This window comes from Schistocerca piceifrons, chromosome 2 (assembly GCF_021461385.2).
Source record: "Schistocerca piceifrons isolate TAMUIC-IGC-003096 chromosome 2, iqSchPice1.1, whole genome shotgun sequence".
Lineage (NCBI taxonomy): Eukaryota > Metazoa > Arthropoda > Insecta > Orthoptera > Acrididae > Schistocerca > Schistocerca piceifrons.
In genome coordinates this window covers 698,409,692-698,553,870 of record NC_060139.1, presented here as the reverse complement: position 1 = coordinate 698,553,870, position 144,179 = coordinate 698,409,692, and the positions used below count along the sequence as shown (strand labels likewise).

The 144,179-nt window shown below is 39.7% G+C and overlaps 2 protein-coding genes and 1 pseudogene across 4 annotated transcripts in view; 1 reads left to right on the top strand and 2 right to left on the bottom strand.

Moving 5' to 3' along the window:
• The window catches only part of LOC124777287 (maestro heat-like repeat-containing protein family member 1), a 274,758-nt gene extending 228,269 nt beyond the window's left edge, over positions 1 to 46,489 (top strand). For all 3 annotated transcript variants that reach the window (XM_047252633.1, XM_047252635.1, XM_047252634.1), the window contains exons 29-30: positions 7,798 to 7,960; positions 46,130 to 46,489. In XM_047252633.1, the coding sequence (XP_047108589.1) occupies positions 7,798 to 7,946 (149 nt within the window). In that variant the 3' untranslated portion in view covers positions 7,947 to 7,960; positions 46,130 to 46,489. The remainder of the gene's footprint in view (positions 1 to 7,797; positions 7,961 to 46,129) is intronic.
• Positions 46,490 to 75,709: 29,220 nt separating this feature from the next.
• LOC124778023 lies at positions 75,710 to 124,959 on the bottom strand. Its single transcript, XM_047253605.1, has 5 exons — positions 124,867 to 124,959; positions 110,530 to 110,757; positions 101,810 to 101,898; positions 75,922 to 76,116; positions 75,710 to 75,832 (listed from the first exon to the last, which is right to left on the bottom strand). The coding sequence occupies exons 2-5, from the start codon at positions 110,701 to 110,703 to the stop codon at positions 75,805 to 75,807; spliced, it is 486 nt and encodes a 161-aa protein (XP_047109561.1). The 5' UTR covers positions 110,704 to 110,757; positions 124,867 to 124,959; the 3' UTR covers positions 75,710 to 75,804.
• A 13,433-nt stretch (positions 124,960 to 138,392) lies between these two features.
• On the bottom strand, positions 138,393 to 138,510 carry LOC124778273 (annotated as a pseudogene).
• Between the last annotated feature and the right edge of the window lie 5,669 nt (positions 138,511 to 144,179).

The following is a 144,179-nucleotide window of genomic DNA, read 5'->3' as shown; positions in this document are numbered from 1 at the left end:
AACAGTTCCGTAGTGAGTGTCAAGAACACACACGACATGCAGAGTGCCTCTCAACGCCCGCTTTTCCCCCTCCTTCTTGAAGGGGCTAGGGTTCAGGAAAAGGTTCATGATATTCAGGTCAAAAGCTGTCCTGAGCGCTGTCAGACTTCATTGTTTCATGTCTGACTGACTGAGGAGGATATCATGGAGTTAGATCCCTTGAATCCAGGCAGCTCTTCCACTCCCCCTTGCTCTCTGAGTGCTTTGCCTCCACGGTGCAAAGATAGGGGTAAATTAAAACCACATCGATGAAATGGCTCCCGTCCTACAGTGGAACTTGCAGGGATTCAGGACGCATGTGGGAGATCTCCGTCTCTTATCTCAGGGTAGACCACTGTGTCTGTGTCTCCAGGAAACTCTTTTCCATCAATTGTACAGCCCTGAACTACGAGGCTATGTACTCCACAAAAAGGACAACCTGAGTGGAGAGACAGCTAGAGGGAGCGTAGGAGTTTTCATCAGTACCGACTACCACTCCTCGCCTCGCTTACTTATGATGACTTTACAAGCAGTTGCTGTATCAGTGCATGTGTGTCATCCATTGACAATATGTTCCCTTTACTTATCCCCACAGGATGCACTTGATGAAGAGGCTGTAACAGACCTAATTACATGGCTCCCCCAATTCTTCATCTTCTGTGATGATTTTAATGCACACAATGTGCTTTGGGGCTCTTCAACTACCTGCCCCAGGGGTAGAGCAATTGAGAGGCTTCGTATGTCATTATGTGCATACTTGCTAAATGCAGGACAGAGCATTCACTTCTGCACAGCAGCTAGGTCATTCTCTGCCATTTATCTCTTGCTTTGCCCTCCAACTCTTTCTCACACTGCTCAGTGATAAGTGGTTGATGACTTGCATGAAAGTGATCACTTTCTGATCTGGATTCACCTGCCAGATAGGGTGGAACCCGAAAAGAAACCACCACAATGTATGCTCGGTAGAGCCAACTGTGCACTTTATAGCCAGTTGGCCCTGTTTGAACATTGTGTGATGGTTGAGGCATGGGTGGATCATATTACCAAAATGATCCACCCTGCTGCTGCAGCATCCATTCCACAGCCCATGAGACAACAGAATAGGCAACGTGTCTCTTGGCGGAGTGCCGAATGCCGCTTTGCAATCAGGACCAGGCATGCAGCTCTGTGTAGGTTCAAGTGTCGGCCAACTGCAGAGAATCTTGCAGCCTTTCGAGTGGTAAGGGCAAAGAGTCGCTGAATTATTCAAGAGAGCAAGAAGAGGTCTTGGCAACAGTTCCTGAACACCATTTATTATTCCACCAAAAGTTCTGTTGTGTGAGACTGAGATGGAACTCTCGAAATTATCATCTCCTCCTCCCAGTGGGAAGGGTGTACTGCCTGGGAGTATTCACAACCAGTCCTGCAAACGAATGAGGGAGGCTAGCGCTCCTGGTAATCTGCATCAGTTGAATTATGGTACAGGGCACAAGGAGTCAGAAATCAAAATGTGTTTTTGGTCATTAAGAGGAAGGAGGGGATGTGTGAAAAAGTGTCCCTCTTCTATATCCATAAAGGCTTGGAAGGACTTCCTGGAAGTCTGAAGTCTATTAAGCAGCTGTGGAATGGTTCCCTACTGGTCAAGAATTTCTGGGAAGGGCGACAGGAGCCCCATGGCTCCTGTAATGGGAAACAGAACTTTCCACACCAATCCGCAAGATATTGCCCAGACTACGGTGGCGTATTTTGCCACAGTTACTGCAACAGCCAGTTAGGATCCAGGTTTCCAGCACCATAGAGCGGTTGCTGAGAGTTGTAGTTTGGACTTCCGGTCCACCTCTGATGATTACAGCTGCCCATTTTTCATGTGGGAGCTGGATTCTGTATTGTCTGTGGCTCATGACACATCCCTTGTTCACGACAGGATCCATTACAGTATGCTGCGTCAACTCAGAAGATGAAACAAAGATATCCTCCTCACAGTTTTTAATGCCGTTTGGGTGTCAGGTTACTTTCCTGACTCATGGTGCGAGGCAATTTTAATTCTTCTTTTAAAACCTGGGAAAGACCATACATACCCAAGTAGTTAGCGTAGTGTTGCCCCCACTAACTGCTTGGGGAAGACCTTGGAGCAGACGGTCAACCGCCACCTTGTCTGGATCTTGGAATCAAGTTGCTTTCAGTGTGGATTCGGGAGGTATCGCTCCACCTTTGATAACCTGGCCCTCCTGGAGGTCACTATACAACAGGCTTTCCTACACTGGCATTACCTTCTAGTTATACTTTTTGACATCGAGAAGGCCTACCATTCTACTTGGAGGCATCTTATCCTGGAGCAGCTTCACAAATTGGGTTTTTGTGGTTGTCTTCCCATTTTTATTCAGTTCTTCCTCTTGCCATGATATTTCAGGTATCGAGTCGGTGACATCCTGTCTGATCATTTTGAGCAGGAGAACGGTGTCCCTCAAGGCAGTGTTTTAGGTGTGACTGTCTTCGCCATAGCTATTAATAGCATTACTTCCATAGTGATAAAACCTGTCCAGTGTTCATTGTTTGTGGCTGACTTCTCTGTGTTTTGCTCTTTTTCAAGCCTCACAGTGACAACATGTCATTTGCAACTAACTCTTTGATGTTTGGATGGATGAGTGCAGAAGAGTGGTTTTAAGTTTTCCACCGAGAACTCGTGTGTGTGTGTGTGTGTGTGTGTGTGTGTGTGTGTGTGTGTGTGTGTGTTCTTTTTAATCATTCTTGTTCCATTTTAAACTTTCCTGAGTTGAAGATGAGGAACACTCTTCTTACATTTAATGACTGAGATGTCTGGGCCTCACTCATTTGACTCTAAGCTTACGTGGTTACCACATCTTACGGACCTGAAACGACAGTCATTTAAGGCTTTAAGTATTTTAAAATATCTTAGCCACAGTACATGGAGAGCAGACAGGGCATGTCTGCTCCACTTTTACAGGGCATTTATGCAATCTCGGCTCAATTATGGGTGCACGGTGTATGGGTCTGCAAGACTCTGTTATTTAAAGATGTTGGACGTGGTGCGCCATGAAGGGATTCAGTTGGCCACTGGGGCATTCAGAACAAGCCCCATACTAAGCCTCTGTGCAGAGGCTGGTGAACTGCCACTTCCAAAACTGTTCTAAAATGGCTTGCTCAAACTTTTCATACGTTTGACAACTTTGTGCTACATGTGCAGCACAGGACAGTGCATTTCCTTGGGTGAATCCTACCACATAATGTATTTTTTGTGATTTGGTCCAGCTATGCGGTAGAATGTTGCCGAATTCTCTTATAAAAATTTAAGGGTGAACCTTTTTTGACATTGTGGAAAATGCCTGAAATTACCAATATTTTAATAAACTTTTATCCAGTTAGTGCGGTAATGTCATGTGTAGCAATTAGGGGCAACTTTATTTCGTTAGTCTCTGGCATCATTGGTTCGTTATACCGTTTTCATTGACATTGTGAAACTGCCTGGGTGAAATTGTATTTTCTCTTTCATTTGATATGTTCTCCTGTGTGTTTCTGGCATCAACGATTTTGTTTGAACTAACTCTGCCAGTGGCCAGTTCGGAACAAATTTGGTGTATAGTAGCTTTGATGTCCACATCCACCGCAGTAACAGTTTTATTTTATTTTCGCCCATCAGCTTTTCGATGTCAGTTACATGGGTTTTGCGTGGCCATTCAACTTCTTTATGTCTTTGTCAGTGTGTTTTTGTTCTAGTTTTGTAAACCCTACATCTTCAGAGTTTTTTTCACTTTGTTGGGAAGTTCATTACAAACTGATTGTATCTCTGAAGTCTGTATTTAAGTCTAAGCTAGCTTGTCATATATTGTTTTCAATTTTTTTTTTTTTTTTTTTTCAGTGATCTCATCTAACCTGCCCACAGTTTACTTGTGTTCATCATGTAATTGTGAAAATTTTTGATAGAAATCTTTTGATATATCTTAAAAATTTTGATCAAACTTTGCTCAGCATGTTTGTTAAATTTGATTGAGATCCTGTGACATATTTGTAAACATTTGTTTTAAAATTTCTACCATCTCATTCATGCTACTTGGCTGATGCAAAGTGAAGTTTGCTGATATTTGGGGTGTTCTTTTGCCTGTAAATGTTTTAGAGTTCATGCGACACTGGACTGTTGCAAATTTCAGAACCAGCTGCAACGCCTCTTCTGAATATAATAGCTGAAACAGCACTCTCTGTTGACCATTGTGTCAGCAGTTCATCTATTGTCTGCACTGAAATATTTATGTCTGTAGTGTTTGTTAAATTTAAATCGTCATTGTTGCTCATGTAGCTGTCATCTTGTTGGTTTGCTATGTCGGTCATTTCATTTTACGTTTCCTGTCCTTGATTACTAAAATTATTTCCATTTATTTCGTTACTTGTTGTAGTTCCATTGTGATTGTGTGTGTGTGTGTGTGTGTGTGTGTGTGTGTGTGTGTGTGTGTGTGTGTGTGTGTTTAAATTACTGCAAGTTATATTCAGAATGAACAAAATGAAAAGACTGATGCTGCAAACCAACAAGATGACAGCTACATGAACAATAATGATGATTTAAATTTAACAAAAGCTACAGGTAAAAACATTTTATTGTCTTCCACTGATGTGCTCATTTGCATAATTATGTAAATTTTCTTTTCAATTTTTCATTTTGTATTTCCTTTTATTGTTGCTTTGCGGATTTTGTTCTGGGCTTTAATTATTATTATTTTCTTGCCGATCTCGTATCAGGCAAGAAAGAAAATGTATGCCATTATTATGTGAACAATGAATTTCTTTACAATAGTATGAACAATAATACTTAAAACACCAAACAGGTACAGTCCCTGTACAGTGGCTAATCTAATGAATAAAAAGTATGTGATTATATTGTTTTAAGGTGTTCCTCACAGAAAATGAAAGAGACGTAGGTAAAAATTCTCCAATCTTTTGTACAAACAGTGTCAGCATTTGTATATATTGCCTTTTTTTTGCATAAATGTTGGACCAGTGGGTTTTAAATAGTGAAGATCGGCTTTTATCTTGGCAGTTCATTGTATTTCAGTTCCTGAGTTAATTGTGGTCTGCTCCATCCTACATGTTCTGTATTGTTTCCGTGTAGTCTGGCTTCAGTGGTCAGACGTGATTTTGTGTACAGTCATGCAGAAACCTTTCTTCATCAGTAATTCTTCTTTCATAGTTCCACAGAGAAATAAGTAAAAAAAAAAGTGTCATTTTAACAACATTGGCAACTATATTTTCCATGTAAGCATTTCTATTACAGAACACTGTTATGTCTGCTCTGTGCAAACATCGCTTTCAACATCTCATCATAGACAGAAGAAGCTGTATATAAAAAAACTAAGTGACGTGCACTTTCATTTCCTATTTCACAGATCGTATTTTCTAGGAATTTACTGCAAGCTGTTACAAGATAAATAAAGCTTATCGTCAAAACAAAATGGAAAAATAGGACTACTTATTCTTTCGTTGTGTTTAGATACATTACAAATCCATCAGTAAGTTATTTATCCAAATAGAAACTGCACTGAACTAAGGGAACAAACACTAGTTACAGAATTTGGTACAAGATGTAAACAAAGGAAGTACATGGGCATTCTGTGTCATTTATTATTTAAGTTACAAGTAATTTATTTGTAAATAAATCTTTTTGATTGATCTACTTATTTAAATAATTATCTGGAGAGAAATTTATTTGAATGATGCCCATCTCTGCTTACCACTACACCTTTGTGAATTTTTCCTCTTTCCATTCATTTTATTTGATAATATTGTCCGCGCCTGGTAGCTGAGTGATCAGTGTGATGGAATTTCATACCTAACAGCCTGGGATCGATTCCTGGCTGGGTCAGAGATTTTCTCCGCTCAGGGACGAGGTTATGTGTTGTCCTTATCATCATCATTTGATCCCTGTCAACACGCAAGTGGCCTCAACTCGAAAGACTTGCACCAGGCGACCGGTCTACCCAACGGGAGGCCCTAGCCACATGGCATTTCTGTCTTCCATTTGATAATATTAACTGTAACGAGTCCTACTAGTCAGTTTGCTTGGATTGTATACAGAAGCTTACAGTGTAGAGGGGTTGAAGCTGGGTTATAAGTTGTTGTCATGCTTTTAAACGTAAGCTTCCCCCCCCCCCCCCCCCCCCCCCCCTCAAGAAAAAAAAAAAAGGCTCAATGTCAGTATGTTTGTAGCAGCAGACTGAACGCAACCATTATTCATCGGCATTGGCTGTTCTTTCATACAAATTTACAGCTCCGCATCTAAATCGGTGACCTTCAGTAACATTCTGTATTCGATTATCACTTCAATTTTCTTTATACATGAGCATACACAGTCGCTATGGTAATACTTTAATACTTGTGAATCTCAGGTAACAGCATACACATTCTCCATAGAAAATTGACGTGTAAAATAAAATGAAATTCTAATTCTATGTTGTAGTGGTCCGTGTTTGCTATAAAGCTTGGTGACTCATCTCGCTTTCTTTCAGTAGACAGATGAGAGATGTATGTGTGAAAAATGACTTTTATTAGTAGTAGAGTACAGAGCACCTACTATGCCTGGATTTGTTGGCGTTTATGTGCAGATATGACAAAGAAAAATGCAGGCACAGTGCAGAAAGTGATGACGGGTGTGTAATTTGGACTGGCCAGTGAGGGGTACTGGCACTGAGCATACATCCTTTGGGGGTGCAGTGGACCCCAAAGAAGAAAGGGACGTGACAACGATGGTCAAGCGCTAAAGAAACATGAATGCTGTTACATAGTGTCTATGCCATGCTATCTCAATTTAAATACTAACTTACAGTTTTGGTGAAGCATTGACGCATCATGTATGAACAAGTTGTCTGAAAAGCTTTCTTAATTATCAGTTGTTGTGATTTGATAACTTATTTGAAAAATAATAATTATGGAAACAGTGTTTTGTGATTTCGTAGTGACTTATTTAAATGTAGAAGCTCTCTTACAGCTCTCTTGTAGCCCTCGCCTCGCAATCAGAAACGAAGTCCACGATTAAATACATGGCACTGCATAGCAGGACCGCAACATCAAGAAAAAACAAGATGGCAACCAGGAATTTCGGAAAAGGATGTAACTGTTATTACATGGGAATGAGTAAAGGCTTGGCATTTTTGCAGTATATTCATCATTTAAAATCAACCCACAACAAGAAAAATCACCTCAATGTGCAATACAATGGGTGCTGAATCCATTAGTGCCACTATGTTGTCATTAAACTGCATAAAGTATTTTTCCTTAGTCATATGGCTGGGCCACTCACCTGGTGCCCAGTACTGAGTGAATGCACACCATGTGATACCGATTGAGCAAACTGCCATTCACATGTTTTGTAATGTGTGTGAAGTGAGTGATGGGCAATGAGTACCACTTTTGCCAGTTCTGCCTTGTGGATGTAGTGCTGTACCTGCAGTGCCCATCGGCTCAACACTGACCACTGAATACTGTGACAGAATGAAATGAGCTACAGTATTAGAATATTGGAATAAATTTTATAACTTTATTATTGTGTGGATGATGGCTTATTCATTTGTTTTGTCGATAAAGGCATTGTATACGCGTATAGGAAGAGAGTATCTTCAAAGTAAAAAAAAACACTCATCCGAAAGTTTACTCGTATATACACTGTAAGTTCTATTAGAAGCACTGAAAATACATACAGTACTTCTACTGTAACTTAATGCAAGTATGTCTGCCTTCACTTTCATTTAAAAACATGTGCTTATGTTCTTTCTTTTCCACATCTCTTTCTGGTTACAGGGTTACTTAGTGGAAATCTACCATTAGACTTGAACAACAGCATACCACTAGATACTGTGTGTTCACGTCTTCTACAGTCACTGAAAGATGAAAATCAGGAAGTGCGAGCAAAAGCAGCGGAAGCCCTCAGCTCTCTCTTCATTTCGTGAGATCTGGAAATCAGGTAATAATTACAATACCATAGTTATTTGCTTGTTGTATATTAAGTATAAAATTTCATGATTTCTGTCCTTGGATATTATTGGTTGCTGCCAAAATATTGCAGATTTTGAGGATTCATTTCTTTCTTTTTGATTGTGGAATCAGTCCAATGTTATTTGTATATACACAAGAAACATGGAAGATAGAAGTGTCTGGTAACCTGCATTCAAAACGTCTAGATAAAGCAGCAGGAATACCTACAAAGCGTTTGTCACTGGCACACTGAGAGTTTAGAAACTTCTAGTCTGTTGCTACCTAGTCATTTCATTTACTCTTATGTGACAATGGAGTGCAAGTATTAACAGAATTGCACCTTCATCAAATCGTAAATATGTTCAGTGTACATTTTTCACAAAATTCTCAGCAACTGTAAGTAGCCTACTTTTTATACACGTCATATCTAAAAAGATCCAACAACTTTTCTACATTTTAATAAAATGAAATTTATTCACCATCTGTGAATTCTTTGGCATCAGCTGTATTAAGTATAGAAATATTGCCATTTGGTGAAACCTGAAAATTTGTGCTGGACAGAGGCATGTACCCAGCTTTCCCACTTATCATGAGTGGTCGCCTTAACCATTTCAGCTATCCATGTACACGTCCCAGACCAACCCAAATCTCTGTATTTCACAGTATCTATGCTCCTATTGCTCGTAACATTACTTGGATTCCCACAGTAGGGTCGATGAGACAAATGTGTTCCCTGTCAAAGTATCATAGTTGTCTTGCCCGACTAGGCTTGCTGTACTTATTTTACAATGTCTGTTCCTTCAGAAAAGTGTGCATTTATTAATTTTTTCAGGACAGCCTCAAGGTGAACTCATGATGACCAGTTTGTCTCTTTAATTTGCAAGAACATCATCAGAAACTCTGCATTTTAGAGTGTGAAATTCAGTTGTTGGCTTATTACTGTACTTCATACTGTAAATTCCAGAGTTTCTGATGGTGCTCTTGTTAAATTAAAGAGTGAAACTGATCATACTATGTGCGTCTTGGGGCTGTCCTGAAAAACTTAATTTCAACAGTCCCTGTTTCCCTTGCAGGCTATGACCACTCTCGCTTCGATTTATGGTTGTCACCTTGTGAAAAACTACCAACTGATTCAATGCCTTCAGCTTGAATTTCAGTGATAAAAACAAGCTTTAAAGAAGCTGAGAAGAAAATATGCCAGGATCATGAATCTTTTCCAGCCTTTCTTAAGCACTTGTAAAATCTACAGAGCAGTGCTGAAATTGAGGACATGAGACATAACAAAATTTTTCAGGCTCATATCAGTACTATTTGCCATGATAGACAATGTTAAAGAAGAAATTAGATGGCTAGCTAATAACAGAAAATGGAAACCAGCAAAAACCAGTCAATGGACTATACTATTTGCGGCTGTACCAAAGCCAAGTGGAACAGTAAGACTCTGTGGAGACTTCAGAGTGATTGTAGATCCATAGCTGGAAATAAATCAGTATCTGAGGCCAGAAGAGCTCTTAAAAAAATCAAGAATGGTAAATGTTTCACAAAAATAGATTTGTTAGGTGCATACCTCTGGTTAGAATTGAATGAAGAATCCAAGATGATGTCTGTTGTCAATACTACACATGAACTGTTCAAATATCAGAGACTAACGTTTGGCATATCAAGTGTTCCTACAATACACCTACAGTTTGTGTAACAAATTAAAGGTTCCATACCTGGATGTGCCTATTGCTTGGATGAGATGTCGCAAGAACAAATGTGGATGAGCACATAAAGAATTTGAATGTGGTTTCACACAACTTACAGAAAATGGCCTCAGTTGCAATAGGAAGAAATGTGAAAGCTCCAAAGACAAGGTGAAATACCTGGGCTACATCACTGATGTAGGTGGAATGCAACCATCAGTAGTGGTGTGTAAGCAAAAAAAGAAGACATGTCCAAAGAGCACCCAGGAACTAGAATCTTTCATTGGAAGAAGATGCAACTACAGTAAAATCATCAAAGGATTTTCTGAAATCACTGGACCACTAACTCATATTTTTTAAAAACAATCAACTGTTTGAATGGGCCAAACAAGAAGAAACAGTGTCTTTCACTGTTGAGAAGGAAATTACCAAGGAAGCAAAACTGGTGCACTTTGATTCAATTCAAATTGCTTTATTAACTACAGATGCGGCTGAATATGGAATCATAGCAGTATTCTCTCACAAATGTTAGGATGGATCATAAAAACTCTTTACCTTTGCTTTCAAGATTTTAAATTAATATCAGATCAGACTCAGCCAGATTGAAAAGAAGCACTGTCCATAATTTGTGGGGTCAACAAATTTTACCAATGACAGTATGGAATTGGGTTTGAACTGATCACAGATCACAAACCTTTGGTTTCAAGCACACAGCTGTCAGTTATGACTGTTCAGAGACGACGAAGATGAACGATCCCATTAATGGGATACAACTATGAAATCAGGTAAAGTCCCACAGAAAAACATGCCAATATTGATGCAGTTTCAAGGTTGCTTGCCAGTCCATATGATAGATTTAACATGTTTGAAGACTGCTGATTGCAACTTATTTCTATTTGATCACAGAAAACTGGAGAAGTCATGAGAAGATTTGCTACTAAAATGATTCTGCATTATTTAGAAAATGAATGGCCAAACTATTTACCAAAGGGCAAAAAATGTTTGCAGTCCTATTTTAATAGGACTGCCATCAGCACCAATCATGGTTTATTACTTCTGCAGACATATTTCGTAAGGGTTATTATACCCATTACGTGCCAAAGGAAAATTTTATTAACTTACAAAACCTGACAGGGTGTACACTTCAGAAACCATTAAGTAAAAGTGTGAGGGTGCTCAACCCGGTATCTATAGATCACTTCAGAGAAAGTTTAGGAAATTTAAACTGGCAAGATGTATATAATGAGCCAAATGCTAATGATAAATGCAGCATATTTCTTGATAAATTTATGTCCCCTTTTGAACATTGTTTTCCAAAGAAAATTACTAAATGTAACACCACAAACTTTTCAAAGAAACCTTGGATTACTACAGGTATTAAAGTGTCTTCAGAAAGAAAAATAAAACTATATGAAACAGCAAGAACTAGTAAAGATCCAAAAGTAGTTTTACACCATAAAAATTATTGTGACATACTGAGAAAAGTTGTAAGGAAATCAAGAAATATGTATGTTAGAGAAGAAATTAACAACTCAACAATAAAATAAAATCAATATGGAATGTTGTTAGAAGGGAGACAGGAAAAGTAACCACTGGGTTAGGTACTATTACTGTTAAAGAGAATGAGACCATCTTAACCAACAGTACACAGGTAGCCAATGTATTTAACAATCACTTCTTAAGTGTGGGAGAAAAAATTGGTGAGAATAGTTCAAAAGAAAAAGCCAGGCAGTACATGGAAGAGTCAGTTTTGAAAAATTTTAGTCAGATTAAGTTTCATCTAACAACCTCTTTTGAAATAAGGGATATTATTCAATCTTTGAAAAATAAATGTTCTGTTGGAGTAGATGACAACTCTAACAAGTTATTAAAACAATGTGGAGCAATTACAGCTGATGTTTTGAGTCACATATGTAATGCATCACTGACTCAGGGTATTTTTCCAGACAGGTTAAAATACGCCATTGTCAGGCCTCTCTACAAAAAGGGGGAAACCACAGATGTCAATAATTACCGGCCAGTATCCTTGCTTACAGCATTTTCAAAAACTTTGAGAAAGTAATGTACTCAGTAGTGGTTAGCCATCTCAGCAGTAATGGGATACTTAGTAAATCACAGTTCGGATTTCAGAAATGCTGTTCCACTGAGACAACAATATACAATTTCACTGTCCACATGATAGAGTCTTTAAATAGTAAAATGTCACCAGTAGGAATATTCTGTGACTTATCCAAAGCATCTGATTGTGTGAACCATGACATTATGTTAGAGAAATTACAATTCTATGGTATAAATGGAACAGCATATGAGGGGTTTAAGTCATATCTACAGAACAGAAAGCAAAAAGTCTCTTTACATGCTTCAAGTGATTCAAAGGAGTTTGCCACTTCATCTAACTGTGGTGAAATTACATTAGGTGTTCCACAAGGTTCGATCATGGGTCCCCTCCTGTTCTTGATATATCTGTATGACCTCCCTTCTTATGTGAAACAAGATGCTGAACTGACACTTAATCCAGTAAAAGAAAGTACGATACAAAATGATACAAATAAGGTCTTTGGAAAAGTTATTAATTGGTTTTCTGTGAATGGGCTTGCTCTGAACTTTGAAAATACACAGTACATCCAATTTTCTGCTGCAAAAAGTGTAATTCCTTCAATAAACATAACATATCAAAAGAAGTCAGTAGCCAGGGTAGAGCATACTAAGTTTTTGGGTGTACATATAGATGAGAATCTTAATTGGAAAATTCATATTTTGGATCTCCTAAAGCAACTAGGTTCAGCAACTTTTGCAATTAGAATAATTGCAAATTTTGAGGATGTAGAAATTATTAAGCTAACATACTTTGCATACTTCCACTCTCTGATGTCATACGGAATAATATTCTGCGGCAACTCAACACTTAGGCAAAAGGTATTCACTGCTCAAAAGAAATTGGTTAGAATAATGTGTGGGGTTCATACTCACACATCTTGTAGGCATCTGTTTAAAAGGTTAGGAATCCGTAAACTGCTTCACAGTACATTTACTCTGTAATGAAATTTTTTCTCAACAACATGGACCAGTTTAAAATCAACAGCGACATTCCTGATTACAATACGAGAAAAAAGAAAGACGTACACTACTCTTTACTTAACCTATCTTTGGCACAGAAAGGGGTACAATATGCTGCTATAAAACTTTTTGATAAATTACCAGATGAAATAAAATGTCTGACAGACAGCAGTAATAGTTTCAAAAACAAATTGAAATCATACCCCCTTGAGAACTCCTTCTATACCATAGATGAATTCTTGAATATGAGTAAATAAATCTGGAGATATAGTATATGCATTTTGTGCCATTTAAGGGAATGGGACAGATAATAGCAATATTTAGGTGTAACACTAAAATGTAAAAAAAAAAAAAAAACCACTTGTTTCCTGTGCGCATTTCTTGTGCATTTGACACATTTCACATCATAACGGTTTTCTGTGCTATTGATCAATGGAACCCATAACTAACTAACTAACTAACTGAGGACATTTCATGATGAACACTGTGGCACCATCAAAGTGAAACAAATAATGAGAAGATATTGCTGGTTGTCAAAAATGGTCAAAGAAATCGCTTCACAATATGAAACTTGAAACTTCCTGGCAAGTTAAAACTGCAAACCTTGCAGAACTAGCACTCCTGAAAGAAAGGATATTGAGTGAAAATCTCACTCTGGAAACATCGCCCAGGCTGTGGCTAAGCCATGTCTCCGCAATATCCTTTCTTTCAGGAGTGCTAGTTCTGCAAGGTTCGCAGGTGAGCTTCTGTAAAGTTTGGAAGGTAGGAGGCGAGGTACTGGCGGAAGTAAAGCTGTGAGGATGGGGTGTGAGTCGTGCTTGGGTAGCTCAGCTGGTAGAGCACTTGCCCGCGAAAGGCAAAGGTCCCGAGTTCGAGTCTCGCTCTGGCACACAGTTTTAATCTGCCAGGAAGTTTCATATCAGCGCACACTCTGCTGCAGAGTGAAAATCTCATTCTGGAAACATCCCCCAGGCTGTGGCTAAGCCATGTCTCCGCAATATCCTTTCTTTCAGGAGTGCTAGTTCTGCAAGTTTCGCAGGAGAGCTTCTGTAAAGTTTGGAAGGTAGGAGGTAAGGTACTGGCGGAAGTAAAGCTGTGAGGACGGGGCGTGTTTTTTATTTTGTATAGCATGTTTCTTCCTAAGTTCAAAGACCTAGTTTTATAGGTTATCCTTTAGTCAGGTCCAGTCTTCTTTTAGTGACAGGTTTGGGATAAAATTCTGTTCCGGTAACCATGCAGTTATGGTGTGTGCAGCTTTTCCATTGTTCTTCTGTTGGTAAAATTTTCTGTGATGATTAGTGGGAAGTGAACACAACCAGTCATTAATCAGATGTGGGTAGCCAGTCATATTACTCGTTTGTAATTTTCTATGCTGTGTGACTGAAGGTAGATAGTATTTTGTTTCACTTGCAGCAATTTAAGTTTGAAAATACTGTTTGTAAAGACCAAGATTATAAATATCATTGGTGCTCATTGCACTTACAGAAATTTAAGCTGTGCAATGCTTGATTGATAACTCGCTACCGTATACCATCAACCAATCGGCTACAACTAGTGACAGTGAATTGCCAACAGAAGCACATGGCAGAAGATTCACAGACACCCTTAGCTGCACTTCAGCTCAGGTCTAAAATGAATATTTTATTTAACAGCCAATCAAATTAGTATACAGTCAGTTGATTTGCCTAAAGAAGAATCCCACATTATCTTTAAGTTTCCTTTTTATTTAACATTCAGTAGCCCATGTGTAATCAAGACACAGTACTTCATTTCTTTCATAATGCATGTGCTTGCAAAGCTGTCGGTTCTTGTCTTAAAACATGAGTTTCTTTCAAAGCATTGAATTAGTAATTTTAATAGAGTGTAATGTAGATTCTTTGGTGTTCAAATTCTGGAACATTCTTGTAAAACCTTCTCCGTATAATGGTCAGCAGCTTGCATCCATGATTCGCTATCTGCTAAGACAGTAGCATCAAGTTGTCTCCACAAGCTACAAGCCCTCACCTGCCCTTGGAAGGACTCTGAACAAAACAATGGAAAAAACATTAACAATTAATATATAGAGTGGTTGTAATTAAAGGTTTGCTACTTGAGGCCCCATGGAAAAAAGAGTGATCATAGGACAATGAAACTTTGTGCAAACATTTGTAAGGAAATGTGGATGAGAAGTAATGAATAAACCATTGAAAGAAACACATTTTAATTTCCACATGAAAGGGTAACATTTATTTACTGCATATCATGTTAACATTCCCAATTACAAATGTTGCTCAATGTTACAAGTGTCTACATCTGTGAGTAATGTGAAATTCGTACAGTTGCCATTTCACAATTGTTTGCAGTACTGTTTGAATTGTGGTTCATGGAATATTCGACTATTGTGACACAACTTCAGTACAGCTCGAAGATCACTCATTGCGTCCAGCATTTTCAGCCATGGCAACAGAAACTTCAGCAATTTATGGTACGATTGGCCAACGGCCTCTCCTGGGAGCGATTACCAAATCATGTTCTTCTATCTCCTCATATTTCCTTAATGCACCAATGCCCAAGAAGAGCAGTGTTACTGTTTCTGTTGGCTTGATCAAACAGTTTTACATGTAAAGCTTAGCCCACATTGTCCAGTCACATTTTGACTGTTTGCAACGGTAACATATTTATTCTTGTGTGTCGTCCATACGTCTCCATGCCAGTAATGGCACCTAACAGCAAGTAATAATACTAACACTATTCCTGTAAGGTTGGGTACCCAAAAGGTAAATAGTTTTCCATCTACATGGCTCAAGTAGCGAAAGTGTTATTGTAACCTCTCTGTACATTCAAACTTTCTTCTTCTTGAAACTTCCTGGCAGATTAAAACTGTGTGCCAGACCGAGGCTCGAACTTGGGATCTTTGCCTTTCGTGAGCAACTGCTCTACCATCTGAGCTACCTAAGCACAACTCACAACCTGTCCTCACAGTTTCAATTCCACCAGTACCTCGTCTCCTACCTTTCAAACTTCACAGAGGCTCTCCTGCGAACCTTGCAGAACTAGCACTCCTGGAAGAAATGATATTGTGGAGACATGGCTTTGCCACAGCCTGAGGGATGTTTCCAGAATGAGATTTTCACTCTGCAGCGGAGTGTATGCTGATCTGAAACTTCCTGGCAGATTAAAATTGTTTGCCGGGCCAAGACTCGAACTCGTGACCTTTGCCTTTCACGGGCAACTGCTATACCATCTGAGCTACCCAAGCACAACTCACAACCTGTCCTCATAGTTTCATACCTCGTCTTCTACCTTCCAAACTTCACAGAAGCTCTTCTTGTTTTTTATGAGACATTTCGTAGATAATTTAGATAAACATTTCAAAGTCACTCTTGTGAATTTGGCTCTGCTGTTAAATGTGGAAATATAGTTCCATTTCAGTGTTCCAATCATATTCTGTTATGAGGATAGTCGTGACAAACATACTACTGTGTAAATGTCGTAAGTCTTGTGGTCAGAGGCAGATGGTGATCACTCTGAGGAGATAGGTCAGACTGAATTTGAGTTTGGACAATATGCTGTCTATGAGTTGGGCACTATTCAGCACCGTTGGTCTCCTGTGATTGCAAGCTTCATGCATGCTTTGATTTTTGTTACATGTTGTGGTATGATGTAGTTTTGAACATAGCTCGTCTACTTGGGAGTCGAGCACCATAACCACTTACCCCCAGTGCCACTTGACTTCCCGTGTGTTCTATATGGCACTTCTTGTTCTTGGACCATTCTCTGTTTCTATTTTACTTTTTTTTCCAGAGTCCAGTAAGCCTTCCTGTTTTCATGCTTGATCTGTGTTCAGTTTTTGACAGACCCACTGGGCCCTCTTACCACTAAATCTGAGGGTGGTGCGATGGGGAATTTCCCTTGTCAGAAATATCTTTGTGTCCTTCTTAAACACTTTATGCAGTGCTAATATGTGGTAAACGAGCATGAGGAGTACTGTATTATTTTCAAAGAACAGTCGAGCTTCTTGGAACCAATTATTGACTAAAAGTTTACTTATCTGCAGCATCTGATTGTCGTGATTCAAAACTTTAGCTGTAGTGCAGATCATGGAGAAACAGATATGGTTTGTCTGCTCCAGTTGTTCAGAGCTTCTGTATTATCCCTGCTGTCATGAGGCCATCATATTTTAAAAGCTGCAGTCAGCCATGACTGCACTGTGTTGCTGTCCTCTAGAAAATTTGTGATCAGCTGCATTTTCAGCCTCTGCAGTGTGTCTGATGTGCTGTAGTTTTACATAAGAGTGTATCTTCTCAAAGTGCAGAAAGTGTACATACCTCATGGCATGTAATGCATTGCATTGGAATTTACTCAGAGAGGAGGAATTTAAATTATTTTTCAGCAGATGAGCCAAATGTGTGGTTTTTTTCGCCTACTGAGGTCAGAATAAAAAGTCTGCTCAGCTGTGTAAGAGACTAGGAACTGTATAAATAATGCACTCCCTATCTAATTTTTAAGTGTACATTTTAGGTATTTTAGATGCAGCATAGTATTTTTATATACTATATGATGACTGTTCAGAGTAAGGGGAATCATTTTGTTCAGAAATTTGCCCTGTCTTTTGGATTCAACTTTCTGACAAATCTACAGTAGTTAGCACCAACTATATGAACAGGGGTACTATAAATGATCGATTTGTTTTCAAACCACTAGATTTTTTTGAAGTATTACACGTAAAAAATATGATCGATGAATGGATCGAACTGTACACAAGCCAAGTTTTAATTTTGTGCTCTACAAATAGTCTAAGAGTGCCCCTCAGGGTTGCTAAGTTTGTTAGAGATTCAGCATACCCACCTGCTGTGACCTACATTACCTTAGTTTTCTAAAAAAATCTGCAGGGAATGTCAAGTGAAGAAACAAACGTATGTATATAATCAGCCATTTAGTATCCTTAACTTGACAGAGCTTTCTGATTTATCCATTGCCTTGCTTACTTCATCTACATCTACATACATACTCCGCAATCCACCATACAGTGCGTGACGGAGGGTACCTCATACCACAACTAGCATCTTCTCTCCCTGTTCCACTCTCAAACAGAACGAGGGAAAAATGACTGCCTATATGCCTCTGTACGAGCCCTAATCTCTCTTATCTTATCTTTGTGGCCTTTCTGCGAAATAGAAGTTGGTGGCAGTAAAAATTTACTGCAGTCAGCGTCAAATGCTGGTTCTCTAAATTTCCTCAGCAGCGATTCACGAAAAGAACGACTCCCACCCGAGTTCCTGAAGCATTTCCATAACACTCGCATGATGATCAAACCTACCAGTAACAAAACTAGCAGCCCGCCTCTGAATTGCTTCTATGTCCTCCCTCAATCCGGCCTGATAGGGTTCCCAAACGCTCGAGCAGTACTCAAGAATAGGTTGTGTTAGTGTTTTATAAGTAGTCTCCTTTACAGATGAACCACATTTTACCAAAATTCTACCAATGACCATCCACCTTCCGCACAACTGCCATTACATGCTTTTCCCACATCATATCGCTCTGCAATGTTACGCCCAAATATTTAATCGACTTGATTGTGTCAAGCGCTACACTACTAATGGAGTATTCAAACATTACAGGATTGTTTTTCCTATTCATCTGCATTAATTTACATCTATCTATATTTAGAGTTAGCTGTCATTCTTTACACAATCACAAATCCTGTCCAAGTAATCTTGCATCCTCCTACAGTCACTCAACAACGACACCTTCTCATACACTACAGCGTCATCAGCAAACAGCCGCACATTGCTATCCACACTATCCGAAAGATCGTTTATGTAGATAGAAAACAACAGCGGACCTACCACACTTCCCTGGGGCACTCCAGATGATACCCTCACCTCCGATGAAGACTCACCATTGAGGACAACGTTCTGGGTTCTATTACTTAAGAAGTCTTCGAGCCACTCACATATTTGGGAACCAATCCCATATGCTCGTACATTAGTTAGGAGTCTGCAGTGGGGCAACGAGTCAAACGCTTTCCGGAAGTCAAGGAATATGGCATCCGTCTGATAACCTTCATCCATGGTTCGCAAGATATCATGTGAAAAAAGGGTGAGTTGCATTTCGCAGGAGCGATGCTTTCTAAAGCCGTGCTGCTGCATGGACAGCAACTTCTCTGTCTCAAGGAAATTCATTATATTCGAACTGAGAATATGTTCAAGAATCCTGCAACAAACCGATGTTAAGGATATTGGTCTGTAATTTTGAGGATCCATCCTTCTGCCCTTCTTATATACAGGCAACACCTGCGCTTTTTTTCCAGTCGCTCATGACTTTACGTTGGGCAAGAGATTCGCGATAAATGCAAGCTGAGTAAGGAGCCAATGCAGTAGAGTACTCTCTGTAAAACCAAATTGGAATCCCATCAGGACCTAGCGATTAATTTATTTTCAATCCATTCAGCTGCTTCACAACCTCAGGGATGTCTATCACTATGTCCTCCATATGGGAATCTGTACGGAATCAAACGGTGGTATGTTTGTACGATCCTCTTGCGTGAAAGATTTCTCATGTGCTAAATTTAAAATTTCAGCTATCGTTTTGCTGTCTTCCGTTGCCAGCACACTGATCAGTGAGTGACTAGATGGAAGCCTTCGACCTGCTTACTGATTTTATGTAAGACCAGAATTTCCTTGGGTTTTCAACAAGATCTTTTGCTAAGGTATGATGGTGGTAGTGGTCGTCTGCTTCGCGCATCGCTCTTTTTACAGCAGCACGAATCTACTAACTTTTGCCTGTCCTCATTCTCCCGATCTTTCTTATACCGCGAGTGAATTGTCTTTGCTTCCTGAGCATTCTCCGAATTGCGCTGTTAAATCACAGTGGGTCTTTTCTGTCCGTTACCCATTTTTTCGGCACATACTTCTCCAATGCGTGATTTACAATGTGTTTAAAATTTGCCCATAATTATTCCACGTCCATCGTACCAGAAATAAATGAAGTCTATTCATTTACTAAGTGGGATGCTAACAACTGCTTATCTGCTCTTTCTAGTAAGAATACTCTCCTAGCCTTCTTGACTGACTTTTTAACTTTTGTAACCATAATCGTAATGACAACATCATGATCACTAATCCCTGTCTCGACACTGACACCGTCAATGAGGTCTGGTCTGTTCGTGGCTACCAGATCTAAAATATTTCCATTACGCATTGGCTGTCGATTTAGCTTCTCAAGACAGTTTTCGGATAATGTGTTCAAAAGTAATTCACACAACGGCTTGTCTGTACCACCTCTAATGAATCCATAGACATCCCAGTCTATACTAGGTAGGTTGAAGTCGCCTCCGACTAATATCTGGGTACTTCTGCGATACAGAGTGTAGACTCCCTCGGAATGATTCTAGAACTGTCACGGCAGAACCTGGTGGCCGGTAATAACACCCCACAATTAACTTTATTCTCCTAGCTCTGTTAAACGTGTCCAGATAACTTCACAATCACACTCTACTTCCACCTCAGTAGACACGATATTTTTGTCAACTGCAATGAAGACGCCACCTCCTACGGTGTCAAATCTGTCTTTCCGATACACGTTCCAACCCTCACTAAATATTTCAGAACTTGCTATCTCAGGGTTCAGCCAGGTCTCAGTTCTGAGAATAATTTGCGTGCCACATGCTTCCTGGAGGGCAGTAAATTCAGGAACTTTATTCCGAACACTCTGAAAATTTACTGCTAATATCTCGATAGCTGAAGTGTCTTTACACTGAGCGCATCCTGATTTCCCTGCCTGCACGTCAACTGGTGGTGTTCATCAGGACACCTCGCACTACTGCCTAGCCTAAAAAACCCCCATGTGCATGCCACAAGTACTCTGCTACCCAAGTAGCCGCTTCCTTTGTGTAGTGCACCCCTGACCTATCAAGGGGCGTTCTACAATTCCCCACCCAATAGTGGAAGTCTAGAAATCTGCAGCCAAGATCATCACAGAGTCGACGAAGCCTCTGGTTGAGACCCTCCACTCGGCTCCAAACCAAAGGACCCCAATCCACTTTGGGAACGATGTTGCAAATAGAGAGCTCTGCTTGCACCCCGCGTGCGAGGCCAGCGGTCTTCACCAAATCCGCCAGCCGCCTGTACGAACTGAGGATCACTTCAGCACCCAAGCAACAGGCATCATTGGTACCGATGTGAGCAACTACTTGCAGACGACTGCACCCCTTACGCTCAATAACTGCAGGCAAGGCTGCCTCCACATCTTGGATGAGGCCCCCCGGCAGACAAACCGAGCGCACGTTGGAATTCTTTCCAGCCCTGTACGCTATTTCCCTAAGGGCCCCCATCACCCGCCTAACATTGGAGCTCCCAATAACCAGCAAGCCTTTGCCCCCATGTGCCTGCTCGGGCCCTACTGAAGGAGCAGCCACCTGCCCACTGACAGGATGAACGGGTGAGGCCAGCCAGCCAGCCTCCCCATTGACCCTCCGCACCCAAGGTGCCAGATTCACGTGTGCACAATATGCCTGGATCTAGAGGTCAGGGGGTAACCTGGGTATCTGCCCCAGGCGGCGATTCATATTCTTGAGGAAAAAAACCTTATTTCACAAAGTGCCTAGCATCCAGCACACATTGGTCTATGAATTATTCATACGATTTTGAAATGCATCCCTGTTCATTTTTGAATATTTTTGAGCACATTCTAAGTTGATTTCTCAATGAATCACATGTTGATTTTTGAATGAATGCATAGTGTACACGATTTCTCTGCCAGTGGAATCCCCATCAAATCTAGAAATAACTCTTCCTGCAGACAAAAGGGGGCAGGGCTACACGAGCTGAGCAGAATAAAGCAGAACGGGTGAATGCCAGTCGCTGTTTATGTGGTTGACTGGATTTGTGAATGATCAGTGTTGTTACAATTACTTATGAAATCCATAGATTCAGACTACCAGAGTGGAAATAAATGACAAACATGAATAACAGGTAAGAAATATTATGTATTGCCTTCTTGGTATATCCAAGAAAATAAAATTTTGACAAAATTTTTGGGCAGACTGTTAAACAAGTAAGGGCCAGTTGTACAGTCCCCAGCTAGCAGGCACTTTAGTTCTGTTCTGGAATTAGAGCAGAAAAGGAATTGTACAAACACGTAATAATGCCTAACTGTAGAATAAACACAAGATAACTAAACCGTGGATTGTGGGAGGGTTAGTGAAGTTAACCAGAGAATAAGTCTTGACACTTGCAGGAATAGTTACAGAATTAGTAATGACAAGATTGTTTGTTAGAATGAGGAAGGAGAAGAAACAGGGACATCACACAAATTACAGAAGAATATGACGATTCCAAATTTATATAAAAATTCCATACTACTACTTTCTGATCTCGTGCTTCAGAAGCTGGAGCATATGAATGAAATGTGAAACTATTTCCTAACTTCAAGCTTTTTGCTTTTAGTTGGCCCAGTAGGCATTTGATATTGGTACTTTGTGAATTATATTTTGTAGTGCTATAAAAATTACCATTCGTGCCAAAACAGTCTCGTTTATTTGGTGTGTGTTACAATTGCTGCAATATTAGGCAGGCCTATTTCATTTTATCTAGCAGACAGTGACAATATACACATAATCAGATCAGTATCTAGTATTTCCCAATTTCTGAAATATCATAGATCTGGGGCTAATACAGAACAGTCTGTGTTGTAGTGGGGAGGTGAATAGTCTCTATGTGACATGTGTTTACGTTTAGTGATTTTGCTGTTTCCTCTTTGTTTATTTCTCTCACGTCAAATGAAAACAAAACAGATTTCTGTGGCCAGGAACTATTGAGTGAATTAAAATACATTCACATAACTACAGAAGGCTAAAATATGTTTTTATTTTTACCTTTCTGACCATCAAACATTAATCACCTTGCAGAACAATGAAGTTATTTTTTTCAATTTGTTAAAGAAATTTGGTGTTTATTAATATTTTCTGCTGAGTCTGTCAATTTATTTGAAATTTAGTGTTTAATTCCACACTATTGGCGAGTTTCAACTGTTTGGTGCAGCTCAAGTGCACGTTTTCATCTTCTAGCACATGTGGCATTATGCCATAATAAAGAATCAAACATGAGATAATACAGTACTGGTACTCCAAGAAAATTTACATCCGAATCTAGACATATGAATGTGCACTTTAAGCTGAATTATGCATTTTAATATGGTTCATGAAATACCGATGCTCTTGGAGTATCCTCTGATGTCTTGTTTATTTTATGGCATAATGTAAGATCTTTTAATGTTTTGCTCTAGGAACATAAGGGCTTCCTGCATTGTCATAGCTGTGCAAGCGCAGTGATACCTGTTATCTGGACCTCTTTCAGACAACTGCTGAAATGAACCTGTTTCTAACATGTCGCGGCAAAATGTTGGAAATAGTTGTTTGAAAAGCATTACTTTCAAAGTAAATTTCCTTTCACACAAGATGAACTATATGCGAGAATGTAGTCGACACTCTGATTACGTCCATATAGAAGAATTTCAAGTCCAGAAGATCAGACATTTACGTCATCGTTAAAAATTTTGCTGACACATTTGTGTGATGTATCTTAAAGTGTAACATGCACAAAAAAGATCAACACGATATGTGAAAGTGTTGCTTCTCGTGCTTTTCCTGTTTGTGTGTTCACGCTACTTAACAGTGATGTTGCTGTTGGCTGACTTACATCACATGTCCTATGCTCTGAATATCCACTGTCATCGACTAGCGTGATCACGTGACATGAGCTATGACTGGCTTACAAAAGCACATCGCAATCTAAATTTCAATGCTTCGGAAAGTAACGTGTGGTGTTTGGTGGAATTTGAATTTATACTTTTGTAATATGAAAACATGCAATATACATGTTGCTGTACATCAAAGATCTTTCCAAAACGTGTTTTTCCCCTGAGTTTCATTTTCTAAAGTGCTGTGAAATTCTACACCAGTGTACAAAACCATAACCATTCAAAGGAGTGATAAGTTACATAGTTTTGAGGGAAAGTATACTGTCACTTAACATGGAAAAACTGTATTTTCATACGGGAGAAAGTGTATTTTTAACCGGGAAATCCAGGAAAATTCAGGGATTTTTTCCCCTTGTCCACGTATACACCGAGCAAGTGTAAATGAATGAAATGGAATTAGTGTGTCATTAAACAGTTAGAAAAGTTCTGTTTACTTATTAACATCACTGTTGTATATTATTTTCCTTGGTATTATAACTAGCATTATTAAAGTGATGTACATTTGCAGGAGATATGTAAATCTTTAGCATGTATTGCATTATTAAGCTGTCAATCATAAATCATTAACTTCATCTTATAATAATTGCCCAGTTGCTTAGGTTTATTTATTTACATTTTGAGATGTGTATGTAGCTGCACAATATTATTACAAGGTTGTTGTCAATATAATATTGAATGTGTATGTGTATGAAGTTGACATATTACACATTCTTATTACTTACTGTCTCGTACAAGACTTCGACCCTTCCCCCTTGTCCCTTCTCTTCTCTTCTCTTCATATACAAACACCCAAAGTATCTTGGGGTTACCTTAGATAGGACACTAACATTCAAAGAACACTTGCTGAAAACTGCAGCGAAACTTAAAACACGCAAAAATATATTGCAGAAGCTCTGTGGCACCACTTGGGGCTCCACAGCATCTACCTTAAGAACATCCGCACTTGGCTTGGTGTATCCAGTGGCAGAATACTGTGCCCCAGTGTGGCTCAACAGCAAACACACACACACATGGTAGAGAGCCAACTTAATGCGTATTATATCAGGCACAATCAGGCCAACTCCTACAGTGTGGCTGCCTGTTCTCAGTAACATAGCCCCTCCTAACCTGCGCCAAGAACACGCTCTGGTTAGAGAATTTCAAAAAATCATGACCAACCGTCAATTACAAATCCATGAAGATGCTCATGGCATCTAAGGAAACTGACTCCGGTCAAGGCATCCTCCACTAAAGACCGCACAGGCGCTGCACCAAACCAACTTTAAAATAAATGACCAATGGAAAGAGGAATGGGACAGCAGAACGGCAGTAAACTGCCACAGTATGCCATGCATCTTTAGTAAACCAAAAGGATTTGATTGCCCTCGCAGAGTTTGGTCAACTCTTAATCGCATCAGAACCAACTGTGGGAGATGCGCCGACTTCTTACACAGATGGGGGTAAACTTCCTTCGGCCGCTTGCGACTGTGGCGGTGAGAGACAGACGGTCAAACACATCGTGCAGGAATGCCCACTAAGGGCATATGAGGGTGACCCACAGGATTTCCTAATGGCGACCCAAGAGGCAATCGACTATATATTATCTAACTGGACGTTTGTTTGTGATTGCTCTTCTGTGAGTGTAAATTTACAATTGGTGGTGTCCCTATATGAAAACTGTCATTTATTGTTCTGTTTATACATATGTGATTTTTTTTTGTAATCGTGTTTTTTCTGTAATTTTTACTGTGATGTTGTGAGCCATACGCTAAATAAATAAATAAAATAAATCTTCACACACAGTCAACATCCCACACTTAGGAGGGCTCTGGTTGTCTCCACTGTACAGTACTTTGTGCTGAGGCATTAGGCGGCTGCAGCGGGGCAGGGTGAGTGATAAACCACTAGTGCTTGCGAAACCTTAAAAGCTGTACTTTCAGAAGGTCATAACTGTGTACTGTCAGAATGGTCCAAATTTTCAAGAGGGGCCAACTTCTGGAGCAGATACCTTGTATGTGTGCCTTTTTCTCCTTAAAATATGATCTTAAGTTGGTGATGTTTTCTTGTTAATGGGGACTGAGACAGCACTGGGATAATTAGATCAGTGATTCTTATCACTCCTAACTTGCTAACCCCCCACTTGGCTGAAATCACAACTTTTCGTCAATTAATTTTTTTTAAATTTTGACATTATCTAGCTAGCTCATCTTTAATTTTTAAACTTATTTATCTTGTAGAATTGAGAATGGCTGATGCCAGCCAAAACCAGACATTTTGTTTCAAATTGTATTGTAACTGTGGCAGACAATAAATTATTTTCAAAACAAATAGTAATGTGCATCTCCAGCTCAACTAAAAAGTCGTTCTTTCCATAACTCTCAGTAAGTAAACAAGTGTCATTAATAAAACTTCCTGATGGATTAAAATAATGTGCAGGACCACGGATTAAAAAATGTGCAGGACCAGGATTCAAACCTAGAACCTAACCGAAGTTAGAGTCCCAGTCTGATACACAGTTTTAATCCACCAGGAAGCTTCAGATTAGTGCACAGTCCACTGCAGAATGCAGATTCATTCTGGAAAGTTTCATAACAGTGTCACCTGCAAACTTAAGATGTTTCAGCTGAGGCATACTCCACCTCCACCGCACTGGGGTTTAGAAATCTGTTCTATGGTAACGTAAATTATCGGTTAGTCTTCTTACTTCATTCTCTTTCGAGTTCTCTCTCTATTTTCTCTGTGAATCAAATTAGAGTTCTGTTACTATTACTGATGTGCCTTAATAAGCTGAGATTTGAAATCTTGTCTCACAGCTGCTTTTCTTACAGATTTTTTTTTTCAAAAATATTTGAAAAGCTGAATTGAAAATCTATAAAATCAGCACAAAAGTAGGTTGCTCATATTGATAACTTCTGCCTGAGTCCTCATTTACATCTTGCAGGTTGCTTTTGCATTAAATATCAATTTTTAGTACTTGGCAAAAATATCAAGCCACAAGTGGCAAAAAGGATGTAACAGCTCATCTTGTCATAGAGTTTCATCAGCAGCTGCCATATTCACACTCTTCTATTGAAGTTTACTTTTATAACAATTTGGACCACTTATTGGTCATTCACCAGTGAAGTAAGTATCAGAAATGCCTTTTGAGTTCCTTCATAATGTAGTGTTTTAACATGTGTCAAATTAATACAGTGATAAAAAATGTGGTGTGCAACAAGATAGAACAGAGAAATATGAGATAGTAGAGGATGAAATAGTAGATAAGAAATGGGATGTGAAAGGGCAGAATTAGATGGGATAATCAGTGTTGACATCAGAAAGATTGTGACACTATAAGCTTTGTTGCAGGACAGTCCACATCTGCACATAATATACCAGCTTTTAATTCAGTAACAGGAAGTGAGTGTCATTAGGAAGTTCAAGTGGTAGTACAAGGTTGTGAATAGCTCTGAAACTATTTATGTTCTGCTGACCAGCATGCACTGCCACTGGGGAGTAAAACTGGTTCATGGCTACAGTTTCATGTTTTCATTCGTGGACACTGTAAGTTTCAGACAATGCCCACATAAAATTTAAAATTTCTTGCAGTAACTGCAGTTACATTGATTAACATGGGTGTTTTCATTTGTGGCCTTGCCTGTGATGGTGTTAAAACAGGCCAATGGTAGGACTGGCTGGATTCATAGTAGCACAGAACACACCTAAATGGTCATGTGCACAGCCATCCAAGCTTTGACCAAGGTTGTAGTTGTATAACATGATAACTATTCATCTGGATGCCAATGTCTCCCTGAGGGAATCAGCAAATACTTCAAGAAACAACCTGTCCCCCAACTGCAAGCTCTTCCACTTTGACAGAAAGTCTGAGAGCTCCCACTTTCTGCTCAAGTAGTTTTAGACGGATTAGACAAAGAGGTTCTCTCAGACTTGATTGTGCAGCTAATCCCATACACTCCTCCTGTCTAATGATTTTAATACACATACACTGAAGAGCCAAAGAAACTGGCACACCTGCCTACTATCATATAGGGCCCCTGTGAGCGCACAGATGTGCTGCAGCACAACGTGGCATGGACTCGACTAATGTCTGAAGTAGTGCTGGGGGGAACTGACACCATGAGTCCTGCAAAGCTGTCCATAAATCCGTGAGAGTATGAGGTGGTGGAGATCTCTTCTGAACAGCGCATTGCAAGGCATTCCAGATATGCTCAATAATGTTCATGTTTGGGGAGTTTGGTGGTCAGCAAAAGTGTTAAAATTCAGAAGTGTGTTCCTGGAGCCACTCTATAGCAATTCTGGACATGTGGAATGTCGCATTGTCTTGCTAGAATTGCCCAAGTCCATTGGAATGTGCAATGGACATGATTGGATATAGGTAATCAGACACAATGCTTACGTACATGTCACCTGTCTGAGTTGCATCTAGACATATCAGGGGTCCCATATCACTGTAACTGCACATGCCCCACACCACTATAGAGCCTTCATCAGCTTGAATAGTGCCCTGCTGACATGGAGCGTCCATGGATTCATGAGGTAGTCTCCATACCTGTACACCTCCATCTACTCGATACAATTTGAAACGAGGCTCGTCAGACCAGGCAACATGTTTCAAGTCATCAACAGTTCAATGTAATTGTTGATGGGCCTAGGTGAGGTGTAAAGCTTTGTGTCATGCAGCCATCAAGGGTAAATGAATGGGCCTTCAGCTCCAAAAGCCCATATCAATGATGCTTCATTGAATGGTTCACACACTGACACTCTGACACTTGTTGATGGCCCAGCATTGAAATCCGCAGCAATTTTCAGAAGGGTTCACATCTGTCATGTTGAACAATTCTCTTTAGTCATCGTTGATCCTTTTTATGCAGGATCTTTTTACAGCTGCAGCAATGTCAAAAATTCGATGTTTTACCGGATTCCTGATATTCACGGTATATTTGTGAAATGGTCATACAGGAAAATCCTCACTTCATTCCTACCTCAGAGATGCTGTGTCCCATCGCTCATACACCAACTATAACACCATGTTTAGACTCACTTAAATCTTGATAACCTGCCATTGTAGCAGCAGTAACCAATCTAACAGCTGTGCCAGACTCTTGTCTTATATAGGCGTTGACGACGACAGTGCCATCCTCTGCCTGTTTACATATATCTGTATTTGAATAGGCATGCTTATACCAGTTTCTTTGGCACTTCAGTGTAGTTTTGTTTGGTACTCAGTAACTACCTGCCTCAGGGACATTCTGTTAAAAGTCTCACAGTATGTACACCCATACTGCTGAATGGTTATTCTCTAACTGATTTTTCAATATGTTCTCCAACCTTCACACACAATGCCAAGTGGAGAGTGGTTAACGACTTGAAGCAAGGTATTATCACATTACAGGTCCAAAATTTCATTGAATTTTAGTCATACATTAAAGCTATAAATGACACAAAGATGAGTGTTCAGAAACTTCTGGAAAAGACAGGAACCAAAATAGAAAGTAGCAAAACAAATGTTCCTTTACAAAGGAAGTTGCAGGACCTTTTGTCATAATCCAATGGCACACTGCTGCTAATGTGAGTAACATACTAATCAGTACTAGTAATTATAGAAAGTAGCTAACATTATTGAAACTAAGTAAGTCCGTAAGATTCAATGTTCTCCCTATCAAGTTCTATGCAGAATTTGTGGTTGAAGTAGCACTGCATTTAACCATAATTTAATGAAGATTTCTAAAAAGAGAGAGAAGTGGAACTGATCCACAGAACTAGCATTCTATATCATTTGTAACTGTGTGTTGTAAAGTAGTAGAATATAATGACCTTTGTGGAACAAAATAACCATATACATGAGTAACAGCATGGTTTTCGAAAACAGACCTTCGTATCTCATCTTGTCTTCATCTCAAGGTATACCCTGTGCAATGGATTGAGGAAACCAAATTGATTTAGTTTTTCTAGAGATTCAAAAAGTTTTTGATTCAATACAGTAATGCCTTTTTGAGAAATAAAGTCCTATTGGTTACCTAACCAGGTATATTACAATATAAAAAGCTTTCTAACAGGAAGGACACAGGATTTTAGTGTAGATGGAGTCATCTGTACACAGATGAGAGATCTGGTTTTCCTTGGGGGAATGCAATAGGACCACATCTCTGTTCATCTTGTGCATCAGTGACTTGGTGGGAGATATTTGGTGCAGTCTCATGTTTTTCACAGTTGATACTGTTACCTGTGAGTAAATTCCATTCAGTATAAACTGCAGCTATTTCTATATATACAGTTTTACACTTCACAGAGTGTAAAAATGTGGTGTATTTTCGATATAAGATTGATTAATCACAATTATAATTAGTTATATCATACAAATATTTGGGAGTAACAGTGTATCGAGATATGACATGGAATAACCATGCAAACTAATTTGTAGATTAAGTAAATGACAGGATGAAGAGTACTTGAGTAGTAGTGCATGCATACACTCCTGCTTCTTATGTAAAGTACAATCATATGGGGTATCAAATGAAATTTTGTGACTGGATTGAGAAGTTTTCTTTTTTGTATAAGGAGCAGGTTATCTTGGATGGAGAGTCATCAGCAGATGTAGAAGTAACTTTGTGTGTCTCAGAGAAGTTTTCCAGTACCCTTGCTGTTTGGTTGTATGTGAATGACCCTGCAAACTACTTTAAGAATGACCACAAACATTTTGCAAATGATGCAGTTATTTATAATGAATATTGTATGAAAAAAGGTGCACAAATTTTCAGTCATATCTTGATAAGATTTGAAAGAGTGCGAAGATTGACAAATTGCTTTATATGTTCGGAATTGTGAAATTCTGTTACGACAGTATCAACTAGTCAACTATCTGGGTGTAACAATTTGTATGGATAGGATATGATATGGGATGACCACATAGTCTCAGTCATAGGTATAGTAAATGGCAGCATTCGGCTCATTGGTAAAATATTAGGGAAATGCAGTCAGTCTACAAAGGAGGTTGCGTACAAATCACTCCCGCAATCCATCTTAGAATATTGATCAAGTGTACAGGACCTATACCAAATAGGACTAACAGGGAATTTTGACTATGTACACAAAAGGACAATGTCAATGGTCACAGGTTTTTTTTTATCCGTCGGAGTGTTGCAAAGAATCTGAAGAAACTGAACTGGTAGACACATGAAGACAGATGCAGACTGTCCCGAGACAACCTACTTTCAAAGTTTCAAGAAACAACTTTCAATGATGATTCCAGAAATAAATACTAGAACCTCTTACATGTCACCCCTGTAGGAATCGTGAGGACATGGTTAGATTAATTACAGCATGCACAGATACATTTAAACAGTCGTTCTTCCCGTGCTCCATGATGCAGGACTGGAACAGAAAATAAGCCCTAATAACTGGTACAATGGGATGTACCCTGCGCCATGCACTCCATGGTGGTTTGTGGAGTATGAGTGCACATGTAGAGTACAAGTAGACATTGATGTAGTTTTTCAACTGCTCTCCTTAACTCTTCATGTGTTTCTTTAATTCTCCTAAACTGAAAATGGGAGACACTGTGAAGAAACTTTTCAACAGCATTAATGTCTAATTCTTATTCAGCCACCTTTCAAATGCATAACAGACAAGTTGAGGAAATCTCTCTATCCTTTACCCCCGTCATGCTGAATTACACTGCACGACAGCTCCAAAGTATCACTCTGAAGGGTGTCCTCTTGGACCCTTTCTCATGGCTTCCAATTTTCCCCAGTGAAAAAGTGAGTCATGACATTTGTGTCATCATATCATTGTCCATCCTAACTCCAGGACTCTACCAGGGTATGCAGCACTTGGACGTAGTTGCACAGTCACAACTTACCCTCTTTACTTCTTTGTCCACATCTCTTGGGGTGCAGATCGCACTGTTCTCGTGCATATTTAACATACCCGGATCTCTTCCGAATTGGACTATGGTTGTCAGGTTTATAACTTCACAGCACCTTTAACTTCTAAATTATTGAAACTAGTCCATCATAATAGCATAAGAGTGGCCAATGGTGTCTTACAGGCTAGTTTCATAAACAATCTCCATGCCGGAGTGGGGATCTTCCCTCTTCAGTTCCAATAGTATCATGTCTTCCTCACATATGCAATCATCATCCATCAGTTTACTAATTATCCAACTTATGAAACCCTTTTCGCAGCGACTCCCTGTCACACACCCTCGGAGAGGATTACAGGTTTGTACACCTCGAAGTCATCTGTGGGGGCTCCTGTGTAACCCCTTGAAGTGTGTTCCCCATGTTTTCTCACACGCCGCTGTGGTTATTACAAAGACCATGAATTAGGATCAATGTTCAAGGTGTACAACTTTGCTTCCGCCATTTTTTCCCCGGCATTTGACGCTTTAATGAAACAAATTGGTTACACGTGTACCGTTCAAAGTATTTTCCATCGCTGGCCACTACTTTCTCCCATCTTTCGGGCAGTGTATGAATCCTGCGTCAAAAAAATTATTCATCTTTTGAAGTGATCCACGAATCGATCCAATTTGTGACTTCTGCAAGAGATCGGAAGTGTTGGTCAGCCAGGCCATGTGCCATTGACCTAAACAGGTGATAGTCAGAGGGAACAACGTCTTCAGAGTACAGCGGGTGGGGTAGGACTGCCTATTTGAATATTGCCAAGTATGTTTTGACTTCTTTTGGAATGTGGGGTCAAGCATTGTCGTGCTGGAAAATCACTTTATCATGCCTCTCGCTGTATTGCAGCCATTTGGCTTTTAATGCTTTGCTCAAACACATTAATTGCATTCGATAATGAGCACCTGTGATTTTCACTTGGTTTTAACACCTCATAGTACACGACGCCGAGCTGGTCCCACCAAATGCAGAGCATGATCTTGGAGCCGTGAATATTCGGTTTGACTGTCAAGCACGGCCGGGCTATCCCCATGATTTTTTGCATTTTACATCCCTGGTCACAGTGCGATACAGAAATCCCTTCTGTTTTTACCTCTGAGGGAACTGTTCACAAACACACAAACGCCGTTTGACGTCTCTTGGTTTCAGCTCACACGGGTTCCAAGTTCCTTCTTTCTGAATCATGCTCATAGCCTCGAGACATTTTGAAATGGCTTGTTGTGTCACTCCCACTAATCATGTCAATTCTTCTTGAGTTTGACGCAAGTCTTCACTCAGCAATGTCTCAAAGTCTGCATCTTCGAAAACATTCTCTCTTCCACCACTATGCTGGTCTATGACGTTAAAATCACCGTTCTTGAAGCATTGAAACCACTCACAACAAGTTCTTTCACTAATAGCATCCTTACCATATGTACTTGAAAGCATTTGATGAGACTCAACTGCTGTTTTCTTCATATTTAAACAAAACAGTAACACCTCCCAGAAATGATGAGAATTAGGCTCGTAAACTGACATTTTCAATCAAGAACAACTTTATGATGCAGACACAAAGCGACTAATGTTTGAATGAGATTATGTTGACTGACGTCCAAGCTAACTGCCTGACGTCTGTGATCTGTATCTTTCGACCGCTATTTACCATTGTCGCCACCTATCAGTAAACGGCAGAAGCAAAGTTGTGCACCTTGTATTTCAATGACCTAAAGTTTCAGCTGCTCCTATAACCTTTTGTCATCCATTCCTCTCAGTTCTTCAGAAATATCAGGATGCTACCATCATCTACGCTGATAGCTTAAAATCATGGCTAGAATAACATGTGCTTATATATTTTCCACCATCCAGGAACATCATTTGTGGCCAGAAACATGTATTGTTTTTATAGCAGAGCTGATGGCCATTAACAGAGACCTAAATTTTATCAAACAGACCTCCCTTGACCATGTTTTAATTTGTAATGACTCAAGCTACTGATGAGTATTACTCTTGTCACCTTATGATATCTGCTGTTCATGACCTCCTTTCTGACCTGCCTTTTCAGTTGTCCATCTCTGGGTTCCGTGTGTCATGGGTATCCTAAAGAATGAACTGGCCAACTGATTGGTTAGGAAAGTTATTACTCTCCCTGCATTTGCTTTGATGATCCCAGGTGTTGTGTGTGCAAATAAGACCTCTCCTCACTTGGAGATCGATCATCATCTAGTTGGTTTTTGACCTTCTACAATATCAAAGAGACTACTGCTGCATGGTGCTCAGCCTTGTGTTCCTCCCACATTGAATTTAGCATCCTATGTCGCCTCCACATTGGTCATACAAGATTAACTTGTAGTTTTATTTTACTTTAAACACTACCTCCACATTTTGGTTGCATAGCCTTACAGTCAGTCACTCTAATCCTGGTGGAATGCCACCGCCTTCTGGCTCTCCGTGTGAGCTTCTAGATTCTTTGCCTCTGATATTGACAGATGACTCATGGACAGTTTAACTGGTTCTCCGTAAAAGTGCTATTTGTTCTAAAGTATAATATTTCAAATAACTTTCGAAGCACGAGCAGGAGCAACAGCAGCAGCAGCAGCAGGGTGGTGTCTCCCTAGCTAGAAGGAATTTTTTACTCAGTTACTATCTTCACTCTTAAATGATATGGTGGGGGTCAGATGTGGGTGGGGCTTCTTTTGCTACAGATGAGCCATGGTAGACGTCTTATCTGCCCTGACATGTGTTGGCCTGACCTATATAATTTAACTTCTTATTACCCCTGTGGGATGCCCTGTACACTGCTGTGGGCGCCTGTTAATGGTTGCTTCTTTGGCATTTTCAGTCAGTCCTGAGGCGGCAAACACACACAGTCCAATAGCATAGGCAGTCCCTGCTGGTGCTGTGCCCTGCATGTATTTGCGATCTCATGACTGAAAATGTCAAAGAAGTGACCATTAAAACCTGCCCAATGCAGTGGAAATGATACACCACAGGATTAAAGTATTTCTCAGCTCTGGTATCAAATTTGATTCTAGTGCCATGATTTTACCCTTCCTGCATACTTCCATAATTCAATCACATTTCTGGCTGACATCACTAACTCAAGATGAACTATCTCTTGACTGAGGGCTGATGGCTTCACTGTGTAATCTCTTAACCTCCGACTACCAGGGCGCTTAACTTTTGTGCCACTGACAGCCTTTACATAAAACCCAAGTTTCTTTGGGTTTTATGACTTTCAATAAGATTCTGCTATGGTAGTCACTGAAGGCTGAGCATATTTTGCTTTTGGCAGCCAAAACTATTTCACCCAGTACCACTCTATCTATAGCCTTATGTTTTGTTTTACACCTGTTGCACAGTACTCACTGTTTATTCAGAAGTTTCTTCATGGTGACTGCGTACTATGGAGGTTTCTTTCCATCATGAACTGCTTTACTAAGTACGTGTCTAACCAGTGCTTGCTCAGTTTTCTTTTTAACCTTGAGCCACACTTATTCTAAATGCTCCAACCCAGAAGTAAATGTTGAAGAGATCCTCTTTGAAATTTGGCCAGTTGCCTCTTTATCCAGCTTACTGTTCATGTAAGGCTTTCTGTTTGTTTTAGGTGTCCTTTGTACTTTAGTAATCATTGTTGCTACAATTGCCTCTCAGGATTACTGATACCTAGTTTGATATGGAAACTCTCAGAAAGGTCAAGTTGCTCTTAGATCTAATATATTACTGCTTGGAACAAATAGTTTCTAAACTATTTGTTCCAAGCAGTACTTGGCGAAGCCATTTAGTATTATTATGCAGGATGTCTTGTTGTGAACTCCACTTATGAAACTGTAAGTAACCCAATCAATTGTTTGAAGAGTAAAGCCTCTTTTAATGACGGCAGAATGATAGGGAAATGTATGTACACTGTTGGGTATTAAAATTGCAATGCCAAGAAGAAGCACAATTAATGAAATGTTACTTATTGTGCATATACAGTATACTAGAAAGAACCCATTATTAAATATGTAGATTATTTTGGAATACACAAGGGGTGAAATGAAGTACATAGAACAGCCACCTGTAGCAGCAATGACGACTCTAACCTGGCTCGGCATCGAGTTGAACTGATCTCAGATGACAGGTGTGGTTCCATTCTGTTTCAACTCCATGCTAGAGTACAGCAAACACAGTGGTTGGTGAGTGGAGATGTGCCAGCCATTCAGCAACCTATGAAAAGATATTTCCAGTGGGTAAGAGATCTGTAGAAAGTATTGGCCAGTGGTGCAACAGTTGAACAACCTCTTTGTGTATGGTGGTCAGGAAAGAGCGGGCAATGTGCAGTCTTCAGTTATATTGTTCAGAGGTAAAACCACAGAGACCTCGAAGTTAAGGGCACTGCCACATGTCAGAAACTTATTGTGTACGCACTGGCATCCAATACAATCGCAGCAAATGTTGGGCCCATACCCCTGTGACAGGTGCAACCTGGCAACATTCAGTCGGAGCTTTACACAGATACAGCCATAATGGAACTGAGATCAACATGTTGCCACTTGTGTGACTAATGTTGCTGTTATTAGCAGGAATGCTCTCTCTACTGCCACATTGAAAGAAGATGCAGTTATGTTCAAGAGCTCCATACATCATTGCACTGTCTGTATTGTTACTTTTCTTGATGCAAACAACCCCATTTTCTGACTCAAGATTTGTGAAGTATCTATATGATAATGCACAGGCGAGGGAGTGCTGGAGTGCTAGTCACAATAATACCATTGAGATTGTGCATGGCATTGAGTATGACCCTTCTGAACCACCTACTTCATATTCACCTGTCAGTTGTAGGATCCCAGCCGACAAATGTGACAGTATCGCAGAAGAGTAAAGAACAGATTAGATAGGCCACAGTCCTGCCACTGTTGGATTTCAGCATGTGCTAGTAGGTGTTTCTCCATCTTACCCAAGCCATAACATGATCTTCTCAGAAACAACTAATAAAATGCTACACCTATTTCACTAACCCAACCCAAAGAAATGTTGCTTATAGATGAGGCTATTAAAACTGTAGTGATCGACAGCAGAAGCATTTGCGGCCAAGTCCCAGTCCCATAGTTTGAAGCAGTCTTAAAATGCAGTAGATCTCATACAAGGTTCAGAAATCTTTCCCCTTTGTAGTAAACAACAAATGAGTCGACAGTGACTTTGTCACTAGTCCTGTCATAGCTATGGATCTCATCCTGCATCAAAAATGAGTAGTTCTCTGAAAAATCACAGTACACAGCAAACTGTGAATCTTGTTGGCTTCTTCTAACGTGTTTCATAAATGAACTTTGTCATCTTGCATAAAATAATGATGGATCAATACAGCCAGCTTACTGCAAAATAAATAGATTAACTCGTTGTTGATATTTATAATGTTTCTAATTTACACCTGTTCACAGGAATCCACTGTCAGAAGGTGACTTTGCCTACTAGCATCTTCAAATGCCTTCCAAAGTGTGGTCTTCATTTCCTGATTTCCGGAGTTTGAATTACAGTCTCCCAAGTGACAATCTGTTGATGGTGGATTGCAGAGAACCTTTGCAAGGCAATGTTTATATGTATTGCCACTGAATTCAACCATGCATTTTCGTTCATAAGTTTCAAGTTTTTGTGAACAGCACATACATACATAGTATGTCTACCAGTAGGGTTGTTAGAATACAATTTTTAGGCCTCAACTGTGCAAATTTGGAAACAAATGACAGGCATATTAGGAGAACTTCCTTTAAACAGTCTGCATGCTGCCTTTACATTACAAAGAACAAGTCTCTTTAAAACTTTAATTTTCTGACCATTGCTGTCCTTCATTAAAATACAATAGAATGAAGCAAAAGGAATGGCAGGTTACACAGACTTATTTAATCTAATTTACCTACATCTATAATCAAACTTGCTCATTACATTTTAATTTTGTTTTTATTTTTCTTATGTGTCTTTAACGTAAATTGCAAATCACAGCATGTTGATATGGAATGATGGCAACAAAACAATTTTCAGTTTTGCTCTGAAAAATTAATTAAACTTCCAATCCAGTTATCAGCTTTGTTACACACCACATCAGTACAGCAAAACAATCACTGCCACGCAGTGTCTAAGCTTGTCTGGCATTGGGCATTTTGTTTTCACCCAGAAACTTGGATATAAATGATTACATTGTGTAGAGTATAAGCTATCTTTTCTCCAATGGCTATCTGTAAGCAAAAGTGCATTGCCCTTTGCTGTGTATTTTTTGCATGTGTTTGCAGTTTTCTTCTTCCCAATTCTATTCAGAACCTCCTCATTAGTTACATGGTCTATCCATCTAATCTTCAGCATTCTTCTATAGCACCAGATTTCTAAAGCTTCTATTCTCTTCTTGTCTAAACTAGTTATCGTCCCTGTTTCTCTTCCATACATGGCTACGCTCCATACAAATACTTTCAGAAATGACTTCCTGACACTCAAATCTATATTCGATGTTAATAAATTTCTCTTCTTCAGAAACACTTTCCTTGCCATTGCCAGTCTACATTTTATATCCCCTCTACTTCGACCATCATCAGATATTTTGCTCCCCAAATAGCAAAACTCATCTACTACTTTAAGTCTCCCATTTCCTAATCTAATTCTCTCAGCATAATCTGATTTAATTCGACTACATTCCAATATCCTTGTTTTGCTTTCATTGATGTTCATCTCATGTCCTCCTTTCAAGACACTGTACATTCAGTTCAACTGCTCTTTCAGGTCTTTTGCTGTCTGTGTCAGAATTACAATGTCATCGGCAAACCTCAAAGTTTTTATTTCTTCTCCATGGATTTTAATTCCTACTTCAAATTTTCTTTTGTTTCCTTTACTGCTTGCTCAATATGCAGATTGAATAACATCGGGGATAGGCTACAACTCTCTGTCACCCCCTTCCTAACCACTGCTTCCCTTTCATGCCCCTTGACTCTTATAACTGCTATCTGGTTTCTGCACAAATTGTAAATAACCTTTCGCTCCCCCACCTTCAGAATTTGAAAGAGAGTATTCCAGCCAGCATTGTGAAAATCCTTCTCCAAGTCTACAAATGCAAGAAACATAGGTTTGCCTTTCCTTAATCTATCTTCTAAGATAAGTCATAGGGTCAGTATTGCCACACATGTTCCAACATTTCTATGGAATCCAAATTGATCTTCCCCGAGGTCAGCTTCTACCAGTTTTTCCATTTGTCTGTAAACAATTAGTGTTAGTATTTTGCAGCCATGACTTAGTAAACTGATGGTTTGGTAATTTTCACACCTGTCAACACCTGCTTTTCTTGGGATTGGAATTATTATATTCTTCTTGAAGTCTGAGGGTATTTTGCCTGCCTCATACATCTTGCTCACCAGATGGTAGAGTTTTGTCAGGGCTGGCTCTCCCAAAGCTATCAGTAGTTCTAATGGAATGATGTCTACTCCCGGGACCTTGTTTCGACTTACGTCTTTCACTGCTTTGTCAAGTTCTTCATGCAGTATCATATCTCCCATTTCATCTTCATCTACATCCTCTTCAATTTCCATATCACCACCCTCGAGTACACTGCTTTTGTGTAGACCCTCTATATACTTCTTCCACATTTCTGCTTTCTCTTCTTTGCTTTGAACTGGGTTTCCATCTGAGCTCTTGATATTCATGCAAGTGGTTCTCTTTTCTCCAAAGGTCTCTCTAATTTTCCTGTAGGCAGTATCTATCTTACCCCTCATGAGATAAGACAAGACTCTACATCCTTACATTTGTCCTCTCGCCACCCCCTGCAGGTTCGGGGATAAGAATAGGCCCGCGGTATTCCTGCCTGTCGTAAGAGGCTACTAAATGGAGTCTCAACTGTTTCGGCCTTTAATGTGATGGTCCCCTCAGGGGTTTGACCACTCTCTTTCTAAATTTTTCCGTTAGTGCGTACCATTTGGGGAAGGACACCTTACATGGTGCATCTTAAATCCATCTTGCCCTAAGATCTGGCACACCTGATTTTTCATGGAGTTGAACTTACATCGAGCTTCCGGCCACATCCACTGCAGCGTGTTCTGGGTGGCATTCATTCCCTTCATTGTGCACTTCCATCTTTGGCCTCATGGTGTACATGGATATTTCGACACCTGACATCCAGCACGGTAGCCAGTCCGTTGTGGTGGGGTTGTCATGTACCCTCTTGGTGGTAGCCCCCTGACTACACAGGGATCGCACTGCTGATGCCTGAGCTGCTACCTCCCCACATATGCCGAGGAGTAGATGCCTATCCCTCTGGGGCATCGAGACTCCCAGCAAAGGCCATCCTGCCAGGTGGTCTTTGCTGTGGCTGGGTGGCGCCCGTGGGAAGAGCCCCTGGTCAGAGTGGGTGGCATCAGGGCGGATGACCCGCAATGAAGCGTGGTACATCATCTCTCGCTGGTGGGCCTCCACCAGCAGTCTTTAAGTGATCGAGGTCTAACCTCAACGGCAAGCAATTCAATCCAAGATCATTTCCCTCCCTGGCCACTCCATGGGAGGAACGCATGGCTAAAGACAGCAGTGGAGATTATTCACCCCGGTACCTTGTCTGTACGCGGGTCGATGGTGAATCTTTTATGCAAACTAAGCCTCAGTTTTTTGTGGAGCATTTAGAGGACAAGTTTGGGGAGGTGGAGGGCTTGTCCAAAATACGCTCTGGGTCGGTTCTCATCAAAACAGCATCCTCTGCCCAGTCACGGAGGTTGCTCACTTGTGACAAGTTGGGGGATGTTTCCGTCACCATCACTCCCCATAACAGTTTAAACATGGTCCAGAGTATTATATTCCACAGGGATCTTCTTCTGCAGTCCGACGATGAACTACGCGCCAACCTAGAACGACGAGGTGTTCACTTCGTCCGGCTCGTCCATCGGGGTCCGAGGGATAATCAGGTAGCCACCGGTGCCTTCATCTTGGCCTTTGAGGGTGATGTCTTACCCGAAAAGGTTAAGGTGATGGTTTACCAATGTGCTGTGAAGCCATATATCCCTCCTCCGATGCGGTGTTTTAAATGCTGGAAGTTCGGGCACATGTCATCTCGCTGTGCTTCCAGCATCATGTGTCGGGATTGTGGACGTCCTTCGCATCCTGATACTCCATGTGCCCCGCCTCCTATCTGTGTTAACTGCGGAGAGCACCATTTCCCCTGCTCGCCGGACTGTAGGATATTCCAGAAAGAAAGGAAGATAATGGAATATAAGACCCTGGACCGCCTGACCTACCCCGAGGCTAGGTGGAAATACGAGTGGCTCCATCCTGTGGCAATGACATCAACCTACGCCGCTGCTGCAACGACGGTTCTCCCATCATCACGAATCGGCTCTAAGATTGGTCAGCATCCACCAGCCTCCTTGCTTGTGGGGGGCACTTCACAACCTGTTGCTCCTGCTCCATCTCCTTCAGGAGCAACACCCCCCCAACAATCGGGGACATCAGTTCCCCCTTCCCAGCCGGAGAAGCGTAAGACTTCTTTGGCTACTCTCGCAAGGAAGGGGTCCCTTGGGGACCTCCCTTCACAAGTTCCGACCAGCGGCACAGCAGACATCCTTAAGTGGCTCAAACAACTGCCAGTTCCTGGTCGTAGGGCCTCACGGTCGTCGTCCGTCCCTGAGACTGACCCTGTGAAGCCCTCCAAGCCTAAACCACCGAAGGCACAATGCGAGAAACAGAAGCAGAAGCAGAAGAAAGTCCACAAGAATACTGACATTGCGGTGGCACCCGTCCCACCGCTTCCTACAAGCTCTGCGTCTGAGGACGAGGTGGAGATTCTGGCGTCCGCTGAGGACCTCGATCTCGCCAGTCCCTCAGACGTCATGGATAGCGCTTGCACCGGTGCTCAATCGCAGGCAGCAGGTGACCCAACGGCGTAATCTGCCTTCCAAGTCCCGTCACGCCTCTCTCAGACATGGCCAATAACATCCTCCAGTGGAACTGCGGCGGTTTCTTCCACCATCTAGCTGAGCTCCGACAACTTATCAGCCTTCATCCTTTTCTCTGCATTGCTCTGCAGGAAACTTGGTTTCCAGCAATGCGAACCCCCGCCCTCCGTGGCTATCGGGGTTATTATAAGAACCGAGCAGCTTATGCAAGGGTGTCTGGTGGCGTCTGCATCTATGTCCTTAACTCTCTTCACAGCGAGTCTGTCCCTCTGCAAACGGCTTTAGAGGCTGTCGCTGTTAGGGTGTGGATGCCACAGGCTATTACCGTCTGCAGTCTTTACCTTCCACCGGATGGTGATGTCACGCAGCATGAGCTGGCTGCGCTGCTGGCCCAATTGCCGCCTCCTTTCTTGTTACTGGGCGATTTCAATGCCCACAACCCTCTATGGGGTGGGACTGTCTCCGATGACCGCGGCCATGCCGTGGAGCATTTGTTGGCTCAGCACGACCTTAGCCTCTTGAACACCGGTGCTCCCACGCATTTCAGTGTGGCCCATGGCTCGTTCTCGGCCATCGATCTCTCTCTTTGCAGCCCCGGACTTGTCCCATCCCTCCACTGGGGAATGCATCCTGACCTGTGTGGTAGTGACCATTTTCCCATCTATTTGTCACTGCCCCAGTGTCATTCTTCTGGGCGCCTGCCCCGCTGGGCTTTCTACAGGGCCAACTGGCCGGCTTTTACTTCCGCTGCAACCATCGAGTCTCCCCCACAGGGTGACATCGACGAGGTGGTCCGTGTCTTAACCACGTCAATCATTTTGGCGGCAGAGGCTGCCATCCCCCGCTCTTCTGGACTCCCTCGGAGGAAGGCTGTACCCTGGTGGTCGCCGGAGACTGCTGAGGCTATTCGCGACCGTTGGTCGGGCCCTCCAGCATCATAGGCGGCACCCGTCTCTAGAGGCCCTCATCGCCTTTAAGAGGCTCCGTGCCTTGGCCCGTCATCTTATTGCACGGCGTAAGCAGGAGTGCTGGGAGAGGTATGTCTCATCCTTGGGCTCCCGTGTCTCCCCCTCGCTCGTGTGGTCCCGGAACCGGCAGATTTATGGATACCAGACCCCTATGGGTGTCCCTGGGATCTCCTTGGACGGCGCTGTCTTCACGGACGCTGCCGCCACTGCTGAACGCCTTGCTGCGCACTTTGCTAAAAGCTCTGCGACTGCAACTTATCCCCCGGCTTTCGCTCTCTAAAGGAGCGAGCCGAGCAGACGCCGTTATCATTCCACCCGCGTCGTTCTGAAAAATACAATGCTCCTTTCAGCGAGAGGGAATTCCTCGCTGCCCTCGCCGATTGCCCTGATACAGCACCAGGACCAGACTGCATCCACACGCAGATGCTGAAGCATCTCTCCAGGGACTGCCAGAGACACATCCTCACCATCTTTAACCGCATTTGGAGCGAGGGCGTGTTCCCGTCGCAATGGCGAGAGGGTCTTATTGTCCCCATCTTGAAGCCCGGTGCGGACCCACTGGCGGTGGACAGCTATCGTCCCATTACCCTCACCAACGTTTTGTGCAAATTGCTCGAACGTATGGTGGGGCGGCGTTTGTGTTGGGTCTTTGAGTCGCGCGGTCTCCTCGCTCCATCCCAGGTTGGCTTCCGTCGGGGCCGGTCTGCTGCGGACAATTTGGTGCGGCTGGAATCTGCTATCCATACGGCCTTTGCCCGATGTCAGCATCTCGTTGCTGTCTTTTTTGATCTGCGGAAGGCGTATGACACCACATGGAGGCATCACATCCTTGCTATGTTGCATGAGTGGGGTCTTCGTGGTCGGCTCCCGGCTTTTCTTCAAACCTTTCTATTGCGCCACTCTTTCCGGGTGCAAGTCGGTGCTGCCTCTAGTTCATCTTATACACAGGAAAATGGGGTCCCGCAGGGCTCGGTGTTGAGCGTCTCCTTATTTCATGTGGCCATTAATGGTCTGGCTGCAGCCGTGGGGTCGTCAGTGTCTCCTTCTTTGTATGCCGACGACTTCTGCATCTCTTTTAGCTCCACGACTACGGCAGTCGCCGAACGCAGGCTGCAAGTAACCGTTCGCAAGGCAGCATCATGGGCTCTGACTCATGGTTTTCAGTTCTCTGCAGCCAAGACTCGAGTTATGCACTTCTGCAGGCGTCGGACGGTCCACCCTCATCCTGAACTTTACCTCGACGGCCACCTGCTTGAAGTGGTGGACACTTGCCGCTTCTTAGGACTTGTCTTTGATGCCCGGCTCACATGGGTTCCTAATTTTACTCAGCTGAAGCAAAAGTGCTGGCGGCACCTCAACGCCCTCCGCTGCCTGAGCCACACATCTTGAGGCGCGGATCGCTGCACGCTGTTGCGATTATACAGAGCCCTTGTGCAGTCCAGGCTTGATTATGGGAGCCTGACCTATGGGTCTGCATCACCCTCAGTGTTGAAGTTGTTAGACCCCATACACCACTGTGGGGTTCGGCTTGCAACTGGCGCTTTTCGTACGAGCCCCGTGGATAGTCTACTGGTGGAGGCCGGCGTTCCCCCGCTGCGGATTTGCCGCCATCGACTGCTCGCCGACTATGCTGTCCACGTGCATTGCTCGCCGGGCCATCCCAATCGTCGCCTGCTTTTCCCTGCCGTGGTCCTCCATCTTCCCGAACGGCGACCTCGGTCTGGGCTTTCCATAGCTGTCCTCGTCCAGTCCCTGCTGTCGGAACTGGGCTCATTCCCTCTTCTGCGTCCCTTCGGGGTCCGTGCACCTACGCCTTCCTGGTGTTTGCCTCGGCCGTCCGTCCATCTGGACTTGGCACAGGGACCCAAGGACTCGGTTGCGCCTGTGGCCCTCCGTCGCTGTTTTCTTGCACTCCTCGCCTCATTTTCGGGCTGTGAGACTGTCTACACTGATGGTTCCCTGGTTGATGGTCGCACTGCCCACGCTTTTGCTCGCGCTGCCCATGTTGAACAGTGCTCCTTGCCGGCTGGCAGCAGTATTTTTACTGCAGAGCTGGTGGCCATATTGCGCGCTCTTGAGCATATGCGTTTCTGCTCAGGTACGTCCATCGTCATCTGTAGTGACTCCCTGAGCAGCCTCCAGGCCATTGACCGCTGCTATACCTCTTCTCCTCTGGTGTCCTCTATTCAGGAGTCTGTTTCCGCCATTACCCGTTCTGGTCGGTCGGTGGTCTTTGTTTGGACGCCAGGTCACGTTGGCATCCCGGGGAACGAACATGTTGACAGTCTGGCGAAAGGGGCGATCGACGCCCCATCTTTGGAGATCGGCCTCACGGCTCGCGATCAGCAGCTGGTGTTGCGCCGTAAGGTACTTGGGATGTGGACTGCTGAGTGGCGTGGCATGACATCCCCGAATAAACTGCGGGCTGTCAAGAAGACGACCGATGTGTGGCGGTCCTCCCTGCGGTCTTCTCGCAGGGACTCTGTTATCCTGTGTCGGCTCCGCATTGGCCATACCTACCTGACGCACGGCCATCTTTTGCATCAGGAGGATCCCCCCCTGTGTCGGTGTGGGTCCCGGCTGATGGTCGCCCACATTTTGTTGGAGTGTCCCCGACTGCGCACCCTCCGGCAGTCTTTTAATCTCCCAGGCACTTTGCCTTTGGTTTTATGTGACGATGCCTCCATGGCTGATGACGTTTTAAATTTTATCCGTGGTAGTCCTTTTTATGGTTCCATTTAGGGAGGTCCTGCACCTTTCCCTTTCTGTGTCTTTTGTCCTCGCGTCTCTCAATATTTGTTGCTGTTTTCGTGTGTCGTCAGATGGTTGACTCTTTCCCTTTTTTTGTTCTCGTGGTCAGTTAACCGGTCTCCGGCCATCTTCTTTTCTTCTGTTTCTTTTTGTTTGATGTTCCTCTGTACTCTTCGTGTCTGTTGTGTTCGTTGCCGCGTTTGTGTTCTTTTAGGGCCTGGGGGGAGTCTCCTTCCCCTTGGGGTTTTACCTGCTTCGTGAATTTATGTCTCGCCTGTTTTTGGAATGGGGGACTGATGACCTTTGCTGTTTAGTCCCCCTTATACATCCCAATAACCACCACCACCTGTCCTCTCGCCATCCCTGCTTAGCCATTTTGCACTTCCTGTCGATCTCATTTTGGAGACGTTTGTATTCCTTTTTGCCTACTTCATTTACTGCATTTTTTTATTTTCTCCTTTCATCAGTTAAGTTCAGTATCTCTTCTTTTACCCAAGGATTCCTACTAGTCCTCAACCTTTTACCTACTTGATCCTTTGCTGTCTTTACTAATTCACCTCTCAAAGCTACCCATTCTTCTTCTGCTGTATTTCTTTCCCCCGTTCTTGTCAATCATTCACTAATGCTTTCTCTGAAACTCTCTACAATCTCTGGTTCTTTCAGTTTATCCAGATCCCATCTCCTTAATTCCCACCTTTCTGCAGTTTCTTCAGTTTTAATCTACAGTTCCTAACCAATAGATTATGGTCAGAGTCCACATGCACCCCTGGAAATGTCTTACAATTTAAAACCTGGTTCCGAGAGAGAGAGAGAGAGAGAATATGTATTGGCACAAAAGCTAGTAATGTCTCCATGATGATATATGTTTCTAGCTGCTTCAACAGTTTGACAGGCAAGTTCAGGTTCCACTTACCGCTTATCTTGGATTCACCTTACTGGCAATTAGGAAATTGGGAAACCTACCGTCCATTTGATGTTTTTGTGTGTCATAATCACATTTTCCATTTTACATGGTAGTTAGTAGTCTGACTCTTCTTATCCACCAACAATTACCATTACACTTCTCCAGAATATGCACTTTTCCACATTATTGGCTTGTCAGATATAGAAGTAATTTTGTAGTTGATCTATCCTTCTATTAAATTAACTTGATCACTTTCTGCTGTATGATAGAAAATATTTGGAACATCTCAGTGCTGTTGTTACAGGGGTCCTTGAGGATGGAGAGCCAGTGGACAACATGTCTCCTATCAAGACAAGACAGTATACAGTGTCTGACGGTATTGCTCAAGTGGTTGTACTGGAACGTACAACACTTTGTCATCCTGAAACTGAGTACAAACTACATGACAGACTGAATATATGTTGTTATTTTTCTGTATGAAAATAATTTAACTTACATAGTATACCACTCTGTGTTGCAAATTTGAGAGAAAGCAGTTATGTAAATTATTGGCAGATGTGTAATAATCTAGTCATTTATCAACACACAAAATTATTGTACATAATTGATAAAGCAACTCTAGAGGTAAAATATGGAAAAACATTCCTACAGATATTTGCACATACACTCTCTCTCTCTCTCTCTCTCTCTCTCTCTCTCTCTCTCTCTCTCTCTCTGTGTGTGTGTGTGTGTGTGTGTGTGTGTGTGTGTGTGTGTGTGTGTGTGTGTGTGTTTTGTCAGTCATGTCAAAGTGGTGATGGTACTGGGAGTGTAGCATTGTCTTAAGTGTAAATCTGTGTTTTAATTGTCTATAAAATAGACTTATTAACTTAGTGTCTACAAATTGTTATGCTTTTTGAAATGTTTATTTCTTAATATTTTAATGTCTAAACAATTGTACAGTATTGATTGTTTTATATGTTATAATATTTCTTATCCCTCCTCCACCACCACCACAGCAACCTTTAATTCCCCCTCCTCTTGAAGAAAGGTATTTGATGTCAGCAATAAAATGTTGTATGCCTCATTAACACAAACAAGTACTGATGGGAAAGACAAAGTTAAATATTAATTCCATAATTGCTTTACTGCAGTTTGGCTTCAGTTGGTATATAAGCTGGCTATTATGTAAAAAAGACATTCTGTAATAAAATGTTACAAAAAAATCAGTGAACATGCTCTTTGTTATTATTTCATATATTCTTAATATATATGTATGTATATAGGTAGGTAGGTAGTTAGATACAATTATATGATCTGATGTAGATTTTAGAATGCTTTTTAGTACGTTCGAGTAGAGGTCATGTAATGTTATGCACTAGCACAGCCCGGCTCGAAGGTTAGTTAATGTCTATGGTAGATTTCCAAGAGATCTTGCTCACATCACTTTTCATTTATTGATTAAATATTGTCATTCAATTAATGTTGTTTTGAGTGTTTACTTAGTTTGGATGATATATGTGTGGTAAGAATGTGAATTGTATTCTCTTATGCAAAGTGATGAAATAAAGTATGTGCAGTGTCTAAACATTTATATAAAGCATATGGATTTGCCGCCCATACTAGGGTGATTTGGCACCAACAGCAATAATCATTAACTTTGAAATAAATACATTAATGGAGGTAACCACTGAGAAATTTCTTGGGACATTTAGCCGAGGTCACTATTATTTGAAAATGATTACGAAAATAGGAAAAGGGTGTTTATTCACTAATGATCTTCTGGTAACTAAAGGCATGTGTGCCCAACTTTTGGCCAAAAAACAACCATTGTAAAATCTTTGGTTAGAGTAGTTGCTGCTACATTTGTACATTTTAAACTAAAATTTTCAGCTGGACGTTTTGAACATTGTGTGTTCAAAATGCAACATTTTTTGGATTTGATGCAAGGTCATAGATGAACTATAGGTCTGGCTAACCTTCATAAGAGATGTTCAACAATCAACATTGGTAAGTTACAGCCATTTAGATTCTTTAACTTCTTCTGTGGAAATCAAACTATGGCAGGACATATTCTGCAGCTTTCTTCAAAATATAAATTGAAGTCATAAAATCCTAGACTTACACAGCACAGGTGATTCTCATCAGATCAGAGCATGAGTTAAAATGTTAATACAGTGCCATTCACCCTGACATTGCTGATTGGACTCGTGTGGCTTTCATCGTCCATATTGCCGTACTAGTATTGGAAATGTGAAAGTAACTCTGTCTGTTACATTTTCATAACCAAACCACTGAATCAACTTCAGTGAAATTTGATATGGAGATAGCTTGGATCACAAGGAAGGACACAGGCTACTTTAGAAAGTGTGTATTAAAAGATATTTCTTGATTTGAATAATATTATGTGAATTATTGAAAAATATCTACTCTTCAAAAATGCTATTTACTCTTTGACTTTCGAGGTTTATCATATTTGAGAAGACACTTTTATTCCTTGATATACTCTGTGTAATGTGAGCACTTCACAAACTGTGCTTATCCGAACAGCAGCCAGACACATGAGGGCAGCTAACATTATTGTGCATAGCTACAGTAGCTTACCTACTCACCATCAGCATTACAAAACTTATGAGGTGTGTGTGTGTGTGTGTGTGTGTGTGTGTGTGTGTGTGTGTGTGTGTGTATGTATGTGTGTATCATTACAGCTGTGCTGTCAGTCGTACATTATTGTAAAATTTGAGCATTCAGCCACCATGTGGTGTAGCGGTGGAATGTTGTTTGACGCATGGATTGGAGATTTTGACATAACTGTTTAGATTCCAAAGAAAAATACTTCAACCTTAATGCGTGATACTAATGTTCTGGACACATACTCGTGAGCCAAAACAATTGTTATGAGGCAATCTCTCATGCATCTCCCACACTTCAGTAGTATTAAGCTTACCAGATAATAAAGGTAGGTCATCCTATATTTCACTAGCTGTTTGCAAGATTTCTAACTCGACTCAGCTTTCAGTAATTTAAGTGGGGTGATGGGTAATAATTGCATTCAACCAACTAGAAAACTTGTGAAGCCAGCCTCCACAAGACCATAGAAATTGAAACAATGCCAAAATATGTTTTTAAATTTGAAGAGAAAACTTGTACACCTTCAGTTTTCCAGATTTTTGTATCCAAAAGCTTTTTTATGGGATGGTGCAACACTGGAATCAATGGGCCATTACTGATGCATAAATGTACCGCTCATCGAACTACAATGTTGTCCTGTGCCAAACATCTGGGGTGTAACTCAGTTACAGTAAATGAGTTATGTTGTGCAGAGACATAATGGATATGGATATATGTGGACTTCAGAAGAACGAAAGGGTGCAGATGTCACTGTTTCCCATATGTTCCTTTCTTTGCTCATTTTGTGGGAAACCTCCCATTCCTTATTTTATCACTCTACTTGATTTTCAACAATCTTCTGTTGCACCACATCTCAATTCTCATCTGTTCCGATTTTCACACTGTCCATGACTCACTACCATACAGCACTGTGCCCCAAATATTCTCAAAAATTTCCTGCTCAAATTGAGGCTTATTTTTGATACTGGTAAACTTCTCTTGCTCGGAGTGCCCTCTTTACCTGTGCTAGTCTGTTTTTTATGTCCTTCTTCCTTCATCCGTCATGGGTTGTTTTGCTTCCAAGGTAGCAGAATTCATTGACTTTGTCATCACCAATTTTCATAACTTTCTCATAATTCTTGCTTGTACTACTCCTCATTACTTTTGTCTTTGATTTACTTTCAGTTCATATTCTGTGCTCATTAGACTGTTCATTCTATTCAATTCATCCTGTAATTCTTCTTCACCTTCACTGAAGATAGATTTTTTCCCCCCCATTAGGATAGCATTGTCTTATCACTGATACTGTTTCACCTTGAATTTTAATCCCACTCTTGAACCTTTCTTTTATTTCAGTCATTGCTTATTCGACGTATAGATTGAACAGTCAGGGCAAAAGACTACATCCCTGTCTTACACCCTTTTTAATCTGAGCCGCGTAGGGTAGCCGCGTAGTCTGAGGCACCTTGTCACGGTCCGCGCGGCTCACCTCTCCCCCTCCCTCCCCGTCAGAAGTTCGAGTCCTCCCTCAGGCATGGGTGTATGTGTTGTCCATAGTGTAAGTTAGATGAAGTAGTGCATAAGATTAGGGACCGATGACCCCAGCAATTTGGTCCCATAAGTCCTTACTACAAATTTCCAAATTTTAATCTGAACACTTCATTCTTGGTTTTCCAGTCTGATTGTTCCCTCGTGTTTCTTGTACATGTTGCATATTACTCATATTTCATCTTTCCCTATAGCTTATGTCTATTTTTCTCAGAATTTTGAACATCTTGCATCATTTTACATTGTTGAATGCTTTTCCCAGGTCGACAAATACTATGAATTTGTCTTGATTTTTCATTAATCTTGCTTCCATGATCAACCACAGTGTCAGACATGCCTCTCTGGGGCCTTTACCTTTCCTATAAACAAACTGATAGTCATCTAACAAATCTTCAATTTTCCTTTCCATTCTTCTTTATATTGTTCGTGTCAGCAGCTTGGATGTATGAGCTGTTCAGTGAGGAGTGCAACAGTTCTTGAATTTGTCTGTTCTTGCTGTCTTCAAAATTATGTGGATGATATTTTTATGTATGTTTGATGGTAAGTAGCCAGTATCGTAGAGCAATGTGAATAGTCGTTCGGTTGCCACTTCCCTCCCCCAATGATTTTAGAAATTCTGATTAAATGTTATCCATCCCTTCTGCCTCATTTGCGCTCAAGACTTCCAGAGCTCTTTTAAATTCTGAATTTAATACTGTATCCCCTGTGTCTTTCATTTCTTCTTCTACCATGTTGTCATACAAGTCCTTGCCCCAATATAAGCTTTCAGTGTACTCTTTCCACCTGTTTGCCCTCTCCTCTGCATTTAACACAATTAAAAGAGGAATTCTCAGTGCAGTCTTACCCATGCTTTTAATTTCACCGAAGGTTGTTTTTGACTTTGTTTGCTGAGTTAGTCCTTCCAATGATCATTTCTTTTTTGATTTCTTCGCATCTCTCCTGCAGCCATTTCACCTTGGCTCTCCTGCACTTCTTATTTATTTCATTCCTAAGTGATTTGTAATTGCTCTATTCCTGTCTTTCCCTGAACATTTTTGTACTCAATTCTTTCACAGATCAACTGAACTATTTCATCTGCTACCCAAGGTTTCTTCGGAGCTACCTTCCTTTTATATATGTTTGTCTGTCCAGAACCTGTGATTGCCCTTTCTAGAGATATCCACTCCTGATCAACTATACTGCCTAGTCTGGCATTCCTTATCACAGTATCAACATCCTTAAGTGAACTTCAAATGCGTCTCACCATTCCTCATTATTTCAATATCACACTTCCTTCCAGACTGATGCTTTCAAATGATTCTCTTAAAATTCAGCCTCCTCTTCATCATGTTACTAAATTCTGATCTGTGTCTATACCTGATTTTGGAATGCCTTGTCTGATCACAATGTAATTCAGGAATTTTCCCATGTCTCCCAGTCTTTTCCAAGTACATGACCTCCTCTTGTGGTTCTTGAACAAAGTATTCTCTATTGCCATCTGAAATTTATTGTAGAATTCAATTAGTCTTTCTCCTCTCTCATTTGTACTGCAAAGCCCATATTTTCATACAACCCTTTTTTCTGTTCCTTTTCCTACAACTGCATTTCAATCCCCATGATTATTAAACTTTCACCTCCCTTTACATTCTGAATTACCTGTTCAATATTCTCATGTACTTTCTGTATCTCTTCATTTTCTGCTTGCGGTGTTGGCATGTGTACCTGAATTATTGTTGACGGCATTGGTTTGCTGTCACATCTGAAAACAAGCCAATCACTGAACTGTACACAGTAGCTCACTCTCTTTTTCTGCTGTTGTTGACGTGTGTGTGTGTGTGTCATGATGGTCTTCAGTCCAATGACTGGTTTGATGCAGGTCTCCATGCTACTCTACCCTGTACAAGCCTCATCATCTCCAAGTAACTATTGCAGCCTACATCCTTCTGAACCTGCTTACTGTATTCATCTCTTGGTTTCCCTCTGCGATTTTTATCCCCCATACTTCCCTCCAGTACTAAAATGGTGATCCATTGATGTATCAGAATGTGTCCAATGAACCGGTGCCTTCTTCTAGTCAGGTTGTGTCACAAATTTTTCTCCCCAGTTCTATTCAGTACCACCTCATTAGTTACATGATCTACCCATCTAATTTTCAGCATTCTTCTATAGCACCTCATTTCAAAAGCTTCTCTCCTCTTCTTGTCTAAACTGTTTATTGTCCATGTTTCACTGCCATACATAACTTCTGCACAATTTCAGTGCAGTAATGTGTTCACTGAAAATTTGTGTGTGTGTGTGTGTGTGTGTGTGTGTAAGTATAATCTAACTTCTGCACCATTTCAGTGCAGTAATGTGTTCATTGTAAATAACTATTACAGTAGTTGTATTACATGTTTATTACCTTATAAATAAATAAAAAACGTTTTTTATTTTAAATTCAGTGCATTAGTATTTGTAAAATGACTCTTAGTGTTCATTAAAAATGACGATCATTCCACTTGGGACCTGTGGAATGGTACATTAGCTTATTTGTTTTAGTTGTAAATATTTGTCATGTATTGTTGTTTTTCTGACATGTTCCACATCCAGGAGGACCTCCTCACTACGGATCAATTGGAATGAAAGTAAATCTAATCTAATCTACTCTAATCTACATGGCTACACTCCACACAAATACTTTCAGAAAAGAGTTCCTGGCACTTAAATTCATACTTGATGTTAATAAATTTCTCTTCTTCAGGAACATTTTTCTTACCATTGTCGGTCTACATTTTATATCCCCTCTACTTCGACAATCATCGGTTATTTTGCTCCTCAAATAGCAAAACTCCTCTACTACTTTAAGTGGCTCATTTCGTAATCTAATTCCTCAGCATCACCTGATTTGACTACATTCCATTACCCTCATTTTGCTTTTGTTGATCTTTTTTTATCTCATATCATCCTTTCAAGATGCTGTCCATTCCGTTCAACTGTTCTTCCAGGTCCTTTGCTGTCTCTGACAATGTCTTCGGCAATGTCTTCGGCAAACTGCAAAGTTTTTATTTCTTCTCCATGGATTTTAATTCCTATTCCAAATTTTCTTTTGTTTCCTTTATTGCCCGTCCAATATACAGATTGAACTACATGGGGGATAGGCTACAAACCTGTTATTTATTTATTTACACTTCAAGTTCCAAAGGACCAAATTGAGGAGCAAATCTCCAAGGTCATGGAATGTGTCAGTACATGAAATTACAACATAAAAGTAATAACAGATAAAAATAAAATGTTTATGAACCCAAAAAAAAATCAATCCATAAGTTTAAGTAAATGCAATCAACAATACAACAAGAATTAGCTTAATTTTTCAAGGAACTCCTCGACAGAATAGGAGTGACCCATGAGGAAACTCTTCAGTTTTAATTTGAAAACATTTGGATTACTGCTAAGATTTTTTAATTTGAATAGTTGCTTATTGAGAATGGATGCAGCAGTATACTGCACATCTCTCTGCACAAGAGTTAAGGAGGTCTGATCCAAATGCAGGTTTGATTTCTGCCAAGTATTAACTGAGTGAAAGCTGCTTATTCTTGGAAACAAGCTAATATTGTTAACAAGAAATGACTAATATATATATATATATATATAATAGAAGGAAACATTCCACGTGGGAAAAATTATATATAAAAACAAAGATGAGGTGACTTACCGAACGAAAGCGCTGGCAGGTCGATAGACACACAAACATACACACAAAATTCAAGCTTTCGCAACCAACGGTCGCTTCATCAGGAAAGAAGCCTCTCCCTTAAAACCCACATCCTTTCGTCTTTCCCTCTCCTTCCTTCTTTCCTGATGAAGCGACCGTTGGGGCGGAAAGACTTACCATAGGGGCAAAAAAGGACAGGTATACACTCGCACACACACCCATATTCAACCGCACATACACAGACACAAGCAGACATTTGTAAAGGCAAAGAGTTTGGGCAGAGATGTCAGTCGAGGCAGAAGTACAGAGGCAAAGATGTTGTTGAAAGACAGGTGAGGTATGAGCGGCGACAACTTGAAATTAGCAGAGGTTGAGGCCTGGCGGATAACGAGAAGAGAAGATATACTGAAGGGCAAGTTCCCATCTCCGGAGTTCTGACAGGTTAGTGTTAGAGGGAAGTATCCAGATAACCCGGACGGTGTAACACTGTGCCAAGATGTGCTGGCCGTGCACCAAGGCATGTTTAGCCACAGGGTGATCCTCATTACCAACAAACACTGTCTGCCTGTGTCCATTCATGTGAATGGACAGTTTGTTGCTGGTCATTCCCACATAGAAAGCTTCACAGTGTAGGCAGGTCAGTTGGTAAATCACGTGGGTGCTTTCACATGTGGCTCTGCCTTTGATCGTGTACACCTTCCGGGTTCCAGGACTGGGGTAGGTGGTGGTGGGAGGGCGCATGGGACAGGTTTTACACCGGGGGCAGTTACAAGGGTAGGAGCCAGAGGTTAGGGAAGGCGATTTGGGGATTTCATAGGGATAAACTAAGAGGTTACGAAGGTTAGGTGGACGGCAGAAAGACACTCTTGGTGGAGTGGGGAGGATTTCATGAAGGATGGAGAACCACATTCAGAGTCTGATCCAGTCCCGGAAAGTATCCTGTCACAAGTGGGGCACTTTTGTGGTTCTTCTGTGGGAGATTCTGGGTTTGAGGGGATGAGGAAGTGGGTCTGGTTATTTGCTTCTGTACCAGGTCGGGAGGGTAGTTGCGGGATGCGAAAGCTGTTGTCAGTTGTTGGTGTAATGGTTCAGGGATTCTGGACTGGAGCAGATTCGTTTGCCACGAAGACCTAGGCTGTAGGGAAGGGACCGTTTGATGTGGAATGGGTGGCAGCTGTCATAATGGAGGTACTGTTGCTTGTTGGTGGGTTTGATGTGGACGGACATGTGAAGCTGGCCATTGGACAGGTGGAGGTCAACATCAAGGAAAGTGGCATGGGACTTGGAGTAGGACCAGGTGAATCTGATGGAACCAAAGGACTTGAGGTTGGAGAGGAAATTCTGGAGTTCTTCTTCACTGTGAGTCCAGATCATGAAGATGTCATCAATAAATCTGTACCAAACTTTGGGTTGGCACGCCTGGGTAACAAAGAAGGCTTCCTCTAAGCGACCCATGAATAGGTTGGCGTACGAAGGGGCCATCCTGGTACCCATGGCTGTTCCCTTTAATTGTTGGTATGTCTGGTCTTCAAAAGTGAAGAAGTTGCGGGTCAGGATGAAGCTGGCTAAGGTAATGAGGAAAGAGGTTTTAGGTAGGGTGGCAGGTGATCGGCGTGAAAGGAATTGCTCCATCGCAGCGAGGCCCTGGACGTGCGGGATATTTGTGTATAAGGAAGTCCTTCCTTATACTTTCCGGGACTGGATCAAACTCTGAATGTGGCTATCCATCCTTCATGAAATCCTCCCCACTCCACCGAGAGTGTCTTTCCGCCGTCCACCTAACCTTCGTAACCCCTTAGTTCATCCCTATGAAATCCCCAAACCGCCTTCCCTACCCTCTGGCTCCTACCCTTGTAACCGCCCCCGGTGTAAAACCTGTCCCATGCACCCTCCCACCACCATCTACTCCAGTCCTGTAACCCGGAGGGTGTACACGATCAAAGGCAGAGCCACGTGTGAAAGCACCCACGTGATCTACCAACTGACCTGCCTACATTGTGACGCATTCTATGTGGGGATGACCAGCAACAAACTGTCCATTCGCATGAATGGACACAGGCAGACAGTGTTTGTTGATAATGAGGATCACCCTGTGGCTAAACATGCCTTGGTGCACGGCCAGCACATCTTGGCAGTGTTACACCGTCCGGGTTATCTGGATACTCCCCACTAACACCAACCTATCCGAACTCCGGAGATGGGAACTTGCTCTTCAATATATCCTCTCTTCCCGTTATCCACCAGGCCTCAATCTCCACTAATTTCAAGTTGCCGCCACTCATACCTCACCTGTCATTCAACAACATCTTTGCCTCTGCACTTCCGCCTTGACTGACATCTCTGCCCAAACTCTTTGCCTCTGTATATGTCTGCTTGTGTCTGTATATACGTGGATGGATATGTGTGTGTGTGCGCGTGTATACCCGTCCTTTTTTCCCCCTAATGTAAGTCTTTCCGCTCCTGGGATTGGAATGACTCCTTACCCTCTCCCTTAAAACCCAAATCCTTTCGTCTTTCCCTCTCCTTCCCTCTTTCCTGATGAGGCAACAGTTTGTTGCGAAAGCTTGAATTTTGTGTGTATGTTTGTGTTTGTTCGTGTGTCTGTCGACCGGTAAGAGTTACCCCAAAATTTAATACCATATGACGTAAGTGAATGAAAATAAGCAAAGTAGACCAATTTCTGTGTCGAACGATCACTCACTTCAGATACCTTTCAAATAGTCTTTGAACTTGATCCTGAATGTGGGCTTTCCATGACAGTTTACTATCTATGTGAACACCTAGAAATCTGAGCTGTTCAGTTTCATTAATCATATGCCGATCCTGTGAAATTAACACATCAGGTTTTGTTGGATTGTGTGTAAGAAACTATAAAAACTGAGTCTTACTGTGATTTAACATTAGTTTAGTTTCTACAAGCATGAACTTAGGCCATGAAATGCTCTATTTGAAGCCGAGCCTGTGTTGCACACACATCATTTACTACCAAGCTTGTGTCATCAGCAAACAGAAATATTTTAGAGTTACTCATAATACTAGAGGGCATTACTTACATCGTGTCATACTCCCTTCTCAACCACTGCTTCTCCTTCTTGCCCCTTGACTCTTATAACTGCCATCTGGTTTCTGTACGAATTGTAAATAGCCTTTTGCTCCCTGTATTTTACCTCTGCCACCTTTAGAATTTGAAAGAAAGTATTCCAGTTGACATTGTCAAAACCATTCCCTAAGTCTACGTCTGTCTGACCAGAAATCGTGACCATCTTTCCATTCCATGTCACTTCACTGACCCCCATTATATTTGGACAGAATCTTTGCATTTCCCTTTTCGGATTTTCTAGCTTTCTTGCTACATTCAAACATCTGACATTCCATGCTGTGACGTAAAATTTATTCTGTCGTTGGTTAATCCTCCTTTTACTGCCCCCTTGGCAGTCACCTCCCAAAGATTCAAATGGAGGACTAATTTGGAAACTTTCTCCCCTAGAGAGATCATCATGACACTTACTACAGGCCACATGCCCTGTGGGTACACATTGTGTGTCTTTAATGCAGTGCCTTCTGCATCCTCGTGCTGTTGGTCATTGCTGATTTTTCTGCCTTTTAGGGGTAAATTCCCATCTTAATGACAAGTGTGTGTCCTGGACCTCTGTCTGCCCTTTGCCCTCTTTGACAAGGCTGTTGGGAAAACAAGGGTGTTACTAGTCAAAGATGCTCTTCCTAGACTATGGGTGATTATAGAATTCCATGTCTAGGCCTTTAAGAAGAATCAGATTCCAGCAGTATGGAAGCACCCCAGTGTCACATAAGGGGCCAGCAACATGTGGTAACTCACACAAAACTGTCAGTGGAAAAGATGCATCGTGTTTTCTCCACAACCCTATATTAAACATGAAAATCATGCTGTGAAGAATCAAGATTGCTCTATACATGTTGTATCAAAATGTCACTGGTAGTTCTTAGTATGCTGTGTGGCTTGGCAAACTGCTGACTTTTCAAGAGGAACCCCAAGTGTAAAAATACATTGTTATATAATCAAAGGTTGTAAATTGTTTCTCAGGATTTTGTTTGGTTGCCTAGTTAGTTATACAGCCACCACTCATCACTGTAAGGTAGTGTCACAGACTGTGCCTTATAGCATTGCTGTGCAAGTGCTTGTGAGGGTACGAGAGTTCCCAAATGTTTCATGACCAAAGTTTTTGAAAAGTATATCATTTTGTTGATTGAGGGGGAAAAAGTATAAATTTTGAATATAAATGAACAAGCTTTATGAGCAGAGAATCTGTTCTTTTGTTTATCTGGAAAAATTGTACAGAAGTTAAAAGTTTAATTATTTTGTGAAAAGATTTAATAAGGGGAAAGTCTTGTTTTGTTTGTTTTATTATTTTTGTCTGAAGTCTTCTAGATGAGCTTTGTGCCATACAAAAAATGTTAAAGCAGTAATTGGCAATATGACATGCGAAGTGATTGGATGTGGCAAAGAATCTTCTACACAAACCATGATGTCAAAGAATCCCAATGTCCAGAAGATTAATAAAATAAGTACTGTTTTATGGATACTCTTGTTTTTTCCTTTAGACATTTGGAGTCTGTTAAAAGCAAGATGTACAAAACTGAATAATCTTGATCACACTTGTAATCAAAGGCATAATAAAACACTAAAGGTTAATCAGAGGTGATGAGTTCTGGTTGTGATATAAGAAAAAGTCTTCTACAGACATAAGAAGTGTTTATCAATGAGTTGTGGGCTCACTTACTTCTCAGAGCTGAAACAACAAGGTAATTTACAAACTAACTGAACCCCCACATGTGGTGACCCTGCCAGGATCTTTAGTACTAAAAACTACTTTCAACCTCACTATCTACACCTTAAGTATTCCTCATGCTAGGATGACAGGTTCAAAAAGTTTCAACACCAAGGACAACCTCACTTCCAGGTGTTGTGGTCTCCAAGTACACTTCAACTTATACACAATCATTACTTTTCAGATGTATCAATCATTTTAAAACAAACACTATTAGATCACTTCCCAACACAACATAACATTTGAAAGTTGTCTACAAAGAGCTATATTGACATCTTTAATACCTTAAGCATACACAACATGCTGCCCCCTTCCCAGTGCCTACTTTCAAAACCTACTCTATAGCCCTACACTGGTGCAGTATAACATATTGTCCCTTCCCTGTGTCTGTCTTTCCTCTTATACTTCCTTACTGCACAACATAAGAATATTTATGATCTCAATCAATTTTTTGACTCGAATGAATAGTAAATACATCCTCCCGTAACTAATAAAATTTAAAGATTTTGCCACATAATAATTATACCAGTCCATTTTGTAAGTGTGTGGATTCTTCTTCTTCTTCTTCTTCTTCTTCTTCTTGTATTTGCTTATGAATGATGTCAAGTCTTGAATACTGCACATACCTTCATCTTTCCTATACCTCAGTAAGTTAAAATGGCTGCTTTTGGGCCAGCAGCTTAGTTATTAAGAATGGTCCTTCATATAAAGGGTGAAATTTACTTATAATTAGTTTTTGCTCTTTTTATGATTCTTAACTAAAACTAAATACCCTACTTTGTACTTTAAGGATGTACCTTTCTCCTATCTCTTTTTCCTTATCTCAGCCTCTCTCATTAGCAAAGTATTCACGTCATGCTCATTAACTCCTTTGGCTTCCAACCCACTTCCATAGTGATTCTCCTTCTGCCCACCCACCTAGTATTTCCATTCAGGAAACCTTTGTAAATGAATGTGGCAACTCATTTATTATCTTTTCAAATTCTATCACCATGTCTGTCCATCTAGAATGTCTGTATACACCATAAGTCTGATAAAGTCTGCCCAATTTATGCATGACTGTGTTGCTGGGTTACTTTGAGTGTGAAATTTAGGAACTAAAATGCGGTTTGCCATTTCCCATGCCAAAAAGTCCTTAAACTGTTTGTCTAGAAACTGTGTTTCATTATAACGTGATGAGATGGATGTTGCCTTTCTTAACGGCTATTATTTTACTTGTTTGGCCCACCATTCAAATACCAAAAATATAAACGTCATTTGTCTCCAGCCACTAGACAGAGAACAACAGAAGTGAATGGCTGGTAAATCCCACAAATTAATTGGAATGATGGGATACAATTAGAGTGCACACCAATAGTTTCTACTTTAACTTTCTGACACCCCTCAAAGGATCTCAGGATTTTTCTAACAAGACTATTCATATTCTCAAAGTAGTAATATTAGCTCATGTTCCTGATATAGTTTTTTTGGCTGAAATAGATGTATCCTGCATGCACTTACAAAGTTATTAAATTAATGCTATTTTGTGGGATGCATAGTAACCATCTCCCTATGAAACAATATTCCTTTGTAGAATTTCTAATTGTCAGTAGTATCAGTATGACTTTTGTGCAAGGCATCAGCTTGTAAATGTAAGTGACTTTCTTTATTTATTCATTATCTAAGTTTTTACAAAAAAAATCTTTTTCTTTCTCATATACATTTATCTTCAGAAAATGGGACCAGCCGTTGACATGCTGCCAATGCTTGTTTTATTTTTGAAAATTTTTCATGGCAATTTATATCCCATCTCCCTACTGTGTTCTGTTTAATAACCTCATCAGACTTGGTACATTAAGCACTGAACTGACAAGGAATTTTCTGTAAAATAACACCATCCCAAAAAATGATTTGTTTCTTGTTAGTTGGTTTTGGGCACAGTCTAATTGCATCCAATCTGTGTGGATCAAGCTTAATGCCTGAAATGTTTACCATATATTCCAAGAACTTAACCTCGTTCCTCCCAAATTGCAATTTTGACAACTTAATGATGACACCTTGGGAACTAATCTCGAGAAAAATTGATCCAATATTTGCAGGTGTTCTTCCCACGTTGTGGATATTACTGATATATCATTAGCATATAACAACACTTTACTTCATAACTCATTATTTTGTCCAAAGCTCTTACGAAGATATGTTTAGGCTGAATGGTAGCACTTGGAATTGATATGACCTTCCTTCAAACAGGAATGTCATATACTTCCATGAATCCTTGTTTAAGGCAATCTGTCAGTAATCAGCCATTAGGTCCATTGTGCTGATATACTTTACTCCTTCAAATTTCACTAGCAGTTCCTCTATTTTGATGGCCTATTGCTCTCTGATTGTAATATTCTATTTATAGTTCATGCATCCAATACTATACATACATCATCATCTGTTTTTTTTAACAACTATGGAATATTTCTATAATGTTCCATTGTGATATTCTTTCAATTTCTTTTTGTTCTAATGGCTTTGTTGAAACTAATGTGGAGTAGGGTCTGACATAAAATTAATTGTGTGGTCTCATCTTCAATCTGCAAACAAAGTATTTAAGAATGCCTGGGTGTGTTGGAAATACTTTTATATGCTGTCTGATCAAACGTATCCAGACACCCCAAAAACATACATTTTTCATATTAGGTGCATTGTGCTGCCATCTTCTGCCAGGTGCTCCATATCAGTGACCTCAGTAGTTATTAGACATTGTGAGAGAGCACAATGGAGTGCCCCGCAGAACTCACGGACTTCAAACATGGTCAGGTGATTTGGTGTCACTTGTGTCATATGTCTGTACGTGAGATTTCCACTCTCCTAAACATACCGATACCCACTGTTTCTGACGTGATAGTGAAGTGTTAACACGAAGGGACACACACAGCACAAAAGTGTACCGGTCAACCTTGTCTGTTGACTGACAGAGACCGCCAGCATTTGACGAGGGTCGTAATGTGTAATAGGCAGACATCTATCCAGGCCATCACAAAGGAATTTCAAACTGCATCAGGGTCCACTGCAAGTACTATGACAGTTAGGCAAGACGTGAGAAAACTTGGATTTCATGGTCAAGCGGCTGCTCATAAGCCTCACATCGTGCTGGTAAATGCCAAATGATGCCTTGTTTGGTGTAAGGAGCATAAACATTGCGTGATTGAACAATGGAAAAATGGTGTGTGGAGTGACAAATCACAGTACACAATGTGGCGATCTGATGGCAGGGTATGGGTATGGTGAATGCCTGGTGAGCGTCATCTGCCAGCATGTGTAGTGCCAACAGTAAAATTTGGAGGTGGTGGTGTTATGGTGTGGTCATGATTTTCGTGTATGGGGCTTTGCACCCCTTTTTTTTTTGCGTGGCACTATCACAGCACAGGCTGTTTTAAGCACCTTCTTGTTTCCCACTGTTGAAGAACAACTCGGGGATGGCGATTGCATCTTTCAACACGATCGAGCACCTGTTCATAATGCACAGCCTGTGGTGGAGTGGTTGCATGACAATAACATCCCTGTAATGGACTGGACTGCAGAGAGTCCTGACCTGAATCCTACGAGACACATCTGGGATGTTTTGGAACGCCGACTTCGTACCAGGCCTCACCGACCGACATTGATACCTCTCCTCAGTGCAGCACTCCATGAAGAATGGGCTGCCATTCCCTAAGAAACCTTCCAGGACCTGATTGGATGTGTGCCTGCAAGAATGGAAGCTGTAATCAAGACTAAGGGTGGACCAACACCATATTGAATTCCAGCATTACTGATGGAGGATGCCAAGAACGTCATTTTCAGCCAGGTGTCTGGATACTTTTGATCACATAGTGTAAGTTTACATAATAAAAAAATTGTAAACTACTTTTAATTAATACTTATGATTCTGTGACTTGTTAAAGTTTTCAGTTATATATGTTTCATTCACTTGTTCCGTGTCTATATCTAACCAGTGCCTATTATCATGGTCTACGTGTCTACATCTAACTGGTGCCTGTCATCCTGTTCCAGCTTAGCTTCTGTCATTAAAGTGATCCCTAATCTGGCTGTGTTGCTTTGCTCAAAATGCATTACAGCTTAATCCTAATGTTGTCCTTATGTGAAGGTCGCTGTACCATTTTGGAAGTTAAACAGTAAAATATTATCCAACAACCAACCTGTGCCTAAAATCAAATGTACATTTAAACATTTCACTACAAACATAGATTGTTGAAACGTGTATGTGTTTAATGTAAACTTGACAAAAAATTCTGCATTTTCTGGTTTACCTGTTATGCGTGTTGTCTTTATTCCTTTGACTGGTAACTGAGGGAAAGCTTCCAACAAATTATTTCGCTTTAAGAAGTAGTAATCTACCACTGATATGTCACTACCAGAATCTAAAATAACTTCCACAGTTATGTTACTCACAGTGAATGTTAATTTTGTTTTCATATGTTCTTTAATTTGTGTATTATCTTCATGTAGTAAGACATCTGCTAAATTGTGCTCATAATTATATATAATTAAGCTAGAAGAAATTTTTTTTGGCTCATTTTATATCGCTTCAGAGGACCAAACCTCTCTCCAGAAAGAAATTAAATTTCCCTCTCCATAGTGGTAGTTCTATTAAATGTGTTATTGTGATAATTTCTGTTATTGTTCCCATTTCTGTATCTATTCCCTGAACATTTATAATCATTTCCATTGTGCACCCTGTTTCCTCCATTTGTAGCCCCTTCTTTAGTATGGTGGGTCCTCTGTTAACATTTCTGTTTTGGTTGTTATTATTATTATCATCATGATTATATTAACAGAATCTTTCATCGGTTCTTGGTAGAACAACATTATAATAAATGAAAAGCACCAGTTTGCTTTTGTTCTAAAACATTGTAGAAAAAAGCAAACTGGTGCTTTTTATTTATTATTATTATTATTATTATTATTATTATTATTGGTAGTGCTGCCTGTGTATCGTCTTCCAGCTTGCCTCTTGACAGTATCTGTCTGTTCTAGATATTCCAGTAAGTTTGTCACTTTCCAAATCATTTCCTAAAAATTTGTCCCTTACATGCCATGTAATGTAATGTTCTTTGCTTTTAGGATCATACAGTTATTTTGCTTTGTTGAGATGCCATTCCACAAAGTCTCTATGTCCATTCTTTGAACTGTTGTTGCAAGGTTTTGATCCTAAAAGTTCTAATCTCAGTTTCTTTTTGTCTCCCTCACTGCAATACTTAGACTTAAATGCTGTTTTGAAATCAATGTAAGTTGTGAATTCTTATAGCTGTAACACATTCCAATGTGCATTGTCACTCATCAAGTGGTGTACCACAAATCTTATCTACTAGAATCTGACCAGGAATCAGTTACATGTGCATTAATGACTTTAGAATTAAATCTGGGTGGTTATTGCCTGAAGATGAAAACTTGGGAAATTCCCAGTTTAATCCTTTGCTCATTGTTATGGTAAAGTCATCACAGTTACTAGGTAATAGGTATTATCCTGTTCTTTAATGACAAGTCATGTACATCTTTTCTTAATCTTTCTTTGTCTCTTCTATTTTTTGATATCATTGTATTTGTGTTTGTATTAAAACTATCATTGCTGTGATCTGTTAGTGTTGTTGACAGTGCGCATGTTGTCGTTGCAGATGTAAATATGTTGTCTACTAATTCTTTACTTTTAGAATATACTGCTGTATAATGTATGTCTGTACTTAATTCAAGTTTTTGTAATCTTGGTTCCAATTCATTAATTATTTCTTACAGAACATCAATTATTTTGTTAATATAAGTGTCTAATATTGTTTCGGTATCTGTGAGTTCTTTTGCTAAAATCTCAACTCTGTGCACTAATTTGTCATTTTTTGCCTTGATAAGATGTACATGCTCTAAAGTACTGCCTTGTTTACCTTCTGCTATCTCCAACCACCTGTCTATTTCAGAAACTTGATCATGTTCAGTCTTTTTCCTGGTGTACCTACTCCACTGTTAAGTTGGTCAGTAAATTCATTAAACCATGTTTCTAAATTCGTGAGTCTGGTGTCCATTTGCATCATTATGGTTACAACTTGGATGAACTTTTCATCCATAGGTATAACTGTAGTATATAAGTGAGCAACTGTTGTCAAGCAGTAACTCTTTCAGGGTCACACTGTGATCTATGTGGGCCATCACACATTCCCAAACTAAAACAAATTTATATCTATATATCTTAATAATGTAGCTGTAGTGAACTATATCCTATGTAGGTTGTCCTAATAGTGAAATTGATGTCTTTATATTTGCTGCAATGACCTGGTTGTAATTTACTGTATGTAACAGCACTTGTCATAATTCACTTTAATCTATGTATTCACGGATTCACACCACTGTAATTTGAAAAGGTAAAGAAAAAAAAATTCTGAACCCACCAGGTTACACTGTTTTGCGCCTCATCACATGTGACTGCAATGCTGTTTGGCATTGTCTGCTATTGTGGGTATTAGCTTGCTGCCTGGTAGCGGTTCAGCAAACTGCAACATCTCATGGACAGCTGCTGGCCTTCTATACTCTGAGCAGTACATAGGACTGCTTGTCATTGGTGCTTTGATTGTGCATATCTCAGTAGAAATAGCTAAAATTCTGGATTGCCACTGGATAACTCAGTTGATATTGTCAGTATAACCACTCTGAATATGTATTACCCATTGCTGTTCAAATTCCATCTTTACTTTTGATAAGTTGGTCCTGATTGTATGATGTATTCTTGTAATTCTGTGGCTGTTTAACTGCTTAGCTACAGAAGTCCAATCTTGTTGCTACAAGATTATTTGTTCATGAACAGACATTTAAATATATGAAAAAGTCAGCTCAAAAGCATATGTTATTCAGATCTGTTGTGTTTCACTTTTTGTGCCCTTGGCTGTACTGCTCTTTGACGTTTGAGCATCGTACAATCATTAGTCTTGGACACTGAATAGTCATGTCAGTACTGCCAGTTACTTCTTTAAAACTGTTACTTTTGAAAGAAAAATATATAGCTCGACTATTTCAGTCTTTTCTGTTTAATAATGACTTGTTGCAAAAGTAGTGTTCCTTTTGTAGAAGGTGTGAACTGTATCTTAATTTCTAAAATTCATCCTCAAAGTAATCCAGCAACATGGGTCATGCATGAATTGGGCAGACTTTGTCAGACTTATTACATGGATAGACATTCAAAGTGGACAGACAAGTTTGGTTGGATGGTTGATTTGGGTTAGGCGACCAAACAGCACGGTCATCGGTCTCATCGGATTAGGGAAGGATGGCCGGACACAGGTTTGAAATGTCATCCCCCCAAATGCAAGTCCAGTGTGCTAACCACTGTGCCACCTTGCTCAGTGGACAGTCATGATGACATAATTTGAAAAGGTATTAAATGTGCTGCCACATTAAGTTACGAAGGGCTCCCCAGTGGAAATAGTAGGAGAATGAATAGAAGGAGAATTGCTCCTTAAGTGTGTCAAAGTGCCATAGGGGGGTGTTGGTACACAGGAGTTATTCAGCAGTGATGTGAATAATTTGGTAATGAGAGAGGCCAAGAGAAGGAAAAAGAGAGAGTAGAAAGGTACACCCATACAGTACAAATTAGGGGATTTAGTTTTAGTTAAGAGTTGTTCATATATAAAGTTCACCCTTTATACGAGGAGCTGTTCTTAATAACTAGGATGCCACACCAAAAGCAGCCATATTAAATGACCTGGAGACAGAAAAGGGTAAAGGTATGTAAAGTGTTCAAGACTTGAGACCATTCATTAGCAAATAAAGAAGAGTAATAATAATCCATGTAGTTTCAAAATTGTATAGTATAATTAGTATGTTGAAAAACATTACAAATTTTTGATTATAGGAGGATATATTTACTTTTCAGCCAACTCAAAAGATGTTAAGAGACCATAAATATTCTTACATTGTGCAGTAAGGAGGTATAAGATGAAAGACAGACATAGAGAAGAGACAATCTGTAATATTGCACCAGTGTAGGACCCTGAAAGACTAGGTTTTGAGAGCAGGCCCTTGGAAGCGGACAGCATGTTGTGTGTGCTTAAGGTATTAAAGGTGTGTCACTGTGGGACTCCATAGGTGACTTGTCGTGGGAAGTGAACTAATCAAATTTATTTTATAATTTGGTGTAGCCGAAAAATAATGATTGGGTATAAGTTGAAGTGTTCTTGGAGACCACAACACATGGAAGAGCGGCTGTCTTTAGTGTTGGAAATATTTGAACCTGTCATCCCAGCATGAAGAACACTAAAGGTGTAGATAGTAAGGTTTACTGTATAGTTTTATAGTAAAGATTCTGATAACAAAGAATACCAGAGTGGTCATAACAGTTGTGAGCAATGAAAATAGATAAAGCATTAACCTTTCCATGGCCTCTTACCTATGAAAGACTTTAATGGCCAAGTAATCTAGAATATTAAGCCAGACCTACTAGTGGATCATCAGGAAAGATAAATCTTTGCTTAACTTTCAAGTTTGTAAAATTTTGTAATCTTTAGGGGGTTGTTGTACTCTTTCTCGAATGCTTGGGGAGGGTTTATAGTTTTTCTAGAGGAAGGTAATTGTAGTTTGAATGTGCTTTGTAGTCTGAATGTGCTTTGTAGTCCAACAATATCAGTGAAACTTTCAAGACCAAATGTGGTAATGTGTCTTTTGATATAGCGTGGAACTACTACAGTATACTGGACAAAAAAGACTACATGTTTCTAATTGTTTCGTCGATGATTTACCAGGTGCATTCAGCATTGCTAGACAATAGTAAAACCACTTATGGTTGTACACGATTTTGTATATACTGCATACAGACTTTTGATTGGTCTAAAAAGGAAAAAGAAAGAGAGACTGGCTAGAATGCAATTTATAGAAAATAATATAATTAATAAAAGGTTATTTTCACGTTTGTCTATCATAGATGAAAACTGATTAGCAGTCAAAAGCTTATTCATTTATAAGGGGGTGACAAGTGTGAGGGTATGAGATTTCCCAAATGTTGTGTGGCCAGAGTTTTTGATAATAAATAATTTGTTTGATACAGGGTGAAATATCATACCACTTTTGAATATAAATGCACAAGCTTTGTTACCAGAAGATCTGTTCTGGAAGAATTGTACAGAAGTTAAAAGTTAAATTATCTTGTTAGAAGATGTATTAAGGAGCAAATCTTGTTTGCATGTTTTATTATTTTTGTCTGAGGTGTTCTACACGAGCTTTGAGCTGTCCCAAGGATGTTAAAGTGGTAACTGGCATCATGATGTGCAAAGTGATTGGACGCAGCGTAGAACCTTCTGCATGAACTGTGACATCGAGGAAAACCAATGACCAGAAGATTAATAATGTGAATACTGATGTATAGGTACTTTTGTTTTTCGCTTTAGATATTTGGAGTTTGTTAAATAATGAGATCTACCTAACTCATTAACCTCGATCACACTTGTAATCAAAGGCAGAGTAAAAGCCTGAATGCAAATCAGAGGTGATGAATTCTTCTACAGACATAAGAAGTGCTTATCAACAAGTCAGGAGTTCAAAGTCTTCTTGCAGCTAAAGACCAGCGATGAGGTAATTTATAAACTAACTGAATCCTTGTGTGATGCATCTTCCAATGTACCTTGTTATTGTCATAATAGGGTAGCTGTGTTGTGTATCAGTGCAGTAACTTGTCAGCAGCACACAAGAAATGAAATTATGACTACTATGTTTGCATATGGCAAAGTTGATGGCAACAGCAGGGTTGCTGTATGATTTTATTTTTGAAAGCTTTTGCAACAGAAATACATCACAAGTAGATTTTTATTTCTCATTTGGAGTTTTTCAAAATAGTGACGTGCACACATATCAAAGTGAATTTCCTTATACATACAGTAGTATTATGTAGTAATGAGAAATTTGCTCTATGTGTGGTAGGCCTTGTGAAAGCTGTATCAATTATTCTGCATTTCTGTCCAGTATTAAATATCAAAAATGGACGCTATCCATTCATGCTAGATTCAAATGGTTGCCTTTCATGAGAATATTTTGGAACACTTCAAAGAGGAACTGTCCTAGGTCTAAGGGTAGCATTGAGCACATCTCCTGCTAATGTGAGGAGAGATGTCTGTGAACAAGTGTTACAGCCATATCATCTTCAGAAAGTACAGATGATAGCCATGGAGAACTATTTACAATGAGTACAGTTTTCACAGTGGTGTTTACAGTGCTGCATGCTCAAGCCATAATTCCTAACTTTGTATTTTTTACTCATGAATGCCATTCATCGAGATGGCCCTCTGAACTTGCACAAAACTCATACTTGGGCAGACAAAAGTCTGCCTATGCAATTGGTTAGATGGAACCAACACAGATTTAGTGTGCACATATGGGCTGGTGTAATTTGTGATCAAATCATTAGGCCATATCTAATGCAAATAAGGCTAACCTTTTGAATCATACTCTCATAACATCAAAGGTGGACTGTGTTGCACAAATCCGTGTTGAGACTTAAATACTCAGTGCACCGCCACCCTTATTTTACAATGTTCCTTCAAGCTGGAAGCCAAATTTTGAAAACCATTTGTAATTTGCCACATAGTGTCACTCTTATTTTGTTTCTTAGCAAAATTTGGAACAGTAACCCATGACCGTACCCTAATTGTTCTGTATGTTGAAATTACTTGACCTAGGCACATTAATGCGACCACAACCAATGTTTGATGCACATGCAATAACAACTTGTAAATGGCAGGGTTTCAGCACTAGCAGTGGAGATTACATTAAGCATGTCAGTGACATGGATAACAAATAGTGCAGTTGCTGTTGTAATGTGGAAACAGAGCAATTAACAGATGTCCAAAAGTGCATGATCATTCACTTTTGGGCCAAGGGTGGCACTGAGGCAACTATGGTGCTCCATGGGCCATAGATGATGGGTTAATGACTGCTGTGATGTGTATAGCTGTTGAGCAATGGACCACCCAGATGAACCAGTGGGTACCAACAGATTCTTCTCAATGACTGTCATGTGGGCTTCCACAGCAGTACCTGGTTCATGCACCCATTTTCATGAGCCAATTCCGCAACTGGAAGCCCACAGATGGGTGACAGGTGGCATTTTTAGATGAATCTCATTTTATGCTCTATCAGAAGGATGGCCATTGGCATGCAAAGTGTGAAATGTCTGAAGGCAAACACCCTGAAACAGATGTCAGAAGGGTCCAAGATGGAGGAGGGAGCGTTATGGCTCTGGAAGGCACAATGGATCAACGCAAGTATGCATATATCCTTCTGGACTATGCAGTTTGTTTTTCCTCAGCTTGATGGCATCTACCAGCTCGCAGTGTATGCTCATTGTCTCGATCTGGTGGGAAAATCTCGCGCCGCCGCCGCAAAGAATGTCATTATGATTTTACCATACTCCCCTGGTCATAAAATGCCTCAGATTAAAACTCAATTGGGAATCCGTAAGACCACACTGACTGGACTGTTTGTGTCATGGATCCTCAGTTGAGAACCTAGCACAGTTGGCCACAGCACTGGAATTGGTATGTCTCTATGTTCCCGTTAGTACCTTCCAGAACCTCACTGATTTCTTGCACACCTCGCAGTGTTCTGCACTGCAATAGGTGGTTGTCTAGGATTTTGACAGGTAGTCACATTAATGTGACTGGACAGCACAGAATGTTAACGAAAGGGCAACAGCTACATGTCTTTTCAACATCACTCTCTTTAATGGTGCAGAAGAAATTATTAAGAATAACTATGGAGACACAGATGTAGAAAACTGGTATAATGTCAATATGTGTACTTGTAAAAGTATTTCAGTGGTAAAGCAGATAATTTCTTCTAGACAGACAATACCTACAAGTCCAAGTGCAAAGTGTCCACCGTCACCTATGTCTAGATGAAAACAAATATCAATGCTGTGACTAGCTGGCTCAGTGCTTAAGAGGCAGACTACAAATTCAAAGTTCCGGGGTTCAAAATCCGGTCATCACTATGGCTTTTATCTTATTTGTATCCCTTCTTTCACCTCTGGCAATTTTTGTTAATGTGAACAATGCTGGGATGCACTGTCTAAGTGGATTCTTGTGTTGTTGCAAACAAGCCTATTTCCTGACTCAAAGTATGTGATGTGGCTGCACGATCCTGTCCGGATAACAACTGATATGTCCTGCAGATAACAAGATATGCAGGGCTGTTAAAATCCTGCATAGCGTTGAGTGTGGCCCTCCAGAACCTATCAATTCCATATTTGGATGACAGTCATGAGATCCCAACCAACTGGGCAGCAATATTGCAGAACCATAATTCGCATTCTCAATAGGAAAATAACCATAATTCTCAATAGGCCACAGTCTTGATAAAGTTGAAGTCTGAAACATCCTGGTAGAATTTCTCCTTCTTAAATGAGTCATAACACTATTTTGTCATAAAAAAACCAACATTCAGATCTGATTAATGAACGAGAGGACCACTCCTCAATCTTTCCTTAATGTGGAATCTGGATTATATTACTCCTACCTACTTTGTTTAGTTGCCCTGAAGTGCCAATAATTCATACGTGTAAGAATGCCAGTTTGGTGTTTGTTTCATGCTGTCTTCATGGTGTTGCAACTTTAATGGCCAGCAGTGTATATAGTCTGCAACAGCATGTAGAAAGAAGACCGTTTAAAGTTATTTACTGAGGAAAATTGCCAATCAGTTTTGACATCTCAGTAATGTGATCTCCAGGCCCCATGCATCCCATATATAGACAATCGGATACATCAATACTTGCATATCTGGAGCCCTCGATATATGGGTTCCATGAATTCATTTTTGGAGTGTATACTTCGAAAACTTGACAACAACTGAGCACACCAGCAGTCCTGACCTTAATTATGCATGTTTTGATACCTGTTCATTTATAACATAAGGGCAACTGCAATATTAACAGAGTTTCTTAAAAATTCCAAGAACTTCTGTTTCCCTACATGAGTTTTAAATTTGGGGACTGGCAAACACACTACCAGTTTTATCACTAGGGGAGCTGTTTAAGCACCAGTAGAAAATTAGTGGGCAGTAACTCAAAAACTTGTGTGTCAAATTATGTACCATTCAAAGTGTATTATACATTGGTACTATATAAACAACATCCAGTTCCATCAAAGAGCTTGTACTTTGCTTTAACCTAAATGTGAGAATGGATATGGCAGTTTTTTACAACACATCTAACAATATAGTGTAGGATAACACTGAAAAGCAGCAATACAACACAGAAACCAATATGTGATACCTTTAATGATGGTGCGTGTGAGCTTTACAAAAAATTAATGCCATTCTTCTTGTAAAGTTGCTGTCAGCAGATCAAAAGCTTAAGGAGGAGGCAATGTGCCTTCTAAGAGAATCCTAAACAACCTCCTTGTGATTCAAATTAGGACCACGACTTGGTCACTTTTTGATTTGTTTGATGCAAAGACATTAAACCACATTGTGAGCACTGCGTGTTGTCATATACTGTGAACTTATATTACCTGCTAGCAAACCCGGCAATGCTACAAAATTGCTAAATATGTATGGGGATCAAATATATGTCCAGATATTATTATTCTCTCTCTCTCTCTCTCTCTCTCTCTCTCTCTCTCTCTCTCTCTCTCTCTCTACCACCTACTCCCCACTGTCTTTGTTTGTCCATCCCCTTGTCTTACCCTCTTCTCCATCTCCTCTTCCCCCCTGCTCTCTGATCTTGAGACTAGTTTATTGTTATTGCAAACAAAACCTTGATTGGAAATTGAAGTCACTTAGAATGAATGGGTAAATCAGTTTGGACCATTGATATAAGGGTATGAAAGAGACCTCTCCATCTGCTGGATCTGTGATGGTAGTAGCTTCAAGGTCAGTATTTTGCATAGTTTTATTCTGCAAACGGTTAGGATTACAAAGTTCTGGATGATTCAGATTTTGTAGTAGTTTCATAATCATACACCAATAAGCCTTAAATACAACTTTGCTGTTAACGCCAACTGCAATGAAGAAAACAAAACAGCAGACAGTTGTGTATACAATTTTTGGTTTAAATGCTTTGCAGTCATAGTTAAAACTGACTGTGAGAAACAAAATGAAACAATACATTTTTGCAACACAGCACTTTCTTTCTCACAGTTGGTTTTAACTGTAAATTATGAACATTGTCATGTAAAAAAGTGTAAGTTACACAGTCTCAACGTTTACTAGTGCATTGTGTAAAAATTTGAAATACATGCACAGGGTCTACCTCCATCCAAACGTTAAGTATTCTGTAAAAATCTCGAAAACAACACATTGGATCAAAAAAAGTTATAGTTCAAATTTGTTTGTCTCAGAGCAGGATATCCAACGAAACACCCTCAACCGCCATACCACCTCATGCGTGGGTAGCAGAGGCCAACTTGAAATCTTCAATGGCAGCCCCCATTTGTTATTTTAGATTACTACTCTACTGAAAAATCTACATCAGTTTTGTCTGAAGCATTTTCTTCATTTCGCCACAGATGGCACTGTAGTTGGAGGAATAAAAATGGATACACAATATAATTTATGACATGCTACTCAATAGCCTTGGAATATCCAACGGCACTTGAGGCCCCACCTCCATGATGTGAGGACAGGACAGGACAGGCCAGTACTTCATAACTCGAATAGGAAATTCCATTCGCAATGTTGCATTCCTCCAATATATCGAGCTGCGGACTACTTGAGCACCACTGTGGCCATGTGGCAAACTATGACATATCATAACAGGCAGTATGGTGCTGCCAGAGCTCCTGTATTGTGCAAATGTAGAACAGATAGCAGCTCTAAGCATTACAACACTTAAGCAGTGTTTCTTGGCTGTACACCTTCCAATCATTTGGAGAACAGACGTGTAAGTCTGTGATGTGTGTTGCAACCACAGAAGAAAAATCTGAAATGAGCCTGATTTACGGAGAATGTAGGAGAAATATTAAGATTGCTGTTGCCTTGTATGTCGAGCATTTTCCAGAAAGCTCACTCTAGTTTGTTCTTTTACATGATTATGAACACTTTTACATCTGATGACAACAGACTGGCAAAAGGAAACAAAGGAGAACCTAATGAAATAGATTTAGTAGCGGCAGAGCACCACAAACCATCGATAAGTGCCCAGCAATTACACCACGGTTCCAATATGTCTGTAGGTAGTATTGTCACTACTGTCACAATACTGCATCATCATAAGTATCATCCATACCACATGTCACTGCATCAGGAACTTCATGGCATTGATTTCAACAGCTGGGTAGTGTTTTGCGAATGGATGTGTCAACAAATACAAACAATCCCCTCCTTATTTGATGAGGTGCTATTTTCTGATGAGCCTGCATTGACAAATACATGGTAGTGTTAACCAGCATAACATGCATTACTGTAGTGTAGACGATTCTCACTGGTTACAGTATGCTGACCATCAGTGTCCTTGGTCGGTTAATGTATGGTGTGGTATCATGGGGAACAAACTTATTGGTACATATTTTATCGATTTCATGTTGAATGGATGCAAATAACAAATGTTTTTGGAACAGGAACTAACAGTACTGCAGGATGTTGCCAAGGACATTTGACAGTGTATGTTGTTTTAGCATGACGATTGCATGGTGCATTACGCACCTGAAGCAAGGGAGGTATTAGACCGTGTTTACATAGGTCAGTGGATCAGCAAAGTTGGCCTTATTGGCGTACTAGGTTGCTGGATTTGACATTGATGGATTTCTTTCTGTGGGAATATTTAAAAGATAAGGCATACCATCAAGTGCCAACAGGCTGTGGAAATGTGGCAAACTGCATCAGAAATGCCTGTGCTGCCATTTCCACATATATGCTTTGTCTTGTGTACGGTCATTTGAAAAGCAGATCACTGAGTGCACTGAAGTTGGTGATACTACGTTTGAACACTTACTCTAATTGGAAAAGCAGAGTAGTGTTCACCTTGAGCCATGGCCACAGTGGCATGTTGAGTAGTCACGTGTTCGATACATCATAGGAATACAATGTTGCAAATGGGGTTTTCAATTAGAAAATCTGTGGTAAAATGAAGAAAATTCTTGAGAGCAAATGTATGTAGATTTTGCCATAGAATCATTGAAGATTTCAAAGCTGCTCCGCCCCCCCCCCCCCTTCCTCATCGCTGAAGACTTATAATGGTGAAAATGTTATATACTTCATGTAGCATGCAGATATATTTACAGGGAAATCATTCATGCAGGTGGGGGTTTACATACCACTCCAGAGAATTGATGTGTGTGCTTCATCTTCTTACCAATGAATGATACTTGTAACCATAAGTTATATGTATAATAAGAAAAGAGTAACTGAAAATAAAAGTCAAGTACAAGTGTCCAGATATTGTGCATTAATTTTATTTTTCTGCACTCTGTAAGCTATAATGAGGGATGACACACGTCTTTAGCATGGGACATCAGTAACAGTGGTTTTGTGAGAGAAGATACGTGGTCATACTTGGCCGTAAGCATGCGATGCATTGCCACCCTGCCGTGGATATCTGCATAGTCCAAAACACAGTTATACTAACAATGCACAAACATTGTAAGATACAGAAAATAACTTCTGTCAGATTACAATTATTCTGTAGACAGAATGATGAAGGTGGCCGTGTAATGTGGCTAATGAGAATGAAGAGAATGGACTATTTGTTAACTTAACAGTAGCATCGCAAGTTATTAGTAAAAATGTAACGTAGCAGTTCTTTATTTTGAAATAATGATAATGAAGTCAAATAAGTCTGAGAGAACAATGTTTTTACTGGACACTGAACTAAGCATGGGACAGTAATCACAGTGACTTTGTGAGCAAAAATACCTGATAAGACATGGCCATGAGCATGACTTGCAACACCACCCTGCTGTGGATATGTGCATACTCCAAAGCACAGTGATATTAAAAATATACACATATTTTAAGATACAGAAAATGAACTTTTGTCAGATTATAACTATTCAGTGGACAGAACGATGAAGATGGTCATGTAATGTGGCTAGTGGGAATGAGGAGAATAGACTATTTGTTTAGTTAACAGTAGCACCACAACATGTTATTAAAAATATGATGTAGCAATTTTTTATTTTAAAATAATTATAGTGAAGTTTAATAAGTCTGAGAGAACAAGATAACAGTGTTTTTGCTAGATACTGAATTAAAACTATACTCAGGAGTCGCCTAATTATTATATTCTTTAATATTTTACATTATATAATGCTTTGTGTGTTTTCAAGCAAACTTCTGGAGTAGTAATACTCCAGATTTTGTAAAAGCTTTTGACATTTATTTCACTGTGAAAATAGTATCAATATTTATCCTGTGCATGTTCTTACTGGCAAGTAATCAACAGATTTCTTTTGATCCAGTTCTCCTGTAACAGTAAAATATTTCCATATGTTTAGTAACTTGCACTATGAGAACACAGAAAATTAAAACATTTTGACAAAACATTCAGCTTACATTGTCACAGCTTGGCTTACAGAGACCCGTACATCTGTAACAGAATATTTTGGTTTGCAAAGTGGAATATTTGCTACATGTCTAGGCATGTAGCCTGAATATCCTGATTTTGGCAGGTCATGAGCAATCCTCAGTTCACAATTTTCAGTTGTGATGTCTGACTGCCCTTCTGTCCCTCTCTGTTCAGAATACAACCTACAAAATGACAGAGAATTATTCAACACTCAACCTACAAATTGTGGTATTCTTTTGTTTATTCAGTTGTAGCTTTTTCCTTCTGTGACTTCAAACTTTGTCGGAGCTTGAGGTCTCATCATTAATTTCCAGGGAGCAATGCAATAGCTCAGGTTCCACAATGATGATGGTCAGAAAGTGAACCTAATTTTGTTAAAGAAAGCATCTCAGTATTCACCTGAAATGACTTACAGAAAATAACCAGTTCAGCAGACTACATCATATCTTTTCAGTGCTTAATCTAGTGCAGATTAAACGTTACCATATGTATATTTTGATTCAACTGAGAAGTCGTTTTATAGATTAGAAACAGGAGCTCAAATATTAGTACACACAGGATTTTAACAAATTGCACAAGTAATTGTTGTCATGCATTATGTACAGAATAAATTCGTTTCTGCTTTCTTGACATTTTTCCTAACTGATAAGAGCTGAATTGTTTAATGACCAAAGACAGATACTCACCTTATGATTAGGTGCTAAGTAGTCAACAGACAATAACACTGAGATCATTCCTAAGCTTTCACACATTGCTCTTTCTTACAGCTAAAACACACACTATCAAACACACACAGGCATATATGCTGAAACCTTCCCTTTGTCCTATGATGGAAACAAGGAATGAAGGAACCCTTTGGGGCAGCAGGGGTGGCTAGGATTTAAGGATCCTGGGCTGAAAAGTACTAAGCACAAAAAAAGAGATTTACTTTATTGACAAAATCATACTTCAGCACTTGAACAACACACACAGTCATTAAGAAAAACAGCATACAATTGGCATTAGCCACATTACAAATTAACACATTCCAGTTTTCAGTTTAATTCAACAAGACCTGACCAATCAGGATCTTAAGTTCCAACTGGCCCAAGCCACTCTTAAAAAATATGACACAAGCTAACAAGTAATCCAAGTTCAACTAGCTTTTTGTTACTGAATAATTATGAGACAATTGATGTTGTTGTTGTGGTCTTCAGTCCTGAGGCTGGTTTGATGCAGCTCTCCATGCTACAATATCCTGTGCAAGCTTCTTCATCTCCCAGTACTTACTGCAACCTACATCCTTCTGAATCTGCTTAGTGTATTCATCTCTTGGTCTCCCTCTACGATTTTTACCCTCCACGCTGCCCTCCAATGCTAAATTTGTGATCCCTTGATGTCTCAGAACATGTCCTACCAACCGGTCCCTTCTTCTTGTCAAGTTGTGCCACAAACTCCTCTTCCCTCCAATTCTATTCAATACCTCCTCATTAGTTATGTGATCTACCCATCTAATCTTCAGCATTCTTCTGTAGCACCACATTTCGAAAGCTTCTATTCTCTTCTTGTACAAACTATTTATCGTCCATGTTTCACTTCCATACATGGCTACACTCCATACAAATACTTTCAGAAACGACTTCCTGACACTTAAATCTATACTCGATGTTAACAAATTTCTCTTCTCCAGAAACGCTTTCCTTGCCATTGCCAGTCTACATTTTATATCCTCTCTACTTCGACCATCATCAGTTATTTTGCTCCCCAAATAGCAAAACTCCTTTACTACTTTAAGTGTCTCCTTTCCTAATCTAATTCCCTCAGCATCACCCGACGTAATTCGACTACATTTCATTATCCTCGTTTTGCTTTTGTTGATGTTCATCTTATATCCTCCTTTCAAGACACTGTCCATTCCATTCAACTGCTCTTCCAGGTCCTTTGCTGTCTCTGACAGAATTACAATGTCATCAACGAACATCAAAGTTTTTATTTCTTCTCCATGGATTTTAATACCTACTCCAAATTTTTCTTTTGTTTCCTTTACTGCTTGCTCAATATACAGATTGAATAACATCGGGGAGAGGCTACAACCCTGTCTCACTCCCTTCCTAACCACAGCTTCTGTTTCATGTCCCTCAACCCTTATAACTGCCATCTGGTTTCTGTACAAATTGTAAATAGCCTTTCACTCCCTGTATTTTACCCCTCCTACCTTTAGAATTTGAAAGAGAGTATTCCAGTCAACATTGTCAAAAGCTTTATCTAAGTCTACAACTGCTAGAAATGTAGGTTTGCCTTTCCTTAATCTTTCTTCTAAGATAAGTCGTAGGGTCAGTATTGCTTCACGTGTTCCAATATTTCTACGGAATCCAAACTGATCTTCCCCAAGATTGGCTTCCACTAGTTTTTCCATTTGTCTGTAAATAATTCGCGTTAGTATTTTGCAGCTGAGGCTTATTAAACTGATAGTTCAGTAATTTTCACATCTGTCAACACCTGCTTTCTTTGGGATTGGAATAATTACATTCTTCTTGAAGTCTGAGGGTATTTCGCCCGTCTCGTACATCTTGCTCACCAGATGGTAGAGTTTTGTCAGGACTGGCTCTCCCAAGGCTGTCAGTAGTTCTGATGGAATGTTGTCTACTCCCGGGGCCTTGTTTCGACTCAGGTCTTTCAGTGCTCTGTCAAACTCTTCACGCAGTATTGTATCTCCCATTTCGTCTTCATCTACATTCTCTTCCATTTCCATAATATTGTCCTCAAGAACATTGATGCTGTATAGTCCCTTTATATACTCCTTCCACCTTTATGCTTTCCCTTCTTTGCTCAGAACTGGGTTTCCATCTGAGCTCTTAATATTCATACAAATGGTTCTCTTTTCTCCAAAGGTCTCTTTAATTTTCCTGTAGGCAGTATCTATCTTACTCCTCATGAGATAAGACTCTACATCCTTACATTTGTCCTCTAGCCATCCCTGCTTAGCCATTTTGCACTTCCTGTCAATCTCATTTTTTGAGACGTTTGTATTCCTTTTTGCCTGTTTCACTTACTGCATTTTTGTGTTTTCTCCTTTCATCAATTAAATTCAGTATCTCGTGTTACCCATGGATTTCTACTAGCCCTCGTCTTTTTACCTACTTGATCCTCTGCTGCCTTCACTATTTCATTCCTCAAAGCTACCCATTCTTCTGCTACTGTATTTCTTTCACCCATTCCTGTCAATTGTTCCCTTATGCTCTCCCTGAAACTCTGTACAACCTCTAGTTTAATCAGTTTGTCCAGGTCCCATCTCCTTAAATTCCCACCGTTTTGCAGTTTCTTCAGTTTGAATCTACAGCTCATAACCAATAGATTGTGGTCAGAGTCCACATCTGCCCCTGGAAATGTCTTACAATTTAATACCTAAATCTCTGTCTTACCATTAGATAATCTATCTGATACCTTCTAGTATTTCCAGGATTCTTCCATGTGTACAACCTTCTTTTATGATTCTTGAACCAAGTGTTAGCTATGATTAAGTTATGCCTTGTGCAAAATTCTACCAGACAGCTTCCTCTTTCATTTCTTTCCCCCAATCCATATTCACCTACTATGTTTCCTTCTCTCCCTTTTCCTACTCTCGAATTCCAGTCACCCATGACTATTAAATTTTCGTCTCCCTTCACTACCTGAATAATTTCTTTTATCTAATCATACATTTCATCAATTTCTTCATCATCTGCAGAGCTAGTTGGCATATAAACTTGTACTACTGTAGTAGGTGTGGGCTTCGTGTCTATCTTGGCCACAATAATGCGTTCACTATGCTGTTTGTAGTAGCTTACCCGCACTCCTATTTTTTTATTCATTTTTATGAGACAATAAGACCTTAATATTCCCCACAGTTCTCAGCAGTCTCACCTAAAAGGACCATTTATGATTCTCACTTGCAATTGGCACTAGCTGCTCTATGAGAATAACCAACTAAGCCACACACAACATTCAAAATACTAAAATTTCATTTTTCGTGAAGCAGCCTTAAAACACTTAACTAGGCTTCCCTATATAAACCGGCAATAGCCACTTATTTTGCCAATAAGATAAATTTACCAATTGTCTGAGGACTGTGCAGACAAAACCTGAGGTTTAACTCAGCACTTAGCTGCCTCTGAATCAGTGTGAATCAGCACTAGCCATTTAAATTTTCAAACTACACAAGCAGCTTATACTGACAGATTATATTTTAAGTTTAACACAGCACTTAGCCAACTTTAAATTCTCAAATGAATTTACCAATTCAAATCAGCACTAGCCATTTTAACTTCAGGAATGCATCAAAATAATTTAAATCCCGCTATTGGCTACACATAAATGCCAAAAAAATCCTTTTTAACCAATTTCACAGCTCTAGCCACCACTAAACTAAGCAGGTTAACAATTTTCCTGAGTTCGAACTGCTAAACCTTCAGGATGCAAGCTGCAGTGATTTGTTTCATCCTGGCCAAACAACACTGCACCAGGCCCCGCTGCCCTGGATGTTGGTTCACTCGTGCACTCCAGGAGTCCACAGCCCAGCTCTGCTGTGGCATGTCACATGTTTACTGACTTGTCCAATGTTAGCTGTGCTTCCTCCTCCCATTACTGCATGCCACACTCCTTAAAACCATGTCCTCATGACCCTGGATACCCTCTAGTCTCACGGCCGAGCTGCATCTACATCTACATCTACATCTACATTGATACTCCGCAAGCCACCCAACGGTGTGTGGCGGAGGGCACTTTACGTGCCACTGTCATTACCTCCCTTTCCTGTTCCAGTCGCGTATGGTTCGCGGGAAGAACGACTGTCTGAAAGCCTCCGTGCGCGCTCTAATCTCTCTAATTTTACATTCGTGATCTCCTCGGGAGTTATAAGTAGGGGGAAGCAATATATTCGATACCTCATCCAGAAACGCACCCTCTCGAAACCTGGCGAGCAAGCTACATCGCGATGCAGAGCGCCTCTCTTGCAGAGTCTGCCACTTGAGTTTATTAAACATCTCCGTAACGCTATCACGGTTACCAAATAACCCTGTGACGAAACGCGCCGCTCTTCTTTGGATCTTCTCTATCTCCTCCGTCAGACCGATCTGGTACAGATCCCACACTGATGAGCAATACTCAAGTATAGGTCGAACGAGTGTTTTGTAAGCCACCTCCTTTGTTGATGGACTACATTTTCTAAGCACTCTCCCAATGAATCTCAACCTGGTACCTGCCTTACCAACAATTAATTTTATATGATCATTCCACTTCAAATCATTCCGCACGCATACTCCCAGATATTTTACAGAAGTAACTGCTACCAGTGTTTGTCCCGCTATCATATAATCATACAATAAAGGATCCTTCTTTCTATGTATTCGCAATACATTACATTTGTCTATGTTAAGGGTCAGTTGCCACTCCCTGCACCAAGTGCCTATCCGCTGCAGATCTTCCTGCATTTCGCTACAATTTTCTAATGCTGCAACTTCTCTGTATACTACAGCATCATCCGCGAAAAGCTGCATGGAACTTCCGACACTATCTACTAGGTCATTTATATATATTGTGAAAAGCAATGGTCCCATAACACTCCCCTGTGGCACGCCAGAGGTTACTTTAAAGTCTGTAGACGTCTCTCCATTGATAACAACATGCTGTGTTCTGTTTGCTAAAAACTCTTCAATCCAGCCACACAGCTGGTCTGATATTCCGTAGGCTCTTACTTTGTTTATCAGGCGACAGTGCGGAACTGTATAAAACGCCTTCCAGAAGTCAAGAAAAGTAGCATCTACCTGGGAGCCTGTATCTAATATTTTCTGGGTCTCATGAACAAATAAAGCGAGTTGGGTCTCACACGATCACTGTTTCCGGAATCCATGTTGATTCCTACATAGTAGATTCTGGGTTTCCAGAAACGACATGATACTCGAGCAAAAAACACGTTATAAAATTCTACAAGAGATCGACGTCAGAGATATAGGTCTATAGTTTTGCGCATCTGCTCGACGACCCTTCTTGAAGACTGGGACTATCTGTGCTCTTTTCCAATCATTTGGAACCCTCCGTTCCTCTAGAGACTTGCGGTACACGGCTGTTAGAAGGGGGGCAAGTTCTTTCGCGTACTCTGTGTAGAATCGAATTGGTATCCCGTCAGGTCCAGTGGACTTTCCTCTATTGAGTGATTCCAGTTGCTTTTCTATTCCCTGGACACTTATTTCGATGTCAGCCATTTTTTCGTTTGTGCGAGGATTTAGAGAAGGAACAGCAGTGCGGTCTTCCTCTGTGAAACAGCTTTGGAAAAAGGTGTTTAGTATTTCAGCTTTACGCGTGTCATCCTCTGTTTCAATGCCATCATCATCCCGTAGTGTCTGGATATGCTGTTTCGAGCCACTTACTGATTTAACGTAAGACCAGAACTTCCTAGGATTTTCTGTCAAGTCGGTACATAGAATTTTACTTTCGAATTCAATGAACACTTCACGCATAGCCCTCCTTACGCTAACGTTGACATCGTTTAGCTTCTGTTTGTCTGAGAGGTTTTGGCTGCGTTTAAACTTGGAGTGGAGCTCTCTTTGCTTTCGCAGTAGTTTCCTAACTTTGTTGTTGTACCACGGTGGGTTTTTCCCGTCCCTCACAGTTTTACTCGGCACGTACCTGTCTAAAATGCATTTTACGATTGCCTTGAACTTTTTCCATAAACACTCAACATTGTCAGTGTCGGAACAGAAATTTTCGTTTTGATCTGTTAGGTAGTCTGAAATCTGCCTTCTATTACTCTTGCTAAACAGATAAACCTTCCTCCCTTTTTTTATATTCCTATTAACTTCCATATTCAGGGATGCTGCAATGGCCTTATGATCACTGATTCCCTGTTCTGTACATACAGAGTCGAAAAGTTTGGGTCTGTTTGTTATCAGTAGGTCCAAGATGTTATCTCCACGAGTCGGTTCTCTGTTTAATTGCTCGAGGTAATTTTCGGATAGTGCACTCAGTATAATGTCACTCGATGCTCTGTCCCTACCACCCATCCTAAACATCTGAGTGTCCCAGTCTATATCTGGTAAATTGAAATCTCCACCTAAGACTATAACATGCTGAGAAAATTTATGTGAAATGTATTCCAAATTTTCTCTCAGTTGTTCTACCACTAATGCTGCTGAGTCGGGAGGTCGGTAAAAGGAGCCAATTATTAACCTAGTTCGGTTGTTTAGTGTAGCCTCCACCCATAATAATTCACAGGAACTATCCACTTCTACTTCACTACAGGATAAACTACTACTAACAGCGACGAACACTCCACCACCGGTTGCATGCAATCTATCCTTTCTAAACACCGCCTGTACCTTTGTAAAAATTTCAGCAGAATTTATCTCTGGCTTAAGCCAGCTTTCTGTACATATAACAATTTCAGCTTCGGTGCTTTCTATCAGCGCTTGAAGTTCCGGTACTTTACCAACGCAGCTTCGACAGTTGACAATTACAATACCGATTGCTGCTTGGTCCCCGCATGTCCTGACTTTGCCCCGCACCCGTTGAGGCTGTTGCCCTTTCTGTACTTGCCCAAGGCCATCTAACCTAAAAAACCGCCCAGCCCACGCCACACAACCCCTGCTACCCGTGTAGCCGCTTGTTGCGTGTAGTGGACTCCTGACCTATCCAGCGGAACCCGAAACCCCACCACCCTATGGCGCAAGTCGAGGAATCTGCAGCCCACACGGTCGCAGAACCATCTCAGCCTCTGATTCAGACCCTCCACTCGGCTCTGTACCAAAGGTCCGCAGTCAGTCCTGTCGACGATGCTGCCGCTAGCGAGACTGGCAGTCTTCACCAAATCAGATAGCCGCCGGAAGCCAGAGAGGATTTCCTCCGATCCATAGCGACACACATCATTGGTGCCGACATGAGCGACCACCTGCAGATGGGTGCACCCTGTACCCTTCATGGCATCCGGAAGGACCCTTTCCACATCTGGAATGACTCCCCCCGGTATGCACATGGAGTACACATTGGTTTTCTTCCCCTCTCTTGCTGCCATTTCCCTAAGGGGCCCCATTACGCGCCTGACATTGGAGCTCCCAACTACCAGTAAGCCCACCCTCTGCAACTGCCCGGATCTTGCAGACTGAGGGGCAACCTCTGGAACAGGACAAGCAGCCATGTCAGGCCGAAGATCAGTATCAGCCTGAGACAGAGCCTGAAACTGGTTCGTCAGACAAACTGGAGAGGCTTTCCGTTCAGCCCTCCGGAATGTCTTTCGCCCCCTGCCGCACCTTGAAACGACCTCCCACTCTACCACAGGTGAGGGATCAGCCTCAATGCGGGCAGTATACCGGGCAACCACAGTCGTAGTCCAATCAGGGGATGCGTGGAACGAGCTGGCCGTCCCCGACAAACCCCCATCCGGACCCCCACAGTGATGCCCATTGGCAACAGCCTCAAGCTGTGTGACCGAAGCCAACACTGCCTGAAGATGGGAGCGAAGGGATGCCAACTCAGCCTGCATCCGAACACAGCAGATGCAGTCCCTATCCATGCTAAAAACTTTTTTGCAAAGAACGTCTGAACTAATCTACAGAGAGCGCAAACAAATCGACAAAATTTAAACGGTTATTAAAATACAAGATTGCCTAGTAAATGCAGTAATGCTGCTACTTGCGCACTGCTGACACTGCTCGGCGGCGGAAGGAGACTAAGCGCAATTACACTATTCAGGTACTAAAATGCGATGCTACATTCTCAAATACTATAATACGCCCGAAATTTATGAATTAAACAATGCAAGTACCAAAAACACGCAAAGAAATTAAGAATTAAACTATGTAACAAATGAGTGAGCTAGGAGTATATGACTTGCTGCTCAGCTGCTTATCCAACGGCGGCAGGGAGCACACTGACTGTGACCAACCGACACTGGCCGTTCAAAACAAAAACAGTAGACAAACGACTACGCGAATTTACACTATTCAGGTACTAAAACGCGATGCTACAACTCTCAAATACTATAATAGGCCCGAAATTTATGAATTAAACAATGCAAGTACCAAAAACACGCAAAGAAATTAAGAATTAAACTATGTAACAAATGAGTGAGCTAGGAGTATATGACTTGCTGCTCAGCTGCTTATCCAACGGCGGCAGGGAGCACACTGACTGTGACCAACCGACACTGGCCGTTCAAAACAAAAACAGTAGACAAACGACTACGCGAATTTACACTATTCAGGTACTAAAACGCGATGCTACAACTCTCAAATACTATAATAGGCCCGAAATTTATGAATTAAACAATGCAAGTACCAAAAACACGCAAAGAAATTAAGAATTAAACTATGTAACAAACGAGTGAGCTAGGAGTATACGACTTGCTGCTCAGCTGCTTATCCAACGGCGGCAGGGAGCACACTGTCGCTGACATGAACTGAGAGCCAAAAAACTCAATGGCATGCATCACATGTCTACATTGTCCCAGTCAGCTACATCATTTTAGGGCTGCAGGCCATCTGGAAGGAGGACTGTGTTTTTTGTGTGCATGAGAGGAGCGAGGAGGAGGAAAGAGACAGGCAGGAGTGGAGGGAAGGAAAGCTGTGAGGAACAAGGGACAGGAATTTGGTACTGGCAAATCTGTCCTGCCACATGGAGTGGAGGAATGGGTTGGAAGTGGGATGGGAGGGAGGAGATAGGTAGGATAGAGGAAGGAAGGGGGAGACCAAAAAGGAAACACTATGGGCGTAGTTTAATGGAGAGAAGTGGAAGGCATAAATACAGGACTGAACATGCAGAAGTGGGTGTGGGTAATATTCAGTACTCTAACACAGGGACCTCCTGTTGTAGCTTATGCTGACCTATGGGAATGTTGGTTTTCTATCAATAATATGATTATCACAGCTTGCAACAGAGTATAGGGCATCCTAATCACTGAGTATCATCATACAAAAATATGTATGCACAATTTTGTAAATTCTTCAGCTAAGGCTGTTCCACAAAACTACTATGTATGTAATAGCTGCAACTGTATGGACTCTTTCAGTCAGTTTCATGGTTTCTCCTCACTTTACAATAAGCATGTCACATATGAGTCACTCAATTATCTATGAGACCAGCAAAATCAATTCATTCATTAGTGTCAATACAGTAAATACAAAAATCTACAAAGAACTAAGTCATGTTCACAGAATAGTCCAAATGTCACAAGTATACGAGATGACTTTATGGCTATGGCACACATTCAACCTGGAGCACATGTTTCTGCTGAGCTGAAGCCATCTATACAAGACAGTAAATCTTTCTCATCAAATGACTTTGTTGTTGTTATGGAATTCACACACGATGTAGCCAAAAATGAAGTAAATAATACTATCACACACATAAAAGTGATATTTAGTAGGTTAACTGGCACTAAAGCAATTGCTGTTAATATTCCACAGAGAGATGATCTAATGGAACAATCTATTGTGAACTTGGAAGTGCACAAAGCAAATGACAGGCTTATAAAGCAAAGTTATGTAATAAATTTCAGAATGTGTCCCTGGGAAAAGTCAGCAGCAGGGACTGGCACAAACTCATGGCTTGCTCATGACTAAAAGAGGTAAAAAGATTGTTAGTAGATTAATTACTGACGAAATTAGATGAAATATTGCACAAAGTGGTGTAAACATGTGCAATGCAATGGAATGGTGCAACCCACTCAAACAGGATCTGCGACACAAACAGCCACTATTGGTAAGCCAGGGAAACTTGTAAAGCTTGCTGGACAGCTTGGTAGCCATAAATCATACTTATGGCCCAGTAGGAGAAACTCAGCCTTAATATCACACAGCAGAATTTTCATAGTCTTAAAAACAAGCTATCTGGTAAGTAACACCTCCAACCAGTGTTTAGCAATGCAGACTTACATTCAAATTAATTCAACAAAACTTCCAAAGTCTTATCAATTAGCACATCAAGTTGGCTACCATTTCAGACTGATAACTCTGATGGTTTAGAGATATAAACATTCACTTGCTGTCTACTGACACCAGCTCAAAAAAAAAAAAAAAAAAAAACTAATGCTAATATTAGCTCAGTATAACTTCTCTGATAAGTGGCCCAACAGAGAGATCAGTAACATCAAACCATGCATTGACAAGACTAACTAACAAATCTCACTTTACATATAAGGCATCCATTCTGTAATTTGCCATTTCTGACTACCATGCTAGTCGGATACCGACAGAAGCTGAAAATATTCAGGTTAGCATCATAAAGAAACAATATGTGAGAAAAAGAACTACCGATTGTAACATAACAGGTGAAACTGTTAGCTAAAACAGAGTTATCCACAAATACATAAAGCTGTTAGCCTCTTGCATGGGTAATTTGTACTGATATTTAATTTCTATGTTTATCTTAAAGTAAATTTATGTATTAATAAATGAAGAGAATTTGAATAACAAAATGTGAAATGGGCAAGAAAGAATAAAGTAGTTGTTTTGACAAGTGACTGCTGTTCCAGTTCATGCAATGTGTTAAGATAAAAATAATAGTAACAAGAAAATATAATAGTATGTGATAGGAATAATTGTGCACAAAATTGTGTAACGTATTTGGTTAAAGTGAATGCTGTGAAAAGTGTTTCTAGACTAATTATCATAAGATATAAGGATATTAATTTGACTAGAGTAGTGTGTCACATGACAAAACTCAGGACAGAGATGCAAGGCAGAGATGGACATCTTTTAGCTGTGGGAGCTGTGCAGATAAGGTGGGCTAGAATGGCCTGGAGGCCACACGTTTGAGTTCTGAGGTTGTAACATGCCTATAGCATTATTCTGAAGCTCGTCTGTTATTTATCAGTTTGCGAGCTGAGATTTTGAACTGTGAACATAGTGTAACTTCAGTGACTGCAATATAATAGTGAACTGTCCCCCCCCCCCCCCACCCAATTGCTCTGTTAGAACTGTTTCAGGTTCCTATTGGAGCATTGTGTATAGTATGTGTAAGACCATCATTCATAACAAAGTAATTTTCTATGAATAAAGCAACAGTATAATATCAACATATGCTGAACTTACATTAATACCCCAAGGAATCATAGCCTTAATTTCTGATTTCATTCATTACATAATTTTCTCTTCCCTTATATACCAGTATTTCACTGACTAATCCCTTAGGCCACCTTAGTAACTGTGTACGTAAGGGCATAATGCAATGAAACCCCTGTGCAGATGAGCCATTTAACAAGTTGTGCACTCACCCTCTTTTGGATTGCTGGTAGCAGTAGTTACTGCTAATGATAGGTAATGTTGTAATTGGGGCTGTATGTGGGATTAGACTGTTTCATTTTGACTCAGTAAGTTTTGTGCCACAGTCTGTTTCATCAATTCAGGACACCACTTGTCTGCAGGAGTTTTGCAGAGCAGCTATGTTCATGCTACCGCCAGTCCATGTGGCAGTTGTGAGATGCCACTGACCACACTAATACAGGCCAGTGTCATTGTTCTCATTTGTTGTGCCACACACACATGTGCTGTGATCATCACCGTGCCAGCATCTGACTGTCCCCACACCATCCATCCCACACCGTTTTCATTTTGCCATCATTGCAGTGACTATTGTCACCTGCTCCATGTGTTGCAGTATTAGTCAACTTCATAGCATCACAGCAAAGTATCAACATCAGTTGCAGTATAGCTCTTGTACTGCTAGTTGTCAATCATGGTTGATCAGTTTACTCCGTTCTTCAACTCACTGAGTGAGAAACTAATTGGCAGAACGGAATCAAAATTTGATGATATAAAGTCACAAATTTAAGTCTGAAGTTGGGAATTTAAAAAGTGAACATGTTGATAAAGTAGATAAGTTTCTAGCAAGTTTGATAATATGCTACCAACGTCTGATGAAACAATAAAGGTGAATAATTCTTGTGAGGAAATTAGAGAAAGTAATCTGGGGGAGGATAAATTGGGTTGTGAGAAAGTTGAAATCAGTCATAAGGAAGCAGAATTGGGAATTAAAGAAAAACATTTGAAGTCTGCGAAGAATTAGATCACACTGAGGACAAAATAAATGAATTTATTGATAATATTGAGGTTGATATTGGTTACAAAATGCTGTTCAGAAATGGAAGATGTTGCACAGGAAATAGGGACTCATGTGAAAACTGTATTTGGTGACCTTGGGATTACTGAGACACAAATGCAGGAATGCACACAATATGAATTGCAAACAGATACAGGATTAAAATGTTGAAGTGTAAATGAAAGTAAGGGCATTGAAAATGAGAGAAAGCCATTAAGAAGGGAAGTTAGCAATATAGAAAGAGAGAGAGTCAATTTAAGGAATGTCATGTTTGATGAAGTAATTGGAGAAGCAATTCCATCAGTGCAGTTTGCTAAGGTGCATAAGAAGTATAATTATACAGAAACTTTAAACATGGGAATATCCAGGACGGAATGTAACAATTATGCTACTCACCATATAGTGGAGTTGCTGTGTCACAGATAGGCACAACAACAAAAAGGCTCTCACAAGTAAAACACAGGAGCACTTCAGTGGCCACCACCCCCACCATAATATCTCCCCCCCTTCCTGCCCCAGCCTCCTCCTTACCCTCACCCAGTTGCAACTCCCATCCATGCACTGGTGCTGCTGCTCACAGTGTGGTTTCAGTTGCCTAAGACTGCTGTTGTGTCATTTCACAGGTGGCTCTCCCTTTGATAGTATGTTTTTCCAGTTACACAGCTGGTACAAGTGGTGGTAGGAGAGTGCATAAGGCAAGTCTTGCAGTGTGTATAGTCACAGGGGTAGGAACCTTAAGGTAGGGAGATGGGTGCAGAAGGAGCATATAGGCTGGCAAGGATATTGTGGAGGTTGGGAGGGCAATGAAAAGCTATTCTAGGTGTGGTGGGCAATATCTCAGACAGAATGGATTTCATTTCAGGGCATGATTTTAGGAAGTCATGGCCATGGCCTTGTCAAAGTGGCTGATTAATATATTCAAGACCAGGATAGTACTGAGTGACAAATAGTGTGCTCCAAAGGTGTTTTTTGGAGGTATCAGCAGACCAGGATTGGTGTGAGGCCCAGGAAATCTGCTTTTGAACTAGGCTGTTGGGGTAATTATATCCAGTGAAGGCTGAGGTGATGATGATGGTGTATTGCTATAAAATGTCTGCATCTGATCAAATATGTTTGCCTCGAATGCTAAGGCTGTAGGGAGGGAAAGTCTGACATGGAAAGGATGGCAATAGTCAAAGTGTAAGTTCTGTTGTTTGTTAGTAGATTTAATGTGGAAGAAGTGTGTAGGTGGCCTTCAGTGAGGATGAGATCAACATCAAGGAGAGTGGCATGGGATTTGGAATAGGACCATGTGAAATGTAATTGGGAGAAGATATTTAGAGTTTCCAGGAATTTTAACAGGAAAGTGTCACAGTGACTCCATATGGTAAAGGTGTCATCAGTGTATCTAAACCAAACCGGGGGCAGAAGGCATATGGATTCCAGGAAAGCCCACTCCGAGCAACCCATAGAGAGGTGGGCATAGGAAGGAGCCATCCTGGTTCCCATGGCTGTACCCCTGATCCTTTTGTATGTCTGCCCCTCAAACCTGAAGTAATTGTTAGTAAGTATAAAGTTAATGAAGGTGAGTGGGGAGGGTGTCATAAGTTTGGGATCAAGAGGGAATGTAGAGCGTGGAGTTCTGCAGAGGACAGATTAGTGTCATGGTGTAGGGACCTGAGGAGGTGTTGCGAAGCAATGCTGGATGTGAGGAATTCTTAGAAGGCTTGTAAGGGATGATTTTGAGGTAGTGGTGGTGGATGAAGCTGGAATTGTGGTTAGATCTGTTCAAGGCAGGGTTCAATGCCAGGTTTGCTGTTGGAAAGCCTTTCAGAATGGGTTGCAAAGTGATATTTCCAGTTGACATTATGTGTAAAGGAAAGAAGGCCCTTCACCAAAGCAGCATGATTACATACATGGTTAACACTGACAGTGAGGCCCTTGGATAATACAGATAATTCAGGAGGGGTGAGTGTTTTAGTCGAGAGGTTGAGAACACACTACCATTGTGAATGGTTCTTGAGATTATGAGTTATTATTGGTCTGGGAGGCAGTGGTGAAGCCTGTGGGATGTTAAGGAGTTTCGCCAAGCTTGGTTGGTAGGAGAGGAGTGGTGGTTGATGGTGTGGCTGTTAGGAGAACTGCAGAGGGACAGGAAGGGAAACACCACTGTTATGGTAGTTTAGGAAAAGCTGGGATAGCTTTTTGAGGTGAAGTCTGGCATGTTGTTGCAGTCTGAAGTTGGCTTGGTGGATGATACCATCCATGGAAACATGAGGGACAGATAACTGCAGTATTTTGTGGAAGGAGAGGAGTCTGCTGGAGCGGAAACTGGCAAATGAGGCATATAGGGCACAGATTATTTGGGTAAGTGCAAGAGACTGTTGTATTTGAAACTGTAAAAGAGCCTGGTGTAGAGTATGATTACATCCAGAAACAGGGACTTTCAGTCTTAGGCCTTTGGGATTAGATCCAAGGGAGAAGCAGGTTTCAAGAAACAGAGTGCGAGATCTTAGTTTTGATAGTGCAAAAGCATGTTTACAAGAATAATGGATGTATTATGTGATGTGATTCATCATGGCAAGAGAGGACAGTTTGGAGTGTTAGAAATGGCGGGAGTGGCAAAAACCGTGAGGCAGAGTAGAAAAGGCAGAAAAGTGGAAGACAGACAATGGTTAACAAAAGGCAATGAGTGCATGTGAATTTCTTATTAGAGTAGTGGTCTATATGATATGAAAAAATGATTTGAAAAGAAAAGATTGATAGAGAAAGTTGAGAAAGGAGACAGAATTTTAAAAAGTGAGCAAACAGAAAGAGAAAGTCATAGGAGAAACTGTAAACTAATTTTGCTTGGCAAATAAAGTACCATAATGTAGGAGACAGCAGTAAAAGTCGTTAAGAGCGGTTTGGCGAAAAACAAACGCACAAAAACGTGAAAAAATTGTGTATAAACAAGGTAAGTGGACAGTGGGAAAGAAAATAGCTGTCAAATTTGCAAATAAATTGGCGAAAGATGATCGGGAGAAGGCCCTGCAGTGTAGTAAACTATAAATAAATGAGTGAAATATTTAATGACCTATTCGAAGGGGAGACAGAGACTGAAGATGAGAATAGGTACTAGGATGTATATATAATGAATAAAGAGATAAGGGAAGAAATTGAGGCTGGTTTAATGGAGAAAACTCATTTGAAAATGTAAAAGACTGAAAAACTGGAGTTTCTGCCACGCTGTGTAATGACAAATCAGAGAGAAATACCTGAATAGAACGAATATATGCCATGTACATAGTAATAATTAGAAAAGTAATGTATTTTGTATGTATTGTATTAAAACTGAAAGCTAATGTGCAGAGGATGGAGTGAAAGTTGACTTCGTCAGTGGGTTGGTAACCGTTGCAGTCACTGTGGTGTCTGTAACAGAGGCAATAACATTGAAAGAAGTGGGAACAAATGTAGAAATGGAGTTGTGGGACAATTTTGTTAGTGGCATAGAAGTATAGAGTTATTGTATGGGAGCCTGCTCAAAGTAAGCATGTGTTGTTGACTTTGTGATGGAATTCTTCATTTATTATTATATGGGCATGTTCAAAGGGAGCACGTTCCGGTAGGTTTGTGATGACTGCATTCTTCATTTATTATTATATGGCATTTTCAAAGGGAGAATGTTTTCATAAGTTTGTGATGATAGAAGACTTTGTTTTCTACTGGGCTACTGAGAGGGAGCTTGTGCTTGATACTAAGGTTATTGGCGGTAATCCACCAGAAGGTGTTGATGTTCTTGGAGTTCTAAAGATTTGCCAATACTAGTGGGTATACTGTTTGGTGACTATGGTGCTAATGTTGAGTGAAAGAGTGAATGGTAAATAATTATTTAATGGAAGTGTTATTAATGAAATTCACCCTGAGATAGAAATGGAAGCACAGGTTTTAATGTAAGGTTATTATTGCATACTTTCTAGAGAAAGACTGCAGCAGTATTGGATATGTAGGATGCAGAATAGGTTAAAAATGGAGATAAGTTAATGTATCAGTGTTGAAATGTGTATTATTTATTATTTGTATTTGCAATTATAAGACATTTTGTAGGGCTTATGTTGTATGTTCAATAAATGTTGTGATTTTGGAGGGGTTTGTAGAGTAAAAAAAGGGGGGGGAGAGGTTACATACACATTGAACATCAGATTTGTTATTACACAAGAGGATGCTGATGATTGTATTTGTATGAGCACTTACACTAGTGTGTATGAAGGAAGCTTTTGTGGGGCCATATATTGTTCTTAGTACATCAACAAAAGTTGCACACAGAGCTTGAGACAGGTGTATGGGTGTGGTGCCAGTTGTGAGGTGGACAAAACCCAAAATAAATGTGTTTAATAAGGGGAAATATGTTTAAATTATTATTAAATTTTTAATAGTGATGATTGAAATAAGAAAATATATTGAATGAGCTGGGACTTGCGGTGTGTTCGCTGGGCAAAATAGCATATAATTTGTATGTTTAAGTAAAATGTTTTGGTTTATGAAGTCTATGGTTGTAATTCGATTGTGAGATTGATTCAGCACGAATCTGCATTGTTTGAAATTCATCTGTGTGCCTGTTCTGTACTTTAAGATATTTCACTTGTGAGTTGATGCAGTGGACACATGGTAAACTAGGGAGGGTGTGAGTAGCCTGACCACTGGGAAGCGAAGGGGTCACAAGTTATAGGCAACTATTGATTTTGGTTATTTCTTTGACATATATCAGGATATGGCTTGGCTGACGAGGAGTACAATGCACTGGCAGCTATACTACAGTGTGAGAGAAGTGGCCTGCTGAAGTACAGATGGAACTGGGACTCAAGAAGGAGGTCCATGCTGTGGAAGTGACTGGAAGACTGCAGTGAGGGCATAACCAGTAAAAGTGAAGTGATGTGCAACGACATGGGGAATTGGAGACAGGCAATTAATCCTGTTTAATTTGATTTGATTGATGCCCACAGAGAGACCAATTATTATTGAAATTTACAAAAATGTTTAGAATGTACACATCACTTACAGTTTATATGCATAATTAGTTACATATCTCTTATTTCAAAGCTAAATTGTTTAACACATGAAGTTCCTATTCATGTTTTGGCACAATTTTATTTGAATTCACATTTGCTATTATTTATATAGTAGTAGTAGTAGTAGTAATAGTAGTAGTAGTAGTATGGATGTGGCAGTCTTGGTGCTACTTCATGCAGACATTACTGAGGTAATGTCTTCATGAACAGGGGGTATGTAGCATAACAGGTGAAACTGTGTACCTAAAACAAAGTTATCCACAAATACATAACGCTATTAGCCTCTGCATGGGTACTTTGTACTGATATTTAATTCCTATGTTTATATGATAATAAGTTTAAGTGTTAATAATTGTAGAGGAATTTGAATAACAAAATGTGAAACAGGCAAGAAGGAGTAGTTGTTTTGATGAGTGACTGCTATTCCATTTCATAACTGTAATAAGAATGTATAGTAGTATGTGATAGGAATAATTGTGTACAGAACTGTGTAATGTATTTGGCTGAAGTATTTGCATATTATGAAAAGTATTTGTAAACTAATGACAGTCAGGTATATGGATATTAATTTGACTAGAGTAGTGTGTCGCATGAAAAAACTCAGGACAATAGATGCAACGCAGATATCGAGGTCTTTTAGTGGTGGGAGCTGTGCTGGGCTGGGTGGGCTACAATGGCCTGGAGGCTATATATGTTCGAGTTCTGCAGTAGTAACAGGCCTATAGCATTATTATGAAACTAGTCTGTGGTTTATCAGTTTGCGAGCTGAGAATTTGAACTGTGAACATAGTGTACCTTCAGTGGCTGATGTAGTGAACTGTTTATTTGCCTCCATCTATTCTGCTAGAACTATTTCAGATTCCTATTGGACCATTGTGTATAGTATGTTTAGAACCATTATTCATAGCAAAACAATTTTCTATCAATAAAGCAATAGTATAATGCAAACATACACTAAATAAGCTTTTATACCCCAAGGAAGCATAGCCTTAATTTCTGATTTCATTTATTACATAATTTACTTTTGTTTTACATATAAGTATTTCACTGACTGATCCCTTAGGCCACCTTAGCACTTCTGTAAGGGCATAATGCAATCATGTGCAATGAAACCCCTGTGCAGATGAAATGTTTAACAGGTTGTGCACCGACCCTCTGTTCGATTGCTAGCAGCAGTAGTTACCACTAACCATAGGTAACGTTGCACCAGGATGACAATGTTGAAGATCTCAACCGTATGCTAAAAAGTTTACAATGGTACCAAAAACCTACATTACTTTCATTGAGTTTACATCAGACTTCTATTATTGCTTTAATGTCTCACACCTAGAAGGAACCTTGCCAGTAAATGACTGTAAGAAATATAAAAAAAATAACTGGGTAAATCATGAAGTAAAAGCAAAAAGAGAGAAACCTAGACTTTTACTATGTGCAGTGCTGAAGAATAACAAAAATAGCAGACTAAGGGTAAAATTTAAGAACTATCATGACTATTTCAAAGATCTACTATTAGAAAGTAACAGTAAATACTACCCACAGTGTTAAGGAACTCGACTAACATGGGCATAACTGTTTGTAAAATTATAAATAGCGTAAGAGATTGTAAGGACAGATCAGCTAGTGATTCTACAATCAACTATAAGGAGAGTATCATGAAATGCCAATATCAGATTGCAATTTTTTTAATGAGTCCTTTTCTTCCATTTGAAAATACATCAACGACAATTTTAACAACCTTCAATATAATTATAAGATCATTTCAGCTAAATAAATCATATACTTGGTGTCAAATAACAGCAACAAAATAAAATACATAATATGGACACTAAAGAATACAAAATCACCAGACTATGATAGAGAATCTATCAACACATTAAAAAGGGAGGCATTCCCCTTTTTAGAAATAAATAATTTTTATGACATTAGCAAATTTTATCATTGATGAGAAATAATGATTGCCATAGAGAACAAGGAGTTAGCAAAATGTTCCTTGATCTAGAAAAAGCTTTTGATTGTGTCAACACCACCATATTACTTCACAAGCTGTGGAAGCTGCATATTTGAGGAACTGGCTGTGTGTTAATACAATCAATCATGAGTAACAGGAAACAATTTATGTTGCTTAAAACAAACTGTTGGTCTTCCAAGTCCAGAATTACTGATGTCAGATGTGGAGTATCTCAAGGTTCTGTGTTGGAGCCCCTTCCTTTTGTGACTTAAGTTATTGCTATAAAGTACAATTCTCTTAACTCTAAAAAGACATTCCATGGCCATTATACATAAACTATGCAAGCACGAAACCTATGATAGTGTGTTAACAATGAAATATTTAAGTATTTCAATTAAAGCTAGCTAAATGTAAATGCTTCAAAGCCTGCAATAATGGAATTTAACAGCAGGAAATAAATAGAATTTGGTATGAAATTATCCACAGCACAAAAGGGAAAATGGACAAGATTCTTGGGAGTCACAAAACAGGACAACCTCAAGTGGGATGTGCAAACGCTTATAGATTCCTAAGTCTGTAAGCTTCCTGAAAACATGTTTGCACTACACATGATTAGAAAATATTACAAGGATATGTACATACTAAAAACTGATTATCATTCTTTATTCTTGTCAAATTTAAACTATGCAGTAAAAATATGGGGTGCAATGACACAAACCAACCTAAGCATATTTTAACAGCACAGATAAAAGCTATCAGAACTATTTGTGGCGCTAAAATTAGAGAATGATGTTGAAATCTGTTTTCAAAATTGGGAGTGCTAACCAGTATAGATGTACATAAAGCAAAAATAGTATTTCTTGTGAAAACAATAAATCCAAGCTTTAACTGTGACCTACACCAGCATAATACAAGATAAAAATTCAGATACCGTGTAAATACCCACAGAACAGCATTGTATGAAAAAAAAATGCACTTCATGCTGGGCTGAAGTTAGCCAGTGCCCAACCAAAAAGGCTCACAGCCCTTTATAACAGCAAATCAAAAGACAAACTAAGAATAATCTTAATTGAAAATCCATTTTATTCCCTTGATAAGTTCTTTATTTCATTTTATTTTATTTATGTATTTATTTATCCATCCATAGACAGTAAATATTGTTTGGCTGTTGTCAAAAAGTATATGTAAAAAAATATTGTTTGGATGTTGTCAATAAGTACATGTAAATTTAGGGAAACAATTTATGGAAAAGGAACATACAAAAAATTGCAAATAATAATACTTGGTCATACAAGACACAGTAATACAGCTTTTTATACATATATACTAACAGTATTGTAACTGCATAGTCTGTTTGCCCTAAGGCATTACTTTTGTCTTTCCTAAACAGGAAGCCCCTATATTCACTACAATAACTCAGCAAAGAGTTTTACCACACTCAACAGCTGTCTATCAGATGCACAAAATTAACAGAAACTTTAGGGGAAGAAAGACAGTGTTATCAGTTTGGCTATAATATAAACATTATCAGAATTATTTACTGGCCTAAACAGTCATTTACCAAGTAAAAACATTGTTCAAGTAGAAATGTTTTAAATTCTAATTTAAATCTGTCTTCATCTTCTAACTTTCTGATGTTGGCTGGCAATATATTGTACAGTTTTGTACCAGTATGGCTCACATGGCTTTGTGTGTGTGTTCTTTCTGTTCGCTGAGTACCAAGTGCAGTGGTATTTCGGGTATTGTAGTTATGCAAGTTGGCATTTGTCTGAAAATCTGCAAGGTGGGTCCTAACATATAAAACATGGTACTGTTAGAACTTAAAGCCTGTTGAGTAAGGATTTGAATTGTGTCTGTGGATGACTGTTTGTTGTTATTCGGGTAGCCCTCTTCTGTAATAGAAAGATTTGTTTTAGATGGCAAGTAGTGGAACCCCAAAATATTATTCCGTATGTTGCAAAGAGACTGAAAATAGCCAAGATATGCCATCCTGGCACCTTCTGCAGTACAAACATTTGTGATAATTCTAAGAGCAAAACAGGCTGAGTTAAGTTTCTGCACAAGTTTCATTACATGGTCATTAAAAATAAGAGTTTCATCTACATGAATCCCCAGCAATTTTGCTGATACCACTCTGTCTATGGCCTTGTCAGCCAACAACAGATTAATATTTACACTTTGACATTTTCTCAAATTGCATATAATTTGTTTTATTTGCATTTAACGTCAACTGGTTGAACCAAGTGTGGACATTCTTTATTAATTGATCAGTAGTTGTTTGCAGCATTTGCTTTGGTGCACCTATTATCACACTAGTGTCATCTGCGAATCGTATGGCCTTTGCTGCTCCATCTGAGGTATGAATGTCCTTTATGTAGACAAGGAACAACAAGGGAACTAGAATACTACCTTGTGGCACTCCTATTTCCACCTTTTTTTTTTTTTTTTTTGCATCTGATACTAAATTTATTTTGTGGTTGGAGTAATCTGACATCAGTCCTACATTCTGTGTTCTATTTTGTAGGTATGATTCAAACCACTTTTTCCCTGTCCCATGAATACCTAATGCTTCTACACTCCTGGAAATGGAAAAAAGAACACATTGACACCGGTGTGTCAGACCCACCATACTTGCTCTGGACACTGCGAGAGGGCTGTACAAGCAATGATCACACGCACGGCACAGCGGACACACCAAGAACCGCGGTGTTGGCCGTCGAATGGCGCTAGCTGCGCAGCATTTGTGCACCGTCGCCGTCAGTGTCAGCCAGTTTGCCATGGCATACGGAGCTCCATCGCAGTCTTTAACACTGGTAGCATGCCGCGACAGTGTGGACGTGAACCGTATGTGCAGTTGACGGACTTTGAGCGAGGGGGTATAGTGGGCATGCAGGAGGCCGGGTGGACGTACCGCCGAATTGCTCAACACGTGGGGCGTGAGGTCTCCACAGTACATCGATGTTGTCCCCAGTGGTCGGCGGAAGGTGCACGTGCCCGTCGACCTGGGACCGGACCGCAGCGACGCACGGATGCACGCCAAGACCGTAGGATCCTACGCAGTGTCGTAGGGGACCGCACCGCCACTTCCCAGCAAATTAGGGACACTGTTGCTCCTGGGGTATTGGCGAGGACCATTCGCAACCGTCTCCATGAAGCTGGGCTACGGTCCCGCACACCGTTAGGCCGTCTTCCGCTCACGCCCCAACATCGTGCAGCCCGCCTCCAGTGGTGTCGCGACAGGCGTGAATGGAGGGACGAATGGAGATGTGTCGTCTTCAGCGATGAGAGTCGCTTCTGCCTTGGTGCCAATGATGGTCGTATGCGTGTTTGGCGCCGTGCAGGTGAGCGCCACAATCAGGACTGCATACGACCGAGGCACACAGGGCCAACACCCGGCATCATGGTGTGGGGAGCGATCTCCTACTCTGGCCGTACACCACTGGTGATCATCGAGGGGACACTGAATAGTGCACGGTACATCCAAACCGTCATCGAACCCATCGTTCTACCATTCCTAGACCGGTAAGGGAACTTGCTGTTCCAACAGGACAATGCACGTCCGCATGTATCCCGTGCCACCCAACGTGCTCTAGAAGGTGTAAGTCAACTACCCTGGCCAGCAAGATCTCCGGATCTGTCCCCCATTGAGCATGTTTGGGACTGGATGAAGCGTCGTCTCACGCAGTCTGCACGTCCAGCACGAACGCTGGTCCAACTGAGGCGCCAGGTGGAAATGGCATGGCAAGCCGTTCCACAGGACTACATCCAGCATCTCTACGATCGTCTCCATGGGAGAATAGCAGCCTGCATTGCTGCGAAAGGTGGATATACACTGTACTAGTGCCGACATTGTGCATGCTCTGTTGCCTGTGTCTATGTGCCTGTGGTTCTGTCAGTGTGATCATGTGATGTATCTGACCCCAGGAATGTGTCAATAAAGTTTCCCCTTCCTGGGACAATGAATTCACGGTGTTCTTATTTCAATTTCCAGGAGTGTAGTTTTTCTAAAAGAATGCCATGAGCGACAGTGTCAAGTACTTTGTAGACATCTAAATCTATTCCTACTGTGCTATTATCTTTTTCTAGATTTTGATTATTTGTTCAGTGTAGCACATTAGTGCTGTCTCTGAATTTTTACCTGCCTGGAAGCCATGCTGATTTCTATACAGTAACTTACAGTTATTTAGATATTTGTTGATTCTGTCATCCATTAATTTTTCTATTATTTTGGAAAATCCTGGAAAGAGGGATATTGGCCGCTAGTTTTCTACCTTATGCTTGTTCCTGTTTTTGAATAATGGCTTCAATTCTGACATTTTCATTCGTTCCAGAAACACTCCTTCACTAAAAGATAAGTTGGCTATGTATGCCAAGGGCCTTGCGATTTGTGCACCTGTCATTATTATGATATAAACAGGCACCTCATCTAATCCTGGTGACATTTTAGGTTTCAAGCTTTTTATTACTTTAAACACTTCATGATCGTCTGCTGGATCCATACTCATGCTACGAGCAGCTTTCGGAAATTCTATTTTTCTTGGTTTGTAAATTTTGAGCTTAATGAAGTCGTTGCATTTATGAAATAATTGTTGATGTAATTTGGCAAATCTTGTTTTTTAATATCAACATTTTCTGTGTTTTTTAGAATGATATCCCTGTCTTTGCATCTCTTTCCTGTTTCAGTCTTCACAGTACCCCATATAGCTTTTGATTTGTTATCAGACTGTCTTATTAAGTTGTCATTACTCATAAATTATGCCTTGGCTATTACTTTTCGATACACCCTCTTGTAATTCTTAACATATTCTATAAATGTGGATCTGTAGATGTCTTCAATTTTGAATTTAGTCTGTTTAGAGTTCCACAAGAAGTTTTTGATCCAGCTGTGAGCCAAGAACTTCGCTTTGTATTGTGATGTGGTGTGATTCTTGACAGCTTCTTTGGAAAGCACATTTAGAAATATCCCGTGAAAATTGAAGAAAAAGTGTTATACGCATTGTATTTGTTAGGGACAGCACTTCTGCCCAGGACTCGCTAGTTAGGATATTCGTAAATTCTACACAGTTTTCAGTGGAAAATTTTCTTTAATACATGAAGTACATTTTTTCTTGTCAGTGGCACAAAGAAATTTTGAGGACAAGAGCATTATGGTCTGATAATCCCAAATCAGTATTTGTTACTTCTACTTCTGTGGATTGTACATTTGAAAATAATTTGAAGTCATTTTGACTATTTTTCAACTGTGACTGTCTCAAGAAACATGTAAAGGTTTTTTTAATTACTGCTACCAGTCACAAACATTGTTAACTATTGTATTATTTATTTATTTTGCTACATGTTTCGAGGGAATACCTCATCTAACCACAGCATTTATGAAAAGACTATGTAACATCAGTATAATCTTATCGTGAAATTGTCTTTGTAATGCCATTTAGCCTGAAGATAAGGTACTCCCTGGAAACATGTAGTAAACTTAATAAATAATACAATAGTTAACAAAGTTTGTGACTGGTAACAGTAATTCAAAAAACCTTTAGACATTTGAAAATATATTATCTATAAGACTGTTTGTATTATATGTTATTCTTGTGGGTTTGTGTATGTGCAGAAACAGATTGAAACTACATAATAGAGTTAGGAACTGATTTTTTAGCCTACTTTCATTCATAAGATTTATGTTGAAAACCCCACAGACAACTACAGTGGCTTTTTTGGTGAAAAGAACGTTAAGCAGTGTTTCTAATTGATTAATGAATATGTCTGTATCCCCAGTAGGTAGTCTGTATATTGCTATGACTACGACTTTTCACTCTATTTCATACAACTTTATAGCTGCTGTTTAAACAAGATACTTACTCTTCAGGTTTTTCTGTTGGGACCTTTACCTGCAATGCTTTATATGGAGGACACTCAACAGTATCAGTTTTTTCTGGTTGGTAACGAACCTGAAATTTTTAACAAAACTTAATGTAGCCAGTGAATAAATAATAAACTATGATGAATATGGTATGTGACATTGTTGTATTATTTATAAACACAAATAAATAGAAGAAAGTGATGAACATAGGGACGTCTTTCTTTTGTAAACATGTTGATCAAATAAATGAAAAAAAGAAAATTGTTTTTTACTTTCTGGATAAGAGGATGAGTGAACCCAGTATTACGCGACAGAGAGAGACCTACAAGAAATGGGGATCAGTTGGAAAAACATCCTCACACTAAATAAGAAACTGAAAAACTCTGGGATCATGAAGGAAAAAACTAAGATTAAAACTATAATTTACAAGGACAGAAAAGAGTAATATCAGTAACAAATGTATTAGGCAACTTTAGACCTCAAGAAAAATGAGAGTGAGAACAACATGGTATTTTTCCAGCTGGAATAAATGAAGAAGAAGAAGAAGGAGGAGGAGGAGGAGGAGGAGGAGGAGCAGAAGAAGAAGAAGAAGAAGAAGAAGAAGATGGTAGAAGAGAAGAAGAAATAGTAGTACACAGAGCTATGTTAACAGCAGTTTAACAGTTAAACTGGAAAAGCAGACTCTTTTATTTGTGGCATTTTTTCTGCTATGTAATATGTTATTTGAAACTGCTCAAACTTACAGACATATAGCACAGTAAACTTAAATTAAAAATTATACTTTCCCATTACTTGAAGTATGAAAAGTGTTCTAAAACAAATCTGACATTCTGTTCATATACTTTAAATCATAGTCAAATATGTTTTGCTATATAATATTCCAAAAAATATTTTCTTTCAATTACAAAATTGATTTTCATGCTAATATTAACAGCGATTATTTATTTCGTATTGAATATTATACATCTATCATCTCTATGGTAAACGAATTATAGAAGCAAATTACATGAACTTATGCCATGTCAATTTTTCTGAAATTTTCTATGAAAGTAAATTTTTGTACAGTAATGAATTTAAAACCTAAAGCAAGCCTACTTGACTAAAACATAATTATAAATTCATATTCAAGTGCAAATGAGATTTGACATGTTACCACTTATCTACAAAATATGTGTTCTATATATGTACAGTGTATCATGATAATCGTTAGCTGTGGAATTGATAATTCACACTGAAGAGCCAAAGAAAGTGGTACACATGCCTGATATCGTGTAGGGGCCCCGCAAGCATGCAGAACTGCTGCAACACGACATGGCATGGACTCGACTAATGTCTGAAGTAGTGCTGGAGGGAGCTGACACCATGAATCCTGTAGGGCTGTCCGTAAATCTGTAAGAATGTGAGGGGGCGGAGATCTCTTCTAAACAGCACATTGCAAGGCATCCCAGATATGCACAGTAATGTTCATGTCTGGAAAGTTTGGTGGCTAGCGGAAGTGTTTCAACTCAGAAGAGTGTTCCTGGAGCCACTCTGCAGCAATTCTGGACATTTGGGGTATTGCATAGTCCTGCTGAAATTGCCCAAGTCTTTCAAAATGCCCAATGAACATGAATGGATGCAGGTGATCAAACAGGATGCTTAAGTATGTGTCACCTGTCAGAGTTGTACCTAGACATATCAGGGGTCCCATATGACTCCAGAGCCTCCACCAGCTTGAACAGTCAACTGCTGACATGCAGGATCCATGGATTCATGAGGTTGTCTCCATACCTGTACACATCCATCTGCTCAATACAATTTGAAACAAGACTCTTCCGACCAGGCAACATGTTTCCAGGCATCAACAGTCCAATGTCAGTGTGGATGGGCCCTGCTTTGAGCATGCAGTCATCAAGGGTACAAGAGTGAGCCATTGGCTCTGAAAGCCCATATCGATTATGTTTTGTTGAATGATTTGCACACTGACACTGGTTGATGCCCTGGCACTGAAATCTGCAGCAATTTGCAGAAGTATTGCATTTTTGTCACACTAAACGATTCTCTTCAGTTGTCGTTGGTCCTATTCTTGCAGGATCTTTTTCCAGCTACAGCAATGCTGGAGATCTGATGTTTTACCAGATTCCCGATGTTCATGGTCGTATGGGAAAATCCCCACTTTATCGCTACCTCAGAGATGCTGTGTCCCATTGCTCGTGCGCTGACTATAACAACACATTCAAACTCACTTACATTTTGATAACCTGCCATTGTAGCAAAAGTAACTGATCCAACAACTGCAGCAGACACTTGTTGTCTTATATAGGTGTTGCCGACCCCAGCCCCATATTCTGCTTGTTTACATATCTCTGTATTTGAATTTGCCTATACCAGTTTCTTTGGCTCTTTAGTGTAGTAATATTTTTCCTTGTTCAGCTACAGAGGGGTGATTTTAAATGGCTCAAAATAGGTTTTGTGTTGTCATTATCACTTTCATTGTAATTTTTCAGAATAGGAAACCTCTTTCTCAATTCTCATTTAACTACAGGAAATTGCTATGTACAGCCACTTGTGTATAGGATGTAAAGTACTTCATGTGCATTGTCAGTTTACGGCCAAAAGGTTTGTCAGTAAATAACATAGTCAGAATGGTTGACCTAAATTTAAATAATGTAAAAGACCATCTGACCAAGTGCTGTCCCACGTGTGAATGAACTACATTAATTTTGCAACTGAGAGCATGATTTATGCAGCAGTCTTTTTCAAAAAATCTTTACTTTGGTTCCAACTCATCCTGTTACAGAATTACAAGATACTGTGCTGATGATGACATGCGATGTTGGTATTTCATGATTCTGCATTGAATATAATGTCTCCGGAGTCCAGATCTGTTATTTATCTGTTGCAGGTAATGAGTAAACTTCTGCACTGTCACAGCTGTTGTCTTGAGCTTGATACGGGGCTACAATTCCAGAGTGTGCACAGTTTGAAATATGTGGCAGTGATGTATTTATGAAGTATGTTCAACTATACAGTTACCTAAACTGTGGCACCCATAGAACAGTTTCAGTTTAATGATCAAGACTACACAGTTCAAGGCTCATTCACATCAAAGAACAGTCCTCAAACTGTGCTGACCTGATACAGAATACATGCATTTTTTCACCAGTTGCCCACCAATTTGCATCACTTACACACACAAACTATCTTACTTCATCCGCGAATAAAACCATGGTGCTGAGTTTAATCAATATTATTGCTGCTTTCTGCACATCATTTCAATATGGGGCACATATTAATTTAAGTATTTCATCAGTGTATTTACGCACGAAAACCATCACACCAATCACAATGTCATGTCCAGTCATTGTTCTCCTTATCACTCTGCCACTCAATCATTCAGTTTCAGTAGTCAAAAATATGCTCTCTTATAATGTAGATATACATACACAAGTGCATTGAAACATTTATGCCCAGATAGATGTAGTATTTGAATGTACTGACATTTATTACTAAATATGATGAATAAAACAAAATAAAAAGGAGCAAATTATTTATATAATTTCTCAAGAGCTATATCCTTACAAGCACAAGAAATTGTGCAGTGAATTGGTGTGCACCACTGTGATGTTATTTGGACATTCAACCAGAGAGAGAAAAAACTGAAGATAAGCCTCTAGTGGTTGTCCATAATCAATAACGCCTGCTGGTGACCACTGCCTACAAATTATGGCTCTGTGTTTATGTTAACCACAATAAATGACATATGTTTGGAATGCTGTATAAGAACAAAATTTGTTTCACAGCTTAACATTTACACAATATTAATGTGTGCACAGAACATGAGTGAATGCTAATGGTACCAGAAACTAATTGAAATGTGCCACTTGGCTTGAACAGCGATCCACTGAGCCACACTACATTTGAACCAATCATTGGACTTCTGCTCCCACATAGAGCCTCTCTTCCCCCCTCCCCCCCCCCCCCCCCTCATATAAACTGCCACTGCCAGCTTCAGTTGTGGTTCCTGAGGCCTGAGGCATGTCCTGGAAAGGTGTCATCAGGAGTTCTCAATATGGTGGTGGTGTAGGCGTTGCTGAAATGGGCAGCTTTATGACTTCGCTCATCTCATATGATGACAGGGGACAGTGGTTCTGAGATGATAGCTTATCAATAGGCTGTACCCTTTCAAGTGACACTGTTGTAGGCTCTGCTACTGTATAATATTTGCTTAATATGTTCATTATGCTTCAAAACTTGGTAAGGTCAGGCATAAGAAGGTTGTAATGTTCAATGTACAGTGTCTGTGCTCGACATAACATGTGAGTACTTATTCAAATTTTTCTGATTGAAAATATTGGTATTTCCTTGGCAAGATGCCAGTGTTCGGTGAAGCATGGAGTTTGACTCTAAACTTATTGAAGTAGAAACAGCAATACTGGTGCAGAGAGGTGCTATTGAGGTAGGAAAAACTCAGATGGAAGCTGCAGTGTCTCTCTATAGACCATTAGAACCATTGAAGAGGTAATATCTTGCTTGACTGCAGTGCAGAGTCAAGTATCATTAGCGCTAGTGCTACTGTCCAAATAAGATCATATCTCATAACATGGCTCTGAGCATCTTATGGCAGCACTCTTCCATGCTGTTGCTGACTAGGTGACAACTAGTGGTGTGATGGTATTGGAATCTATATAATTTAGTAAGTTGAGGAGTTGGACAGACTCAAACTGCCATCCTTGGCTTGTTGTGACATGTACTGGGCAGTGATAGTTCTGTGGGTAACTTCTGCTACTCTGCTTGTAAATGGATATAACCTGTGCTTTCTTCCAGTTGCTGGGTATGGACCATATATTTGTTCACAGATATACAGTATATTGTGGTTAAGAAAGGAGTAACTGGATTACTAATTCTGTACATGGGCTTTATTCAATTATTGCAATATCAGTTGTTTTTCAGTGCCACTAACACTAATATCTATAGCACTTTTCTTTCCAGTGATATGAGAATGAAAAGGAGGTTGTGCTCCTGAATCTTCCTTTGTAAAGGGATCTTTGATAATGGGTATAGACCCTCATCAGTTGCTGTGTTATCAATGAGTGTCTATGCACTAACTTTGGTGCCACTGGCAGCTTTTAATATATGACTAGAATTTCTTGCACTTTTGTGAGAGATGTTCTGATAAGATTTCACATATTTCCATTTCCTGCATAATAAAAGTTCCGTGACTGAATATGTCTGTTGCCATCATACCATTAACTGAAGAATGTTGTTGTTGTTGTGGTCGTCAGTCCTGAGACTGGTTTGATGCAGCTCTCCATGCTACTCTATCCTGTGCAAGCTTCTTCATCTCCCAGTACTTACTGCAACCTACGTCCTTCTGAATCTGCTTAGTGTATTCATCTCTTGGTCTCCCTCAATGATTTTTACCCTCCACACTGCCCTCCAGTGCTAAATTTGTGATCCCTTGATGCCTCAGAAAATGTCCTACCAACCCGCCCCTTCTTCTTGTCAAGTTCAGCCACAAACTCCTCTTCTCCCCAATTCTATTCAATACATACATCTTGCTCACCGGGTGGTAGAGTTTTGTCAGGACTGGCTCTCCCAAGGCTGTCAGTAGTTCTAATGGAATGTTGTCTACTCCCGGGGCCTTGTTTCGACTCAGGTCTTTCAGTGCTCTGTCAAACTCTTCACACAGTATTATATCTCTCATTTCGTATTCATCTACATTCTCTTCCATTTCCAGAATATTGTACTCAAGTATGTCGCCCTTGTATAGACCCTCTATATACTCCTTCCATCTTTCTGCTTTCCCTTCTTTGCTTAGAACTGGGTTTCCATCTGAGCTCTTGATATTCATACAAGTGGTTCTCTTTTCTCCAAAGGTCTCTTTAATTTTCCTGTAGGCAGTATCTATCTTACCCCTAGTGAGCTAAGCCTCTACATCCTTACATTTGTCCTCTAGCCATCCCTGCTTAGCCATTTTGCACTTCCTGTCGATCTCATTTTTGAGACGTTTGCATTCCTTTTTGGCTGCTTCATTTACTGCATTTTTATATTTTCTCCTTTCATCAATTAAACTCAATATTTCTTCTGTTACCCAAGGATTTCTACTAGCCCTCGTCTTTTTACCTACTTGATCCTCTGCTGCCTTCACTACTTCATCCCTAAGAGCTACCCATTCTTCTTCTACTGTATTTCTTTCCCCTATGTGTGACAATTGTTCCCTTATGCTCTCCCTGAAACTCTGTACAACCTCTGGTTTAGTCAGTTTGTCCAGATCCCATCTCCTTAAATTCCCACCTTTTTGCAGTTTCTTCAGTTTTAATCTACAGCTCATAACCAATAGATTGTGGTCAGAGTCCACATCTGCCCCTGGAAATGTCTTACAATTCAAAACCTGGTTCCTAAATCTCTGTCTTACCATTATGTAATCTATCTGATACCTTTTAGTATCTCCAGGGTTCTTCCATGTATACAACCTTCTATCATGATTCTTGAACCAAGTGTTAGCTATGATTAAGTTGTGCTCTGTGCAAAATTCTACCAGATGGCTTCCTCTTTCATTTCTTAGCCCCAATCCATATTCACCTACTATGTTTCCTTCTCTCCCTTTTCCTACTCTCGAATTTCAGTCACCCATGACTATTAAATTTTCGTCTCCCTTCACTACCTGAATAATTTCTTTTATCTCATCATACATCATCAATTTCTTCATCATCTGCAAAGCTAGTTGGAATATAATCTTGTACTATTGTAGTAGGTGTGGGCTTCGTGTCTATCTTGGCCACAATAATGCGTTCACTATGCTGTTTGTAGTAGCTTACCCACACCCCTATTTTCCTATTCATTATTAAAGCTACTCCTGCATTACCCCTATTTGATTTTGTATTTATAACCCTGTGTTCACCTGACCAAAAGTCTTGTTCCTCCTGCCACCAAACTTCACTAATTCCCACTATATCTGACTTTAATCTATCCATTTCCCTTTTTAAATTTTCTAACCTACCTGCCTGATTAAGGGATCTGACATTCCACGCTCTAATCTGCAGAATGCCAGTTTTCTTTCTCCTGATAACGACGTCCTCTTGAATAGTCCCCACCCGGAGATCCGAATGGGGGACTATTTTACCTCCGGAATATTTTACCCAAGAGGACGCCATCATCATTTAACCATACAGTAAAGCTGCATGCCCTCGGGAAGAATTACGGCTGTAGTTTCCCCTTGCTTTTAGCCGTTCGCAGTACCAGCACAGCAAGGCCGTTTTGGTTAATGTTACAAGGCCAGATCAGTCAATCATCCAGACTGTTGCCCCTGCAACTACTGAAAAGGCTGCTGCCCCTCTTAAGGATATTTAAATGAAAATATGAAAATATGGAAGCCTAAAATAACCAAACAGTGGAAAAAAATAAATTTCTCAACTATTCATTTACAATGTTGTAGTGTGCTACAATGTTTCTTCATGGTTTCATTCACTGGATACCAATGAATTTGGTTGCATATTCTTAAAACCAATCCCCAAACAGACTACAGAAACAACTGAATCTCCTACTTTTCTTTCATGGGCTATATTCAGTCTTTAAAATGCAAAGGAAACAATTTATGGATGTAGTAATACTGTAATAAATGCTGAGAAAACCACCTACATGATGTTGGTTAAATCAGGCCACTTTAGATTGAAAACAATACCAGATAATATAAAAATATTTCTTAAAGGGAGAGAACTCCTGTCTAAACTTATTTTGCTTGCAACATCAAAGGGTTAATTACAATGTTCTTAAAAGGTGGTGAGGGCTTCTTTGTTTGCAAGCACATTGTCTCCATTCCTTCAGGATTTTTGTTTTCCTTTTTAACAAGTCCTCAGTTATCACAGTTGCAAATATTACAGTAGGCAAGAAACTTACTGTAATAATTTTAATGAAATTTGTGTCATTTGACTGTTTGTTTTAATATCCATTTATTTCATACTATCACGATTTCACCTTTTATATGTTATTATTGAAAATGGCACTATTACAACATATATCTGGTCATATACACCAATCATCACATCATAGAATGTAGTACAAACTAAAATTATATAGTGGGACTGACACTGTACATAGCAGAAACACTTTATCACACTGTGTTGTGTTTATGATGACCAAAACTCAGCTATAGCATGCACAGTGTCAGCTGAAACATCTGCTTTCAGTTCATACTCACGTCCCATAATGCAACACTGGTTTGTGTGACCTGATGTGTGTCATAATATATTGATGATGACATATCGTTTAAACATGTCGGACATAATGTGATCTTGATAATGGCAACACAGCTGAAACTGAAATAGTGTGAAATAAATGAATATTAAAACACATACTCAAATAGTGGAAATTTCATACATAGAATACTCATGACTGTGGTCCCTGATGAAAGAAAAATCATTCACATAATCAGTTCTTAAACTCAGTTGTAGAATGAAAAACACATGTTGTGGCAGCCCATGTTACATAATACACAAGACTAGTTCTGAAAAAAAAAGGAGGTTCCAGTATTGTGACCTTCTGGGGGAGAGATTTTGAAATCTAGACTTCTTAAAACATTATTTTAATGCACTTCTGTGCATTTTAAAAGTGATTTTCTAACATTTGCTCGGTAAAAAATAAAGTTCTATTCTACCACATCTTAAAATTTGCATTTCCCCACCCCCATGTTTCTTAAATGTTGTGCATTCAAGTTACTAACTAAGTTTTGAAAGCTTACTTGATCTGCATTAGTCTCATATGTCGTATTTAAAACAGGTTTCTTGGGAATACAACGAGCAGCTTCCTTTGAATCTTTACCCCAAGTGGAGTTGTAAGTGTATGCAAGTAGTAGATCTAATTCATTCTTTCCAAGTACTTCAGCAGCATCGTCAAGAGAGAGTGCTGGTGCCATTACCACACGTGGTCGAGTTTTTCTTATGAGTTCATCATCCTCCCTTGATGGTTCCTGTGCAAGCATTTTAAAATATACGAGATCAATGAAAATGTGTGGATTGTATAAACAAAACTCAAAATTATTTATGAAGACATTCTGAGCTTATGAAATACTGTTAGCAAATTTGAAGTGAATATATTTATCAGTTTGGCAGAACTAATCTACAAAATGTGTGAGCAATCTTAAATAAAATAACATAAAATAAAGTGCTATGAGCTAAAACTGTGAAATCCATGACCACCAAACTTTGTGTATAACAGGAGGTGTCCACATAAAATCTGTTTGCAACCATCCATAGAATGCACTCCCATGATTGTGCTAGAAATGTGAGTAATGTTTTCAAAACATTGTAAACCTCCATTATTGTCAGTGGATTGGAGACCTACCCAGACATTCATGCATGTCAAAGTGCTGTTTCTGGGGCAGCAAGGTGTGCTGGTCCCAGATTGAAACCACCCAGCAAATTGATGATAGGAGTCGTGTTGGTGTGCTGATCAGTATGGGTTTGATTTTGGGCAGTTTCCCACATTCCACTAGGTGAACACTATGCTGGTACTGAGGTCCAGCTTCAGTTACACAGTTTGCAAAAATTAAAAAAAATAATAATAATTTTCTCACTCTCACATGAATCACAATATTGCTGACAGTCTCAGTGATTAATGGAGTGGTGACAGGAAAAGCAGCCAGCTGCTCTTTATGTTAACCATGCCAAACCTATTAATAGCCGTGTCAACTCTATGCTAAAGCAGGAAATGTCACAATAAAAAGAACATTGCCAGTAGCCAAGAGTCAGTTTCCAAGTCATAGTTTACATGCAGCAGCACATATATTGAACAGGGTGTTATTGCTGTGATGTCTTGACTGTGTGTCTCAGATGCGGCAAGCCACAGTGAAGGATTTTATAAGCACTTTATTTGACCATTGACTATCACAGAAACTGCTTTGTTACTTTCAGTTTTGGTACTGCAATTTTTTCCTCTGGTGTGCAATTAAATGTTGACAAACTTTATTATATGATCAGGACTCCTCAGAATGTATACAGTTCTGCCATAGTTTCTGTCTGCACATGCTCATTCTGCAGTCCACATGTGTGAAGATTTTCTTGTCCTCTCAAAGGAATTATTGTTCTTGATGTTGTTGCTTCAGCTATTGTCATTGTTTTGTTTAAGTGTGCTAATTATGATGTCATTAGTACTCATTTAGAAATGATTTGTCATTACACATAAACTTCTTAGAAATTGAAGTTCAGAGGAACAAAATTACAAGATACTTAACACATTGTATTATTACCAAATATAGAGAGCAAACCATGAACTACTGGTAGTAACTCAAGAGCAAAACTTTTGTCATTCTGATGTGCACAGATTGCAAATACTGTACACTGGTGTCATTGGATCAGAGGAGTGTTCTGCATGTCAAATTGAGCTACCCATTTCAGAGGCTGCTTGACAATATTTCATCTCACACAAATAGATGAAAGGGGCTACAGCATGACCTGTTTTCATTCGGACACTCCTTCCTTCCTTCATTCCTTCCTTCCTTCCTAACTTCTTTCATTCATTCATCATTTTCCACAAAAAACAATCAAGAAGAAAAAGTTTCAGGGATGTGGAACAAGTTAAGATATGTTTTAGCAAAACACAAAAATATCATAGAAACATAATCTGCAAGTTATATTAGCAAAAAACTGCCATTATGTTACTAAATTTAATCACGTATATGAGAAAGAAAGTTGCTGTTTCAGAAAAGGCTTCTGCTTCCTCAGTTTACTAAATGGATGATGTTTATATCCTGTTGCTAGTTTAATATTTATTTGATCAAATTTGTGGGAATGTTAGTATTGCTGGCCAGAAAACAGCTTGCAGTCTTATCCCTGATGGTTGACCATAGCAGTTCAGTTTGCTCTGTGACTTTAAGTGTGTTATACAGTGTATACTTGTATGTATCGATTTTATATAAAATAAAGTGTGTTGTATACTCTGTGCTACTGTTTTATCTATCACTCACTATCACTATGTACCAGAGTTCAAACTGGTGGCCTGGAACTTTGGGTGAACACTAAAATAGTGCAAATTTGCATCATGACAATGTGGTCATCACACCATCGGTGTGTTATGCTGACCACAAATTTTGTTGAACTCTTGCACCCTTCACTGTTAACAGACATGGACAGTACTCTGTGTGTTACCCAAGTGATTAAAAGTGACAGTGACCTTTCTTACATTGCAACTTCATCAGAAATCGTAAGGGCACAACAGTGCAATGCATCTGACAATCCAGTTATTGATTTTGTTGCAGATTCTAGCAGTGCAACTTCTGCCCCTACAATCTGTCAACGTTTTCATGACCTGGAGCACTGACCTGTGCCGACCACATTGTGACCGTTACTCTACACACCAGACACATGTGCACCCAATACTCATGCTGCCTCATCTATGCTGCAAGGCCTGTCCTCCAGCCCATGCAGCCACCTGCATTACCAGCCAACACCCACCCACAGTCCTCTCCATGCTCTGCAGCCAAATTCCAAGCACATCACCAAACTGAACAGTCAACTGCTTTGCAGCTCACATTTCTGCCATTCCTTATGGACAACCCATGTCGGTGGTTCACGATCATCAAAAGCATGTTCACTCCAATGCCATCATCATGAACAAAACAAAGTACACCACACTACTCATCCACCTTGACAGCCAAGTTAACGGTATCTATGACTCATCCTGGAACCACCATCTATGGACAAATAGGAGGCCATCAAAATAATGCTCTGACTCTCAAAGTGCAACTACACCAGGTAAATTTACAGGATGGCAACCCCTCTAAATTGCAGCAGCATCTTCACAGCAAAATATACCCACGTATCATGACCGATGAGATGGTTTATTCAAGTACCCATCCCAGGTGCAGGTGACTTTACCTGCCATTAGTAACCAGTCTCCCAAAGTCCGCCTGCTCTGGTTGAGCACATTTTTGCCATTTCTTGACATAGGCGTAACATCAAGAAAGCTCCCAACAGAGGTATGGATATGAAAACTGCACTGCCATGCACACGACCTTATGTAGCCACTGAGAGTCACTGAGACTACTGGCCCCACCTGACACTGACTTTACAGCAGCCATTGCCTCTGATGTTCACAAAACAAACTCAGTTCCAGCTCTTACTCCCAGTACATCAGCAGCCATGCATGTGCAGTCTTACCTCGGATGGTACCATGTCTGGTTCAGTGACACTGGGCACCTCTGTCATCAACCTCATGGCTACCCAAACTCACCTCACGGTCCGCAAGAGGTGCCCCCAAACCATGAACAATGTGTAAGCCACCTCAACACACACAAAGTTGCTATCTGCCTGCTAGCTTTCAAAGTCACTCCAAGCAACCATCTGTACGTCCTTGACCGCAACAGTGACTACATTTCCTGGTCGCAACCAGATCACAGATCAGCACAGTGCCTCACTCACCTGCCTTGTCTACATCTTAAGACTCATTCCTTTGCTTGACAGCTGCTAATGGCTTTCCTATCTCTGTCAGGGATATCCAGACACAGACTCTAGACCTCGGCTTCGCAACAACCTTCATGTGATGTTCATCATTGCTGATGTTATGGAGCTGGTCCCGAGTGCTAATTTCCTACAAGCCTTTCATCTTGTGCCCTTACGGCTTGCAAACAAGTTCACTACATGCCTCCTGACCATCCTTCTGACAGTACACATGTCCAGCCACCCCAATGTGATGATGCTGACACTCCTATCCCTCAGTCAAGCACACAAAATCGTACATACAACAGTGTGTGGACTATGCTGACTACTTACTATGCACCTGTCGAGAGAATATTGGCATGCAAAAGATACTCAATCACCTCCAACAGGACAAAGTGTCCCTATGCAGAAGCAACTAAACAGAATTTTCAGAGGATCACTCCACTGTCGAACACCTCCATTCCTCACCTATCACCTACGCTTGTAGACCTGCACCTGTAACTCGACATCTCAAGTCCCCTGACACAGCTGCCCCTGCCTTACAGTTTATGCAGTTCACTACATCACCTGCCGCTTATTCCGTGCCTGCTCCTTCGCCACCTTCTATCATCTGTGGCACATTTGCACTACTACAACTCACCCCTTAAGCCTCCTCCCCCCCCCCCCCCCAACCCTCATGCCCATGTCAGATGATGCCTGCTGCACCATGCCACGTCTGCACCTGGTCTGCACCTGTACACTATCCGGATCCTGCTCCACGCCTGCACCTGTGCAGAATGATCTCGCCCACAACACACTCGCACCTGTGCAGTATGCCACTGCTCATGCTGAGCCAGTGTTTGCACCCAGATCTGCCTGCTGCACTGTGACCAATTGTCTGCAGCTAGCCGACCATGCCACACAAGTGCATACACCAGCCGCCTGATGCCATTGCCTCCTGGGCCAAAACAGCAACTGCACAAAGTGCTGCTTGCTGTGCTGCATCTGAACCTCTTGACCAATACCATGCATGCACAGACTACCACCTTGCTCAGGCAAGCTGGCTCCAGTCTACAGCTGACATCTGACATCGTTTATGCTGCTCAGAACACTGACCTCCACATGGCTTGCGCTGACAAGCTCTCAACTAGGGGCTTGATCTTTTTATCTTGTCAGCCATCAACAACGGCATGGTGCACTCCATTAACTCTACACCCAGCCTGTCAATTAGCCAGTGCCCCAGACGTCTGCCCGCTGATCCCCTTGATCACCTCCAATCGGTGAAGGTGGCAGAGGACGAGTTGTTACAAGCTGACATCATTCACCCGTCAGATAGCAGATAAGCCTCACTAATCCACCCCGTCCTTAAGGACAGCTTGTTCAGACTTCAGGGAGTCTATCATGCCATGAGTGTGTAGGTACTTGGTGAAAGACACCCCGGAATGGTAAAGTTAAAATTTATTAAAAAAAAGAAGAAACAGTGATAATGACAGAAGCAAAGACCGACCATAAGCAGCGGCAAAGACACTAGTTACGAATGTGCAATAAGGCACAGACAAATGAATAAAAAAACATCACTCACTTTTCTTTGTACACGATTTTGTTAAAATCACTCATACATAGACGGATGGTTAAGATGTACTGCTTGAAGTATGACTTGCTACAAGTGTTTTGTGTTATATGTGATTCTGAATAAGAGAAGACTTAACAAAAGTATTAAGTATTTTTATTGAAGTGAAGTGGAGCCAAGTTAGGAGGACTTCCTTCATCTTAAGAGGCACTGGTGGCCTTAGAATCGGCTGCCTGCATCTACATTTGAAATGTAAGAGAGGAAGTCCACAGTCCATTTTGTATGATTAACAGAAGTATAAAAGCTTTCAGAAGATGGCAAATATAATTAAAATATGTATAGTGATGGAAACACACAGAATAAAAGAAGCGATGCAAGGTAAAGTGAATGAAGAATAGTGAAATTTTGTACACACAGAACATTTACAAATAATTCAATTGTACTATCTTTCATTTTTTTCCATTTTAATTATATCATTATTATTATTATTATTATTATTATTATACAACTGGTGACCTAAATGCCACATCTTCAGGGCACTGGTTGTAAGTAGAGTTTGTTAACTATTGTTATATTAAGAAATTTCTATGACATTGTTATTAGTCATAAAAACTAATTGTCTGTATTTTCTTTCTAAATGAATCATGACGGGGAGCAAGTAAAGCAAAAAGGAAAAAAATTAAGAAGAAAAATTTGGAAGGAAATAAGAATTGCACCCAGGGTATGTAAAATTTTTTGTTTGGCGCACCAAAGGTAGGACGGCTACACAAGTTGCTTGCTTGGTTATGCTTGGTAGCACCTCCTTTGATGTAGATACAAACCTTTTCCTCATTATTCCCTTCCTTGAATTTTATTGTGGACAATTTACAGGAATTTTTCAGTGTGATAGATGTTGTCAGTAAAACATAAATAATTGTGACACAATAGCTTGCCTATCATAATAGACATAAAACAGGCTTTGAAATCACATAAATTACAATTATCAAGTGTAATAATTAGCATATGAAATTTTACCATTCTTTGCGAAATTTTTATTTTTGCATATTCATACAACATGGCAGAAAAATATATGTCCATTGTTAATAGCAATAGCAAAAACACAATCAGCCAAGATGGCATAGAATTGCGCGATCGAACAATTGAAGTTCAGGCACCATGCATGCCTACCACAAAAAGCTTAAGTAGGTTAGAGATGCATGTCGTGGGTGTGACAAATGATAGTGATGCTCCACAGCAAAATAACCTTGACGACACAATGTTTGCAATTGACAAGACAATGTCATGCATCACCCAGAGTGATATACTGCTCATGAATGAGACATTGGAGAGTGATACAAATATGAATCCTGACAATATGTTACAAACACCATTTGTTCACAACACAACCATTAACTTGGAAAGTACAGCTGACAGCAACCAGAGTAGTACAACTGATGCACTGCTATGGCAATTATTATCTAATATAAACATGAAATTAGATAATATGAGCACCAATTTCAGTGATACGAAACAAGATACGATTACCAGAATTGATTATTTGACACAAGATATGACACGGTAAAATAGCAACAAAACACTGTTACACAAGATCTAAATACAATGTAACAAGAACAAAAACAAGTATTCAAGGATTTGCAAGACATGGTCTCACAGAAGTTCAATGACTTAGCCAAAAATCAACAAAAAATTGAATGATATGAAAAAACAAGTAAAGCATGAAGTACTTTCTGAAATTAACAGTAACATTATGGAGTTAAAACAGAAGGTAGATTTTGACCATCATGGTCTAGTAAGACACCAAATAAAGACAACCACAGATGCAAACACAAATATTGAAGCCACACAAAACCAGTTGTGTTCAACAGTAAAAAAGGTAACCATTGCCATTAACAAACTAAACAAAGACTATGAAGATGTACCTCTGGCTGTAGAAGAGCTTGCTTTAAGGGTAGCTACATTAGAAGTTGACTCAGCATGTGCTGAGAAGGAGAGTGGGAAGATCAATGAAAATCTAAGTGATATCATTAATCAAGCTGAAGCAGGTACGTTAGATAAGAGTAATACCATTGCAGAGAAGTTAGTAACCAGTTGTAAGTTATACATAGATACAGCAGTAAAAGCTACTCAGAAAAAAGAAAATGAAATAGTGAACAAGGTAAACATTAACCTACAAGCCGCGGAAGGTAGGATTCTCAGTCTTTTCTAAGAAAATATTACCGGATCTCGAAATATGCATGTAAATAATACACAGGCTACAGTGAACAAACCACAACCTGTCGGTATTTATCCACAAATTGTTACGAGTCCTACAGCAGGTACTAGTGACAATTGTAGAGCGCAAAATGTAAACTTACCCACAACTCCAACACCTGAGCAATTACCATCCAGGATTATAGGTAACTACAATAACAACATAAATATGACTGAAAATGCCAAATGTCTGTCAACTATTTTTGTAGGCGAAGGTTTGCTGAGTCATTCACTATCAAAAGTAAAAGAATAAACCCAGTAGTATTTATCAGTGCTTTTTGTCATGTATTTCCACGCAACTGGATGGAAGCACAGAAAATCAGATTTGTCGTGGGATATATTCAAGGTGACGTTCTTTTATGGGCAACTGAAGTGGTCGAATGTGTGCAGCACTTATATCCAATTTGAACGAGCTTTCCTCAACAAATACTGGTCTGAGGCTGTACAATAAAGACTCAGATGCGAGGTTTTCAATCCTGCACCATTGAATTGCAAATACAGTAGTCTATACGGATACTTTGAAAAGTACCTGAGAAGACATGATACTGGACAAACCCAGTATCACAGGTAGACATATTAAAAATTCTCAAAAATCGTTTACCATCCAACATTAGAGAAAAATTAGTCACAATGCTGAGCACATTGCTGAATATTTTCTGTCAGTGCTTGATTCTATTGACTTAATCTATAAGGAAAGACCTGTAGCAAATAGAAAATCAGGCACAACAACAACATAGCTATGTAAATCAGTCAGTGAAATGTGATCTAAACATACAACAGGGATAATACACACAACAGCAAAGTTACATACCCAGCGGTAATTACTACAGTAATAGGAACGGAAAAAAACAAACGATTTAAAAATTTTCAAAACAACAGGAGTAATTTCAATGGACAATTGAATTACAATCCACCATCACAAGGCCATATGCTGAATATAAACAGAAACAGTTCAGCCACAGCAGTGGCCAATGCGTGACAACAGTGACATGCCTTAAGCTGTACAGCAATCAACTTTTGGGCAGCAGAGTAATGGAACAGCAGTTTTTACTAATAACATGAGCACTCACAAAGGAATGTTGCGAGCAGCCAACGATACAAACTGGTGAAGTACCCACACTGTGCAACTAACTGAAATTACTCCAGGTAATGAATTAGGTCACACTAGGCCTTTGGAAAACCCCAACAGGTTGTAGCTAAGCCCCAGCCTATTGGCCTCTCTGGTAGTGGGAGCAAAGCAAAACTACAGACATGTTTTGTAAGATTTGACAAACAAGGTGACATCAAGGATGATCTGTATCAGCATGAGTTATATACAATGAATAATATCCAGGAAGAACAAGTACAAGCCATCAGTGAGGTTAAAATATTTAATATTGACAGACAGTTAATTTTAAATACAGGTTCAGCTACCAACCTGTCAAATGCATTTTTCTGCGAATTGAAGAAAGAGGCAAATTTCCAACATTTGCTGTCCAAAATTGCAAGTTGCAATAGAGCTGATCCACAAAGATACACAGGCAGCACAAAGTGCACAGCCACAGCATCAGAAAATCATGCAATGACAACAATCATTATACCAGTTGTTCCAACTAGGCAGTCACAGCCCATGGTCTCTTGATGGAAACAAAAGTTGTGATCACTGTGAGAGACATGAGAACACCATGACCAAACTACGCTATCAAGTATCAAATTGACATGGCATGATCATCATTTGGAAAGACGTGAGAACTGTTCACTCAGCCTTGAAAACAGAGTGCATATAGTAGAGGTTCTCTTTGACAATCCTCACACCAAACTGTTAAACTAATTGAGACCTGCAGGCCCCCTGCTGACTTGATCTCAGTGGACTGTAAGGATGCGGATACCAATTTACATTTACTACTTTAAAACAGATGTGTGAGCATGATGGATGAACTGTGCTGCAAGCACAATGTCTGTAACCACCATGTGAAATATGATGTGCAAGCATTCGTACCATGGAAACTAATGTACCTATAATTATCATTTTGGACACTGGGATGTAGCTGGACTATTTAACATCATAAATGGATGGGAAAAAGTCACAACATTAAGAGTTAGTGGTTGCAAGATTCATGGAGCCATTAGCCCAAGATCCAAGCCAATAAAACTTCAAGCCATAGGGGAATCAAGCTTGGGGAAATGAAATATAAGCACTTATTCCTCGTAGTCAATGCTTTAATAACCAAATGTATTGCAGAGACTGATTTTTTGGCCAAGAAGGATGCAATGATCGATTCTCTGCATGTAAATTCCATGTGAAAATAGGTTGTGGTCATGTCATGATAGACTTGATTACCACAGCAACAGGCCATGGCAAATACTGCCAGGGACTACAAATAAGATCTGTCAGAGAGACCTCAGACTTTGGCCCAGAGTATGGGTGAATACAGTGTGAACAGGTACAGGATATTATCTATACCGAAGCATGAGAATCAGTCATACCATACAACTGCAAGTGTTTACAGGTCATATTAAAGTATTTGACAAGGGCTCCAAAATAATTGTGGGTACGAATGTATACTGGACATTTATCCATACCAGACTTTCTGGTACACTTCCTGTAGTGTGCCCTGGACCAAGCAGCTAGCCATGACTAAAGAGATCCACAAGACGTTCAATTCGGGAATGCTTGAACCTACTAAGAGCCCATAAGCAGCCCACTTCATGCTCTAATGAAACCAGGAAGTAGTGTGGGTCTAGTACTCAATGCCAGGGCAATTAATCAAATTTTAGTACCAGTCAGAACTCGGCCAGAAAAACTGGAGTAAAATATCCAATGTTTTCGTGGTGTGAAGTACTTTTCTTGTATTGATCTTCAGTATTCCTACTGACAGATTCCCCTAGCCAGGAAGTCTCACAAGTACACCACATTGTTACCAGGTGTACAAGTATAAAATGTGGTTTTTTCTCTAAAAAAACATGTTAAATTCAGAATAAAGATAAGTAGTGCTTTATTCAAAGTATGTGTCACCATTTGTTACACGTCTTTCCCATCTTACGGGCATACTACCATGACAGTAAAAATTTTCCCCTTTTGCTGCAAGCCGTTCATTGAGTCATTTTTTCACATCTTCGAATGAACCAAAGTGTTACTCAGCAAGTGCATGCTCCATCGATGCAAACAGGCAGTGAATGAAGCAGACCTTTCACACCATCCAGATATGACAAAAGATATCTGTTTATCACCAGACTCTTGAAACTTTGGAGTGGGAGCAGTTTCAAAATATAGATGGATGGCTTACTGTTTGCACCACTGGTTTTGCAACCAATGTGCTGATTAAATGTGAGTGATCATGCATGACCACTGAACTTGAAGCATTAGCAGTAGTGTGGGTATTTAAGTGCATTCACTAGTAATTATACAACCACCACACGAAAGTTTACTATGATCACCAGGCAGTTAATGTTTACTCAGCTGCAAACTATCACATCCAAGACTTGCAATGTGGTCTTTGTCTCCGCAAGAGTATAGTTTTGAGACAATACACATCCTAGGCCAGATGAATGTCAGGGCTGACACACTGTCTTGCTTGCAGTGAACAAACAAGAAACTGGAATTAATATTTACGTCATGAAAGATGAGGTAATTAAATGGTACTTTTTACACTTGTCTAGAAATATGTCTCAGTTTGAGGATGCTGATGTAAACTGGCTATGAGTTTAGTAGCTTGTAATGAATGATCCATTAGCAAAGTTATGAGAACAATGCCAACCACATAAAGGAGTACTGTTCCATGGGAGGCATCCTGGAACAAACTCTTGGCTTGTGAATATGCCTGATTAAGCAATAAAAAGATTTCTCTGGTACATCCATCGTGCTTGGGGTCACTGTGGAGTAGTGAAGTGTGCTCACAAGATTAGCTAGTACTGCTGTTTTAGTGAACTTCGCTGTGGAGTAGTGAAGTGTGCTCGCACTATTAGCTAGTACTGCTATTTTAATAACCTCTGACACAAAGTACAACAAGAGTTATGACCTTGTCATCTTTGTCAAAGAGTGAAATACAACCAGGAGAGGTGAAATACACTCCATAATACCAACTAAATTGCTGCAAATTGTGACCATCAACATAACCAAGCCTCTTCCAAGAAGTAAGATAGGTGTGAAATTTGTGGTATGTTTCTATCACACTTTTTCAAAGTATTTATGAATGTATGCAATGTGTACAGCCACTAGTAAGCCAAATCTGAAGAAAATTCAGAATGATTATATCCCCAGATTGGGCAAAACCGAGGCTATTCTATCAGACAGTGGTAGCATCTTCGCCAGTAACTAGTGGAGGGATTTACTACAATAAAATGGTATTAAGCAAGTCCTAATTTCACATCACCACCCACAAAGCAATCAGGCAGTATATGTATTTTGTGAATTCAATCAATTCATGAGGACCTACTATCATAATAAACAGGGTACCTGGCTCCAGTATCTGGGAAAATTCAAGGTAGGAGGTCATGAACACTTTGCCACACACATTGACCAACTGCACTCCAAAAGAGTTGATGTTGAGCCAATTTGAATATAATGAGTGGAGTTTTCCAATTCCTAAAGTACCACCTGATAATCTAGCATGGGAAGACCAAGTATGGAAAGCAGTAATGACACTTACTGAAAAGGCTAATTGATGTAAAAGATTATCTGACAAGAAAATAAACATGAAGTGACATATAAACCTGGTGACGAAGTGCTGATACCTTGCCATCCCAGGTCATAACTCTAGTCAAAAAGGAATAAAAAAAATGGCAATTGCTATACTCTGGTCCCTATGTGGTGACTAGAATGCCAAACCCTGGTAGTGACCTATATGCATATCCAGAAACAGGAAGAATTAAAGGATTATATCCTTTTCAAGATCGAAAACCATAACACATGTAATGTTACTCTAAAACCATAACACATGTAATGTTATGCTTACAAGAGATCATACATGTACATTGTTTAGTATTTAGAAATTTGTAAATAGTTATGATTACCATTTCATTTTTATAACATCTATGGAGCCATATGTTCCTACACAGTAAATAAGTATGTGTAAATTTGCATTTTTTTGCTTTTATGTGCACTGTATAATCTTTTCATGTGCCATACACTTGTTTTGCAAGGACACTTAGTTATTATTCTGTGTATGCAAGATTTTTTATCAGACACTAATGAGTCAGCTAATATGTGACTTCAGTTAGTATTGTCAGGCACAGTAGTTGATTTGATGAGAACTGAAATCAGATGTGCTCTTCTTTGTTTCCAAATGGCACAGATGATCAGCTTTGGATATGCTTAACTTCGTGAAAAGAGCTGACATATTGGATGAAGAAAAGTGTCATGAAAGGCTTTACGATTCAGGAAGTATGTATTTTTGAATACTGTCACCAGTCAGCTATAGTGATGAGAGCTTGGGCATTCACTGTAGACTTCATGTAAGTACTATGTAAATAAATGCAGAGGTGTGTCACTGGTTATAAATATTCAGTGTGACTGCATTAAGAAATATTATAATTTTTACATAAAGGTTGCTACCTTTCAAAGAAAGATTCTTGATAAAATATTATTCAGTGCAGTAGATTTTTTAAAAACAATATTTAGGAATTAATTGCGCATACACACAAAGTACAATGCAAAGTTGGAGGACTTAAGTAATCTAGGCGGCATTTTGTAAGACATTGTTTTAACTAAACAGTGAACAGTGATGCCATGAGTGATAAGCTGTATGGATGAAATTCAACTATATGAGGAACAACAATAGGACCAATGTAAAATTCACATTATCGAATAGCCAAATTCAGCAAAAGAATCACACAAAATTTTTAGGATTATCGGTGGATGAGCATCTAAGATGGGAAAAACATCTAGAAATGCTTAACAAAAAATTAAACAAGTGCTGCTCCATATTAATAGTTCTTAAAGATTGCTGCAATATGGAATTGGTGTTAAGTGCTTATTACGCATACATGGATAGTCTACTGAAGTATGGTATAATGTTCTGGGGAAATACTTCTTTTGCAAAGCAGTCTTTTAAGCTCCAAAAGAAAGCTGTAAGATTAATAAGTGATGTTGCTTGCAGAACACCATGTAGCGGTATCTTTAAGGAATTAAAAATCATGACCTTACCATTTATATCTATAAGCACCTGCTTCATTAAAAACCATCAAGTTTCAGCTTTGAATAGTGAGATCCACAATTATCAAACAAGGAACAGTAATGACTATCATAGGGATGTGCACAGAAAATCAATACATGAGGACAGTGTGGTTTACAAACCAAAAATTCTGTACAGTGCATTGCCAGATAGCATCAAAAAATACCAAACATTAATACATTCAAAAAAGAACTAAAAAGTCTACTAATAAACAACAGCTTCTACAGCATTAATGATACCTAGAATTTTGCTCAAATCTGTAGGTCTGCTTCACAACTCTCTAAACAAAAATTCATAATTATCAAACCATTTTTGGATAAAGCCAAACTTCTTTCATCCATGCATGTATCTAATTATGCACCTAGCTTTTGTGCTGTACATTACTATGCCTAGCTAACTAAAATACTGATATTTAATAGTTTTAGTAAAATCAACCAAGGGGCTTTGCTGGCTTTTATTCTATCTGTATGTGTGTATATAATGTTGTAATCTAGTTAAGCAGAATAATGTTTTTGTTACAAAGATGTGTTGATACCATTGATAAGATTTTGTACATGATGTAAATATGTAATATTTTATACTGTTCTGCACTTTGACAAGTCCAATACAATGAATGTGATAATAAAGGCACTAAATAAATAAACAATGCTACAGCTACGTGCTGAGTGCCAAACTTGTGTTGTCATACTTACTCTCAAAAACTGCCATTGCGAAGTAGGTGTGTGTGATGTCTAATCCAAGTTGCTGTTTCGGTGTATTGTAGAACATTATCCTGGGTTTTAAAGTGTCACAACATCACATGGGCAAACACACTAGATGTCACGTACTGATAAACCAAGAACCACACTGGGTGTTCAGCTCGAACTGGAAACATTATTGTCAAGTTTTAAAGTGTAGTGCAGAAGTGATGCCAGTGCTCAACCAGTGTGGTGTAAAGTCTGTGACATTGCACCTCACCCACGGTGAATGCCAGTACCATGTAGCCACAAATATGCAAATTATGAGGAACTCTTGCTACCATTGTAGGGAAGTGACTGTGTACTGAGCCTATTAAATTTACTCTTAAATGCTGCACATGTACAGTAATGCAGGTATGAAAAATGGAACCTTGTTACACTGCTGGAACATTTAATTGTGTTGTGAATGTGATTGACTGGTGATATTAACTAAATAATGATGACAATAACAAAAGAAATCAATTTCTCTATGGAATATCATGAGATGAAAATGTTGCACCTGTCAATACAATTATTTATGTATTTAAAGTATAGTATCATTTTTATTATTATTCTTTGTACACCTGTGCTAGGCAAGGACTATGTTCTAATAATATGCACTCTTTTCAGATAGAATATTTGACTTCTTTTTTCCCTATCTGATCCTTGTTCTATGAAAAATTGTCTGTTTCATGTAAGCACCGTACGAATCACCACCTGATGACACTGCTGTCACTCTTTTGTTGTACCTTCATTCAACAACAAACATTGTTTGTGAAAAATATGTAAAATGTGTATACTAAATAAAAAAAATGGAGAGATACAGTTGTAAGTTTTGTAGGGAAATGGTGGGTGCATTCATATCCAGTTTTACAGTTGATTTTCTGCTTAGGGACATGGGAAAATGAGGGAGCACTGCTATTCCAATCACAAAAGAAATATTAGCACTCCCACGAACAATACGAGGAAACTCATAGAAAGTATGTAACCTCCAAACCACCTCATACATATATATGTGGTACTACAGTCCTGTGTAAAACCATCTGTTTGCCTTTATGCCCTATTATATAAATCATACTCCATAGTATTAAGTATTAGGTATTTTGATTGTATGTCTGTCTAACCATTCAAATAAGCACATTAAGTATGCCAAGTTAACTATGATGTGAAACATTGTGGATTTGTCTGTAGGTCATTGAAATACACCCATCAATTTCAAATTTGAAATCGTCTCAAATGAACCAATGGACTTCTCATCAGATATGATAAAATGACTAAAGTAATTTAGGTAGTCCTTAGGGGTTATGCGGGTTTTGATTAAATACAGCTAATATATATACCAAGCACTCTAGGTATTAGCAGAGAGAATAAATGCTTACAGGGAGACACTTTGATTGAACTTTGTAATTCAAACATTTCAGGTGACTCTCACTCTTTTTATTGTTCTTCTGACTTTCTTCTCTTGTCAGATATTGGCAAACCAGATGCAATTAGACACAATTGCTTGACTATATCACATAGTATAATTATTATAATGAATATACTAACATATTATCAGGACAAATGGCACAAGCTGACGTAAATTGTTATTTTTAAGAGAAATTATAATACTGGCGTAAAGAAATTATTTACTGTTTCAACATACATAAATGTATTTTAGTGATTTTGACCAAGATAAACTCAAGCTGCAGTCTTCAGAATGCCAGTGTAGAAGCGTGCACAAAAAAAAGCTAAATGAAAAATCCATGCAATACACATGTATTTACATATAAAAGCCAACGTTGGAATTTTCCTTTGTGTGAGACAATGTGTACAAGATTCATGTGCCAATTTAAAGTTCTAGATTTGCATATTTTACTGTTACTGCTGCATAGTCTTTCTGTGATTGAATCAATACCCATATTGTGATGTATTGAGAAATTTCAAACATTTGTGAGTGCCCTGATAAACTCATACTGTTGTCGTCAGTTATAGGCTTATACTTAATTGCGCTCTTTTAAAATTTTTGAGAACAGTAGATCTGTCCTTGTTCAAAACAATCAATGTCTACTTTCATTGTACAATTATGTGATAAATACATTATTTATGAAAATGTTCCAATGTTTACAGAACTATATTTTTGTAAATTAGCAGTACAAATGTTTTGGCTTATATAACTTGTTTCATAGCATATCGGCATTTGTGGTTCACAGTTCTGCCATAGAGTACATCACCCCTGAATTTCATTGTATATAAATGAGTGTTTTTGTGCATTTTCAGACGCTACCATTGTCCTTTGCATAATCTATGTGCAATTTGTAGTAAATCAGCATTTGTGATTTAGTTACTGTAGTAGATATTCTAACTAAAATATAAAAAATTTTAGGAAACTAGTAGTTTTTATCACAGGTTTTAGTGTTGCCCTAATAGAAATCTTGTTTTGTGTATTTTCTTCAGTTCTTATAGGGAATTAGCAACTTTTTGGTGCAACAGATTAAAAGATAATCAATGGGCTTTAAATAAAGTTATTTGTTCACTGCCTTGAGATACACTGCTTGAGCCAAAATGCAGCCCCACTGTGAATGCTATTCTTCAACATAAGATGAGTTGGTTGACATTCATAAGCACCATGAAATCACCCTGACTACTATCAATGATTGACAGCTACTGCATACTGGTATGATGGAAGAGCTCAAAGAGAGTCATGCATCTGTGATACCTGTAACAGAGGTACTTCAAGTACTATCCTCTCCTGTGGATCCTGTCTCCTCTGCAGAAAGTACAGGATCTGTCATCAAACATCCTCTGACATCCTCTGCCAGTGGCATGTCAATGATAGATCTAAGCATCCTGTACAGGGTGGACAAGAGCCAGGGAGGACTCAGGGTGTTGTACCGATCTCCCTAACCAACAAGTTTGAGGTGTTGTCTTTCACTGAAACTGTGCTAGTGGGACTTACTTCACCTGTTATGGGGAAACATGTTTTTTCCAATATCAAGAGGAGGCAAACACAAAAGGATACAGACCTAACAAACATCGGCAGTTCAAATGGGCAGTGAATGATGATACCCCTTAGGGAAATGGCAGCAAGAGACAGGAAAGGACACCAGGTGCACTCTGTGTGTATGCCTGGAGGCCTCATTCAACATGTGGAAGAGGCTATTCCAGCAGCCATTCAGGTAACATGGTGCAAACTGCAGATTGTGGTGCATGTTGGAACAAATGATGCCTGATGTCTGATCTTCAAGGTCATACTTGGGTCATTCCAATGACTGGCTGAGAAGACTGTGAACATCAGCCTTGAGCATGGAGTTTCAACAAAGTTCACAATTTGCAGCATTATCTCCAGAACTGATCATGGCCCTTTGGTTCTGAGTCAAGTGGAAGGGCTAAACCAGAGGCTTCAAAGGTTCTGGGATGAACTAGGTTGAAACTGCCTGGACTTGTGCCATAGGACTAAGAACTGTAGGGTTCCCCTAAATAGGGGATGCACACAAGGGTTTTTTTAGCTTGGCACCTCTCCATCCAATTCAAATAATGATAGCTGTAGAAAAGCTGAGAGTATCAGTGTAAGATTGAAAGAAATGCATACAGGTGAGAGGATTAAAGTCCTTATGGTAAACTGCTGAAGGATTCACAACAAAGTGCCAGAGTTTGAAGTGCTTGTGCAAAGCAGTGAAGCTCACATAATACTAGGTTCATAAAGCTGGTTAAACCTGAAATTGATACCGGTGAGATTTTTGGGGAAAATTTAAGAGTATATCAAAAGAATAGGCAAATGGGAAATGAAGGTGGTGTATTTGTGCAGTAGACATAAAACTCAAATCCACTGAAACAGAAATTGAAGCTGCATGTAGCTTGTTTGGGCAAGACTCAGTAACAGGGTTGGCCAAAAAATGGCAACAGGATTCTTCTATTGCTCACTAAACTCATCTCCTGATTTAAATGAAAACTTTAGAGAAAATCTCAGTGCACTTATATGTGTAGCAAACCAAAAGCTGAAATGTTTAACTACATTTTCAAATGTTCCTTTACACAGAACAACCCAGCAGAATTGCCCCAGTTTCCTCATACTGCTGAAAAGATGAATGAATAAGTATTAATGAATAGTATTAATAATTTTAAGGTAGCTGCTAGCTTTTGTAGAATAAGCAAATCTCGTGGAGGCTCCTGCATTCTTGTCAATTCTTCCATAAGTTATACAGTAAGAGATAGTTTTAATTATTTAAATGAAGAGAGCGTGTTTGAAAGTTGCTCTGTAGAGCTGAGTGATCTGAATACATTGGTTATAGCAATCTACAGAATTCCTGGATGTGCGGTAACAAAAGTGTTTTTAACCAAATTCGAATGCCTCCTGGAAAAACTCCAGAAAGAAAGTAAGAAAAAAGTTGTTATAGCAGCAAACTTCAACTTAAATGTCTTAGTTGAAAGCAATGATTCCACAAAATTTCGTGACTTAATTCAGAAATCTGGTTTCAAGCTAAATTTTTCTGAAGGCACTAGGGAAAACAGCAGATCAGTGACCTGCATTGATAATATTATTACTAACTACAAATTTGACGGTGGAAATAAGCACAAATACTGCTTAGACTTGGGTATTTCAGATCACTCAGCTCTGTTTATTGAGCTCCCAAAAGAAAATAACCTAAAGCCTCCAGAAGTGTGTATAAAAAGGGATCTCAGTAAAAGTAAAATGGATTTATTCCGCAGTAAATTAAGTATAATAAGCTGGCCTGTAGACTACAATAGTTCAAGCTCGATAAACTATGACAAATTCTTAAATTGTTTCTTAGAGGTATTTAATGAATCATTTCCTCGTAGATATAAGCAAAAGAAAGTTAATGGTAAACTCAAATGGATTACAACAGGAATAAAGATCTCTAGTGCCAGAAAGAGAGAGCTCCACAATGAGTTAAAATCAAACAGAAATCCAGATTTTGTTATTTATGTCAAACAGTATAAAGCTGTATTTAGGAAAGTTGTAACGGCAGCTAAAAAAATGGCAAATAATAAATTCATACGAGAACACAGAAATAAGACAAAAGCAGTGTGGTCAGTTGTTCAGTCTGAACTAGGAGCCAAAGTAAAAATTCATGAGATTTTGAAAATTAGACATGAAAATGAAATTTTAGTAAACCCTGTTCAGATGTCAAGTTGTTTCAATGAATTCTTCCTAAACGTAGTAAGATCGGATGTGGATATGACATTCTATCAGGGCATCACAAATTTGGAAAACAGCCAGAACACATCTTTTAAGGGGCTCCGGAAAGGCTCAAAATCATGAAAAGTTCTATTTTTACTTTTTTGCGTTTTCTGAATCTGCAGACTATTACCTTTTAATAGATATATAATTTATTCAATTCCGAAGACTACAACTATTTTTAAATTTTTTTTGAAATGTGTTCTACATGGGCGTGACCCACTGCGGCGCTGTTAAACTGCTGTCAAATGGTGTTATTATTAACGTCCGTGTTCATCACGTACATTTTAGTGATGTGAGATAAAGTATGTGTTGTGGCTAACCTGTGATGGTTTAATATATATCGCTGGTGTGATTGTCGATTGTTTCATGTTTATTTACTCTGTCGTTATCTCGAAAATATTCGTAATTAATTCTGTTTCTTGAGTCTCTGTTTTGTTGAAGTATAGTAATGAGTAAAAGTAAAGTTATTAGAAATCCTCTGAAGGCTTTTAAGAAAAGGAGAAATGTTGGAAAGCCAAAGCTAGGCCTATGTGTTATTACTGTAAACAATAAAGACGATAACCAAGTGAGTGAACCTAACCTCTCAAGTACACCTGCCCATAGCAGTCAAAGTGGGAAAGAAAATACTTCACAGAAGAAGCTTGGTTCAATGACTGAAAACTATGAATGTTTTATGGGCGAATCGGATGTGAATGAAAATTTGATATGTCGGTTCTCAAAGGAATTTTTTCAAACTCTGTAAGAGGTATTCATTGTAGTGAAGTTGGTCTGGAACTCTCCATAATAAAGCACGTAGGACTTGCTAGTGAAATACAACTGAAATGTGATAAGTGTTCATACATGACCACCTTTTGGAACAGTGTTGCAGTAACTGCAACTGAAGAAAATGGTAGCAAAATCTACGAACACAACATTAGATTTGTTTATTCCTTACGTTCAGTTGATAAGGGTACTACTGCATGTGCAATTTTCTGTGGCATCATGAATCTTCCAAATCCCCCAACCAAGTTTACGACCTATAATAAATTAATAGGGTCTAAAGTAGAAGATGTCTGTATAGAATCTATGAAGAACGCTGTGGAAGAGGCAGTAATGGAAAATAATGGTAACAGCTTTGACTGCAGCGTTCGATGGTACCTGGCATAAACGGGGACACACATCTCTTCATGGTGTAGTATCTGCCACCAGTATGTATACAGGGAAAGTTTTAGATGTAGCAGTAATATCAAAGTATTGTACACGTCCACAAAAAGGGTCAACAGAAACCTCCGATCTTACTCGTCGGCTTTGACCCGTGACGTAAGCGTGTTGTGGTGTGTGACGTCATTACGGCGCGGAGTTTGGTTTGTGATTGTGGCGTGTTTGTAGATGTCGTGGGGGTGTTTGTCGTGCCCTCTGGTGGTGTGTTCATGGTTTACGTTTGTTTGGTTTGTTGGGGTCAGTTTGCTGTTGCTCAGTGGTGAGTGCTGTGTTCGTGGTTTTGAAGCGGAATTTGTGTTAGTGAGTTAACGGTTTTGTGTGATTGTGATTTTTTTTTATTTTTGTGTTGGTGGATGGGATCGGGAGATTCTGTTGAGCTATATAGGTCAAGGGAAGTGTTCGATCCTAATTTATGGGATCGGGAGCTGTTGTAGATGTATGTAGGTTTAAGGGAAGTGTTTTTTGAGTTTTGTATCGGGGGATGTGATCAGGAGGTTCTGTTGAGCTATATAGGTCAAGAGAAGTGTTCGATCCTAATTTATGGGATCGGGAGATATTGTAGATCTATGTAGGTCAAGGGAAGTGTCTGATTCTGGATAAGAATGTGTTTTTTGGTTTTTGGTCAGTTTCGTGATGTTGATTTTTTTCGTCGTTTTGCGTGGTTTTGTATGGCGGTCGGTGGCAACATTTGTGTATATTTAGTTTCTCCCCACCCAAAAACCCCCAATTTTCCACGCTTGTCCCGTTAGTCATTAGGCTTTATGTGAAACCTGTGTATTTCAGTGTTTATGATACGTATGCGATGTTTTTATATCCGCCATATTGGAATTGTCGTTTATGGTCGTTTCCGCCATATTTGTGACGTCATGAGTCAAAGCTGACGGGTAAGATCGGACGCTTCTGTATTTCCCACAAAAATATAAAGGTACACATGAAAATAATTGCAAAGCTAACTATAGTGGCAGTAGTGGAGGAATGGAAGTGGCTGGTGTTGCCAGTATATTCCAGCGTTCTGAGGTGTGTGATAAAGTGCGATATGTTAATTACCTTGGTGACGGTGATTCTAAAAGTTTCAAACATGTTCAAGGACTGAAGCCCTATGGTGATGATGTTGTAGTGCAGAAATTTGAGTGTATTGGACACGTACAGAAGCGAATGGGAACAAGACTTCGGCGACTGAAAGCTTCGTACAAAAACAAAAACTCAGTGATGGTAAAGGGTTGGATGGGAAGGGAAGGTTAACTGACAGTGTAATTGACAAAATACAGAAGTATTATGGAATGGCTATTAGGCAAAATACACAAAGTGTCGACAAAATGAAGAAGGCTGTTTGGGCTCTTTTTTTCATACTTCTTCAACCGATGAAAATCCCCAACATAGCTTGTGTCCAAAGAAGAAGTCAGTTGGTGTAAATATAACAAAGGATTGCTAACTGGTGAAGTGTACACTCATAAGCATAGTCTGCCTCATGCAATAAACCTATTTTCAGAGACTTAGCAGCACCTGAACTGTTGAAAAAGTGTATTCACGGAAAAACTCAAAACCCCAATGAAAGTGTAAATAGTGTTATATGGTCGAGAATCCCCAAGACTGTATTTGTTGGAATAGAAACACTTCACTTTGGTGTGTATGATGCTGTTGCGACTTTCAATGATGGCAACATTGTAAGGTGCAAGGTATTTAGAAATATGGGAATGAAGATAGGTTCTAACATGGTACGAGCCATGCTTGCTTTAGACAAGGAACGCCTTCGGCTGCAGACAGGGCTGTAAAGAGTCTAGAAATACAAGCAAGAGTAAACAGGAGGAGGAACAAGAGGAAGCCGGGGGAGGAGTTTGCAGAGGATGAAGATAATCCATCCTATGGACCTGGAATGCACTAAAAAGTTAATCCAATCTTTGTCGCTCGATTCCCAAAACTTTTATTTTCTCATACTAATTACATGTTTTCTAAGGATCTTCCAAACATATTTGTTTCAAACTTTCAGTAAATGTTACACAGTACCTTCTGCATAATTTAACGCAGCCTTTTTCCAAAAAACTGTATATTTTTGAATATATAAATAAAAAATTGCAAAAAATGTTGTGAATTTTCATTACAATTGAAAAAAATCATCTTTAATAACTGAACTAAAATTTTGTAAAATCCCTGTGTTAAGTTGTAGCCCATATTCCAATAAATAATCTGTAAAAGGTTCAACTTCCTATCTCAAATACTTTGTGAGGAAAGATGTAATTTATAAGCATTATTTTAACATTGCAAGTATAGGGCGTTCCGGAGCCCCTTAAACAATTTGAAAAAATAACCCAAAGGGATATGGAAAAGGAAATATTGTCTCTAAAAAACAAAACCTCACATGGGTGGGATGAAATAACAACATCTGTAATCAAGTATGTGTACGATACTATTTCCCAACCACTGTCAACTATTATAAATCAATCTTATGAACAGGGATGCTTTCCAGAGGTATTGAAATATGGTGAGATCAAACCTCTATTCAAGAAAGGATCGACAGAAGATATGGGGAATTACCGCCCTATCTCTCGCTTGCCGGCCTTCTCTAAAGTGTTTGAAAAGATTGCAGCAAAACAAATTAATAACTTTCTTACTATAAATGATATGATTTTTAAAAACCAGTTCGGATTCCAACAGGGTAAAAGCACTGCGAATGCTATAAATGAGTTTATCCAAAAAATATGCTCCACGTTAGATAAAGGTACAAAGGTCACAGGTATATTCTGTGATCTGACTAAAGCTTTTGATTCAGTGAACCATGCATTACTCCTCCACAAATTACAGATGTATGGAATCAGAGACACTGCTTTAAAATGGTTTAGCTCTTACCTGTCAGGTAGGACACAAAGAGTAATTTTAACTTCAAATGGAACCAATTATTCATCAGACTGGAAAACAGTTCCCCAAGGAGTCCCACAAGGCTCTATATTGGGTCCCTATCTGTTTCTTTTTTACGTAAATGACCTACCACTTGCTATTGATGTTCATTCAGTCTTATTTGCTGATGATACATCAGTTCCAATTGAAAATGAGGTATCTGAAAATATTCCAGAAAAAGCCAAAAATACTTTAAAAATACTTGAATCTTGGTTCTATCAAAATGGACTAAAACTAAATGTAACTAAAGCCAAAATGATGCAATTTGAAGCTAAATCAGTAGAAAGGAGTGAAATAAAGATAACTTGCAATGATCAGGATATCACAAAAGCAAACCACGTGAAGTTCTTAGGCCTAAATCTTGACAAAAATTTGAATTGGAAGGTACACACAGATTACTTAGCAAATAAACTGAACAACTTAGCATTTGCAATGTGTATTTTGTCAGGTGCCACAAACATGGATACCAGAAAGATAGTTTATCACTGCTACTTTGAGTCAGTTATTCGTTATGGCATAATCTTCTGGGGAAATTCAGCAAATGTCACTAGGCTCCTAGTATTACAAAAGACAGTAATTAGAAACATGTGTGTTGCAAAAAAAACGGGAATCCTGTCGACCACTGTTAAAAAATTTAAAAGTACTATCTATCCCCTCACTTTACATATATGAGATGGTGGTGTTCCTATATAGAAATCAACATACACTAGACAATTTCCGTTTTGACCACAACTACAGCACTCGCCACAGAGATAACTTCAAACTTCCAACACATCGTTTAAAACTTTATGCCCAAACGCCAGAGTATATGGGGTTAAAAATTTTCAATAAAATAAAAGGCAGTAATATATTTAAAATGGAGATTGGTTCACTGAAAAGATTGCTCTTTACTCTCCTGGTGGAAAAGTGTTATTATTCTGTCGATGAATTCATTGAGGACAGCTTCACAATCTGAACACAGGGATTGTAATACATTTATTATTTTATGTACATGTGTAGCTGTAACTTAGAAATGTAAAATATAATGTAAATTTTTGTATTTCTCTTAAAAAAGTGAAAAAAGTTTCTTTTGTAAACCTTGACATGTCTCCTGTACATCAAATCAAATGATTTGAAAATTGTATGTAATGAGATGAATAAACCACATACCACATACATATTACTGTCAGCAGTGTTGAGAAACAGCTGCAATTGTTAAAACTGATCATATCTCCAGGGCCCACTCAAATCCCTGTTACATTCAATACTGAATTTGTAGCTGAGTTAGTCCACTTTCTAACTATAGTCAGTCATGGATACATCTAACAAAAAACTGTGCCCAGTTCTTGGAAAAAGCACAGGTCGCTCTCATCTACAATAAGTTTAGTAGAAGTGATCCACAGAACTAGCGTCCAGTATCCTTGACATTGATTTGTTGTAGAATCTTAGAACATATTCTGAGCTCAAACATAATCATGTATCTTGAACAGAACGACCTCCTCAATGCCAGCCAGTGAACATTCTGAAAACATTGGTCATATGAAACCCAACTTGCACTTTTCTCACATGACATACTGAAAGCTTTGGATCAAGATAGTCTGGAAGTTTCAGTATTTTTTGATTTCCAAAAAGCATCTGACTCAGTACCACGTCAAAGTAGAATCATATGTGGAATCAAATGAAATTTGTGATTGGATTGAGGACTTTTTGGTGGGGAGGATGTGGCATGTTACCGTGGCTGGGGAATCATTGTCAGATGTGCATAGATCGGAAACTTGCTTTAAATGTTCAGAAATGTAAAACTGTGAACTTCCCAAAACAAAAACAAAAATGTAGCATCCTGTGACTATAATATCAATGAGTCACTGTTGAAATTTTCCATTTCATACAAATAGCGGGGTGTAACACTTCGTAGGGGTAGGAAATGGAATGATCACATAGGTTCAGTTGTGGGTAAAGCAGGTGGCAGTCTTCCATTTATTAGTAGAATACTGGGGAAATGCAATCAGTCTACAAAGAAGACCTCATGTGACCTGTTTTAGAATATTCCTCAAGTGTGTGGCATCCATACCAAATGGGACTAACAGGAGATATGGAATGTGTACAGAGAATGGCAGCATGAATGGTCACAGGTTTGTTTAATCCATGGGAGAGTGTCACGGAAATACCTAAGGAACTGAACTGAAATATTCTTGAAGACAGACATCAACTATCCTGAGAAAGTCTATAAAGTTTTAAGAACCGGCTTTAAATGATGATTCCAGGAATATACTGCAATACACTATGCATCAGTGACAAGGGGATTGTGAGGATAAGATTAGAATAATCACAGAATGCAGCAAAGGCATTCAAACAATCATTCTTCCTGTGCTCCATACGTGAATGGATACTAGTACAGTGGGACGTACCCTCTGCCATACATGTCATGATGGTTTCAGAGTATAGATGTAGATACTCATTTCTTGATCATTATTTAAGAACTCACTCATGTTTTATTCAAGTGTAATGTTCTTTAAAGTACATTATTTAGCACAGTGCACTCATACTGAGGTGGAGTACAATATCTGTTATGAAAGCATGCCTCTCAGCATAGGTTATGGCATTTCCTGCAGTTTACACTAGTATTCTAGTCAAAGACAAATTAGAAGCAGGGGTGGTTGATCAAGTGGGACCAGCTTTAAGGAAGACCTTGTTTCATATCAAGAAGGTATTAAAGATTTCTGCAAAAAAATAAGATCGGCAATGATAGAGATAGTGAATCAGAAGCCCTTTTATCAAGTGCACTGAAATCTGAGGATAAGGAATGCTGTGAAATGGAAGACGCCCAATCCTTACAAAAGTTGACAGTGAGGTCTGATGATTTTGTTTTGGTTTGTTTCTCCACAAAAAAGACTTCTGAACATTATGATGGCCAATTTAGGAATGCAAAGAGAACAGGCTCTGTATTTGCATTCCCTATTGTCAGTAGTGGAAAGGTCTAATATTATTAGTCATCTGCCTTCTGCAAAAACAATTGAGACATGAAGGAAAGGAAGGATGCTGCAGATTAATGCTAATGTTGAAATGTGCAGTACTTATTAAAAAAACAAAAACAAGTTTTCTTTGGGTTAATTTTGATGTCTTGTGACATTTAATAAGGAATAAAACTTTTTTGGAAAATTTTGCATTATTTATATCATAAACCTACTGTCCACTTCTACTCCTTGCAGTTTCAGCCAGTAATCACATTTACACCTGAATGGATTGAATGGTCAAAACATTGAAGATACAGAGAACTGCTTTAATTCTTCTCTTAGTGTAGAAGGTAGTTAATCCAAAGATATTAGATACCAAAAACCTGCGTCTCATAATTTTAAGATAAAACATGAAATATAAAAAGTGTCTATACTAGCCCCACCCTTTCCTGAGATTTTAAAAATTAAAAGAAAATTGGTTTGGGAAAGTTCAGCATTGTTATTAACATCTTCAAGTAGCACATACTTTTAAAGCTTACAAGAATCTGAATAAGCGAGTAGAAATTTGAAGTCTGCAAGTGAAGTAGTTCTTGAGATATGATGATTTTAAGGTTTCAGAAACCAACAAAAAATGCGTGACTTTTGGAGATTTTAAAAATTAATACCTCAAAAATGAAAGTTGCAAAATAAATTAATTTGGCATTTTTCATACAAACATGAACTATTAGTATAAATGTACAAGAATTTATCAAAATCTGACACATCAAGAACCAGACCACTGGTTGATTTCACATAGTCTGACTTGAGGTTAGTGGTGATTGATTAGTGGGACCTCAAGTAGCCAACTTTTAAACAGATTTATGGGACAGGTGTACACAAGCTTCCTGGAAAATACCCTACCTCATGTTTTATAAGACACTCCACAGACAATTCGTCAATAAGCTCACTTCTTGTACTCCAGCTCATTTCAGACATGCGGCTGATGGGTACTTGGATCAAATGTTTCCTAACTGATATTGTTGTATTTATCTCTGGTGCCTGATATGGACCCCTTGGGAATTGAATTGTGGCAGGATGTGAGGAAATACACAACTGAACTCCTCCCATACAGGCCATGAAGGCTGACCAGCCACCACGTCATCCTCAGCCCACAGGCCCCGCTGGATGCGGATATGGAGGGGCATGTGGTCAGCACACCGCTCTACTGGCCGTATGTCAGTTTCCGAGACCGGCGCCACTACTTCTCAATCAAGTAGCTCCTCAATTTGCCTCACAAGGGCTGAGTGCACCCTGCTTGCCAAAAGCACTCAGCACACTGGATGGTCACCCATCCAACTGCTAGCCCAGCCCGACAACACTTAACTTCGGTGATCTGATGGGAACCGGTGTTACCACTGCGGCAAGGCCGTTGGTGAGGAAATACACAATACTTTTGAAATTTGGGGTCATGTTCGTAGGCTTTGAAGAAATTGATGTGAGGCCTGTATTCAAGTAGGAAGAGGACATTTTGTAAAGGCACATAGCTCCAGGAAGAAAAACATTTCAGTGACTATCACTGTTTTGAAAGACATGACTCAAAAATCAAGCATTTACAGACAGACATTGTAATGAATGTTTTCTGTTACACATTGGGAATACATACCTGAAATTATACCTGTTTTTGTGAAACACCAACTACTTATAGGTTGGGTACTATCAAAACAAAGGCAACTAGAAATTTATTTGTCGCAGGCATGATGCTACTGAGGCCAAATTACTGTACACGTAGATCTCCACGAAGCAGCTGCATAATCTGACAGGCTGGTATTCCTGAAACTTTATCTTTGGCAGTGGTATCATCATTTTACATAATCGGAAGTTAACCTATCTTGGCTGTGTTCACTCATGTTAGGCTGGTCCATACACAACAATCTGTCCCCACAGGGAAAAAAATATCTGAGCTCATAATAAACAATTGCACATCTCAAATTCCGTGCATTATTTCAATCTACTGCTGACCTGCCATCTATCAATAGGAAGGTAATTCCAGTCGCAAGCGAGTAATATGTCATGATGTTCTAATTCAAGTTACTAACTTGTAATTGCATTGGTAGCTGCAACAAGCATAAAAGTTCATAATGAGAGGGGACCTCCATGGTATATAGTCACTGCAAAGAAACTTCTAAAGAAACAGAAGATGTAAAACAAAGCTTAGGGTTATAGACAGAGATGCTGAATGAAACATGTTAGGCTGTCAAGAGAGCAATGCATGATGCTTTCAGTGACTATTGTAGCAGAGTATTCTCAAACAATATTTGACAAAACACAAAGATTTTCTGGTTGTTTGTAATGGCTGTTAATGGCACCAAAGTTAGTGCCCTCTCCCTAGCGAATGAAACAGAAACTGAAATTGAGGGTAGCAAACCAAAACTGAAATGCTTAACTCCATTTTCAAATGTTCCTTTACAAAGGAAAACTCAGAAGGATTGCCTCAGTTTAATCCTCGTGCTACTGAAAATATAAATGAATTAAGCTTTAGTGTCAGTAGTGTTGAGAAACAGCTGAAATCGTTAAAACTGATCAAATCTTCAGGGCCAGATGGAATTCCTGTCAGATTCTGTACTGAATTTGCAGCTGAGTTAGTCCCTCTTCTAACTATAATCTATCACAGATAACTCAAACAAAAATCTGTGCCCAATTCTGGAAAAAGCACAGGTCACATCTGTCTACAACAAGGGTGGTAGAAGTGATCCACAAAACTACCGCCCAGAATCTGTGGCACTGATTTGTTGTAGAACCTTAGATCATATTTGGAGCTCAAACATAATCAGTTATCTTGAACAGAATGATCTCAATGCCATCTAGCATAGGTTCCAAAAACATCAATCGTGTGAAACCCAACTCTCTCTTTTCTCGTATGACATACTGAAAGCTTTTGATCAAGGCAGTGAGGAAGATGCAGTATTTCCTGATTCGTAAAAGCATTTGACTCAGTACCACACCTATGCTTATTGTCAAACATATGATCATAAGGGGTATCAAGAAAAATTTGTGACTGGATTCAAGGCTTCTTGGTAGGGAGGGTGTGGCATGTTATGTTGGATGGAGAGTCATCATCAGATGTAGAAGTAACTTCATGTGTGCCCCTGAGAAGTGTGTTAGGATCCTTGCTGTTCATGCTGTATATTAGTGACCTCGAAGACGGTATTAATAGTAGATTCAGACTATTTGCAGATGATGCAGTTATCTGTAATGAAGTACTGTCTGAGAAAAGCTGCTTAAATATTCAGTCAAATCTTAATAAGATGTCAAACTAGAGAAAACACTGGCAATTTGCTTTAAATGTTTAGGAATGTAAAATTGTGCACTTCACAAAATGAAAAAACTTAGTATCGTGTGACTATATGTCAGGGAGCCGCTGTAGGAATCAGCCAACTCATACAAATACCTGGGTGTAACACTGCATGGGGATATGTAATGAGATGACGACATAGGCTCAGTTGTAGGTAAAACAGGTGATAGACTTTGGTTTACTGGTAGAATATTGGGGAAGTGCAATCAGTCTACAAAGGAGATTGGTTATGAATCACTCACATGAACTCTTCTGAATATTGCTCGTGTATGTCAGATCCATACCAAATGGGACTAACAGGGGATATTGACTATTTGCAGAGAATGGTAGCATGAGTGGTCACAGGTTAGTATGATCCATGAGAGAATGTCACAGAGATACTGAATAAACTGAACTGGAAGACTCTTGGAGACAGATGTAAACTATCCTGAGAAAGTCTATTGGCAAAGTTTCAGGAACCAGCATTAAATGATGGTTCTAGGAATATACTACAATCCCCTATGTATTGTTCACATATGGAATGTGAGGCTAAGTTTGGAATAACTACTGCGGGCACAGAGGTATCAAAAGAGTCATTTCTCCCAAGCCCTACACTTGAATTGAATAGGGAGAAACCCTAATGCAGATGTAATGTAGAGACTTCTTCAGTAGTCTATGTTGCAACTGCTATTGAGGAAAAAAGTGTCGGAGGTGAAATAAAATGATGTAAATGATCAGGAGAGTGGTTTCTTGAGTGACTCCAGTTTTCACAGATTATTTATAGAGTTACAGGATGAACCCAATAATGAACGACAAATACATAATATATCACTTGTCACAAGTTACAGGTAGTGTTTTTTACATTTTAGATGTGTATGAAGTGCCATATATTCTAATAAGTAATAGACGATCAATGAGGTATATTCTGCTTTGTTTCTGAGTACCAGCACAGTATCTGGGAATTTTCATTTCCCAGCCTGAAGTCTACCAGCAACCTGTTACTGACTTTCAAAAATACGAAGCATCTGCTTTCTTATCCTAGAGTACAGTAGTATACCTTGTAGTTTCTTAATTTCTGTTTTTGCGATTTATTGCAAAGGCTGCACGAAGAATTCATATTTGAGTTATCTTGTAACTGTGACATAAAGTCACACAGGAAGCATGTGACCATATTACAAATCAACAGGTGTACAATGAAGTGACGAAAGTCATGAAACACCTTCAAATATCACGTCCGACTTACTTTTGCAGCTCAATGTGTTATGGACTCAACAAATCATTGGAAGTCTCCTGCAGAAATATTGAACCATGCTGCCTCCATAGCTGTTCATAATTGTGAAAGTGTTGCATGAGTCATCTTAGTGCACGAATTCACCTCTCACTTATGTCCCATAAATGTTCATTGGGATTCATGTTGAGCGATCTGGGTGTCGAAACAATTTTCTCAAACTGACCAGTATGTACTTCAAACCAATCTCGAACAATTGTACCCGGTGGCATGGTGCATTGTCATCCATAATTCCATCATTGTTTGGGAACATGAAATCCATGAATGGCTGCTAATAGTCTCCAAGTAGCTGAACATATCCATTTCCAGCCAATGATCAGTTCAGTTGGACCAGAGGACACAGTCCTTTCCATATAAACAAATACCGCACCATTATGGAGTCACCACCAGCTCACACAGTGCCTTGTTGACAACCAGTGTCCACAGGTTTGTGGGGTCTGTGCCACACTCGAACCTTACCACAGCTCTCAACAACTGAAACTGGGACTCATCTGACCATGTCACGGTCTTTCCTTCCTCATGAGTCCAGGAGAGGTTCTGCTGGCAATGTCATGATGTTAGCAAGGGCACTTATCAGTTGTCTGGTGCCATAGCCCATTAGTGGCAAATTTGGCCACACTGTCCTAATGGATATGTTTGTCTTACATCCCAAACTGATTGCTGCGATTATTTCATGTAGTGTTGCTTGTCGGCCAGTATGTTGTCTGTGGTGTGAGGTAATGCCTGAAATCTAGCATTCTCGGCACAGTCTTGACACTGTGGATCTCATAATATTGAAATCCCTAACGATTTCCGAAATGGAATGTCTCATGTGTCTAGCTCCAGCTACCATTTCGCATTCAAAGGCTGTTAATTTCTGTAATGCAGCCATAATCACATTGGAAACCAGCAGCTGATAAACCAGTGACTTTGTTCGATGCATTTCTGGTAGAACCAGTATCACGACTGTGCAGTGCTCCTGTTGATTCGAGTGATCTCACACAAAGGAAACCCAATATCTGAAACAGAAAAATTATTTAAATTTTACAATACATGAACAAACAAAAAGTATTCTGTTTGCAAAGATCGTCAATGGATTGAGTCTTTAATTAAAATGTGTTCAACAATGAGTCGACTTAAATGAGAAAACATATTTATGTCGCTCTTTGGTAATTAGAAAGAAAACAAGGATCAAAGAATAAAGCACACTACTGCTGTACTGTTGCTAATCATACAATGCCAAAACTATTGTTAAGGCTTTTTGTAAAGTGGACAATCCTTCATGATTACACTTTCACAGTTCACTGTCTGGGCTGAGCAGCACGGTGTTACCAATCGCTATGATATAAACAATGCCAGTGAACTCCAGCAAAATCTGTTCCCTACTTTATAGCTGTCTATTTTGTAAAAATTTACATATATGCCATATAATACGTAATGTATGATTCCTGATCTGTGTGGTACAACCGCCATTTCTATGACCACACTGATATCTACCCCAAACTGAACTAAAAATAACAATGATCTTCCATGTTCCCAACTAGCAAATTAGTACAAAGAATGCTGTGGGTAATGCTGCATCTTCTGTCAGTTCACTATAAGTTCTAAAACACCAAATGGAAACTAAGTAAAGAAAATGAACGGTAATCAAGCGAGAAACTCCTTGGCATTAATGCATATGAAACCAAAGAGTGCTTTGGGTTCCATGTCAGTCCAACATATTTATGCTCCCAACATTCAAACGTCACAGCTATGAAACTTGTTGGGGCTAATGCACAGGGATGGTTTTTGTCACAGAAGCTGTTTTGTCACTCTTGTCCAGTCTGTGGATATAAACGCAGAAGTGTGCATCTACCAAGGTGACAACCGGTTGGCACTTTTAGAGTGAGATTTTCACTCTGTACCAGAGTCTGCGCTGATATAAAACTTCGTGGCAGATCAAAACAGTGTGCCGGACCGAGGCTCGAACTCGGGACCTTTGCCATTCACGGGCAAGTGCTCTACCATCTGAGCTACCCAAGCACGACTCACAACCCATCCTCACAGCTTCAATTCTGCCAGTACCTCGTCTCCTACCTTCCGAGCTTCACAGAATCTCTTCTGCGAACATTGCTGAACTAGCACTCCTGGAAGAATGGATGTTGTGGAGACATGGCTTAGCCACAGCCTGGGAGATGTTTCCAGAATGAGATTTTCACTCTGCAGCAGAGTGTGTGCTGATATGAAACTTCCTGGCAGATTAAAACTGTTTACTGGACCGAGACTCGAACTCTGGACCTTTGCCCTTTTGTCGGCAAGTGCTCTACCATCTGAGCTACCCAAGCATGACTCATGACCCGTCCTCACAGCTTCAATTCTGCCAGTACCTCGTCTCCTACCTTCCAAACTTCACAGAAGCTCTGAGGACGGGTCGTGAGTCGCGTTTGGGTAGCTCAGATGGTAGAGCACTTGCCCGCGAAAGGCAAAGATCCTGAGTTCGAGTCTTGGTCCGGCACACAGTTTTAA

Bases quoted from the DNA above. Each gene is read 5' to 3' on its own strand.
- LOC124778023 (XM_047253605.1), bottom strand. From the start codon at position 110,703: ATGGCACCAGCACTCTCTCTTGACGATGCTGCTGAAGTACTTGGAAAG. The intron at 101,899-110,529 runs GTAAGCTTTCAA...TAAAAATTTCAG, and splicing joins ATGAGACTAATGCAGATCAA to GTTCGTTACCAACCAGAAAA. The intron at 76,117-101,809 runs GTAAGTATCTTG...GTCATTTTGTAG, and splicing joins CCAACAGAAAAACCTGAAGA to GTTGTATTCTGAACAGAGAG.